The sequence below is a fragment of the Lytechinus pictus genome, chromosome 3, assembly GCF_037042905.1.
Source record: "Lytechinus pictus isolate F3 Inbred chromosome 3, Lp3.0, whole genome shotgun sequence".
Classification (NCBI taxonomy): domain Eukaryota; kingdom Metazoa; phylum Echinodermata; class Echinoidea; order Temnopleuroida; family Toxopneustidae; genus Lytechinus; species Lytechinus pictus.
The window spans coordinates 50,629,617-50,747,735 of NC_087247.1; the positions used below are offsets into that span (position 1 = coordinate 50,629,617).

The 118,119-nt window shown below is 35.6% G+C and overlaps 2 protein-coding genes across 4 annotated transcripts; one reads left to right on the top strand and one right to left on the bottom strand.

The window, feature by feature from the left end:
• The first annotated feature begins 25,702 nt into the window (after window positions 1-25,702).
• On the top strand, window positions 25,703-86,418 carry LOC129257070 (tight junction protein ZO-1-like). Of its 2 annotated transcripts, none has more exons than XM_054895303.2 (25): window positions 25,703-25,910; window positions 45,415-45,607; window positions 52,245-52,272; window positions 58,206-58,262; window positions 63,820-63,944; window positions 64,525-64,627; window positions 65,775-65,978; window positions 67,343-67,565; window positions 68,482-68,533; window positions 68,868-69,036; window positions 69,440-69,545; window positions 69,873-69,921; window positions 70,312-70,482; window positions 71,304-71,476; window positions 71,937-71,987; window positions 72,488-72,583; window positions 72,926-73,023; window positions 73,655-73,868; window positions 74,889-74,986; window positions 75,285-75,512; window positions 75,698-76,517; window positions 77,008-78,091; window positions 78,421-78,629; window positions 79,178-79,321; window positions 82,431-86,418. In XM_054895303.2, exons 2-25 carry the CDS (start codon window positions 45,573-45,575, stop codon window positions 82,529-82,531), a joined length of 4,638 nt encoding a protein of 1,545 aa, XP_054751278.2. In that variant the 5' UTR covers window positions 25,703-25,910; window positions 45,415-45,572; the 3' UTR covers window positions 82,532-86,418. The 2 variants fall into 2 exon arrangements, with proteins under 2 accessions (XP_054751278.2, XP_054751279.2); XM_054895304.2 differs by having other exon boundaries at window positions 25,723-25,910; window positions 79,178-79,282.
• A 448-nt stretch (window positions 86,419-86,866) lies between these two features.
• LOC129257072 (cyclic AMP-dependent transcription factor ATF-2-like) lies at window positions 86,867-110,230 on the bottom strand. Of its 2 annotated transcripts, none has more exons than XM_054895305.2 (10): window positions 109,747-110,230; window positions 105,927-106,017; window positions 105,061-105,157; window positions 103,870-103,985; window positions 102,202-102,479; window positions 101,742-101,949; window positions 101,099-101,238; window positions 92,974-93,139; window positions 91,594-91,705; window positions 86,867-91,139 (listed from the first exon to the last, which is right to left on the bottom strand). In XM_054895305.2, exons 2-10 carry the CDS (start codon window positions 105,972-105,974, stop codon window positions 91,069-91,071), a joined length of 1,236 nt encoding a protein of 411 aa, XP_054751280.1. In that variant the 5' UTR covers window positions 105,975-106,017; window positions 109,747-110,230; the 3' UTR covers window positions 86,867-91,068. The 2 variants fall into 2 exon arrangements, with proteins under 2 accessions (XP_054751280.1, XP_063953392.1); XM_064097322.1 differs by having other exon boundaries at window positions 109,567-109,871.
• Between the last annotated feature and the right edge of the window lie 7,889 nt (window positions 110,231-118,119).

Consider the following 118,119-nt stretch of genomic DNA (forward strand, 5'->3'; position numbering starts at 1 on the left):
CTCTATTGGTGGAAAGTAATATGGCAAGAAAATTTTCATTTTTTATCTCTATTTTTAATTAAGAAAAATATAATTTAAAGAATCAAATTTACTTAAGAGCCAAGTTGTATGACAAATAGGTGTAATGGAAACTGTCAGTGTTAAAAAATCAAGCATTTGTCCCAAAGAAAAAGAGAAAATAAGCCAAACATTGCCACCCTTATTTTGCCACACATGGAGATATAACTGAGAACAAGGTTATATCATAACCTTGTTCATTGAATGAGTGGGCAGCCGTCTGTTTCAAGTTTTTAAAAACATTTTTAGTTTTTTTAATTTCTCCTCGTACACAGACGGCTCGCTATCGTACAGCCACCATTAGGGGGTTAACAATGCAAATCCCCCCGTCGGGGCTCATCAATTTTTGTCTTTATTTCATAAAATTATGTAAAAAAGAACTGTACCAAAATAAAGATTATTATTCCGTTTCGGCCTGAAATGCACCAAACCGGGGGAAAATAAACTTAAAAGGGGAAAAAACAGCGACTTACTTCGGCTGTCGCGCAACTTCACTTCCCTGTTTTATCCGAATTTATTACATAGACATATGGCCATTGAGTCCCTGTACAGATCGAGTTACAACTTTGGTGTATTTGGTGAGTGGAGCCAACAGAGTTCAGCGGAACCAACATAACAGACCGAAGCTTTTGGTCTAAGTATGAGTATGAGATTTAGGAAGGAAAAGTTGGATACAGGTTATATCATAACCTAGACAGGAGTAACCGATGTTTCTGGAGATTTATTTAACAATTTGTGACATGTGCGGGTGTGAATGCAGTTGGAAAACACTCCGTCCATCGGAAAGTACACAAATGTTGGTCCCGTGTATAGGAGAGTCACACCCCATTAAAACGTTAAAACCAATACACTATTCGTCAAAGAGTAGGGTGTTCACCCAGTGTATTGCACCTACCGGTCCCCAGTAGTACAATACTGCAAGAATCTTCAGGATTAAAAGAGGCAGTCAGTGTAGCTTGAAGAACTAACCGTTAGGAAACCCATGGCTTTCAACAATTCCTGCCAGCTCAGTGAATAAAGCGACGGACTGCTATTGCGACCCCATTCTACCCCTTTTGGAGAGTACCCCCTGCCTAATATTACACAGACGAGTCCTGGGCTCCGGCCCGCGCTCCCTGGGTTAAAGACATGGGAGATGCCTCGTTCTGCAGCGAGAGGTTCGGATCCAAGTTCCAACTGGAAGTAAGAAAAAAAAAATGAAGAAAAAGAGGATGGAGGAAGGGGGTTTTAGGGTAGTATTTTAAAAATTATTGGAGGGGATATAAAGAAGTCTTTCCAGATTTGATACTCGCTCTCCAAAACCAGTGACAAACTGTGGCACTTAATGGTAACAAAGGCAACATATCATGACCAAAACATACATTCAGCCTACTCTACAGTGACTAAACTTTCTATCTGACACAGACTCACTCCTTGCCCTTTCTTGTTTCAAACGTCTCAAAATTGGTGATTTGAAGCTGGTTCGCAGTACCCCACACATAATAATTCACTGCCGAATCCAAAATGGCGATAGCGAGCGCAAATTAATTGCGCACGGGTCGTGTACAATTCGCGTTTGCCATTTCGGATTCGGCGGTGAATTGATGCGTGTGGGGAACTGCGAAACTATGCAGTTTCATGTCACATGATCACCCCGGCTTTAGCACGGCTACTGTGATCGGGCGCATCGATCATTCTAGGAATTCTTTCTTACTGGGTACCCATTTACTGCTCCTGGGTTGAGAGGGGCAAAAGTAGATAAATGCCTTGTCAAAGGACGCTAGTGCTGCGATGGGATTTGAACCCCGGATCTTGTGGTTCAAAGTCCGAAGACTTATCCACTGAGCCACAACACCTCTACATGTACAGCTGTATGTAAACCTTTTCAGGTATCTTGTTTTTTTTTGTTAGCCAGCAGCTGAGGGAGCAGGGCTTGAAACATGAAGCATTATACTGCCATTCTTTGGCAAAAGGAAGCCAGTTTTACAAAAGTAGGTGTCAATGCAATTTTCAAGTACATTTTTTAAATATTTTTACTATAGAACGATCATTTCTTCCCCAAATTTTGCCTTAGTGTGCAACATACAAATGGTGTTTCAGAAACAACAATAACTCAAATTTTGACTGCCAAAGTTGGGTAGTATACATGTACGGTATGTTAATTTTATTATTGTGCAAGATGCTAAAGTATCATGCATCAGTACACGTATGTAGTGTTCACTTCTTGAAAATAATATCAAGCGCACGTTGCAAGGAATATACTTCATGTACATGTAAAAAAGGTCAGAAAAAACATATCCAGCTGGCTATCCAGCTAACTTTTCCAAATAATTTTATGAAATGATTATCGAATTCTGAATTTTTTTCTGCTAAATGCTAGACCAAAGTTAAGTATTTTAGGAATAGCAAGTGAAAATTTGTCGATGGTTACACCATTATCATGGCTTTTGTGGTTGAAAGCAGTTGTGCTACATGTACATGTATGATAAAGATTTTATGTTTGTAAAGTTAATAATTGATGAATGGGAATTGAGCGGGTGCAGTGTGGGCTACATCAGATCTCTGGGTCTTGCATCCTAGGCCTATGGTAAGCTCAATATCAACCTTGTGATATCTTCACAAAAATGGTAAACAATACTGTAAAGGGAATTGTCCGAAATGCAATAAAAGATATGCGATAGAGCATGTCAACCATAAGAAGTACATGTAATGTGATAAAAAAAAAGAAAGGAATGGATACAACAATGGTAGACATACCTTTAGTGAAATGAAGCTTGCAATTCTCTGTTGTGATAGTTTGTATTGTATTCAAATAGAGATTTATGCATTTACACTTAAGTGGATAGCGTGGGTATAATCTATAAAGGATATGTCTGTGCATTCTGTGGTCATAGAGGGCCTTCTTGTAGTTAGCGTGCAGAAAGCCTTCAGCAGGTTGGATTTTGTTTTTTAGATCTATATGGGGGGGGGGGGGGGTGTGATTTAAATTTCTAATGAAGTATATAACAGGTTTTCATGAAATTCAAGTGACATAGTTTATACACTTGTTGATCTGTTATGGTTTAAACTGCATAGGTTTTTTCCAAGACCCAAATGTTGAAAAAAGTGCCAATCGGATCTTTAAATGTATAGTCCTAGTTTGTCGAGTCAGTCATATAAGAATGCTTTTCATGTCTATAACTTAGTTACAGTTCATGTAGGCCAAATATGTTAATTATTTTTTGGTTTTAGGATTACTGTACATGCATGTACCTGTATATAACGATTAACACTGTAGCAGAGTTAAAACCTTTAACCTTGTGATTACTTTGATGAGTGGTATGACTAGCATGCGGAAACAAACCACAAATTTGGGCAATCCTTCTTGTGGAAGATTAGGATCCATCAATTGGGTAATTAAAGGAAGTGATGGTTCCTACACCAAGGAATTCTTATTCCTGGTGTTTTTGCTATGATCTAGAGCTTACTTGATACTTGACAATCTGTGCTGAGTGTGCTGGCACAAATTATATTTTTATGTGACACATCAGAACCTTAACTTACACATGAAGGACATATACCCGTAGACCTAAAAATTAATTTGGTTAAGAGATTCAAAACTTACAATACAGTACAACAGATCAAGATTTGCAGCCTCTTGATTAGACTGGCCTAGATTCATTCTATATTACCAATATGGCGTTATAATTAAGATACCTCCAATTCACTTTCCATTTTTATTATCATTACAGTCAGTGGCACTCCTGTAGTAGTTACAAGTAAGGAACATTGTTCAGAGCTTGAGACAAAAATAACATTTGCAAATTTTTGCAATTTATAAAAATCATAATTGAAAAACCTTAATCCCAAAGTCAAATAATGATAATAATTGACATTTATATAGCACTTTACGACTGTTCAATATTAATCACCTGAATTTTACAGACAGTGTAGTAGATATTCATGAATCAAGGTATTTTTTATGGAAATTTATATCGCAAAAGTCAATTATATAGTAGGCCTATACCACCACCATATTACCTTAAAGAAATTTTGCACACCATTACTCTAGCCTACAAAAGTGTTCTGCCTGCAGACACTGGTACAGTGAACTTATTTTTGTCATGTACGTGGTGCTGGTCCATTTAGTCATTCTTTTTTACTTCTTAGAATTTTAGATGCATCGATCATGCTTTGAACTGTTTTGGACAGAACAGTTTATAATTATAAATGACAAAATTTGGCAGGGGATCCCTATTGAAAGTAATTTATTTCAAGGGGTGCAGAATAAATGCTTCAACTTTTAAAAAGAAAGAATCATAGATAATTCTGTAGGATCCATGCAGGGGTGTGAGAGTTCAGATTTTTATCTGATTTCAGATTTTTTTCGTTTTGATTTTCAGCTTAATTTCAGCTTATTTTTGGCTTTCCTCTGTACAAAAAGTATGGGAGCTCTTTCTATTTCAGACTTTCTACAAGTTTCAGCTTTTTTCAGATCTTTTTATTTGTGACCACTCACACCCCTGGATCCATGTTCATTTTATAGACTGCCAACATACAGGTCTCCTATTTGTGCAAGTGCTTTTTGTATTTCATTTGTTGTTTGAGGTTTATACTGTGTCTGTTTGCAGTACTTGGGATCCAGGGCTCTTCCCATCTCCACAAGTTGTTTCCCTTGTAATCCTTCAGAGTCAGGAATGTTAACATTGTTCTCTCCTGGGACCAGCATGATTGAGGGACCTGGGATATTTGTTATCCCTCTCTCCATGTTCAATTACACTTTAGCTACCCAAGGTCAAGGGTTGTTCCAAAATCAATTTCCTATTTAACTTGCATCAAGGTTTGGAACAGTTGTTGTTTTTAAAGAGAAATTCCAGTAGTTGCAGTAAACACTGATTTCATGAGAAAGTCTGTAAAGCCAGGCTTAATTGTCAGTATATCATCCAGGATCTAGGTCTGGTACAGTTACATAAACTGAACTTTGTGAAATCTTGAAATCTACGCTGAAAAATGTTCGGACTGAACTTCCCCAACACAGATAAGCGCACGTGGGACAGTGTATAATTATTGCTTTGAGCGTCGGGCCCGACGCTCTACCCGAATCCTGTGCTTATTTGCTGATTTCTCAGCAATTACACAATTTCTTCCAGAATCCTTTGGCACATGCGTTTTATTTATACAAACAGACACTTTGGTGGTCATTTCATTGGATTCTGTACGAACTCATTTTGATATCGTTACCAAAACTAGCATTTACCTTTAAGCTTCAGTGCAGCTAACTCTTTTAATGGGCCAGTTCAATGGCAATGATTCTGAATGGGAATTACCAAGTAAGTGTCAGGTACCATTACCAGTTTATCCCTTTCCATCTATTATTTTGTAAAGATGGAATTGTATTTTGATTTATGTGAAGTCGAGTATTGTATCTTCTCGAATTTGTCAAATGAAAATGTGATTGGAAAAGAGAGGAGATCAAATTGCAAGTCTAAAATCTAAACAAAATTGTAACCCCATGCATTTCAATTCCAACCCTCACAAATGAAATCATTCTGCCAAGACATTTTTTAAGCCATGATTTTGCCTTTGAAATGTAGAGAGTGCTTCAATTATCTGCTGATTTTTGTACAAAATTACAATTGAAATTTTCTCTGCTTTAATTATAAAAATGGACTTTAGAAAAGTTTTAAAGTTGGATAAATATAATAAAGTAACTTTGATGAATGTCCTAACTAAGTGTTCATCCTAAATTAGAATGAATGGTTTGAGAGATTCAGAATGAGGCCGTTCTCATTATGCTTTCTAAAACTAGTTTACTGGAAACCGATTCAGGAAACCATGCACTTTGGAAGATCGCTTTGCGAGCCTTCCCACTTGATCACACGAAAGTGGTTTTCAAAATCCATTCAAGTTAAGCGCTCTTGTTGCTATGGAAACGCTCTCAGTGGGGTGACACGTTTCGCGTGAAATTCGAAACCGCAGCATAGGCATTCTACACCTGTCGTGTGGAGTAGCGCGCTCAAAATGTGCGATGATCGCTTCCCGAAGAACGGTTGTGTCCTCACTTACGCTAAAACCAGTTTAACGAGGCAAAGCGATCTTGAAAACTACATCGCGAGGTGGTTTTCCAAACTGGTTTGGAAGATCGCTTCCAAGACCGCTTCGACCGTTCTCACTACGCGTTAAACTAGTTTCCAGTAAACTAGTTTTAGGAACGTAGTGAGAACAGCCTCAATGCTTACATGTACAAGGACAACTTCAACTGAAAATTGCCAATCAATGTTTGTATGGATTCTTCAAGGGGAAGATCACACTCACTGAAAATAGCAGAAAATAAAACATATTGGTGAAGGTCTGACAAAAATCCATCAAACTAATATATTAGAATTCATTTTTATTTGTGACGTCATATGCAAGAAGCTTCCTGTAGGCCTGGAGTAAAATATCAATATATGTAATTTTATCAAAAAATTGAAAACAGTTTTATTGTACCTTCAGTGTATCAGAATTTTTTTTCTCACGTGCTCCTGAAAGAAAAAAATATATACCTAGTCATCATGAAATATTAAAAAAAGTTAAAATTTATGCATATTTATAAATAACATGGGCAGCTACTCATACAAATGTACATGTATAGGAGGTCACATATCAAACAATTCAAAATTCAAATAACTTTCTCAATATTTTTTAATTTTCCTCAAAATCGGATGTAAATTAAGAAAGTTATGACATTTTAAATTTCGCTTATTTTTTTCACAAAACAGTGATATGCACAACTCAGTGACATGCAAATAAAAGACAGTCAGTGATGTCCCTCACTCACTATTTCTTTGTTTTTATTGTTTTTTGTTTTTTTACAGATTTGACAATAAGGACCACTTGACTGAACCATATAGTATAAAACAATTCTAATTCCACATGTTCAGGGAGAAATTAATTGTTGTTTCACTTGACAAGTTGACAATGAGGAGGAAGTTAGAATATTTCATGTAATAAAATACAAAAGAAATAGTGAGTGGATGACGTCATCAGTCTTATTTGCATACTGACCATGATGTATGTCATAACTTTCTTATTTGACCTCCGATTTTTATGAAATTTTCAGTGTTGTGCTTGTTGGATTTTTCTCTTTTTATTCAAATCAACATTTTGATGGGATGGACTTGTCCTACACTGGATTTTCCTAAAACCTTTGAGAACACCAATTTTTTGTGGTTATTTTTGCAACAAACTTTTTAAGGGTGAACTTCAACTTTGAGGGATGTAGAACTTTTTGCCATTGGATTTAAATCATATTCAATGTATGATATTTTTATCAATTTTGGGTATGATTGGCTAGGGGAGCTTGGGAGATGGGATTTTGGGAGTCAGTGTTTAGTGATGATGAATCGCAGCAGGGGTATGATGGTTATTACTCCCTGTTGGCTTCCAAACTGGGATCTGGATGCATTGTTTGCATTCTTTAGCAAATGCTAATGCTATGCAATCATTGCAATGTGTTATACACATTGTGTATGCTGGCATTCTTTGCCTGTTACCTCACCAATGGTGGTTAGAATGATAAATAACAACCCTAAAAATCACAACACAAGGAAATGAAAATACTAGTTTCTTTCTTCGCATGCGAGATCATTTTTTTTTTCGAGAGAGGGTATGAATTCCATATAATGTAATTGTATCATGTAATGAATGCATGCAAAAGATAAAGTAGTTGAAGCGTGGTTATTCATGCATGTTATATTATAATGTACCTATGCTTTATTGGATTTCGAACTGAATGTTATTTAAAAGTATATGTTTCTCTCTCTTTTATTCCTCAGATTATTATTTGCTCCATCATTCATGAGAACTTGAATTCTGAGTAGAGGCTTTGTTCCTTTTTCAGCTTTTGAAAAACCCTGGTAAGTATGAATGGTCCGTTCATGTTTTGCACACAAAGATGAGCTATTGTGGTGAGCTCACATGATGAAGCCGAATATGATTTCATCAAGGGGGGGGGGGGATAAATAATCGAGACAGGATCAATTTAAATATATCTGATATTTTAATTTTGCATATTTAGGCCCATGCTATCAGTTTTCAAGAAAACAAGAACCCTTTTCTTTACAGATGAAACTCGAAAGTAGAAGTGAAGAGCTAATTGCTTACTATCTTGAGCTACAGGTATTTATCAAAGCTTGTTTGCCATGCATAAACTTAGGTTGTTTTAGTCATGGTTAATATAGATGTTAGTGTACTTTATTTTTAACTAGCTCATTACCAGGAGATGGTTGGCACTGATGGATCCAAGGGGGAGGGGGCAAAGCCAGCCCATGCCACCTGTTTTGAGAGGCACAATTTATATTTGTAATGTAAGAATGTCGGTTTAAAACAGAAGTGTGCCCCCCCCCCTTTTGAAAGTGAAGACTTTTTTTCTTCTTTTTTTTGCTTGTCAAATTTTTCCTCAGGGAAAATCCTGGATCCGACCCTCATGGTTGAAAATATTTTTACCTGTACTCTAGGCCACAAAATCAGTAGCTCCATTGCGCAGTGGGGGTCCATTTGAATAATATATAGAATTTCTTGCACACATGATTCCATATTTATGCAATGTGTGATTATTGAATTTATGAAGCAAAGGGAATTAATCTGCATTCCTTTCCAGGAGGTATCCTGAATAGTCTTGGATACAATGGTTAAACCTCTGGTTTTGTGAGTGAATAGAGAACTTACTTGTTTTGTTTGTGCTTGGAGGGGACAGGTGGGGCTGCTGACTAACCAGTGTGTACAAATGAGCCTAAGAGGCCGTTCTCATTACGCTTTCTAAAACTAGTTCACTGGAAACCGATTCAGGAAACCACTTTGGAAGATCGCTTTGCTAGCGTTCCCACTTGATCACACGAAAGTGGTTTTCAATATCACTTCACGTAAAGCGCTCTTGTTGCTATGGAAACGCTCTCAGTGGGGTGACTCGTTTCGCTTGAAATTCGAAACCGCAGCATGGGCATTCTACACCTGTCGTGTGGCGTAGCGCGCTCAAAATGTGCGAAGATCGCTTCCCGAAGAACGGTTGTGTCCTCACTTACGCTAAAACCAGTTTAACGAGGCAAAGCGATCTTGAAAACTTCATCGCGAGGTGGTTTTCCAAACTGGTTTGGAAGATCGCTTCCAAGACCGCTTTGACCGTTCTCACTACGCGTTAAACTAGTTTCCACTAAACTAGTTTCCAGTAAACTAGTTTTAGGAACGTAGTGAGAACAGCCTCTAAGATATTTCGCTATCCCTGGGGCTCTATGGGCTGATATGAAAAGAAACAGTTAATGACAAATCCATAATTTGAAGGAAAGGAAGTGCAGCACATTAACTTACTTTGATTCAAATGGGAACCACAATGGTGTGTTTAACTTTGGTCCTTGCACATTAAATTTACTCATTTGATGTTTGCTTCATGAATTGATTTGATTTCAAGGAAGTTGAAAAAAAAAACCTTTGTGATTGTAAAGTATTTTCCAGAGCTTAAAAATCTGTGAATGTCCCGTACGTGAGATGCGTGATATCTTCTACTTGCCCTCAACCAATTCAATTCAATTCAGTTCAATTAAAATTTGTTGGTGGGTGCGCTCACACAGCAAAAGTGGACGGAATTGGCTGTAATGTACAGCCAACAGCGATACACAGGGGATGAGGGGGTTGTGTGGAACAGTATACATGTTCATTGTATCATAATCAATTCACTGACAGGAAATGTGCAGCATAGACACAAAAATAATTTAAATAATTTTCTGAACAATAATGTATTTGTGATGTTGATGACTTACTTGATGACATATACTCCAATATATTTCCCTTTCCCACTTTATCAGGGAGGTTCTTGAATTATATTTCTTACATGAGAGTAAGCGTTATTTCTGCAAGGTATATGAAATCAATTATTTATATCATTAGCACCTCAAAACAATTTAAAAACACATTCCAAATGATCATGTATTTGATGTTTAAATTTTACTTCAAGGTATTTACAACTTTACTGCAAAGATACATAAATTATTTTCTGTCACGAGATTAAGCTTTCATTAAAACAATTTTACATTTTCTTTCACAAACAGTTTATAAGATAAGATAAGATAAGATAAGATATTTATTCGTCTTTCTTTCTGCACATACATTTTATCTTACAAGTATGATTTCACATTCTACAAATGAAAAAAATCAATTAACCATAAATCATTGTTACAGTAGAAAAAAAAGAAACATAGCAAATAACTAAACGTATTGAGAGAAAGACAAGGAGAACCCCTGAAAAAGCAAGGCTTGTAAGGCTAGGGTCTCCTTTGTTTCAAGTACATGACTGGATAGTATTCAGTGTTGACATGTAATATCTTTAAAAATACAAAAGAAACCAAAAAAAATGCAACAATAAAACAAAAAAGACAAACTAAAACTAATCAATGACAAAAAACACACACTAATAGAATACATTGCTTGAATGTACAGTTATGAAGTCTAATAAACTAACAACAATATGATATAATTAAGTGATATATGATGGAAGAGGAAATAAGTATGGATAACATGGCATGAAAAAAAGAGGACGATTGTATGTATAATTAATAATAGTAAAGTAAAAAAAACAAAACATGACAAAGGTAAAAGAAACACAAGAAAAGAATACAAAAGGAAAAAAAACATGGGCTGACCCTCTGCAGATGAATCCAGTTAGACAAGATACAAGATAAATATATATTGATATATCATAACATTCTCCAGTCTTATATACAGTTTTATAGGCTCCAAAATTGAAAATAACATAGTATATAAAAGCATATCTTAACCTAGAGCAACTCACAAATAACAATTAAGAAGATAACCTTTAAGTACACGCTGAAAAGTATAAATGCTTATTTGAATATATTTGAATTGAGAGAGTTCCAGAACCTGGGTCCTGTATTTACAACTGTCCTAAAAGCAAAACTTGTATGTAACTTGGGTAAGTGGAATGCAGAAGCATTTCGTGTATAATAGTTATGTATGTCACTATTTTTCATGAACATTGTGACCAGAGCTGGTGGCATGATGCCTGCATTGTATGCATACATTAGAGTACCAAGTTGAAAATCATAGATATCTTGTAATTTTAGAATTCTATGCTCATAAAAAAGTGGGGTAGTATGCGAGCGATAGTTAACATTACAAACAATTCTTAAAACTCTTTTCTGAATCAAGTACACCCTTTCTAGATTGGTTTTAAGAGAATTACCCCATGCAAGAACACCGTAATTGAGATACGGGAGAATTAGTGTTGAATACATCATACAAAGAATATCAGTAGAGAAAAAGGATTTCAATTTGTATATTACACCACTATTTTTTGATAATGTCTTACATAGATGATTTATATGGTTTTCCAAATCAGTTTTTCATCTATATGCAACCCCAGAAATTTGGTCATCTTTACTCTATCTATTAACACATCATTAAATATAACATCACCTGGAACTTCTCTTATCGTGTTGCTAAAGAGCATATAATTTGTTTTCTGCATATTTAGAGATAATTTATTTGCTTGAATCCACAAAGTGACTTTCCTCAGTTCACTATTAACTGTTTTTAAAAGGGTCTCAGGATTTCTGTGGGAATGATACAAACTTGAATCATCTGCAAATAAAATGAACGATAAAATATCAGAGGAATAGTGAAAATCATTAATATACACAATAAATAATAACGGACCAAGGAGGGATTCCTGGGGAACACCACAAGTGACATTCTGTAAACCTGACTCAGCATCCTTTATTGAGACAAATTGTTTCCTGTCAGCTAAGTAACTCTTGAACCAGTTCAATGCTGTACCCCTGATACCATAATGTGATAACTTGCCAGTCAAAATATCATGATCTACTGTGTCAAAAGCTTTCGAATAATCAAGAAATATACCAATTGTATGCATCTTTTTGTCTATGGATTGTGATACTTTATCAGTAAAATGTAGCAAGGCATGGGTGGTGGTATGTTTCTCGCGAAAGCCAAACTGAAATTTAGAAATAATATTACTCTTGTTGAAAAATTTCAAAGTTCTAACATAGATCACTTTCTCAAGAATCTTTGAGAATGCAGTCAATAGAGAAATAGGTCTGTAATTATTCAGGCATTGAGGGTCTCCTTTCTTAAAAATGGGTACGACCTTCGCAATTTTCATGTCAGTAGGAACTTTCCCACATGACATTGATAGATTAAAGACATGAAGTAGGGGTTGAATAATTCCTAAGATAATTTCTTTAATTAAGTTGTTAGAAACCCCATCATAACCAGGACTTTTCCCGTTTTTAAGAGATTTCACAATGGTAAGCAGTTCTTCCCGAACTACTGGTAAGAAAAATAAACTTTTACTATTTTGCTCTTTCATAAAATCTCTGTAAGTCTGCTGAGAAAGTGGCACTGCCCGTGAAAGTTTTGGACCAATGCTGCAAAAGTAATCGTTAAAGTTGTCTGCTATAATATTCCTTTTTTCCACCACATGACCGTTAATTTCAATACTCTTTACATGAGATATCTTTTCCTTTGACTTGAATACTTTCTTAATCACTTTCCAAGTTCCCTTGATATCGTTTCTTGTTTCCTGAAATTGAGTGCGATAATATGATTTCTTTGCAGTACGAAGGACTGAAGTAAGCGTATTCTTATAATTTACATAACGTTTACGTGAAGATTCGGTACCACGCACTTTATACGAATAATACAGCTTGTTTTTCTTGTTAATGGATCTCAACAAAGAAGCACTAACCCATGGCATAATAGGAACATATTTACGATTTCTTCTACTTTGCTTTACAACTGGTACATTTTTATAATACAGAGACATGAATTTTTGTAAGAACCTTTTAAACGATATGTTCACATCATTTTCTTTAAGAACTTCACTCCAGTCAGTTTCTATCAAGGCTGCCCGCAGCTTTGCGATATTAGCGGAAGTGTTTTTCCGAATTGATTTGGATTCTTGTTTACAGACTTTATCCAAGCTTAGACGAGCGAAGATTGGGAAATGATCTGAAATATCTGATACAATAATCCCTGAGGATGGAAATGGTTGTTTATTACAGAAAATGTTATCTATGAGCGTAGATGAAGTTTCAGTTACCCTTGTTGGTTTAATAATTAATGGCATTAAGGAAAAGGACAGCATCATATTAAGAAACACATCATAATGATAGTTTTCATCACACTGAAGGAGGTTTATGTTATAATCACCCATTATGAAAATTGTTTTGTTTACGAAAAGTGGGTTTGAAAGAATACTATGCATTTCGTTCACAAAACTCTCTAAGTTACTCTGAGGGGGTCTATACACAACTCCAAATAAAACATTTCTTTTTCCTGGAATGAAGCACTCTGCGAATATTGATTCCATATGCTCAGCCATCATATTTAGCTCATCCCTTAATTGAAAGTCCACTGAATCTGGAATATATAAAGCAACTCCACCTCCTTTTTTAGCATATCTATGATTAGACACAAGATTATGACCAGGAATATGATAAAGATTTAAGTCATTCTCACTCGAGAACCAGGTCTCAGTGACACCAATCACTGTTTTACTATCTTCAAATTTTTCAATTAGTGTACTAAATGCATCAAAGTTCCTAGGCATACTTCTCATATTTAAATGCAAGACAGTAGCAATTTCAAGATTGTCTCGAAAACTATTAATAAACTGATTTTCTGAATAGTATTGACAGTTAATTGCAGAAGCATGTCCTAAATCATCAGTATCACTAAGCTCTAGTATTCTTGAATTATTTTCTAAGGAGCTACAAATGGCTTCTTCTATACTAATCATTTGGATGTTGAGTATACAATTTCAAGTGAAATCTAACTGTTTGCGCCATAAAGAACATGTCAGCATGAAAAGGAAGATTGTCAAGATACACACATACTATATAAGAGAAAAACATACAATAATGTATATAAAATAAGATGAACATATTATATAAATTACAAATGCAAATGAAAAAAAGAAGAAGATGATTAGAGATTTCAATAGAAATAACAATGAAAGAAAAAAAAAACACAAATGAAAATTAAAAGGAAAGTTGAATGGAAAAAAAAGAAGTAACTTTGGGTTGTCATGGGATTTGGCTTGCAAGGAAAATAACCTTTTTTTTTTTTTTCAAAGTGGGAATATAGGTCAGCATGATATTCTACAATAGACATTAATTACAATTCAAAGCTTCAAAATATCATCATCACATGTGATGAGTTTTTTCGTAAGTCCGCCTCCCGTGTTCTTAAGTCCAGCGAAAATTTTTCCATCGTTGCTCCAAGACCGCTCAACTTTCGGTGAGTGACGAACATTGAAAAGTAGCTTCTGTCTTTTGGGAGTCAGATCATCATTAACAAAGATTTTTGAACCCTTCAACTTTGATCTGGCTCCCATAATACGAGCGCGGGTGCGGAGGCTGGAAAACTCCACTAGCAGTTGACAAGGAGAACTTCTTCTTGCTCCTTTGTCTACTAGAGGACCCAGTCGATGACATCGGACAAAGTCGGATGAATTCACGTTGACCCCCATCCTCCTGCCAATGTCAATGACAGTCTCCTCTGGATCTTCATCTTTCACCTCTGGAACTCCTTGGATCCTGATGTTGCGTGACCTGGATTTTTGCTCCAGGTCATCAATTCTTTGCTCTAAGACTGCCATCTTTTCCACAGATTTCTTTTCTTTTATAATCATTTACCTTAAATGGACTTCAAATAATTTATTAATATCATGTTCTTCATAGCCGGAAGTTCAATCCTACACCATTCTAAGCCAAAAATGCCTGGGCTGTATCTGTACTTTGGACGAGAAATTAGCAACTTGACTTTAATATGCACCTCAGATACACGTTCAATATTATTTTTAAAAGGAAAAGAAAAGAAAACATGCATGTATTTTATTTTGATCGGGCATCCCATAAAACAAGTAAATAAATGAAATTAAGAAATCACAAATTTGTCCTGAGTGTATTAAACACAGTTTCATATACTTTATTCCACATCATACCTGTTTTAGTGCATGTACACATATTTAGGAATCACCAAAGGTAAGCTTTAATAAACTTTAATATAGTTCTCCAATGACATTTGAGTCGCCTTGTGCCTGGATGTAATTATGTGCACTTTCTGTGTTTCTCTATCCTTTGACACAGGATTGATAAGATTGAATTAAACAAATTGACTGAAGAGAAACAATCTCAAAGAAAATTTATAATGATTCTGAAATTGTATTTTGATGAGTCATCTGAATGGAAGGTCATTTCTTTACATCTTGTTGTAATCCCATTCACACTGACTGACAAGGGGATAATATTTTATTTCATGATGTGTAACACCAACATTCACCTAAGAGTTTGTTTTAAATTCTAAAGAACGTAATTTCTTAAGAAAATTGAAAATTATTTTATTTGTAATGTCAATATCAATGACACATCATGTTATACCTACTGCTTTGAAATAAATTATTGTTGAAGCTGTTAACCATTGAAAATGGGAATACATGAAATTTATGCCATGGTACAGCTGATTGCATATGATTTCACAAACTCAAAACTTAAAAGAAACTAATAACTCTCTTAATCTTGGATGGATTTTCTACAAGTTCTGCATTTTATTAAACACCTTTATCATCAGGGAGATCTCTACGCCTCCCCTAAATGACCTTAGCCGGATCAAGTCCTAAGCTTCTCATTAGGCGGTGCTGCACCATCCCGAGTTTGCTCAATCTCGAGATTTTAGCCTGATCGGCCCTCTTCGCGATTAATCTCGAGATTCAAGAAACCCTGTCTCCACCATCGCAAGAAGAGCGATTCCTGCTTGAGCGAGGCATCGATGCATTATGGTCTGACGCCGTGAATAAATAATCCCGAGTGCGTCTGCACCTGCGAATTAGCGCGATAATTCGTAAAATAGCGTGCTATTTTGCAAATAATCCCAAGTGGACTTGGGATTGCAATCTCGAGATTAATCCTACGAACTAGCGCGATAATTGCGTCTCCATTGCAAATAATCTTGCTTGAGATCGTTCAGATCGGGACAATTTGTCGGATCAGAAATAGCGCGCTAATTTGAAAACTCGGGATGGTGCAGATAGCCCTAATGGGGTTTTGTATCAAGATAATACCATAGAGCTATTACAGAAGGAGGACTGACTCTCTCGAACGCTTTTCCCCATGCGTGGCACCGCTAATCCCCTCACAGCAGGGTGGTCCAACACGGCACTTTCACACTTACAGGCGCATGCCGCCCGTAAATCAGCCCTAAATCTGATTGGGAAAGTTGATCAAATGCAATTTAAAACGCCGTCATACGGACCCAATGGGTAATATTAATATAAATAAAAATTTACAGATCATGATCAACAAAATATCATAGAAGTTAGGTCTAGATCTATCTCTTCAAGTGCGTCAATTCTAAGCCTGAGTCGAATCGATTTTAAAATCGGTGTTCGATCGATGTCATCGAACGCCGATGCAGATTTTGCAAAATCGGTGCATCGAAAAAAAAAAAAATACGTCGGCCGGCCGATTCATTTGGTTCACACAATCAAACATCAAAATAAACAGTAATATCAGTAATATCCGTCTCGACTACTACTTAGAAAAAAGAGGATCGAGGGTATTTGAATTTCAGTTCATCGTGGCTTAGCCGTGAACCAGAATAGCCTGGTGGTTGAGTCGCTGCCCGGAAAGCAGTAGATGGCAGGTTCGAATCCCACTGGTTCCAATTTTTTCTGACTTATGATCATATGATTTTCATTACAGATCGAGCATACTGATCTTATGATTTTCATTTACAGATCGAGCATACTGATCTTAAACAAATAGGAGTAATGCCGAAAATTTGTTAACAAAACATACTACTTACTTCATTTATATTGCCCCCAAAATGAAACGGATTGTGTAATTATGATGCCTATTCACCATTAATTTGAAGTTTATTTCGATCATAGTTCGAGTCTAACTCGTCTGCACGGCTCGTCTGCTCGTGCCGAGATAATTTATGCACGATGAATTTATGAATGGAAGTCGCCATTGATCGTGCATGCGCAGTACTGTGCTTTAATCAAATCAGAAAATGGCCGGAAAATGGATGCGATCAACGTATAAAAGTAAATCTTGCTTTCATGAACAATATTAATATCATGACCATAGAACATGATTTAATCGTAATATTTAACAATAATTTGCATATGATAATCATTAATATGAATTTAGAGCTTGATGTGAAACGTTTGTATTTCGTTTCAATTTTCAATGGCGGACATCACATGACGATCGACTTGAGTGAGTGGAATCGCACTTGTCTAAAAAAATAATTACACGTCAGGATTGATTATCGAACATTGTCAACATGTAGAAACTCTTTTGATGATCGTAATATCACCATATAATAATATTTTACATGACACAACAGAGAAAAATTACATTTGATATTTTTTCCCATCAATTTGAAGCTTGTTTGTGCCCAACTTTGGGCTCTGATTTCATGAATGGAAAATATGTCAGACGTCATCGAACGCGCATGCGCATTGTGCTTCTTTTCTCGGAGCTCGGAGACGTCCAGAGATGGAATAAAAAATAAAAATAATGCCAGTATAATACTATTAATTCTTCCATATGAACATAACATACTTTGCTGACATCGTCAATATTTTTAGTATGGCCATAAAATCTTATTAAATCGTAATTATTTTACATCCAATAATAATTTATATGAAGTTAGAGCTCGATCCGAGACATTCGTATTTATTTCGATCACAAGCTCTTGTGTCTAAAATAAATGGATTATCATTATCAGGATTAAGTCTCGAACATCGTCAGAACTCATATTTTCCAATCTTTCCTCACAATCGTTATATATCAGCATTGAATACCAATTCAAATGACCATCCAGAGAAAATTACGTATTTATTTCCATCAATTTATTTTGAGCTAATTTTGGATCCAACTACCCCGCCAACTACACAATCTCAGGCAAGTTACAGCGCTCTCCCCGCTGTTTGCACTTGTTAGATGGCGCTGGCAAGCATGCCTGTCGTTTCGGGAGAGTGAGTGAACGGGGCTGCGGACGGGGCTGGTCTGTGCGAGGCTGGACTGCGAATGCTAGTTGACCGAAAATCATTCGGATCGACTCTGCGTGATTCATGTCTTTAATATTGTTTCATTTTAAACTTATATGTTATCATCTGCAAATATCATTGTTGAAGATATTTTGGGAAGAATTCTGCATTGCCCCCGGCCTTTTTTGTGTTTTGTGATCATGGAAAATACAAACGAACTTTGCTCTGTCATCTGCTTTTGCAACGCTCACCCGGCGCGGCCAGCGCAGACCGTCAGTGCATGTAGTGCATGCATAGCGCATGCATCGACGGCCAGCCGGAGCAAAAAAAATGACTCGATTTTCCCCGCCTTCAAATTTCGATGCATCGATGTTCGATCGAATTAAAGCTGTCGAACACCGGTTTTCAAAATAATCGATATGACTCAGGCTTAGTCAATTCTAGTATTTTTCTGAAACGGCCCAGAGCTGAGGCCTGTACTGTGTGAATGAGCTGAGCGCGCGAGCTCGGGAGCTCAAGCATCACACTCACCTTCAACTTACACAAATAGGAGTACGTGGGGCACCGGAAGATACTCAACGATGCATCAATCGACGTAGAAATGCCCCGCAGATTCGTTGTTATATTATCAAGGCAATTATAACTACACAAATTATATTTGCATCAAAATTAAGCTCAAAGTATGCTTTTTCCCCCTCATTATAATTTCTAAAACAGGAACGTGCAGGGAAAGATTTAACTACGGAAGAAAGACAGACATACCTTAACTTTCTCCGTTTGTAATTTTGTTGAGTCGAATGAGATTGTGACGTATTTGGTATGTATGCAAGGGGATCATCTCAGAAGTTCAACCATACATAAAAGACGTACATCAGGAATCCGTACGAAGAGATATACATGTATATGGATGTTGGAAGAACAGCAAGTCGTGTTTTGATTTTGAAAAAAACTGAGCTCAAAGAGAAACTATGTGGGAGTACGTCGTTTATGGCGGTGCCTCGCAGGGACCTTCAAAAAATCTCTGACCTCAGATTTTACGAGCAGGCTTATCGCGTTATGTAAGCGGGCTCTAACTTTTGCCTGGCGGCTCGCCGATTGATGTTAGATATCGTTCCTTCGCCCGAAGGAAGCGATAACAAAGGATTAAAGGAGAATGAAACTCTTGGAGCAAGTTAGCTTTTGTGAAAGCAGAAAAATCAAAGAATAAGATCAACAAAACTTTGAGTAAAATAGGACTAGCAATAAAAGAGTTATGAGCATTTGAATGTCGAGATCACTAATGCTATGGAGATCCTCCCATTGGCAATGCGACCAAGATCTGTGATGTCACACACGTACAACTCTCCCATTTGGACACTGAAAATATACCCCAAAACATCTCTTTTTGCTCATTCTAATCATATGACAAACGATTCATCAATGATATAATGTTGTGAAACCTCTGTACTTGTCATCTCATAAAGAGAACACCTCACCTTGTGATAGACTCTATAAAAGTGAGAATATAAGTGAAATAAGTACTAAAGTAATGAGGGAGTTGTACGTGTGTGATATCACAGATCTTGGTCGCATTGCCGTTGGGAGGATCTACATGGCACTAGTGATCTCAATATTCGAATGCTCATAACTTTCTTATTATTCATTCAATCTTCCTCAAACTTTCAACAATATGTTTCTTTGATTTTTCTCTTTGATATGGATTCAGCTGGTTTCAAGGGTTTCATTCTCCTTTAACAGAGGAATTGGAAGATGGTTCTCCTTCTGTAATAGCTCTATGATAATACCATCTATGGGCGATTCCACACTAGAACTTCAAAAATATCATGAATTTCAACATGCTTTCAATAAGTCATAAGTAGTGTAATATTTTACTATGATACCTAAATTTTATGAAAATAATGAGTTTTAACCAAAAGTGAAGTCAGATATAGTTTTTTTTGGGGGAACAATGGAATTTTCAATTTTCAATAATTTTGCTATTTAAATAGTCAAGTACAAACACTGCCTGAAACAATTATTGGCAAAGCACGAGAAGATTGAAAATACTGCAGGTCAGTGGAATAATGTATCATTGATGGTTCCAAATAATATCTACAACATTTTCATGATCCATAATAGGGGCAGCCCTGATTTTTCCGAACCTATTTTTGGCAATGTCCCGTACGACACATGAAAATGCAAAAGTTTTTCCTACAATTTTATTTTTGATGATGCAATTTCACAAAATCAGTTTCTCTATCTTTGACCCATGGGTGATCGATATATCCCATAAGGATCTAATTACTGCCCTTCATTTTTCAATAATTGTCCTATTGATAGTTGTCCCGTACGACACAATATATAATGCATTGAATTGCAGGATTTGGATTCAGAAACTATAAATAGTTGACCTATTTTAATTCAAGTAATTGATTTGACATAAAGTGAACTGAAAAAGTACTTTTTTATCTCCATAGAACATGAAATAGGTGATTCTAACCATTTTAATTGATTTCATGTAGGCATATTCTTTTGTGAATCCCTTCAGCTAAACTGGTGATTTTCACTGGTCAGAGCAGGTTAATTTCTTTGTCATTGAGCATGAGAAGAAAACCTTTATAATTGATTCACCCTAGCCTGGAAGATGACTTCCTCTTGCATGCTAATGTGGAATTATTTATAAGATGTAAAAAAAATTACATATTAATAATCTATTTGGACTTCCCTTGATGATCACTTATTTTTTTATATACACTGTACAGTATTGAAACTCCTTACTTTTTTCAAGTTGTAAAAAAAAATCTGGAAAATAAGACAAACCACATGGTTTCATGAAATGCAGAAAGGTTTGAAAAAGTAGAACCGCATTTCTTTAGAAAAAAATATTTTGTGGAATTACAAGTGACAGGTGTGACATATATCAATTATCATGTATATATACATTTTATATGAAAAATTATAACATTTTAGCCCCATAATTTACACAAACAGTTTCATTCATTCATTGTTTAAATAGTGTATTGGAAATCAATTAATTCACTAAATGTAACTTCACACAAAACCTCAAGTTTTTCAGCTCGTAAAAATGCTGTGAATCTTGTAAATTTCCCATCATGAAAAAAAAATAACATATTGCTCCCGATTGTATATATTGAGGTTACTTAATTATATTGTCCTGAATGACTACTTATTAAAATACTTCTCATTAAAAAGGAAGAATTTAGGGGCAATGCTCCCCTTCTGATTGATAAAAAGTTCATTGTTTTATTCAGGCTGCTGAGTACAACACGCAAGTGCCTGTACAACACACAACTGTCCCGTACGACACACAAGTGTCCCGTACGACACATTATTTTGTTTATGATAATTGACAGAAATATTCAGCCAATAGCGGTTTCTAACATAATGTCATAATGAATGTCTTTAGTTTGATAGGATTATCATTATCATCAGCCAAATAAAGTGATTGAAGAAGTCAAAGAGACATAAAGTAAGAAAGTTTGGCTTCAATTTAGAGATGTCCCGTGCGACACATTTTGAGTGTCCCGTACGCCACAATGTTCTCGAAAATTGCAATTTGCTTTATTTATTCATGAATGTTTATTTTGCTTTCTTTTATAGATGTGTTTGTTCTTGGGTAATGTAATATCAATTTGAGTTCAGTTTCTATGAAAATTATCTGTCCAACTCACAGAATTTAGAGTACAAACTTGAGGTTTCTAAAAGAGCCACTTTTTTTGCGTCCGTACGACACATTACTATTTTAAATCTGTATTATACAGGATGTGAATTCAAGTCATGTTAAGTCTTGGTTTTTCTAACACTCTGGTAATACTTGATGATCACCTTTAGTTACTGGAATATTTTTTGTTTTTCTGTTAAATGTTCTCTAAATGTCCCGTACGACACGTATGGAATCATGCACCCCTATAAGTATAGTACGCTGTCATATATGCTTTTCACACTGCATTTCCTTAACCCCATACAATCCTTAACCCCTGACATTCCTTAACCCTGGACTATCCTTACCCCATACTTTCTTTTATTTTGGTTTCACACTGTTTTTCTTAACCCCATACTATTTGTTTAATAGCCGGGGTTAACGCCTTAACCCGGACTATCGTACAGCTCATGAATGATGATTTTGCCACACTGAGCGTAATTCACATGCAATTTCGACTCCTGTGATTGGCTAATCCATAGCTCTACTTTTCCGTAGCCCAGTTTTGTTTCACACTGCATCTCTTAGCACCGCAATTACCCGGCTAACCCTGCTTTTTTGCAGGGCCAGATAGTACCATACTATTTACCGTGCTAGCCCACTTTGCTGAAACGTAGTGTGAAAACGAAGTGGGCTTAGCCCCCATGAAATTGGTGGGGCTAAGACCCCCTCCCCTTAGCCCACCAATTTTGTTGAGTTAAGGAAAATATGTGCAGTGTGAAAAGCAAAAAAGTAATATTATGCTTTATAGACTAACAGCCACATTTCATGATTGGGCTTTTGGAAACAAAGATTTTTGTCTCGCCTGCATAGCAGAGCGAGACAATAAGCGCCGCTTTTCCGACGGCGGCGGCGGCGTCGTCAACCAAGGTTAAGTTTTTGAAATGTAATCAACTCATCATAACTTAAAAAGTATATGGACCTAGTTCATGAAACTTGGACATAAGGGTAATCAAGTATTACTGAACATCCTGCCTGAGTTTCGGGTCACATGACCAAGGTAAAAGGTCAATGAACTAAGACCATGTTGGGGGAATCAATATCAAAATCTTAACCAAGGTTAAGTTTTTGAAATGTTGTCATAACTTCGAAAGTATATGGACCTAGTTCACAAAACGTAGACACAAGGGTAATAGTGTATCACTGGAGATCCTGCCTGAGTTTCAGGTCACATGATTAAGGTCAAAGGTCACTTTATAGGGTCAATGAACTTTGGCCATGTTAGGGTTATTTGAGGAATTGTCATCATAACTTTGAAATTTTATGGATCTAGTTCATGAAACTTAGACATAAGAGCAACCATGTATTCCTGAATATCATGTGCGAGTTTCAGGTCACATGACCAAGGTCAAAGGTCACTTGGGGTCAACGAACTTTGGCCATGTTGGGGTTATTTGAGGAATTGTCATCATAACTTTGAAAGTTTATCGATCTAGTTCATGAAACTTGAACATAAGAGCAACCATGTATTTCTGAATATCATGTGCGAGTTTCAGGTCACATGACCATGGTCAAAGGTCACTTAGGGTCAACGAACTTTGGTCATGTTGGGGTTATTTGAGGGATTGTCATAACTTTAAAAGTCTATGGATCTAGTTCATGAAACTTGGACCTAAGAGCAGCAGTCTATCCCTGCATGAATACCCTGTATGCATTTCAGGAACATGGCCAAGATCAAAGGTCATTTAAAGGTCAATGAACTCTGGCCGTGTTGGGAGTATGTGTTGAATTGGCATCATAATTAAGGAAGTTTATGGATCTAGCTCATGAAACATCGACATAAGGATAATCAAGTATAAATGATTGTTTTGCACATGTCTTAGGTCACATGATCATGGTGAAAGGTCATTTTGGGTCAATGGGCATAATATTTTATTATCATATGAGTGTTTTCTTCTGTGAATAATATTCATTAGCTATTTTCAAAGGAAGCACTGCTGCTATATCGCATTGCGTAATGAAGGCGAGACTGCCAGAGGTGTTCCACTTGTTTTTTTTAGATTCAGCTTTCTCTTAAGGTTGGCTGATTACCCCAGAATTACAACATGAGGACCATCACTTGTACAGTACATTATACTTTACACATTGTCTTTGGTTAGTTTGAATTTTTAATATCACTGCAGCACCAAGTAATTCTGGAGATATTCTCTTTCTGAAATCATTTAAAGAATAAGAACTCCCACTCTAACTTGTCTTTCGGGACAAAACAATGATTTAAAAAGGAAAGTATGACATTGATCTTAATTAGAATAAAATGCGTAAAAATAGAGTAAAATTCTTTGCCATAGCAATGTCAATAAAAGCAAACTTTGCAGACTCATGTTTGCAGAACTCTGCATTTCATCATGTCATACAAAAATATGGCCTGCATGTGTACATAATTATTTACTTAAATGTGACCTTAAACAACTTAGATTATTTTTTTGATAGTGTGCAAAGTTCATTATTTCCAACACAAGCTGTAGTTGCAAGAAATATGTTGTGTTGACTTGTGATGATGCTGCATAGTTAATATTTAATCTGGAATAAAATAAGTCAATAGGAGTCTAGTTGAGCTAATCATTGGGTTGGAACTTGGAGAAACTCCAAGTTCGTTTCAACAGATTCCAAAGGTTACTAACTATATATTCTATATTTTGAAATTTCAAGTAGTGACAATGTACTGAAATACAGTATCCTATAATCAAAGTCGTGAATGGCTTTGAACATTGAACTAAAGAAGTCAGTTTTACGTTCATGATTTTTGACACTATTTGTTAAATAATTGGCGAAGTTGTTAAAATAACATTGCAAATATACTTTTATTGGTGATAAAATGTTGGCAATGTAACGCACAAGATTTTTGTAAGTTGGACATGTAGGCCTATTATTTATTTTGAGTTGAGCAGAAATAAGGTGGCCTACATAAAGTACATGCAGTACACACGCGTGTTCAATGAACTCTTTTTCTCTTGCTTAATTACTCTTCAAGAATGGCCATAGCCAAAGACAGAACGACTTGCCTGGAGTTGAACATGTTAATTCAGATTATTACGTAGGTAAAAGCAGTCATGCACAGGGCTATAATAATGGTTGGTGTTTGCACCCGAAATTATGTCAGTGCAATATGTTTTGTTTTCTATTTCTTTAAAACAGTGTTATGCTGATACCTGTGATCAGTACATTGCAGCTGATCCCTACTTGTTCCTTGTAGAGTTACATAAATATCCATGTACTAGGAGTATGCTGAGCGAGCTCTATTTTCAAAGCTGTTTTCTTCCTCTCACAGAGATTTTTTGTTATGCATATGAGAGCTTTAAATAGCGGCATCATTTGAATCACTGGAGCTTAGTGTTTACTAAAGAATGCAAAGAGGTACAAACAAAATGGCCTGCTTATCAGCCGTACATGCCTGAGTGAGCAAACACTCTGGACCCTCCCCACGCTGTTAATGGTTGCACCCGATTCAATTCAGTTTGTATAGTGGGTTGTGTTTGCTGAGAAGGCCGCCATGATGTGCTTTTTTGAATCGGTTCTTCTGCCAGCATAACAATAGTGGTATGATGCTGATTTGACTCACACACCTCCCCCATGTAATGATATTGGGAGGGACTAAAAGCACCTACTCCCACGGCTCACTGTCTGTTTCGTCATAAGGCAATACCACTCACTACATTTCTCACCTATTAATCATATGCCTGTGTCAGATGTAAAGATCCACAACTCGGTGGATGGATATCAGAATATTGGAAATATACCAACAAGTGTGCATTGATTCGAAGTGAAGCTGCATTTTTTTTTTTAGCGCGGATAGTGTGATCTGTAAAGGAGGATTGTGAGGTCTTTCCTTGTGTTTATACGAGCTTCAGTGCCTCTAGTGTAAAAGGGTAAGTTGACCTAGTACTTGTTAGAGGAATAGCTTCGTTACCCGGTACTTCAAGTACAATGATGTCAGGGACTCAGACTCCTGCATTCCTTTCTCAGCAGTACAATAGGCAATTCCTTTGAGAAGGTCTTGCAGCTTAGCTCTTCTGTTGATGATTTTGAGCCTACGTGTTTTACACTCTGTGGAGTCGATGTACTTGAGGTGCCAGTTTACAACCTACATGGCATTACATTTACATGCATTCTTAGTAAAAAGAGCAAGTAAGCCCTAAATTATGAAATATTTGTATTTCGTACATTCTATAGAATTATTTTTTATTTTTCAAAATCTGTCGCATAATTGAAGTTTACCATCTGGTGAAAAGTGGGAGGGGCACTACTAGAGATATTCAACTATGTGTTGCAATACTGACACTTGTTTTTAAAAAACTTGTGTTGACATTTTTTGCCGGGTGGAAATTATTAAGTGCAAAATAAAATTTCATGATTTCATAAAGTTCAGTTTAATGCAATTGTACCAGATCTACATGTAGCCTACATTTAGGCTCTATAGTGGCAATTTACCTTTATTTTTAGACTTTCTCATGAAGTTGATGTGTACTGCAACTTTCATTTATTTTTAATCACACAAAATATTAACTTTTACATTTCCTGCAGTGTTTGATTGTTATAATTAAATATACAAATTTGTTTATAAACAAAACTACATTTGCAAACTAAAAGAAGATGTAGAATCACATTCATACCAATTGGTCCAGCAGTGTACACATCCAGATCCAGATTAATTTCCTAATTAATTCCCTTCTGATACTGGTTATGTAGTACTATATAATATAGGCCTAAATCATTAAAAGTTCATTTCAAATTAATAACATGTAACACATTATTTGTTGCATAAGAATGATATATGAATATGGTATGCAGTACATGATTTGCAGTTCATAAAAACTGGCCTGCATTGGTCATGAAGACATTTCTTGCAGGGTCTTAACCTGCTAACCGTTATCTATTATGATGTGGAGTTCTCTGACCACTATCACCAATGGCTGATGATCTCTCACCCATCTATCATGATCATATTATGAAAGAAGTGTTTACTTTCTGTGTAAACACAAGGATATGTCTGTTGTTTGCGTATAAAGCCAAACAAGTCATCAATTAATCATGGCCCTGGTGGCTTTCATATTGTGCGCAATATAGGTTTCCTGTGAGGCTGGGGCTATAGTAATTAACATTTGAAAAATAGTGTTTTTTAATAAAGGTCTATCAATATTACTGTTGATACAATTGAGCAAGAAACATGTTAGCTGACCAAGAGATTCAACATTTGGTTATCGTGAAATGTTTCCTTACTTCAGTTTATACTTCTACCTATTTTTATAGATTCGGCTGCATGCCTATAAGGCTTGACCTTAAATCAAATGCCCCCCCCCCCCCAGCCATGGTGGCAAGGCAGCTCGAATGTGTTATATTGTATAGGTCCTACAAGTACTTTTGAAACATGCTTTTACATATATAGCCTAAGATGATAAATGCAAATGGAAGTAGGCTAATACTTGTGAAGGAAAACTGTTAGAAAGAGGAAAATAGAGTCATTTACTGTTGATATTTAGTACATGTAGGCACAAATGTGGTACAAGAAGGATTTCCTTCTATACTTAATCTTCTTGATCCTTGAAATATTAGCAAAAATTAGATTGTTTTATCAGTGTACCGGTAATCATTATGATTTTTGGGCAGTTAGGTAACAGTTTCTCTATGAAAGAGATATATATTAATGATTTTATATATTAATGATTTTAATTAGGCCCCAAGTCATGGATTAGGGAACACTTGATCTGTCCTATGTCAGTGGATTCTGGAAATACTTTTCACTATTCGTTATGAAGACAGTAATGCTGCAGTCACATTTCTCCTACAGCTGCTGTACGGCACGTCGAAAACAGTTGCTTGTTTTTATTCAAAACCACCTATTGTATGTATATGTAGTAGGTCCATAAAATGTTAAAACTACTGTTTTCAACTTGCTATACGGCCGCCGTAGGGTAAATTTTACTGCGCCATGATTAACACAATTCATGCTAATAAATTCTACCTGAGAGTAAAATACAATTCTTGAAAATCCTTGAATATCTTTTAGCAAATAATAATTTGAATTGAGTTTTCTCTTTGCTTCTCCAGAAATTAGTTCTGAAAAATAAGTGATGAACATAGGCCCCAACTCGGTTAGAACTAACCAACAGAAAAATTACTTTCCTCTGTGTTGAAATTCTGACACAAATGTGCCTGTTATGTAAAGACATTTTTTATTCACATTAACAACCTGTCCAAGTCAAAATCAAAGCTACAGAATAAAGAGCTCATCACATTTTTATAGGCGCTGGATTCACTTATTTCACCAAATATGCTATGTGATTGATATTATAGTTGGATGTATTTTATAGCAAAACTTGCTATGTTTTGTGTCAATTCACCCATCCGAATCTGCCATTGGCAGAAATACTATTCAATCTGACACGTCAAACTTGTTGGAACTGCTTCCATTGTAAACATGTACAAACAGCCAACAACAGGCAGTATTTGATAGCAGTTTGTGATATTGTCCTCTATAGAAATTTATTCCAGATATTTTGCACAGCTTGTTGACCACAGTATTCACAGGAATAGAGAGGATTCAGGAACAAGTGAACAAGAGTAAATTCTCACCTTTCAAATTCTCCCCTTTCAAATTCTGTACAATACACTTGAGTATATGCACTGTGAACTGAAAAAGTGCATATCCTTGATGTGTATACAGAATATTGTATAATCCTAATGGAACAATAAGCCAGTTCGTAGTTCCACTCTGCGCATGATCAGAGGAAGGTCATTTGTACTAAAGTGACATAGTGGTTTAAAATTTCATGAGATAAGCACCAACTTTGATGTCTTGATTATTCATATATTCTTTTGAATTGCGTTTTTCATTCACATCCACAAAAAACAATGCGTCCACGAATGACTGGTATATTTCACAGTTTGCCAAGTACATTGTACAACATTCTCTAATAATATGCATTTAAAGTAGAAATGCAACAAATACCTTCATAGAGTGTTCATTGATGTGCTATTCTAGTCACCTGGTCTATTCAATTTCTTCATCCCGCTATGTAAGGCATGCATACGTAATATCTTGCTTTGAAATCTGCCTATCTTAATGAAAGAAACGAAAGGTCATTTGACCAAAATTGTCCATGAGTAACTACGAACTGGTCTATTGTCATATATCTGTTATCTTTATATTTTCTGAATACTAGAAATAACTTAATACAAAACCAGAATACATGAGATGATGAGTGTGACTCATCACTACCATATTCCAAAGGAAAAATTGCCATTATATGTAGGTGCAAAGTGATTATCAGTTAGGCCTGTATTATGAGGCCAGAACCTCTTGTAGTAAGTTTACAGGTTTTTGTCATGATGAGGTTGGTGTGAAGGTGTGGAAATTGGTCTACAATAGTTCTTATCACTCTCATGGCATTCGGGTATCTTGTTTGAAAAGCCCTATGACAGTAGTACACTATACAGTATAATGTTACAATTGTTCAAAGCTTCATATAAGCCATCATTTCTCTGATCATGGGAGCAGTATTCTTTTTAAACCGAGGTAGCAGCATTATACATGTTTTGACCCTAACATATTGATATTAGAAGTTTGGATAAAGTACAAATAGAAGGCACAGGGAGAAGGGAATTGGTTGGTGAATGCCATCACATGCATCCCGCTGTGAGTGTGTTATGACTGAAGCAATAGGTCAATGGCGATATAGGATCATATGATTTCATATCTTAAGGTGTGGCTTTGTTTTTAAGCAGTCTGCAGTCACCCTTCGTAAAATTTCCTTCAGCAACAACATCGAATCTAGTTAAGTTTGACATGTTAGTGGGGAACGTGAAACATCCCATGTTTATCGTCAAGTCTCGCGAGAAGGTGAAAGCACTAATTGAATCACAGAGAAAGACGTGATCAGATTGATTATTCAACTTTTCCCATCAATGAAGCAATTTCATCTTGGATTATTCTATTCACTATTCTAGTTTTGAAACGTACACTACATGTATCCATTAATTATAAAGCCTTTCACATGTATGCATGTTCGATCTGTTGCTGGTACTTGCTGCATTTGACAGAAAATCTGCTGAATATTGGTCAGTAGTTTTATGAATTTAAGCAAGATGTAGGATATGATGGATGTTGTCCCTTTTTTACATACATGTATGTAGCCTTGATTCTCTAAGGGATGCATAGATAGGCCTAACTGTCATATTTGATACTCATCATATATGATACTTATTGAATATGATTCCCCAAACAAGAATGCTAAAATGTTTTTGATCTTAGAAATATGAGCAAGTTGCATAAAAATACAATCACACACAAAATATAGTTCAGTCCTCCCCATGGACTTTGTCCGTGACATGTAGTGCACGTCCTCAACAAAAATGATGAGTGGTAAATAAAGATAAATTATCGAATCAGGATGTAATAGTTGCCGTACTTTTAGTTATTTATGAATTTGTGATATTGGACAAATATTGGACAATGTACTTATGAGGGCTACTTATTTTATGCAGTGTGAATTGTAAATCTTGGCAGTTGTATTTTCAGGCCATATGAAAAATTCCTTGTGAATTATAAAAGAAAATGCTCATTAAATCATTCTGTTTCCTTTGGTGCTATTATCACTGTTTGTGCTATTTAATCTGATTAAGATATTGTGTTTGTATTCATTTTTAGCTATGATGATACAATAGTCTTTTCAATATGTATTCTTTTGAATATTGCCAATTAAATTCACATTTTATCTATTTTTCATTCTCACCCTCGGGCATTAAATGTACCTGCGTGGGGTGTACTTTATTAATATACCAAGCAATATTCATCAGAAATATAGAATGATTGTAACTATCATTTCCAGTTCTAAGTTCATTTCCTTGGGAAATTATTACTTTTCTTGGTGTAGAGTATCAAAAGTAACAACATGTGGGAACACATTATAAACAGATTTGCATTTTTTTTTGTATTTTCATTTGCTCATTACTCTGTTGTTTTACATTTTCCTGCAAAATTGTTTGTTAGATATCATTTATTTATATCTAAAAAAAATAGTTCTAATTTGTGTTCAATTCTGTAAACGTATTTCATGTTCTTACCAGTACCAGTTACATGTATCTAAGCTTTCAGGTTGCCAAGTACAAGTTATGTTAATTTTTTTTTTTGCTTGGGATACCCTCATGCAAATTCTCTCAAAGTTCTCTTCTTTTTTTGCAAAACGTGATAATTAAGGAGTTGATTTTGTTTCCAAGTTCTTGAATCATGTGTCATTATGAGCCATCCTCTTATCAAGATGATCATTAAGATGCAATCTTGTTTACTTTTGCACCGACAAACTAGCTAATTAAACTGATCAACAATAGTTTGAGACAGAGTCAACAAGTTTGAAGGTGATCGAAATATGGGTACACAAAGGAGTGGTGAAACACATACATGTATACGTATCTGTGATCGGTCTATGTACAGGAGGCAATGAAGTTTTGACTAGTTTTGTAAAAAAAAAATGTATGAAATGATATAGGAAACTCAAATTGGAACATTTGTGCTATCTAATAGTGAAAATGTAGGCCTATTAATAAAAATCCCAAACATACATCTACAGTGTAGGACTTATTTGTGAATTTTGATAATTGAAACTGATTTTTTTGTTCAGCAAAAATTATAATTCTTCCCGATTTATGGTTTTAGACTTATCACCATTGTGTTTAATACCTGATGAAATGACACGCAGGCTTCCATTGGTATTGTGTGGCGAGGTTGACCTATGGTTGCCTCCTCTAAACTTCTAGTGGAATAATTACATTGACAAACAATTGCATGATGAATGAACTTTTGCAAAAATGGTATTTGTATATGGTCATAGGTCATGTGTTTTTGAGCTCTAGATTTACCACAATTACAGCATAAAACATTTATAAACATGTCTTCATGTAACAGAACTTGTTTAATTGTGCAGTGAGTAATGTGCTACATTAATATCTCATGTAGATCACCTGTTCACCAATTGTCTTGAACAGGCAGGCACCGAACATGCAAGCATGAATTCGTTCAATTTGTTCTCTATGTTATTCTTCATTCACTTGTAGCCAAAGTTGAATTATTAGGATTCCCGTAAACACGTATGCGTTCATAAAGTCAATAACATCTGTTAAGTCAGTAAAATCACATTATTTGACAAATGTAGGCTACATACTGTGTGACTGTATGATATCATCACAGTACAGAAGACCCGTAAATTAATGTTCTTATACAAAAAGGTCACTTCAGCTAATAATGTATGCATACCACTGTCCTGGAGTGTTTTACACCTTTAGAATTATCAGTCTATTGTTCCCCTTGGCTATTGATTCTTCTATTGAGGTGTTTTGACTGAGCTGAATAGAACCGAAAATAGATTCAATATTGGCCTGACTGACTTCATTGCAATTTGGAATGTTCTGTAACAGTACTTGTGTCTCCTTTAAGATTTCATATTTCATGGATTTTGAAAAAGTTTCATCTCTTTTACAATTTAATGTTAAGTGTATTTTGTCTTTTCCCATAGTTTTTACTCCCTGGATCATATGCCTCTATGACAGGCCTCCAGTAATTCATGCACTTCAGTGCATACATGGAGGCTGTTTTCACTACGTTCCTAAAACTAGTTTACTGGAAACTAGTTTAGTGGAAACTAGTTTAACGCGTAGTGAAAACGGTCAAAGCGGTCTTGGAAGCGATCTTCCAAACCAGTTTGGAAAACCACCTCGCGATGTAGTTTTCAAGATCGCTTTGCCTCGTTAAACTGGTTTTAGCGTAAGTGAGGACACAACCGTCCTTCGGGAAGCGATCTTCGCGCATTTTGAGCGCGCTACTCCACACGACAGGTGTAGAATGCCTATGCTGCGGTTTCGAATTTGGCGCGAAACGTGTCACCCCACTGAGAGCGTTTCCATAGCAACAAGAGCGCTTTACGTGAAGTGATTTTGAAAACCACTTTCGTGCAATCAAGTGAGAACGCTAGCAAAGCGATCTTCCAAAGTGGTTTCCTGAATCGGTTTCCAGTAAACTAGTTTTAGAAAGCGTAATGAGAACGGCCTCATGGAGATGACCTGTAGTTCGGCTTTGCGGGTGTTAAATTGATTTGATTACCTTTAAATGCATTGTTATCATATTTGAAATATTTCAAGTTTTCTGCAATTATTAAACTCACACCAAATTGTAATGGTCCCCATTGTATCTTCACCCGCTCAAAATAAATAAAAATAAATTTTGGGCAGCGCTTTATGGTTTTGAAGTGTATGTAGTTATTGCAATTGGCATTTTCCCATTTCCCCAATCATTTTATACGAATGAAATCCTGAATGTCATTCGGTTTATATTGCTCATTTGTTGTAATCATGGCCATGGACCAATTTCATGGTATATTGCACCTAAGAACATTTAACAGATCAAGAGGAACATTCAAGGTTATCCTTGCAAAATTAGTTTTTGCCTGCATGAGCGAAAGACATTCAAGGCAAAGAATATATACCTGTGGATGCAGGAAACAGCAAAAGCTGTATATCTGTCAATCAAGTTTTAGGTGGTCATAACTCATATAAGAACATGAAACTGAAAGACCCCCTGTTTGAAAGTGATCTCGGGCATTGTGAGAACACCGTTACATTTGTTTTTAACACTGAAAACATTGTGCTTATGATTCGTTATTAACGTAAAGTCATCTAGGACTTATTCTTGCCACTTGCTACATGTATGCTATATGAATAATGCTGTGATCCTTGAACAAGTTCAAGTTTGTCCTGGAAAATGAGCCATATCGTTCACACTCCAATGCACAAGAGCGCACAGTGTGTTTCCACATCATATTTGTTATTACAAGTGTGTCTATTACTGTACCTGCATTCCAGGTCCTTTCAAGCTTTGAGAAACCAATTATTCACATGACCTCTTCATTTGTTCTTGTTTGAAGCATCATATGAAATACTCTTATTGTACTGTTGTCCCCTTTTCATTGGACCACAAGCTTTCAACCACAGCATTTCCTTTCTTAGCCCAGCAGAATTGCTGCCTATTCAAGTCCTGATGATAAATTGGATAGTATAGCAGTTACTTGCACTTGACTTATCTCATTCTGAGTAGCTTTGGCAGTGTTTTTTTTGTCATGGAGGAAAACAACCTATTTTTATAACAGACCAGGAAGGTGTGTTATTTGCATATTGTCCACTCTGAAAATCTTTGAATTGGGCTTCACAGGGAGACTGGAAAAAAAAATTGAGCCAGGCTTTGGTCTTTTGGAGACAGGGGGGTATTCTAATTTCTAAATATTTTACTCTAGCATTGAACATTATTCTGTCCTTGGATGCACCCTGGGGCCGATTGCACGAAAGGGTCTTTCCAAGGACCGTCTTTCGTGTCGCCCATCTTTTATGATGCGCTATAAGCGGGGTGCTTCTGAAATTTATGATAAACAAATAAAATTCGTAAGCTTGCTTTTAAATCAAATTTTATACAATTTCATGAGATATCACATCATTTTATAAACAAATAATTTGTTTATTTTAATGGACAAATAAAATATATTTCCAGATAATTTATTTGAAATGCGTTTCACATGGCGTATCATAAAAGATGGGCGACACGAAAGACGGTCCTTGGAAAGACCCTTTCGTGCAATCGGCCCCTGGAATCTCAACAAGAAAACCGCAACCAGCGACATACATGTGTATCCATAGAAAAGAAGGAAATGTAATACAAAGGAATGCTGGAAAGGCTGCTACTACAGTTTGTGAACTTCAACCTTGTATTGTCTACAGGAGCGAAAATATTTTTGAATAATAGGGGGTAAATATCAGCATTACAGAATATACAGAATAACTTGTTAACACAGCATGGCAAGTACATGTAAGTTTAGAGGCTATCTGACATGAAAACATGTAAAAATGTGCATGCCCAAATGTAGGCAAATAATAGCCCAAATTACAATTTGTTTCATTTCAGGAAGAATAATATGAGCTTGATTTGTTTTCAAATCATGCATGGCTGGTTTCAGTTTACAATACTGATTCAAAATATGTGTTTGATATGTGTTCAAAGTGTTGAAATAAATGGTGATTAAAAAAGGGTAACTTAAATATTGTATTGAGGATAATATCATATAAATTCAATTTTTAATGTTTCAATTTTTTTAACGCTGAACATTTTGAATCAAATTTTATGCACGGTGAGTTGTTATTGATTAATGGTGCTTCAACAAGCTTGTTTCCTGTGCACCAATTGCTGCAGAGGTCTTACCTGCATGTAGCTGCCATTATAACTAAAAAGCCTTTTAAAAACAAATATTTAGTCTTATATTTGTATAATTGTCTGGCTTATTTTGTTCTTTTGATAGCAAGATTACATGAAGGCCTACACCTGGATATGATGTACAGTGTAAATACTGTTAGAAATATGGTGATGTTGGAGAGAATTTATGATTCAGTTGTAAATTTCTGATATTTATGCATTTATTCAAGTTTAGAATTGAGTTGATCCTGTTACAGACTTGGTATCATAAGAATTTTCTGTAAATTTCTAATTCAAGTTTTCATGAACAGGTATCATACTTTTTTTTGGGGGGGGGATGCACTGGTGTACTCTAAAACATAATAAAGATGTTCAACACACTGTCCTTTCCATATAATGTTCTGCAATCTAAATAGAGAAAAAATGATGACGATTGACGATTACATAAATACACAGTGCTCAAGATAGCAACAGGGCAATTCCATAAAATGGTAAACCTTTTTGTATGTCCAACCCCCATTTTTCTCAAGTCTTACTTCACTTCATAAACTGACCAAGTCATGGTCCTTCAAGAACATTACAGACTGTCAAAAGAACAAGAAATCAGAGATGGAAAATTTCATGAAGGTCTGTCCCACATATAGGGGGTTAGATACATATTTTATGGAATTGCCCAACAGTCAAATACATGTAGGCCTATATCTACATTAAAATATCCCTTTGTACATATGAGACCTGACACTGATAGTCATGCACCTACACTGTATGTCAATGATTAACTTGCAAGGAATGTGGGTTATCTAAATTTTATTACTTGCAAGTCTAGTATACATTGTGCATCTTCAATTTATATCAGTTACATGAAAGATAGGGAGGATTGAACGTCTTGTCAATTATATGATTTCTTTATTAAATGTGAAACAGTTATTTCTAATCTATTACATTTTGATAATAGGTATTCTGCAAATAATCAGTATTTCATGTACACAATTTTTTTTGGTCATTATTTTAGGCTGCATGTGCACACTTCACCATGCTTTACTTCTCATCTCGCTTCTAGTAAAAATGGTCATGTGAAAATTTTACATGTATATTCAGATTTTAAATCACAAACAAATCAAAAGAACATTAAACTTATTACAGTTTCATTACCTTGTCAGAGTCGTAATGTATAATAATGTTGGATGATATGAGTATTTTAGATTGAGCAAACTGGGGCTGATTTTTAACATCCTACTGTTCTCTTGCAGTTTTGCAAGGTGCAGGTTTAAAAAAAACGCACACATTTGATGAGAAAATTTTAATAGCTTGATACTGTATTTGATTTTTTTTATGGGTCCATTCAATAATTACATGTAGTATGTATATGTGAATCTTGGATTCTTATACCAACAATGCTCTACCTACATGTATAATGCCAAATGCATTGAATTCCATGGAGTATTTTTCCTGAAATTCTTGGTATGGCTTCCTTTTAATATTTCCATGATGTGTATTTATAAACAAAATCATTTTGTATTGCCTATGAAATGAATGTTAAGTCATTTTTTAAAAGGGAATTCAAACAATTTATGCAATTTTCTAAGGGGATAACATGCTTTGAAGTTATACAACTTTTTAAATCCTCACAATCATTTTTGAAGATCATCATGCAATATTATTTTTTAAGTGTTATTGAAACTGTGTTGCCATGGTAAGGCATTAGATGGAGGTATTAATCACCTTCAGTGATATTTCTAGTTTATCCTAACCTCTGTTAGTCCAATTTAGACTGAAGTGGGTAGAAGGGGGGAAGTAGCCTTTTGTCGAGGCCCTGGCGGCTGCTTCCCAAGCGAAGCGAGGGATTTCCTAATAAGCCAGGGCCTCTTGACATCTGAGCTGAATTATATATTCATAAGGAACGTCTTCCTAATGAATATACATGAGTCATGATATTACCGGTCACCTAGTAAACCAATGAAATGTCAAAGCTGTTTCGTCCGGGGTTCGGAATACTATAGTAGTCCACTATTCTGCAGGGGATTCATTTAATTCTCGCTACCCCAAATAGCGATTTCGCCGAGATCCGGGGAAATCCCTGTAACATGCACTGTTATGCCATTCAGATCAACAGTGCCGTCATGCACAACATAACGTCGCTTTCGCTCCGAAAGTTCGTGATCACAACCCTCTCTTTCACGATACAGTTTAACAGCCTTTTCTGCTAAAGTCACTAATTCTGCCCGACGCTTTCCATTGCACGGTATTCCTCTGTCAGTTAAGATTTTTTTAAAGTTCCGAAACTGATTTTTTATCCATTTTGTGGTCGACGAAAAATTGAACGGAATGAATGCTGTATATATTTAGCGTCTAGTCGAATACGATCGTGATGTCAGGCCGGTCGCTAAATGCAAAATTTTAAGATATTCATTTTTTGTTTGATTTTTATAACCAAATAAAAACATGAATAAAAATTATTTTCACGTGAAATATATTTTTTATTTTTATTCATAATTCAAATGGAATCAAAACTGACCAAATTAGATAAAAAGTATTATAATCTGTACATATTACGCTGATTGGCATCGATTTCAGCGTGGTGGAAAACTCAGTATCGCGAACCTCACGCGAGCATGACTCTGAACCGGAAGTGGTGATGACGACCCGACGGAGTGAAATTATCTCGTCTCGCGCATTATGAGATTTGTGTTCCTATTTGGGGTAGCGAGAATTGCGGGAAACTATAGGGGATATAACCAGCAAAATGCTACAAGTAGTGGTACTACTACTACTACTACTAGTACTGACTAACAGACCCATCACCGCCCCGAAACTTCCTGGGAGATACTGGTCAGCCGCTGGTCAGACTGAGTCGAGGAGAAGCAACTCCACTCCAGGATTCCCTCACTACACAGCGGAGATCGATAATCGACGCATAGTGGAATCGCATGAAATATTACATTTTTTCCATATCCTGTGGGTAGATTTACAAAAACATCTTGTCCTTTCAGTGCAGATTTAATTTCATCGACTTGCAAATCCTTAAATATCCTCCTTAAATCCTCCAATATTCAGCAATTTAGAGGCATACCGGTATTCAAATGCTCTTTGATATTTCGTTGTCACTCTTCGCCAAGAATCCACGGGTCGCCATTGAGATGAGCTCATGAATATTCAATATGATGTCATAGCAGCCCGCGCTCTCATTGGATGATTTTCACCGACCAGTTTTTGGTCGGAATATTGGTAAAAACAATAAAAATCAAAAGAAAGTCGGTGAAATTCGACTCGGATGTCAAGAGGCCCTTCTCGCAGCGCTCTGCTTCGTTATGATCCCTTGCTTCGCCATGTTCGCTTGGAAAGCAGCCGACAGGGCCTCGACAAGAGGCTACTCGCTAGGGGGATGTGACTTAGTCTATGAGTTTCCCATCTATGTTTGGCTATTTGAGAAAAGTAGCTTCCCTCTCACAAAGGTCCATTGGGATATCATGCATGCAAAAAACATCAGTTTGAATAAAAATAGATGGATACAAATTTGCATGTTTCATTTTTCTGGTCCCAGCCTTTTAAATTATTATTTTTAAACATTATACAATGAAATATTATACAAGCAAAATTAGACTACTGTAGTTCTACAGATCCATGATAAATCATTTTCCATCGTTTCATATCTGCACTAAATTAGGATTGCAGTAAATGAAGTAGACATTCATTGTTCTTTTAAACTAAACATCTTTGAAAACTTTAGAGTGAAAATTTCATATATGATAAAGATAATGCAATGTACAATTCAATGGTACAATTTACATTAATTTTGTGAAAAGTCACTGAAATTGTGTTTTAATGTTGTAAATCGGATCAAAAATCAGATCGAAAATCGGATCGGCAGTTAAGCTTCTAAAATCGAAATCGAATCGAAAATCGAATCGGCGATGTTTAAAAACAAAGGAATACATCAAAATGTTGTTCGCGGTCGCGCGCATCTTCCTGACAAAGTCACAAAGACGAATGCATTGGAATGGAAGTCGCCAACATGCGCGATCGTTTGGAACATGTTTTAAAGCCAGGGGTTTTGAGGTGTTATTGCTTTAAAATAAACCGAGTGATTTTTATTAGAAAGATAAACGAAAGACGCATCTTCCGAGCAAAGGCGCAAAGGAAAATAAAATGAAAATATTTCTCATAGATCACAGGTTAATGAACGATCGGCGGGACATCTTTTAGAAGTATTTTTAGGTGCTAGCGACTTAGAAATATTGGAATGATCTCTTACGACGCATCATTTAAAGTCGCAAGTGCAATTAAAATGAAGTAGAAAACGCAAGCACGCACGATGATTTGAAATATGTTATTAAAGTGTTTTGGGTAGCTAGCGTTTTCAAATCAATTTGAAGTTCACGGCGGGGTCCGCTATCACCACGAGGTTGAAAATAAAATGTATATCATCATAAACGATGTAAGAGAGTAACGCAATAAGCTCCGTCAATAGTACAGTCTTTAAAAGTTTATGGCGGGGTCCGCTATCACCACGAGGTTCCTTCAAGGGGCATGATCGAAGATCGGCAAGTGATTGCCGATTGTGGTGAAATCGAATGGAATCGGTTGCCGATTGCAAAATCGGTTACAAGCTTATTGTGTTTTATAAGGGAAAAGATGATCTTCATTCTGAGTTTGAGCTGTTGAAATGACTTACATATAATTTAGGAGAACGGCAGAATGGAGGTGACAAGGTTCTCAATTCTGATAGTTATCTGATCGTTCGAGTCATCGTCGTCGTCTGCCTTTGTTCACTACAGATGCGAATACTTTAGATTTCACTCGACTTGTATGTGTAGGTACGTCCACGTGAAACAGCGCGATAACCAGTGGGTCATGACACGCTGCCCGACCCGGAAGATCTGGCGTACCATCGCCTGGCGACCCGGTCGGATGATGCGAAGGTGCAACTTGTGCACACTTGCCCTTTCACTTGCTTTGATTCCTTCTTACGCGAGTTAAGATATATATCGATATATATTTTGGAGATCAGAAAGCAATTTCAAATATAAACATAATGCATCGTACAACTTACATTAATTTTGTGAAAAGTCACTGAAAACTGTATTGTAAAAGGGAAAGGTTGATATTCATGCTGAGCTTGAATGATTAAAATAACATCACTCACGTGCACGTCGACTATGATTTAGGAGAACCGCAAAATGGATGTGGCGAGGTTCTCAATTCTGATAGTGGACGTGTGTGAGGACCTGAGGCATTTGGCAAGCCAAAAAATGACGTCACCTCGTACCAGTCGTCTATGTTGATGTACGTTTCTAAAAGTGCTCAATGACGTCATCTTATACCAGTGGTCTATGCGAACGTATGATTCTAAGTGCTTTCTGCTAGGTCTGTTGTGACTTGGGCATGCATGGAGCACCGCTCTTTGGCTTGGCTGGGTCTCTGTTCTCACGACAGCTTGTAGGCCCCATTTTGAAAGCCAAATTAGTATGGCAATTGCATGGCTTACCATGCTGTTTTGCAGTGAAGAGTCGAGTTCCGGCCGCACAGAAACGTTCTAGTCTAACAGAGTTGCTAACAGTAAGCCCAGTCACATATTTTGGATTGTGAAGTCAAAACATTTATTCCAATGTGTAAGTAATGTATTGTTGTAACATTAGGCATCACTACCATATTACCAGTTGTAACAGAAACTCTGTTTATTCTAGCGCTAATGTTTTTGTGCACTGGACTATTGGTGGTGTGTTAATTACCTTTGCAAAAAAAATGTGAGAACAGAAAGTGGACTAATAGGTGGGGCTAACTTGCCATTTGGCCCTACCTATAGAACTGGTTTAAAGGGATGGTCCGGGCTGAAAGTATTTATAGCTTAACAAATAGAGTAGAATTCACTGAGCAAAATGCCGAAAATTTCATCAAAATCGGATCACAAATAACAAAGTTATTGAATTTTAAAGTTTAGCAATATTTTGTGAAAACAGTCGTCATGAATATTCATTAGGTGGGCTGATGATGTCACATCTCCACTTGTTCTTTTGTATTTTATTATATGAAATTAGGTTTATTCAATTTTTTTCCTCCAAGAACTAGAAAAATTGGATTGACAATTGATTTAGTGCATTAGATATTTATTGCTGCAACTTTTTTCATTATAAGAGAGACATATTATTCACACAAGTATGAAATAATGAAAAAATATGATTTTATGTAATAACATAAGAAAACGGAAAGTGGAGATGCGACATCATCAGCCCACCTAATGAATATTCATGACGACCGTTTTCACAAAATATTGCTAAACTTTAAACTTCAATAACTTTATTATTTGCTATCCGATTTTGATGAAATTTTTGGCATTTTGCTCAGTGAATTCTACTCTATGTATTAAGATATAAATATTTTCAGCCCGGACCATCCCTTTAAGGGAAAATTTGCTCATGATGAACCATGGAACTTGTGCTGCATGGAACATGTGACTCTCTAAAATCACACCAGATTATATTGAGGTTTTATTGTTTTTATGAATCCAAGTGCTTTCAAGAAGCTTTCTAGGGAAGTCAGCAAGAGAATATCACCCGACCTATTTCATCGATTGTATTTTATAATAAAAAATTGCTTTGTCATCCATGGAAGTCCCAAACATAAATCTTCAATATCAAATGTTGAAACCCTTGACCCTTTGTACTTGAAGAAGAAACCTTTACCATAAATAGAAGATGGTGAGGCTTCCTTTTTATGGCCAGCAGAGGGGTGGGCCCTACTGGGTATTGTATTTGAAAACAGTTGGTTAACTCACACTCAGGGCTCTTTACTGAATCATTATTTACAAAATATGGAAAAACAAAATTAAAAATATGTTAGTACCAATGACCCATTGTTTTTGTTGAAAAGGGTTATGAAATGTAATAATAGATTTTTTTTTAATTTAAGGATAAAGAATGAAAGTTCTATTTTTATAGTTAAGGAAGGATTTTTTTCCTACAATGGACAATAAAATAAGTATGCTGATTTTGAGATAAATGATGTGCTTGTTTTTGTCACCTAATTATCGAGTGGAAGTGTCAGGGTTCATAAAGCCATCTGTTGCCTGCTGTCATGTCAGTTGATTTGTAGTTTGGCCTTTGAACATACATTTCATATCTATCGTATAATATACCTGTCAAATGGGAATTCGGAACCAGGTGGTAGTCACAAGACTCCTGGAACTCACAAGATACATGCTTAAATCACTTGCCTTTAGAATTAATGAGTCTTTTTGTTGTTAAATTTATGGGATATTTTGTTGGAATTATAATTTTTTTAATCATTTTGTGACACATTGATCTAGCATGTTTATTTCCTACTGGGGAAATTGAAACACAAATTTTCTGGCTTGCACCCAGTAAATCGAAAGGTTGTGTTTCATCTGAATCAACTTGGAGATAGTGGGATGCACTGTCCTCTGCTGCTTGCCGGGCAGTGTCTCTAAAGACTTATTGATGTGTTTTGTATCTGTATTATTCTACATTGGCATATTCAAGCAGACATGTGTTTGGAGCTGATCTTTAATATTAAAAGTAATGCCTTTTTATTTTTATTCATTTTATTTCATACAAATCATTATCATATAAAATGTTATTGTTTTACATGGTGGAGGAATCATTAAAAGCCAGAGGTTAACAAGGATAGAAGTAATCCTACATATTTAGTTCAATACATTAAATGCCATAATATTTTCCTTGAAAGTTAATACAATAAGTGAAACACTGAATAGGTCTGTACCTGATGTTATACATTACAAACATTTGATAGTGTCATGCACTTAATTTCACCCCCCCTGTTTATTTTCTTGTTTGGTGATCTTGTTACACCTATTGGCCCCTTTTCTGAAGTCTTGTTTAATCCAAACTTTATTCTAAAGATTTTATTAACCAGTTGATAGCCAATTGTGATGCATATCTTTTACAGTCATACTCAGTTTATCAGCTCATTTGACCCTTAATTGACTGTTTGGAAATAATAACTAAAATAGTTTTCTTCACCATTAAAACATGAGGAGAGAGTACAATATACATTAGAAACATTATTTAAACACAACTTTGAAATTTTTCTATAATTGTAATTTGATCTGATTTTTAATAAAAACATAAATGCAATTTTTTTTCTTCTATGATTCGACCAAAGATTTTAGTAGACCGTAGCCTCTGTTTCTCTGGACTTCAGAATAATGGGCCTCCATGTACATGTATGTGTTTAATACTCTCTGTACACATATAATGCAAGTTACATGAACTGTCATATTGAATAAGCTTTTTGTTTTTGAGTCAATTTTATATCTGACAAGTTGAGAAAAGTAATTTATTTCTGCCATGCACATTAAACATCATTTCAACCAAAGAACATTATATTGGTGGCTGGTGATCATGTATCTATCTCAGGTGGGGGTTAGATCAGGTCACAACATCCAAGCATGATGCACCTGTTCATAGACTTTTCAATACCCCATTCATACACACCATTTTACCTATGGTATCATGCAATCATTACATCACATCTTGAACATGTGATTTAGCATTATGAGCAAATTTAGGTGCTGTTGTTTCTGACAATATTCAAGGGATATGGCCAAAATATTCAGTTATATAAACCCATGTTTTCTGTGCCTTAGCACAGGATAAGAGTAGTCTACACGTATTATAACATTTTCTTTGTTAAATTCGATGGAAGAAGTTGTCCCTATGAGCGAAACAATAAGTTAAATGTTAAAAAATTACCAATCAACATTTCATTAGAAAAGAAGATTTTCTAGGAAATTTACTGATTGTTGAAATTGTGCTTATATTGATTTTACAAATGGGTTTTATTGCATATGAGAAACAGATTAAGAAGTTGAGGAAAAACTTGACTTTTGAAAAAGTACATGGGCCTTCAAATTTGATTGGCAATCTCTCTTGCTGACAAGTTGCAATATTTTCTCATGGGTGAAAAATGATCTTGGTATAAAAAGCCCTTCATGTTATAACATTTGAGAGGAAAGCCTTTTTTTTTCATTTCATCCTGATGTTACATAGAATGGAATTTATAAAGAACTATATACAGTGTATGCAAATGAATAAAAAAGTACAGCTGCCCCTTCATCTGCAAACTCTTTGGTCCAATTTTGTTGACAGTCTTTGCAGCATGGATATCCAGGGGTGCAACATGATGTTTTAGGGTGCCAGTAGGGACATTATAACTCTTGATTTGTAAATCCCATTGTCCTGGTTCTGATACTGCATATCAAGGACAAGTGCAATGATGTATAAATAGAACTTGATGTATGGAAAGATAAAATATTTTTGAGAATGAAGATTATTTGTCAAGAAAGTGAAATTTGTCACGATGAATGTTCAGCTGCATCAGCAAAAATTCTGAATCTGTTTGTCTATATTTACAGGAATGCTGGAGAAGGTACAACATCCATTCTCAAACATCTGTTATTGGCCATAGAAATATATAATATTATGGGAAAAAAAAGAGATTACAGCCTGAAATATATTATGAAAAAAAAAGAGATTACAGCCTGTCTAAAGCTTTGGGAAAGGGTCAGTAATGTGAACTATACTTAAGAATTATTGAACATTACAATATTACAAACATGACAGACAAAAGCATAGGGGTCTTTGAATGCATCTTTACCCATTAGAATTTAAATATGGCAGTCTACTCTCTGGCCATCATTCTATTTGACCAGGCACCCAATCAAATTAGGTTCTGATGTAATCCATGAATTTATCCAATCCAGTAAAACACACATTTTTATTTTATACCCTTCACACCACAGTCATCTTGGTGCACATGCATATAATGGAATATAGTGACATGCAATGTGGGGGGGGGGGGGGAGATTGCCAAAACTAAAGATAGGCTTTATATTTAGTGTAGGTGCTTGAGAGTACAAAGGTACTTTTCAATTTTCTTTTTTAGAAAAGAAGAACTTCTTATTTTTAACAAATGGAGATTTGTATTTCAACTGTTCATGCTGTATTGAAGGTCCTCTTGACAAGAAAGGTCATTTGAGGACACTTTGGGGTGACCCTTTTCTGACATGTATTTATATTGAAAGTTTGTCCTATCCTCATAGACTGTTCTTTTAAAGAAGGGTTTTTTTTCTTTTGAAAGACATGGTTTGTTTTGGGATCATTTCTGGCAACATTTGCAATCATTGGTCATTTTGATCTGCAAGGAAGACTGCTCTGTTAAACAGTACCTGTTTGGAAGATGTGTCGACACAATTTCATGATATGATGGTATTCAGTATGTAAAAAATGCCTTTGAATATCTCATAGTCATAATATTAACATTTCTCTCCAAACATTTCTTCTGTAAATGATTGAGACAAAAGGGGACATTTTTACGGGTTTGTTTCATGTTATATTTACACTTTCCAATCATTTCCTCCTGCTTTCACAGAATTGCAGCCTGGTGAAAATTTCTCAACAATATACTTTGTGATCTGTCGATGGCCCAGGACACCCGTAAGGATAAGAACATTAAGAATTGAACTATTCTTATCCCGTTGATCAAAGACCAATCAACAGAGACAGAGTAAAAGAGAAGGAGAAGTAACCATGATGGATACTGGCTATGGGGGCCGTATCAACGGGTATGTAATGTCTTAATGTTACTTTGGATAATTATTTATCATGTTAGAAGGTATCATGTAGGCATATACAAGTAGGCAGCCTAACAGGAATTGCTATGAGCCATCTGGCTAAAAAAGGTACATCTTTATGATAATACAGCTTAACTAATGAATTAATATAGTAGTCATTCAAATGATACAAACCTTGATCGATCTGTATTATGACCAGTTTTTGTGTGTGCACTAGTTGTTAATCAGTGACATATACTATCAAGTTTAATTAAGGAAATACTTGATCAAAAACAGTTCAAGGTGTATTATAACACTTCAGATAAAAAGGGCCTTTTGCTTATTCCAGTGCAGCTTGATGCTTTAGTATGAGGTGGCTGTAATCATTATCAAGGAGAAGCACGTTGAAGAACTTGTTAAAATTTAACTCATTTTAATTTTCAAAAGAATGAGTAGCTTGTGAGGGAAAAGATTGATAAAGCTTCCTTCCCAGTGATATTCACATCACTCACTAGGAAAGAATAAACTGTGAATTTACTACTTTAGGAGTCTGAGGTTGCAACATGCATAGTTTCAAGACAGACTCTCGGGGATGTGATTTATGTACGCTGTCATAAAAAAATGGTATAAATCCAGGGCAGATCTATACACCTTATTAAAGGGGAAATGCAACCTTAAAGATAAATTCCAGTTCTGGTAACAATCTCAAAATGACTTTTTACAGAATCTAATATAATGACCACCCAAGTGTCTGTTTGTATGAATAAAAAATATGTGCCAAACGATTCTGGAAGAAATTGTGTAATTGAGAAATAAGCAAAATAAGCGCGGATTCGGTCACTTCCGTCGGGTCTTTATTCCAGCAATAATAATACACTGTCCCACATGTGCCTATCTGTGTTGGCGATCTTCAGTGTGATCGTATTTCAGCTTAGATTTTATGATTTCACAAAGTTCAGTTCATGTAACTGTACCAGATCTAGATCCACGATGATATAGTTACTTAACCTTGGTTTTACAGACTTTCTCACGAAATTAGTGTTTTACCGCAACTACTATCATTTAGCTTTAAGTTGTTTTTTTAAGAGATACTTGTCACTGATATTCCCAGTAAAATTCTATTAGAATAGGGAAGCTATTTTTCATCTTTGATATTTACTTGTTTCACTTATTTCCTTCTGTTAGCACAACATGCAAAGTAACCCTTTGACATTCACATAGGCCTACCCAAAGTACTAATGAATACAGTGCGTATTAAAAAAATGGGGGCAGTTTTGAAAAGTCTATACAAAATTTGTTTCAAATTATGATATCTATAATTTGATGTTAATAGATGCTTTGAAATCTTATCTTTGAAATGGAATTACAAAAAAAAAATTGTTCATGCTTGAGCGAACACGGGACATTTTTATCGGGGGTCCACAAAGAGGCTTGTGCCAGAATGGCAGAATACATGTATGAGTAATATGATGATCAGACTTGCTAATCAGCAGACTTCCTCTTAACCTTTTCATTATCTGTGCCATCATTTTCGAATTATGCTGTCAATTTTTTTTACAAATTTATTTATTTACTTGAATTTTTGAATTTTTTTCATTAAACTTCTTTTACCTTTGAATTTTCCTTCATAAGTAAAAAAAGAAGACTTTTTTGTCAACCCAAGCAAGAAGATATTCATTATTAATTGGGAAAACTTGTAATTATTCAAATCTTTTTATTATGTGAAACAAATGATGTTATTGTACCTTTAAAAGACATAAATCAATTTTTCAAGGGATTATTGATTCCTTGACCAACAGGAAGGGATTCATGTCTTTCTTTAGGTGGTTTCAAACCGCCTCGATCACAAGAATCCCCGTTAAATTACGAGAACTTTTTTAGGCTGAAAAATGCCCATTAATTATTCCTGCATTCACACCGCCCTGAAACATACCCTTCGGGATAAGTTCCTGAAGTTACGAGCATGCGCAGTATGGTCTGATAAGCAGCAAGGCGCGAAATTCAAAATCACTAGCCCAGCAGCAACCCATGCACGGCGCCGCACCCAACGACACGCTGGGCTAAAAGTTCCTGTAATTTGCTTTCAGACCGCCAAAATACCCACGACCTTGGAAAAATCCCCGCGAAAGTTCTCGTAATTTCGCCAAGTACCTACTATTTATCGGGTATTTTCTTTCGGGGATATTACGCGTAGTTTGCTTTCAGACCGCCAAAATACCTGGTATTTTCTGATCGGGGTAAATTTCCCGATCAGAGAATACCTGGAACTGGCGAACTTCGAGGCGGTCTGAAACCACCTAATGGCAATGGTGTATTGAGTCAATTTTGAAGGAGCTAGATATGGCAGATCGGGTAAAATGTATCTTAAAAATTGTGAGCGAGCAAAGCGAGCACAGAAATATTCCCACTTTTTTATTACAATATCAAATTTGTGATAAATTTTGACATAATATTCAGAAAATAATATCAGATTTTACTTTCTATCTTTCCTTTTATTTCCTTTCCACTTTTTTTCTTGGTCATGATTTTTTTTAAATCGAGGGGGGGGGGAGCATCCCCGAGCCCCCGCCCATCTGTATGGCACTGTCCAAAAGGCACCATAACCTTTGTAGCACACAATGAAAGGATTTGAAAAAAAATATACACGCTCTCCCATACTTCGGAATTCAGAACATTTGTAGGGTTTTATCAAAGACACTGCAATATTTGCAGTTATGATAGTTACTTGTATTTTCAAAATGTTGATGGAAGTGGAATGCAAATTTTTTGCCCCTGAGCTGTTGCAAATGGGCTTTGCCAGCTCACAGCACCTGCTGTTTCCATCGGTAGCTCTCAAGCACAGTGTACTCCTAAGTGTGAACCTCAATTATATTTTTTGCTTCTTAGACTTTTATTTTGTCTCAAATTAGCAGATTAAAAAAAAATCAATAAAGTTAAGATTGGTATTATACCTTTCATTCTGTCAGAAAGAATTTTTCTACTTTGATGGAATTTAATCCATCCCTTTAATGGGTGTCAGTACTATTGTCAGGAGAATGGCAAGCTTTCTTGGCATGTGATCTGTGATAACTCCTGTCATTATCAGCTAACCAAACCTGTCACATTTAAACCCTTGCATTGGTTGAATGGTAAGAGCCCTTGTCAAAACTGTAATTTGACAGCTTGGAGAGCACTTGATCTGGTGAACATTTGATTCCAGTTATAAACAATACGCAAAGGTATGCAAAAAGCCACTCTCACACTGACCCTCTAAGGGCATGTTTATGCTTGCACTTTTCAGGCCAGAATCCACGATTTTGTACACGTTGCGTCCTTTCGCAATTTCACATGTTGATTATAAACTTGCAAAAAGGTGCATTTACGAATGGCATTTTGCTAGATATCTTGGTTCCTGGGGAACCAATACCATGAACAGGACCATGATGGTAATCATGTTCAAATGGTGTCATTTGGTACATGTTTCTAGTGTGAATGAAAATTTGCATGCAAATGCTGTCATACAGTTCCAATAATGGCCAACAAGTTGTTTGATTATTAAATCAAGTACTTTCTTGTAAATCTCCTGTAGTTTGTCATCAAAATGAATGTTAAGGGATCAAATTATGTACAAAACACGAGTTGTCATGAGGAGACAGTAGACTGAGTCAGTAGTACAAATTTAAATTGTAAATGTTGTCTATTTATATGATGGAAATTCTATGGCTTTGAAAAATTAATAAACAAACAATACCATTACTAAAAAAGATCAGAAGTTGTACGAAGTTAAATAGCGGTAACAACACTCAGAACAAAAAAACTTGTGGAAATAGGGCACACCCAATTCAACGAAACTTGCAATGCTAAGCCAGCTGCTGATCATTATTTCGCCTCTGGAAATACACTCATTTAACCTGATTTCTGTTTTAAAAATGGCGTTTTAAAGCGCTGATTTGTCTTTGAAATGGAAGCATAAACACAGCCAGACTTGTCCCAAGACTTTACAAATTTTCAGTTTCAATCCATCGTTCATTTTCTCCTTTGTGGTACTTGAAATAAATGAAATGCGTGAGTTGTTTTAAGTAAAACCAAATCCAAATTTTTTCATATTTGCCATCTCCTTGTCTTTCCTTGGGTAGTTCATCTGATATAGTTTAATTTAAAGCTGAAAACAAAATGTGAATTAAGGTTGTGCAAAAATCAATACCTCACATGCTAGGAGCTCCCATATGTTGTGTAGTTCAGTTGCCATAAATTGTTCATTTTCTATGGTTCACAATGATTGTACATGTACATAAGCATACAAGTATAAACTATGTCTCATGAATATTCATTTATTTTTTAATTAAATTTTTTGTGAAAAATGGCACAAAGCTAAATTGATAAGGAGCTGCACATGTGATATCAGTATCACAGAAAACTATACAAGTTCTACATCTATTATTTGGTTATTCTTTAAAGGATTTCCACTGGACCTTTTTGTCTCGCCCAGACTCGCGAGACTTAGGGATCCAAATGTCGTCCGTCCGTCACAAACCTAATGACACAACTCCACAACCGTAAGTAGCTTTCCAACTAAACTTGGATGGTAGATGGACTTGGGGGACCTGCATATTATGCTGCAGTCGGAGGTCACATGGTAAGGTCGAAGGTCATTTTCAGGTCAACGTTAAAGTTTACATGGAGGTCAACGTTAAAGTTTACATGCAAGACTCTCTTATGACACCTAACTCCGCAACCGTAAGTCACTTTTCAACCAAACTTGGATGGTAGATGGACTTGGGGGACCTGCATGTGATGCTGCAGTCGGAGGTCACATGGTTAGGTCAAAGGTCATTTTCAGGTCGATGTTAAAGTTTACATGCAAGACTCTCTTATGACTCCTAACTCTGCAACCGTAAGTCACTTTTCAACAAAACTTGGATGGTAGATGTACTTAGGCGACCTGCATGTTATGCTGCAGTCAGAGATCACATGGTAAGGTCAAAGGTCATTTTCAGGTCAACATTAAAGTTTACGTGCAAGGCTCTTATGACAAGTGTTATTCCATCCCAGTCATTTCACAATGAAGTTTCGATACAATTCTGTTGCGTGCCCTCGCAAATCACGATATTTCTGGTTATTTTCATAAGTGGGCGAGACACAAAATCGCTTTTGCCTTGTTATTGCTTTGTTTCTTCCATATGTTTTGTTGATTTTCTTAAAACCAGTTCTACTTCTGTTGGGACTTCCCCTTCAAGGCTGAGCTTGTTGTTATTGAAACTATGACACTGTTCTCATTATACTTAAACTCTTTTACTGGAAATCAGTTCAGGAAACCAGTTTTGAAGATCGCTTTGCTAGCGTTCCCATTTTATCACCCGAAAGTGGTTTTCAAAACCACTTCACATAAAGCTGTCTTTGTGCTATGGGAACACTGTCAGTGGGGTGACATGTTTCGCACAAAATTTTAAACCGCAGCGTAGGTACATGTATTCCACATACAGTGTGTGGAATATCGCGCTCGAAAATGTGTGAAGATTGCTTCCAGAAGAACGGTTGTGTCCTCACTTACGGTAAAACCAGTTTAACGAAGCAAAGCGATCTTCAAAAGTATTCGCGAGGTGGTTTTCTGAACCAGTTTGGAAAATCGCTTCCAAGACCGCTTTGACCCTTCTCATTGCACGTTAAACTAGTTTCCAGTAAACTAATTTGAGGACGGTAGTGAGAACGGTGTCTATGAAGGTGGCAATGTTCAATGCAAAATGACCTCATAATACAGAGCTTCTGAAATTAACTAAGCTTTTATGCTAGCCAGTGGAGAATAAGATGCTGTGAAAATACGAAATATATTTTGGTATTTGTTAGTTACTGTACAATTTCAAGCACTGAGTTCTTTAACTCTCACATGTGTAGCAGGAGAAATGATATATTTTAGTTTATATAATGTTTTTAACTTTTTAGACAATATATTTAACTCACAAAACACAATCATTGTTTGTCCCAACTCAAATTGTTCGTTGATATAGTAAGGGACGTATGGCAGCCATATGGACTATCAAAATACAACATTTATCATATACATGACATCTAAGTAATGATATTTCGTTAGCAACCTGTTTTCAAACAGTACTTCACTCTCAGATCACAATTGCGTGCATTTTAGAGCTCACTCTTGTGAAAATTATTTTCCCCATTCATATCAAGCACATGATAGAGTATACAGGGGTTTTTGGTTGCCATTTTGAATATCAAGAAAATTAATATTTTGTCAACAATCATGTTTTGAGACATCTTGCTTCACAATTACAGGCATTATATAGTCAACGTGTGTGAAATTTTGTGACTTCTATGGGTAATTTGCATATTTTGGCTGCCATATTGTGTTTGCCAATTTGCGGAAAATTATCAAGGTTAGATTTGGAATCAGCACCCTTGAATTGACAAGAAACCATAAAAAACATTGTATAACAAGCCCCCTAGCTCTAGCCTGGACTGCTATATGACATTCCAAACTCGATGAACAACTTTGTCAAGTTGCATTAAATACTTAGCTTTTGTTTAATTTTTTGTATCAATAACACACTGTTACTAATCATTATGCACTGATTATGATTTTCCAATGTACGGTATATTAGGTTTATATATCATTGCCATTCAGTCATCGTAATCTATCTTTTGTTTACTTTTACAGACACTATGACAGTGGAAGTTCAACCTTGGTAAGCATAATAAATATTTATTGTTGATTTTTGGTTGTGAAGGCCATTATAAATCCTATTTTACTATTTTACAAAGGCAGATAACAACAAGATGTGGGAGAATATATGAAAATGTAAATATTGTGCCATTAATCTGTGGTTACTGTTAATAAATGTGAGTCATTTATTTGGAATCTATTAGCAATACTGAATTATAATCCATTATTTTACCAGGCTAGCTTGATAACCAGGACTCTTATTTTTATCATGAAACTTGTTTTTAAAGGAATTCGACACTGAAATTATGCTGTTTGATTAGTCAAAAACAAATTATTTGACAATTTTGTATCATTTATTGTATATATGTAATAAAAATGAAAAGAATACCCTTTTGTAAGCCCTTTTGTAGTTTAATAACAGAATCAGATTATTTGTATGAAGTTACATGTAGATTAAAGGTTAGGAATGACAAACTTACAGCGAATGCATACAGATAATTGTCATGAGAATAACAAATTTGAATGGATCTCTGAACTTCTGAAGATTAATTTTGTAGCTGAATCTGATTCTCGGGAGGGAAAGGGGGGGGGGGGGGGGCGTATTCAAAGTATTTTTGGCTTTCATGTCCTTACCTTACTCTGGTTTATGAATATCAATTTTTGAAGCAAGGAAGAAATGGGTTTGGTTTTCAACAACAACTCTGAACCCAAGTGGGTGAGTTGCATAAAATAAACAGAAAATTGGAGTTGAGCCAAAAGTAGGTCCTCAAAATCTTGTGCCTACTTAAAATTTATTGCCTTAGATTCTTGTATTTTTATCCCTTTTCCGCAATGCCATTTCACTTATTATGCTTTCACACCAGGGTACGGTCGCAGAGACCGTACCAAGCAACCGATCGGACGTGCTTTCACACCACTGTCAAAATTTGGTCAGGCCCAGAGCGATTGGTCGCTGTATAGCTGACCTAGCCCGAAGCGGAAATAGAGATAGCGCGAGGGCAATGTATGGGGGGTCCTTGCATTTTGATCGGTCACTAAGTACGATGTGCTTTCATATCAAGCTTGCATCGGTCGCTGAAGTACCTCTAAGGTCGAACTCAGCGACTGATCATTTTTACTGTCAAAACTGCTTTCACACCATGGTTTCATCGGATGCTGGGTACTGTCTCTGCGACCGTACCTTGGTGTGAAAGTGGTACATGAGTAAAGCTCATCATGATAAAAAACCTGATATTGGGAATGTCCGTAATAGCATTAACCATTGTAAATGGGCAGTCAGAGTAGAAGGGAAATCTGGCTTGAGTAAGTTTCATGGAGAATTCTGATCAGATGATACTTTCACTGCTTGACCCAATTTGCTTCACCTTTCTGAACCTTTTCTGCTATGGGGAAAATGGGCAGCATCTAACCTCTACCTATGACAATGTTTGAAAGAATGTGATCGTATTTTGGTTTGAGCCAAAATAACTTCCACCTCATGGCTTAAGGCCTCAGTTCAGATGAAAAGAGAAGGAATACAAAATGAAACCAGCATGTATGAAATGCTTTGTAATTTGACTTCCAAAATGGAGACATTTGAGCTTTGGGGTATGCCAGCCCGTTTGGTGAGAGATGAAAGCTAGTTCTGCAATGGAATGCAGGTGCTCTTTACAGTGATTCTGCTCTGTACTTTCCACCCTAGAGTGAAAGCAACCATAGGCCCTATTCTCAATTTCATTTTCAGATCTAACAATTTATGGAGTATATGTACTATGTCTGCTATGATAACGGGGCAGGACACTTCTGAATTAACCAGCTTGTTTATTCCCAGGCACACCTCTTGTCTCTTGACAAGAGAGATTGCTAACATGATCCAACATTTCAGTGAGACCGTGAGACGTGTGCAAATAACAAGTAGGGATTTAAGTATGGTAGGATCAGACAGAAGAGAGCAAAACATTTCATGTATGTGCCATGTGCCATTGAACTTGCAAGTTGTTTGTTCACATGTATCTTTAAAAGTTCTTCCTATGATGGTTGTTTATTTTGGATAGTCATAAAGCTTTGCAGTATTGTATGTTTTTATATACAGGGGAGATCTACATGTAGAATGGGGCTGGGCAGGGCAAACAAAAATTTAATTCTTTTGTTCTGCAGAATTTTATGAGAAGCAAAGAGCAAAACAAACAAAAACATGAAAACACCCGCCTGTATAATTTTCTTAAAAAGGACATCTGAAAAGAAAGAAAGAGTCCATACTCTACTCAAACAGAGTTTCCCTCTTCAGTTTGAAAGGGATGAAAGAATCATGGGGTCAGTGGGGGTTTCTTTGATAATAGGGGAGTATGAAACTATGAATGAACAACATTTTTGATAGGGCATGCGGGGGGGGGGGGGGCACTAATGTATATTGTGGAAAAAAAACATGCTACTTTGACAACCCCCCTTTTCAGACCTGGATTTCAGTTCTACAGATACTCAGTTCCACACAGACTCCATTCAGAAGCTGCTCATGCAGCCCTGCTTCAGAGGTGAAGAACCTTCCTAACATAACTGTTCTCTGGCCAAGGGAAATAAATAGCAAAGGCAGTGGTCATGTACCCTGGTCTTGCGCACAAATTCCTATGATCTCCATAGCTTTCTTGCTACTCAACGGCCTCGACATCACAAACATTAGCGGGACATAGCCAAAGAATAAAGATACACTAAGAGGGCTCACTACAAAAATGAAATATGCTCTTCTATTGTGGTTACATGCACATACACATTAATATTCAGTTCCCAAGTAGCATTGTCCCTGACATGTTGTCAGTTGCTTAGACCCCATTTTGAGATTTCTTGCTGCACACCCCTGTCAAAAAAAGAAGAAAGCATGGGGGGGGGGGGGGTCGGTTGACTTTTTTACTTTCTTACTGTTATTGTAGTCTTGCTGTGATTTTTTAATGAGAATTTATGTGGGATGATTACGCATTGTTTGCCTGTCAAATGGATGTTTGATGAGATGACAACTTCATTTGTTTTCAAATTCTATTTCAATTTAATGATGTCATGCTGAAATCATAAATAAAAATGGAATTATCAGATAAAGAAATTGATAAGCATGTGCAGCCTTGAAAAGTGAAGGACACCCCTGCTCCTGCATGAAGTCGACAGTACGTGTATCCATTACATTTGAAGACTTTATAGCAATTCACATTATGGAGTAAATTGCTTTTTCCAAGGGAAAAGTTTGATTTAAAAAAATGAGCATCTGATATAATAGAAAAATGCCCTGTGGCAGTAGACTAATGATTCAATTTATCTTCAAAGATTGAAATGTATTGGCATACATCCAAAGTTATATTTGTACATGTACATGGGGAATCAGAAACCCACAATTCAATTATTTTTTTTGTGTATTGATAAGTAAATGTTCAGACCTGGGGAGCGTTTCATTACCATTTTTGTCTGACATGTTGTCAGATCCGACAACATTCCTTGTTTCTGATTGGATGAGAGGCACTTTTACTAGTAACTGTTGGATAAAACGTCTGATAAGTCCTTTCATGAAACGCTCCCCAAGTGTACATTATGTATTGTTATACATCTCTGCAGTGTAATGTGCCTGCTATTAAAACATGACTTTATTCACATTCTTCATTAATGCAAAATAAAGAATACTTGTACATCTTTGTAAATCACTGATTAGTGAACTGAATAGAATCTCTTTTAATGAATGATTTCCGTTACATTGGTATCTTACCCCTAGTGTATTAGCTTTTTCTTATCTTTATGAATATGTTAGGAGGCCTATGTGATTTTACTTTTAGATTATTATCATTATTATCGTTATTTCACTTTTCAAAATGTCAATCATATCAATGGGAAATGCATTCTTACCTAAATACTCTTTTTAAAAAGGGAAAATTCACCCTGACAAAAAGTTTCTTGTAAAAATAGCAGAAAAAATGATTAAAATATTGCTGAAGGTTTGAAAAAAATCAATTGAGAAGGTTATTAGAATTTCAAGTTTTTGTTTTATGATGTCATAAACGAATAGTTGCCCCTTATGTAATATAAAATGCATAAATTTAATTTTTTAATGGTTCGTAATAACTTATTTTTCAGTTTCTTTTTAGGAGCGTGTGTGAAATGATCTGTGTATTGATACCATTTTCAATTTATTGAGAAAATTACATTTCATTAATCTGTCACCTTAGGATATCTAGCAATGCTCCCATATGATGTCATAAATCAAATAATTAAAACTTTAATATCTTTTATATTCTTTGATGGATTTTCCTCAAAACTTTGCCAACATATTTTTTTTTCTGCTATTTTTACAACAAACTTTTTGTTGTAAAAGGTGCAAGTGCAAGGTACAATGTACATGTAGGCTTACAATGTACCTGTTAAAAGGATTTACTGGTAGCTATTTGATCAAATAAGCACTCCATTCATTTTCATTAGACAACATGTGACAACAGTAATTACATTTGAAATTCATGCCATGGAAAGCCTGATCCCTCAATTCTAATTCAGACATGTAGTTTAATCTTATCAGTAGATCGATTGCCTTTTGAACAATACCCAGGCTTATAGGCTATAGATCGAATTCTAATTTGTTTGAAGGAGAGGGTTGTTATTCCAGCTCAGTGTATTGCATTATGAATATGAATAATTATTGGGAATAGATTGGAATTTGATTATCAAACAGTCCATGAGTATGCCTTTTGTTGACATAATGAGTCCTGTTTTGGGTGGTTTGTTGACAGACATATTTCATGCATTAGTGAGTGCAGTGCGAAGGCTACAATGAATGCAGGAGTCTCTGCATGGTGTGACTGTATTGGCCAGTAGAGGGGGTGTATGTTGGAGAACAATATCATGTGACTTTCCTATTTTTCTGGGGGTTGAATTTATTTCTGAAGATAAAGTTAGGATTGTTTGATGAGTCAACTACTCTTATGAACAAGTAGGTCTACATCTACATCAAAGTATACATGCATTCTGCTGAAAATCACAGCTCATTAAGAAAGGTTTTGTCCACTTTAACACCTCAATAAAAATTGCTGGAAGTAGGCCTATATGTACCTTTTCAATAAGGTGCGACTCTTCATCCCATGCTTAAGTGGTTTAAAAAGTGTTCCCCCTTTATTATCTTCATCTGCATTTACGCATGCATGTTGTGGAAAGGGTGTGATGGACAACAATCTTATTAAAAGATATTGAGCAATATATTTTTTCAATGTTATACCGAGGGTTAGAGACCGGTGATTTGTGAAGAACGGATATACAGGTTTTCTTTGTTTTCTTATGAACAGTTGCAGCTCAATATTTGGGGTGTTTTTTTTTGGGGGGGGGGGGGAGATGGTTGGTGGGCATGACTGTTATTTTGTTAAAATGTTTTCCATTTCAAGTGTAAATTACATGTTTGAAAAATAAATAATTTTCTATTTCTTGGTATTTTCAAACCATTCTTATGTAGATAAAAGTTTTATGCTGGAGATAAGAATCATGGGTAGTGCCTTTTTTTTGCTGAAATTGTATGGACTGTTTGCAGTATATGATTGTCCAAGCCTGTTTGAGAGAATTTGATATGTTGAATAGAGTCACCTTTCTGGGTTGTGTTTGCAGTCATTGGAAGCCAGTGGACAGTTCAAACATTGCCATATTTACTGGATGTCTACTACTGTCTGTTTATAATTTAACAGGTCAATTTTGTACGAGGCCCCCCATGGGCATTTTGCGATAAAAGAAGTGCAAATTCTCTTTGGGTTATGTATGGTTAGTTTCCAAATGATCAGAAATATTGTTTTAGCCCTACATTGTAGATTTGATTCACGATTTAGTTGTTTAAGATTTAACAATGATGCAGGCCTAAATGTATTACATGTATGTTCGATGTGTTTTTTTTTCTTATGTAAATAATTGTTCTTCTGACCTCTTCAAATTAATGTGTGTTATTTATCTTTTATGGTTTTTTTAATATTACAGAATCGAGGAGGAAATGTAGATGTGAGATGGGAGAAGGATACAGTCTCTATCAGACGGGTGAGTATATTATGGCTAACGGATGGGCGGAAATAGGGGATTGGGTTTAGGAAGTGAATAGGAATGAAAGTGAATGAACATAGAAAAGAGAAGGTGTATGGTAGCATAAGGAGAGAAGAATGGAAAGGGGTGTGGCCTGTTGTGAGTAACAGATCTGTAGGACAGGAGATTGGATTCAGGGTCCTTGAATTTCTTCATGAATTATCTTGTGATTGCTTGTTGGTCATTGGATGTATGCCTACATACAATACTTCAACAAGAGATAAACAGATAATAAGTGTTGTAAATCTGTAAATTACCATATGTAAAGCACATCCACAACTATAATGATCAAATCATAGCAATCATTGCAATATATCAGATATTCTCAGATGTCATCACAGCAGAATAAATGTTTTTTAAGGGGCATTAATAAACACACCTAATGTATACATTACAAGCGATAAAGTCCATTTGAATAATTTTATTTACAACCTTTCATTGGTTTTAAAGGGCAATATTTTCATATGTGATGTAAATAGTTCTTTAAGGGTGTGTTTATGCTTCCATTGCGAGGACAGAATCAGCGTTTTCAAACGTCGATTCAAAACGCCGATCGTAAACGTGGTTCTGGGAGTGCTGTTTATGCTTCACTTTTCAGAGGCGAAATCACGAACTCCAGCTGGCTTCGCATCGTAATTTTCGTTGAGCAGGAAAGCGAGGTCAAATTGGGCACGCCCTTTTTCGAAAGTTTTTTTTTCCGAGAGTTGTTATGGGGAAGGTACGTTGACTGAAACATCGAACAACTTCCGATGTTTTAGTCATTGCATGGAGCTACTTGACATAGCCATATTTTTCCACCATGGTGAGGATAATAGTGAGAAAAAATAAAGAATATTGAAGTATACATAATAAAATAATAATCATGTATTTGTTTATGGGCATCTTGCGATGTCTCCTCATTATAACTCATGTTCCAGGTTTTTTTTTGTAAATCCCTCAACATTCATCGTGAGGACAAATTGGAAGAGTAATACTAGTGATAGTACTTAAATCAATTATCACACATGCAAATGTAACAAGGGAGATGAGAGGTAATTCCGTGGAGGTAACATGCGACCATGGAGCAATGCGACTGTATTTGCCCACGGATTTTCATCTCACCGGAAGCATGCACCAAATGACGTCATTTAAACACGTTTACGATCGTGGTTCTGTTTATACTTCCCCAGAAAGCCTGATTCTGGTCAAACGACGTTTACAAACGCACCTTTTTGTGAGTTTACGATCGGCGTTTTGAAACAGCGTTTAAATGATAGTAAGCATGGACGCAACCGTGTTTTGGACTAATCACGTTTGGAAACGCTGATTCTGGCCTGAAAAGTGGAAGCATAAACACGGCCTAAGTCAGCTGGTTTAAAATAAAAAATTAGTAATGCATGGACTATGCTTCCCACTCCCAACTGTGATGATAATGAGAGACAGAAAGACACGGCTGTACCCATCGCCTTGTACAGAGGTGGAATAGCTCTTAGTCTTTTGAAGTTGACTTTGTTTTCATTGACAATGTCATCGTCAACAATGTTTACTCTCTTATTTTGATATTGTAAATGTTTCATCTGGGCCTAGGCCTATACATGTATATATTTTTTAGACAGGCCTTGGTATATAGGCCTACATGACATGTATTTGACAGGCACTGTCCATGAGCAAAACGTATAGTCTTACATATAGGCTAAGACTTTTAATTTGTGACTCGTACTAAGAAAGAGGAGAATGTTTGAAATGGAAAATTATGTAGGTATGAACTTTATTGTAGCAATGTCAATTAGTCATTGTTTTCTCTGCAGGGAAAGTCTCTTTTATAAAATCATTATCGAGAATACACCTGGGGTGGTATTCTGGAACACTGTCATAACTTTTGTCATAAATTTTGTCATTTCTCTCCGAGATGTGACACCGCTATGATTGTCACAAATCGGTATTCTGAACATTGTCTTTTCCCTGTCATATCTCTCTAAGTTCCCGCCCATCTTTTCGGAAGCGAACCAATCAAAATCATCGTTAGATCCCAGCGAGAGCCCTTCTAGCCAATAGGAAGGCCCCGTGGATGGTAGGGCATATCCCCAATAAAGTTGCTGGCTGCAGCTGGCATCGTGCAACTACGCATACATTGATGCGCTTAATTACAAAGAGAGACAGGGAGCTATGAAGGATTTAGAAGAGAAATAGAAAAAGAAGGAAAAACAGAGAAAAAAAAGGAGGAATTAATATGTAGGGCCTAACCATGGATGCCAGTTTTCAGGCAAAAGCCTGAATTCAGGCTCTGGCCATTTATTTCCAGGCCATAGTTTTAGCACTTTTGTGTACAAAATATTGTATTCTAGGTGATTTTCAGGCCCTCTGATCAATTCCAACTGGCATCCCTGCCTAACTAATTGTATCATGAAAAAATAATTTTGAAAAATGTCATGGATGATGAGTGAAACTAATACCACAATCTAATCTAAATAATACCATTATTTGCTTGACATTCAGTTGGCAGGGTATCGGGTTATTTGGTACAAAAAAATATGACAAAAATTGTGACTGCTACCCCCCTGTCATAACTATTGTCATATTTTGCTTGTATAAAAGGATTACGCGCATTTAAAGCCGCGTATATTTGGTGCGCGCTAAAGAGAAGAGACAAAATTTATGACAATTTTTGTGACAAAATTTATGACATCCACCAGAATACCGATCTTGTCATATCTCTGAGAAAAGATAAAATATGGAGAAAAGACAATGTTCAGAATACCGCCCCTGTATTCTAGTAGGTATTGTGTATAATGTTTCAAAATTTTTAAAAAAAAGTGACTGAAAATCTAAAATGGAACCGAATTTCTGATGGAAGGAAGAGTCATCTTCATAAATATAGGGCCTGTACTATTTTCATGGGAGACTATTTGACCTGCATCCTACCAACCATCCTCCCTGTAGTGCAAAGGTCAAGGGTGATTTGACCTTCAGTCATAAGTATGGTAGGGTTCATGTCTAGAGTAGAAACCAAATATGTCTTGTGGAATTTAACAAGGTAATGAGAGAGAAGTACTAAAAAAATATAGAGATTGGAGAAATACTTTGGAAAAGGCCTGTATTTCTACCCAAGTGCTCTCAGCCCCTCTGAATTTGACTTTACCTCTCCTTCCTGCCCTGTTTTCTATCCAATCCCAGTCCCATAGCGTTTTAGTCTGGAGTAGGATGTTTCATACTTTTCCAGTTGGTCTAACTTGTGAAGCTCACTTGTCATGCTATCACACCAGTTGTTCATTGCAACTAGTGGGATTATCACACCCAGTGGGCAATAAGTGGGCTTTATGAGGAGGAATATACAGCAACTGTGTTTAAAATGGTACTCTCAATCTCAAGTTGGTATTAACTTTTTGAAATGCATTGCTAGTGCTACTCAATTCAAAGAGTTGATTCATTCTCACATTCCATTTTACAATTCTTCTCTAGTATGCTTTTCACACTGCATTTCCTTAACCCCATACTATCCTTAACCTCGGACTATCCTTAACACCGTACTATCTTTTTTCTGATTCACACTGTCTGTCTTAACCCCATACTATTTGCTTAGCCGGGGTTAACGTCTTAACACCGGGCAATCACACAGCTCATAAATATTGATGATTTTACCATACAGAGCGCGATTAACGTGCGATTTCGACTTCTGTGATTGGCTAATGCTTAGCCCCACTTTTGCTTAGCCCTGTTTCGTTTCACACTGCATCTCTTAGCACCGCAATTGTGCTAGCACCACAATAAGCCGGCTAACCCTGCTTTATTGCAGGGCCAGATAGTACCGTACTATTTACCGTGCTAGCCCACTTTGCTAAAACATAGTGTGAAAACGAAGTGGGCTAAGCTTAGCCCCGGGAAATTGGTGGGGCTAAGGGAAAAAGTGCAGTGTGAAAAGCATATAGGTGTCTACATACATGCTTGCGTAGCAATTTTTCTGTAAATCTTGTGCACCCAACCACTTTCAATCAAATCCACCAAATATCTCATTGTTTAGCTGGGATATTAACTTAAATCACAATGTCAGTCACCTAGGTTGTTTATCTTTCATGACCTTATGATGATCCCATATTTTTACCTTTGAAATAAGAAATATAACCATGCAGCGTGACGGTCATGTCTAGTTCAATGATGGGTTGTTGTCATCAGCTGTTAACGAGTGTGCTTACTACTAAATATTTCCTTTGCCAAAATACATAAAAAATATGAAAATACCAGTGACAAAAAGCAAGTTGAATAGTAAATATTTGTAATTGTTAAAGGATGCTGCTGGCATCTTGTGACCTGGTCCCGTCCTCAATACAATTCATGATCATCAATGCAGGACCTGCATATTGAATAGCAATCTTTGAATCATAGGCATACTTTAACTGTCAACCCACCAAGTTCAGTTGTGATTAATTGTAAGCAAAAGATGATAATTTGTTCTCTAGTTCATACAGAGTTGAGTTGTTGTGACAGGTATTTTTTTCCTTAAATATTTGCAATTTAGAAGATACATGTAAGAGAACAAATTCTGGTCTTATCAGTCCAGTAGACAAATTGACTTAAAATATGTTATATCAATGCATATACAGATGTATTGATGTTTATACATGTATGAAAAGTGCAGGTAGTGCATTATTTTCCTTTCAATTACATATGATTGTCCACAGCAAAGGCCTGTAGACATGAATATACTTTTACAAGTTTTTGTAAAAGATATATATCGCAATAGTGTCATGTGAAATCAAAGCTCAAATGGTATTAATATTGCCCTCTCGTTTAGAGTACATGTATTTTACCTGCCCTGTACGCATGTAGGTCAGTATGATCATGTTATTCAGTGCAATTAGGCCTATATTTTATTCTTGGGTGAATATTGAACAAAACTCTTTACAAAAGTTTGATGAATAGGGAACGGGTGTTTCTGAAAGAACTCGGCCTTGGCCACCTTGACCAGTCAACATAATCTTTAAACTATTTTGCCCATTCTTTTCAGAGTATAGTACAGGGTTTTTCCCTGAGTGCCGATAAGAAAAATTATATTTGCCATTTTACATGTGTTTTATATAGCCGTATACTAGGCCTACATAGTAGTCTCATCACAATTATTCTGATTTGCAAAGTATTTCAATCCTGAATATGTTTAAGAAGATTGGGGTGTCACTAAAAGTTTAATTGGGTTCATGTTGGGAATGAGGGAATTTTCATTGATGATCTGTAAAGATTAAGGCTGAGGCCTATCCCCCTAACCTTTTAGTCCAGTCACATTCGGGTCTCGTCTTCTTTTCTTTTGTTTCCTTGCCTTATTTTAGGCACTGAGAATGGGGAAAGGAATTTCATTTATTGATCAATGGTAAAATAGCTTTTCCTTTGTATTCATGCAATTTGATTGGCCAGGATCAAAGTTCATCGTATTCAGAGTATTTGTTATTAATGAAAAGTCTAAGAGTCAACTTCATGAAACCAGTATACATAACACTCATGCATCACACTTCAAGTTCAACTTTTCCATCATTCTCTTTCTTTTCAGGCCCAGGGTATTGGGTTCGGGATTGCAGTGAGCGGTGGTCGGGATAACCCACATTTCCAGAGTGGAGAGACCTCCATCGTTGTGTCAGATGTTGCACCCAATGGTCCTGCTGAGGGCCTGGTCAAGTAAGTCCCCTTTCATCACCTTGATGTTCAGCTGTGATATCCATTGAACTTTGCAGGAGAACCTAGTTAAATAAAGGATACCAGTTTAAAGCTCACAGGCAGGTTTGCACCAAAACAGAGATTATTTGTCTGAAAGTCTGAAACCAATTCAATATATTTTCAAATTATTGGGTTTGAATAATAGCAAGATAATCTTCCATTCCACTTATGATTTCTTCCTAATTGCAATGAATTTTAAGATGTAAACAATATTTTTACACATTTCAGAATTCATAATGTTTTTTTTTTGTGGTCAAATAAAGACCCATGCATAGAAAATTATTTTGAGTACATAAAGTACCAACATGAATAAAACCTCATGCTCGGATATGGAAAATATAATTTTTCTTTGCATTTGACTTTCCTATAATCTTAAGATAGATCCATTTTTAAAGAGAATCCTGTGACTTGATTTTTTTTTCTTCAATTGCCTATTATGTTATGAATATGAAAGCCTCAAACCATGAAACAAAACTGGAGAATAGTGGCTTAAGATTTCAATCTTATCTTTTATTGTTTTGTTCTTGTTGTATATTTGCAGAAAGAATGATCGTATCCTATCTATAAATGGAGCCCCCATGGAAAATGTGTATCATCAACATGCACTTGATTCTCTAAGACGAGGTGGAGAAGTTGCCACTATTGTAAGTGTCAGTCATTTTCTCTTCGACGTCAAATACACATTTGTGATACTCTGTCTATTTTTATTGTTCAATGAATCACATGCTATTACTTATCAAAGCACTTTATGAATTTTATGTGGAACTTTGTCCATTAGGTTTAATTATGAAAGTATACGTGCTATGCGTGATAATATCTATCCTATCCTCCCAGGGAGCTTCATATTCAGACGTCACCCAATCATTATAAAAGGAAAGATATTAGCAGTCTCCATTCTGTTTCCTAATATGAGCTTGTGTATAAATTGAAATGCATGTTTTTTTTTTTTTCCTTTCTTTTGTAAGGCAAAATCAATTCATGTTTGTTATCAAAGCTTAATGTTTATCCTTTTCAGTTGTCGAGTGTATATATGTTTGCGGTTCTATATTCAGTAAAGTATTATATGGTTCAAGTCTAACATCACAATATCAGGATCATTTGCAGGGGGCAAATCCTTCTTTACTTTTGTTTCCATTGGAGCATAAGTTTTTTTTTCTACTGCCAGTACAATTTAGAAGTCATTTGCTTTAAAAAAAAAAATTTGTCACATATGACAGCAGTTTTCTAGTTTCTAGTTAACATGTTTGGTGCTTAATGCTAAATTATAACATGTGTCCTAGTTAACTTCATTAAGTGAATGATTGATGTTTTATTAATCATTCAGAAGGGATGACTTGGTTATCTGTGTAATACATGCATTGGCTCTTTATTCGGCTACAAGATTATCTGCAACATGCTTTAGGGGGGCTTTAACCCTACATCTATGTATAAATATTATAATATTTTTGCTATTTGTATTCTTTATTCGATTGAATAAACGAAGTAAGCACCCAATGACAAATGGATAACAGAACAAAACCCATAACCTTTTCATGATTTATAGTCTTGGTATTGATCTTGAAACCCATGCATTTGGTTTACAATAATGATATGCCAAAGTTATATAGCATAATTTACAAATTAGCATCTAGCCTTAAAAAATAAGCAGTAATATGCGTCTGATTTGCCAAAGCTGGCAGAATTAAGTAAAAAGGGAAAACTATGGGTTATTTTACATGGTTATATGTTGACTATAACTTGTAAGCTATTCTAATCTTTTCTTGTAATTGTCTTCCAAATTTTCATTCACAGACATATAAACGCAAGGTCACAGGACCCCCTCGTATTTCAGACACACAGCTCGATGGCCCTGACAATAGGCAATCCCTAAGACTTTCAAAAAGCAGGAGTGAGAGCTATGGGATACGACTTGGGTATAAACTATTTGTTGATAGTCTCAATGAATATGGTGTTGCAGCAGCCTTGGGTCTCAGGAAAGGAGATGAAATCATTAGGGTGAGTAGAAACATTTTCACAAACTTAAAGTAATTTATCATTATTATCTATATGGAGTGTTTTAGCGATGCAGCAAAAGCGTATATTTTGATCTGCATTTAATTGCCTGTTCAATATGAGAGCGTATTCCAAAACGGACCGGAATCCGACGAATATCCCTTTGGCTTCTCTACAGAAATTGCTGTTCAATATGAGACCGTATTTGAGAGTCTAGTGCGCATGTGCGAATGCGTAAATTATACACCGCGTACATCAATTTATGTATTGCGATGCGCAGCACAGACTCGATGACGTCATAATAAACTACATGTAGGTCGCATTTCTACGATCAAATTTGTTCCTCTGAAGTGAGGCCATATTAACTGATTGTGGTGACATGACTTGCTCAATCATGTTTTTTTTTTTTGGGGGGGGGGGCTAGATAGATAATAATAATTATATTGGATGGCTTTATTTCATGGAATACTAGACATATTCCACTTGTTAGGCCACTCATCTGTGATTCGTGGAATATTTTCCCAAACTCTTGGAATTTTTCTGGTATTCCATTCTTAACCTTCCAATATAATATGAATATTCATATTAAATGAACCCACTCATATTATTATCTGAGGACGGTATTATGCATACAGGCTGTAGTTTGAAGTAATAATCTGAAAGTCCCATGCTGTAATATCAATTCAGAACTTTATTTGATTCCATTTGCAAAATGCATAAACAATCATCATGCAAAGCATTTTCACATTTCAATACAAGTCAAGGTATAACATATAATGGAAATTTATCGAGGGAAGTATATTTGAGTAGTGAAAAATATAAGCCAAGTTTTTGTTAAATGATATAAGTCTGTTTTAACTTTCAACGGATGCTAGATTTTTTTGACAAAATTAATGCTCATTTCCTCATTTTCTAGAAGAACTTCTCAAATATATCCCTAAAAACCAACCAAAAAAAAATGTCTAAAAAATTTTGTGTTGATATAAATTGTTGCACATATCAATATGTATGCATGGTCTCATTTAGACCTATCACCTCTATTTACTTTTTAAAATGCAATAATATGTGAATCGCAATCCTCACAAGCAGGAAAAGTATATTTTCTTATATCTTGTATGTACATCCTCTCTTTTCCAATTTGATTTGGTAGTATATCAAATGGAAATTAATTTGAACTCAGTTGGAGATGAGCCTTTTTTGTACCAACTTCATTGATGTGTTCAATATGTCTTGAGACGATACTGTTAATCCTGTATTAAATTAAAGGAATTTCAAACAGCAAGTACTCGTTATTTGTATCGTGTAGATGATTTTATTTTGGTGTAAATAAAGGAGGAATTCAAAGATCATTGATAATGTGATTTCAGATAAACAATACCCCAGTGGAACAGGTCAGTTTAGCCGATGCTCATGCAATCATTGAACGGTCAAGAGATGGTATGGACTTAGACATCACAAGACCTATTGCTGCAGACAGAGTGTCTATAGCAAGTTCTATAGAGGCATACACTGCTCCTCCTCTTCTAGCAGCAGTATCATCAGGAGGAGCACCACCTAGACCACCTCCACCTGATGAAGAGGATGAATATGGTAAGATTGATTGATTCATAGGAAGAGTGGGCAGGAGAAGGGGTCTGGTACCTAACATAAAATCTCTTTTGCCTTTATTTAGATGAATTTCATGAATACAGTAACATGAATCTTAGCATAGCTCTAAATGTTTCAGTAAACTTTGATTACAAATATTAAAGTGATGGCATTATTCATATTTGCACTATTCTTGCAATGGTTAGCATGCTGTTATAATGTTTCAAATTTTCTACTGGGAGAAGAGTAACCATTTCCTTGCAACATTAGACTAATATTACCAGCTCTGACTCAGATCTGTTGACTATGGTAGACGTAGACACATCACACAAACTAAAGGAACAGTGCCTATTCATTTTATATATAAACTACATTTTTGTTCTCTTTTATCTACATTCTAACAATCACAGATTTGTTGAACATTTATTATTCACATTAAATTTCATGAAGCAATTTTCAAAATTAATCATTTTATTTTTGGCCTTGGCAACCGACCGTGGGTATTCATAATGCACAGGAAACATTAAATAGAGGACTGACTCATTTCATATGTACGATCATTGGAGAATTCGTCATACACATCTATTAAAAAGGTGACTTGATTGAAATGTCCAATATACAAATAAGATAAGGAAATGGGATCATGACAATCAGCTCAATCATTTCATTCTTCATGACTTACATGCAATATTAATATTCTCTTGTTTGGAAATAAATTGAGTCTAATAATACATAACTGAGTTTTTAAAAATTCAGCTGCTTAGTGGGGCCATTTTATACATTCTGACTTTGTAGCTTTTTCATTTTATTAATTGTCATGGGAAACCTTTGTATTTAATTGCTCCTGTGTCATGTTACCATGATAATTTGACCTTTTGATTATATATATATATCTCCCTTTTATATATATTTTGTATAGTTCCTCCTCCCCCAAGACCACCCAGTCCAGGCCAAGATGATTTCAGAGATGGGTAAGTCATCTACAATACATGTTCTGACATTTTCCCTTTTTGACTGTATGATATATCATATATTATTAAAAGTGCAATCAAGTTTGTACTTCCATTATGTAAGCAAATTATGCACATCTTCCAAGATATTTTTTTTTTAATGATACTGTGATGATGATGATATATATTGCACATTTCTGTGTGTCATATTGTATTGTTTTTGCCAACCAGTTGTTTGACCATGCAAAGCTACCTGTAAGTGAACATGCCATTCATTTATCTACAAAAGAAGAGCAAAATGTGTCAGTTAGCTACACCATATCTAATGAATCTAATGAACCTCTATCCTTCCCAGCATTCCAGTTGACCCTGAAGGAGATGCCCATATGGTTAGCTTTAATAAGGGAGGTAGTGTTGGCATCAAACTTATTGGAGGTAATGAGGTTGGAATCTATGTAGCTGGTATCAAACCAGGAAGCCCAGCAGAGAGTTCTGGTGTAGCCATCGCAGACAGGATCACATGTGTGAGTGTCTCATACCCTCATTTTTGTGTGGAATTTGTGCAAATTCTATTGTCAGATTATAATTGATATTGTAATTGTGTTTAATATCTTGGAAAGAATAACATGGGGGCTCAGGGTTATTTCGCCTCCAAAATGCTCAAGCAATTTAGCCCTAGAAAATAAATATAAGAGCCCCGGGAAATCCCATTTACTGCAGTTTTATAGCTTATACAATTTTCCAGATTTGGCAGTAGTGTGTGGAAAGTAGCTCCTGGAGATGAAGAATGTAGTAATCAAAATATTATATTGATCAACATATCTATCAATTCCAAAATTTCTGATTCCAGGAAGTCAAGTCAATGATGATTCTGTTCTATGTGGTTGAAGGTATTAATGATTCTGCATTCCCCCACCCCCTCCACAGGTAAATGATGAAATCTATCTCCAAGGTTTGACAAAGGAAGAGGTGGCTCTTCTTCTTCTCACATTACCTGATTACATCAAGTTAGAAGTCAGACACAGCAGATCAGGTGAGCCATCAAACATTGGACCAAAGCCCCAGGGTTCAAATCCCTTGGGATAATTTCAAAGCTATCTAGATTTATATTTGGTATCTTCATAAACTACACATCAATGCAAAGATCTGATAGGCTGTCCCTAAATGTAGACGTGACTATCAACTGAAATGTGTAATGCCAAAAAAGGCGGCAATTTTTTGTGGTGCTTGAGCAATCAGTAATAAGTTTTATGAAACATGGCAGTGCTTTGGACGAAATAATAAGTATTGTTGAAGTATTTTGTATATTTGAAGTTTACTTTTCACCTTAACCATTTTTGTTCCCCTTTTCATTTTCCAGCTTTTAGAAAGGTCATGGAATCAGGGAGAGGAGACAAGTTCTACATCAAGTAAGAATCTTCTTTATCTGAGAGTGAATAATTGTTGATTATCTGACTCTCTACTTTGCCAATTTGAAGATTTTTCTTTACCAAATTGGTAGCCACTTTGTGAAATTAAATTAGGTTCTAATATGACATCATTGTCTATTTCATCTATTTTTTGTAGTATATTTTGGAATTTAATTCATATCATGAATTCATTTCTGATTATATTGATATTTTTTTAGGTGTATTGGGAATCATTACTGGTTTGTTCTTGTTCAAAGTGTTTTTTTTTTTTTCTAGTGACAAGTGAAATTTTTGTTTTTGATATGAGCGATTTTCTTTTTGAGGGCTAACATTCCTGTTTTATTTGTGATCTTCAATTAAGGTCTATTTGTTATTCTTTATTCTTTCTAGAGCACATTTTGCTTATGAGAACCCAGTAGGTGAGGAGTTGAAGTTCCCTCGTGGAACAGTCTTCAGAACGGTTGACACATTCCCCGAGGGTGCTATGGGTTACTGGTATGCAATCAGATTAGATAGAAATAACATTGCAACAGAAAGAGGTCTCATTCCAAACAATAGCAGGTAAATATGACAGTAGATTGATAAAAGGCTCTGTCGGATCGTTCTGTGCAAGCCTTGCATGCAACTTGTGGGTGACATTTTGCTACCCACAAGTTGCCGCACGTAGCTTGCATTGACAGTATCTCGCATTTGTCTCACACACGGTTGCCCGCACGAACACACGCAAGTCTGATTAGTATGAAGAAAAGTTTTTAACATGCTCAAACTTGGTTGCTAGTGCGGGTAATCACCCACAACTCACCTGCAAGGCTTGCATGGAATGATGTGACAGGGTCTTAAGCTTTACACCAGCTTTTCCTTATCCCTTTCCTATTCCTCCTTCCTATTATTTCTTTTAATTTTCAAATATTTCTTTTTCTTCATTTTCTTTCTTTCTACCTTCTTTTTTAAAAATAATTCTAATAGCCATTGGAAAGACATATAATTACATTTAATCATTCCACCCAATTAGAATTCAAATTAATTGAGCTGAGTCTACAGCTTGTTCAGTATTGCTGCATGTAAGAATGCTGTTGTCATTCTGGTAGGGAAAGATTAGTGGGGACTGCTAACTATGGAACTGCTAGAATATTTTTTTTTCAGAATTGTCTTTTTCCATTGTCATTGATTTAGTGTCTTTTGAATATTATGTTATTTCAACTTAGATTATTTGAATTTGAAATCATTGACCATGAATATTTATTGAAAATTTGGTCAGTGGAAACCTATTCTATATGAATAACTGCAATTGGAAAGTGCATTTAATAGTTTCAGTTGGAAAGAAGACTGTATGGTTATTTGCAATCATCATTGATGTTTTTTGCTGTTTTGTTTTTACATAGAGCAACTCAGAGTAACATGGCACAGCAGTCTGTAGAGACTGTCAAACTTCTCAACACAAGTGGTACTAGGAAAGAATTTTTCAAGAGGAGGGGTAATAGAGCCAGCATGAGGAAGCTCAAGAATTCAGCTGTACGCATTGAAATAGAGGATGAATATGATGAGGTTGTCTTTGGTAAGCCAGAATTCTTTCCAACAAACTGTCATTTTGAAAAATATAAAGGGAACGTCATATGCTTTGAACTAAAAAAAGAAGACTCCTTTCTTGTAGTTTTATTTGTAATTCCTAGAATTGGACAGTCTGCCTTATTTTTGAAATTTTCATGTGAGTTATACAAACATACAACAGTGACGACAGAAAAAAAAAGACTCCTTTCTTGTAGTTTTATTTGTAATTCCTAGAATTGGACAGTCTGTCTTATTTTTGAAATTTTCATGTGAGTAATACAAACATACGACAGTGACGACAGAGAAAAAAATAAACTTGTTAAATAAAATATAAAGATCTTGCCTTATAGTTACACATTCAACACCAGATTTAATTTCCAAATAATGAAGTAGTACACTACATCTCTATCATTGTTCAAACATCAGTTTTCTAAGATACACTGTATTTCCTTTTCTTCTCTTTCCAGCTGGAACGCCGGGTAAATTCCCTGCCTATGAGAGGGTCACTCTGGGAACAGGTAAGAGTAAACTGATTTTATTGCATTCAGAGAGGGCAGTGTGAGAATATGACAAGTCTCATGGTTCAGATAATGGGGCACCAGCTATCCCACTGCTGACACCAGAAATAACCAATAGTCTTATTCTATTGAGTTTATTACCTGTAGATTGTCCTGATTGCTTGAATAGTTGCTGAGAATGAACTTGTTTATCAAAAGAGCATCAAGTGTAATTGCATTTAACTTTCTTCTCTCAAAGATGCATAGTTGGAGTTTTTTAGTTTGGAAAGGGGGGAGGGATGAGATAAGAGTTAGGTCCAAACCATGTGCTGGTTCAAAATTGAAGTAAGAATTAAGTTAGTTTAGTAAATTGACAATGAAGTCTAGAGGCTTTGTCAAAGAACGATATGGAAATATGTGAGCTTGATTTGCAAACGATTACCATTATTACATGTACATTTTAAATTGTTCTAGAGATGAATTGTATTTAATGTGAATTTAAAATTTTCTTAAATCCGCAGTTGGTTTTGTCAGGCCCGTTGTCATTTTTGGACCTTTAGCAGACATTGCCCGAGACCATCTCAAGGGTGCCCTGCCTGATAAATTTGAGAATCCACGTAAGTAGACCATATTTTCATGTATGTTTGTGTCTTGCAATATGTGGTTGTTTTGACAGAAGTCCATGGGCTTATTCATGCCCTATATTCATCTATATTGTTAGGCATTGTAATTGCATATTTACAGAGTGCTTTTTAAATTATTCTGAATATTAAAATGCTTTATACATAGTAATTTCAATAGTGATTTTTAATTTTTCTATCAAGCTTGGTGTCATTTTGATACTGAATAGTTTTGTAAGCCATACTTACCAGGGTTAAATCTACCAAACTTCATATCTTTTAATTTCAAGATTAATAAAATGATGACATTCTATCAATTTTTGTTTGATTGTCTTGCAGTCACAGAACACACTTTCGACAGGCATCCAGGTGAACAACTGAAGATAAATCCACAAGGCATGGTTAAGATGGGTTCAATCAAAGACATCATTGACAAGGTACGTAGCAGAAATCTAGCAATGGTAATTCCCCAGTTGGTTGATGAAATATGAATATTATCATTCACTTTTCTACACCCTAAACCCTGCATAATCCATTTATTCCAGTATTTCTGTATCCTTGACTGTTCTTGTCAAAGAAAATGAATGGAATTATACAGTAATAAGAGCACTTTCATGATTTTCAATGGTACACAAGGTGAAAGTAACATCAGGGCTAAAACATGCAAAGCATTTGCTTTTGTTGACTCAAAACTGGAAAAGCTTGGCTCTAAATGCTTGGGAAGTCCCATCAGTGAACAATTTTTTGTTGGAACATGATATCTTGAAATTACAAGATATGAAGTTTGGCTGACTATACTGATGCTTAGATACTGGTAATAACACATGTAATTGATAACGAGCATATCAGGAGTTCTCACATAGTGCAAAAGAATATATATGTTTGTTTAATAGATCAAGTGCATTATTATTACATATTATTTATGCCAAAGTTACCCTAAAGTTTAATGGGTGTTATTCTCAACAGAGCACTGATGGTCTTCATGGTCGATGTGACTTAGTCATATTCTCATCACTATCATTCCTCTTGAATCCCGGATACGTTCATTAATCCATTCTTTCCTCACAGGGTAAACATTGTCTGCTTGATGTGACACCATTCGCTGTGGAGCAACTGAACCTGATGCAGTACTACCCCATTGTTATCTTCTTGAATGCTGATTCTCGTTCCATGGTCAAGGAGATCAGAGGACAATACATGAGTCCTGAACAGAACAAGGGTTCCAAGAAGCTCTACAAGACTAGTCTGGTCCTCAAGAAGGCCTTTGCACATCTCTTCACAGGTAGGAAATCAGTGCAGTCTCAATTGCTATACTGTACATGACTTTCACATTCAGTTCTCTTTTATATTCGTAAGCACAGATTAATTACTTTATAGAGATCCAAGGTCATCAAATGATAATTTGAAAGCTGGGATAAATATTGTAGTGATGAGACTGTTATTGTTTTCAGGAATAGAATGTCAAACTATGTTCATTCTTGTTTTGAGTGATCAAAAGAATATTAGCAGGTTCAGAACAAGAGAAATGAACCTTTTCCAAGATCAAGTCTGGTTTTGAAGAAAGTCTGATCACTTTCCTTTTTTTTTTTGGGGGGGGGGGGGTAACCATCACACAGTTTTTATATATACTAAAATTAATGATTGTGTTCCACTCATGTGAATCGAATGATACTGTGTTCACAAGTCAGTACATATTCTTTATTTTTTTCAGCAAAAAAAAAAAGACGGGACAGTATTTGATTGAGAATAATGATTTTATATGACAGTGTTTCAATTATTTCTATAGTGAGAATGATAATTGTCAGATTGATTCTAGATTGGGAATATTTACTCAATGATGAACTGAATGCTGCCATGAATGTTGTCAGCTTTGACTAGTTGTCATTCTTGGTTTAGATTTGCTGAAAAGCACTGACTGGTCACCCACTTTGCTGAATATCAATGGATAAAACTTGTCAATACTGTCAATTTTCAAGAACTACCATGTTTGCATACTTATTTTAGGATTAATAATTTGTTTATGTTTGGACAATATCACCTTAGAATTTTTTCTGACCTAGCGTCACTGTGATTCTCACTCTGATTGGAACTAGTGGCCTGTAACACAAAGCTTAGCATTGATCGTAGAACATTTTTCTACAATTGATTCCATTGACTACAATGTACAATCAATCGTAAGAATCAAGTGTACGATTAATCGCAAACCTTTGCGTTACAGGATCCAGGTATTCTCATCTTTCACCAATAATGAATCTTGCAAGTATTGTTGATGACATATTTCTGTGACCTATCCCTATTTCAGCGATGATTCCTCTGACCACTAATGAAGCATGGCTCCAGAATATAAAAGATGCTATTAGGATACAACAGAGGAAAGAAATCTGGATGTCAGAGACCAAGGTATATGTTACCTCATCTTTTTTTCCATGTTCAATTTCACTGATTTTCTTCTCCAAAATATTTAAATCTACAGTAATGTGATACCAAGTATCAAGCGCAGTAGATTATATGCAATTATAGTAGCTGCACTATACAAATGGAACATATTATAATTGTTGTTGTTGTTATTATTAATATGACATAATTCATTATGGTTACTGATAAAAGACACATACATTAATGTTCACCATCTTCAATGAGAAGATTCAGTAGAATCTATTTTTCATTCGGTTCATTTCAAATCCCTCTTTTGCCACAGTATGAGGAGCCTGAGGCCGATGAGAGTCATCTACCTCTGGTGGGCCCTATTATCCTGCCAGCTGACTATGATACCGATGCTGAATCCATCATGCCCGACTCCCATGGCAATAGTACCATCGACTCTGACATTGAACAACTGTCTCCAACAGTCACTGCAAACACTTCAGCAACCCCTGGTGCTGCCTCGGAGAGCTCATTCAATTTCAATGAGAAAGAAGTGAAAGCTGTAAGTATTATTTTATTGATGATTACCACTTTCCGCCCAGGTGAATTACCTTCCTGTATTTCTGGATGTTTGTCTGCACACTTCCCATAAACTTAGTGAGATCTTGGATTTAATAGAAATCATGTATGATTTGATGATTTCTAATCATCCTGTTGAATACATCTATTTGTTATTCTATTTTTCAGAGCCTTCCCAAGACAGATCCCCCTCCCAAGAGATATTCATCAGATGAGGAAGAATATCCATCAAGTTTTGACCGCAGACGCAAATCTCGATCCCGTTCCAAGAAGAAGGAGAGTATCTGGTCATCTCTCAGACGGAGCATGTCCCGCTCTCGTTCCAGATCTCGGGATAGGAGAGAGGAAGCGAGGGAGATAGAAAGGGAGGAAGCTGAAGAGGCAAGGAGAGAGCAGGAAAGAGAAGAGAGGGAAAGGATGAGGGAAGAGGAGAGGAACAAACGAAATACTTTAGAACGTGAGAGGATGGAGACGTCATTTGAGCCCGAGGAGCGTCCTTCAAAGAAAGACCAACATCGTCGCCGAGATGAGGCCAGGGAGATTGCAGAGGAAGTTCTTAACTCAAGGGGCAAATCACAAGGTCAGGAAGATCTGAGGGCTCTTAGCGATACAATCAACCTTAGCACCCTTGCTGATGAGTTCAAGTCCTTTGGTATTGATGGTGATGTAAGTGTCAATGGTCACATGGAGCCAGAGCCGCAACAAATCCATGCCTCACTGGATGTAGAGGTGGAGTCAGCTCTTCCATCAGCATTCAGACCACAACCGCAACCCAGGGAATCCAAGGCCAAACCTATCCAACCTGTAGTCTCAATGGTTCAACATTCGGCACCCATCGAGACAGACCTTGATGCTATTGATCCTCCTACAGATGACTTTGATCTGTTGCCTCCAGCACCAAAAACCCCAGTCCTAGAGACAACATTTGGGCCAGAAGATGATGACGACAGTGATGATGATGAGGGTCCACCTCCCCCTGCAAGAATGGGTTAGTGTATAACAATTTTATTCTAATAAAACTGTCAATATGGGATCATTGCATGTATTATGTGTGGCATACATTTCCATTATATATTTTGTTCACATATTGAAATTTTGGTACTAATAAACTCCAATGGTGAAGAAGCGAATACTGTTCGAGTTATTTCCTTATGTCCATTTTAGAGACATCTAGGAAGAATGATATATATTTTGATATGCATTTGTGTAGCTGTAAAGAAGAAAACAGAATAGATGGGAAATGGGAGTGTAGAAATAATTTTGCAATTTTTTTTACATAACTTAACGTACATGAAAGCAATCATCCAAAATGATTGTAGAATTGAATTGCATTTAGTAATTTTTTTTTTCTTCAGGGTTGATGTATCTATTATTGGAAATAGTTTTGTAAGAATAACTGCACAAGGTTTGTCAATGCTTTTCTTTTTTGCTGCAAACCTCATTTGGTACTTGTAACTTTTTTTTAAATATTCTTTCAGAACCAGCTCCAACAGAGACTCGTCCAGCAGAGCCAGCATCTCGTCCCAGGAGAGTAACTCCAATGCAAACCCCAGAGAGTCGTTCTGAACCATCTCGCCCCAGGAGGACACCAAATAACCCAATATCCAAGCCTGAGGTTCGTCCTGAAGAATTGTCTTTTTCAGTAGAAGTTTCACGACCATCAGCAGAAAAATCACGACCAAAGAGGGTGCCGACATCTCGTCCATCCGAGCCTGCTGTTGATATTTCTGCTCCCAGCTGGGAGATCCCAGAATTTCAGGAACCAAGACAGTCATTGCCCCCTGCACGACCTCCACCTCCCCCACCAGAAGAAGAGGAGTTACCACCACCCAAACCAGAGCTACCCCCTCCAAAACCAGTAGAGCCTGTATACAGTCAGGTACAAAAGAGCAAACCCAGTCCACGTGCTAGTCCTCTAGGTTGGGACCACAGTGAGGTACAAAAGAGTAAGCCAAGTCCTAGGGCTAGTCCAAGAGGATGGGACTTACCTGCAAAGGTAGAGCCCCCACCACCTGCTAAGCCTGCTTTCCAGACCTCAACACCAGCCACCAGCAGTCCAAAATGGGAGAGGAAAGCAGAACCAGACGTGCAGACTATAAAAGTTGGGTCAGGATACGTTAATGCAGAGGTCAAGACAGTAGACCTTGGCGGTGATAAGTCAGAGGATGAGGTGTCCGCCGATGCATACCGCAACCAGCTTGCAAAAATGTCCAATATGATCAAGCGAAGCGATAGCCCACGTGGTTGGTCAAGCGCCACCAAATCGGCTTCTCAAATCCGGCCAGTTAGAGCACCCAAACCACCAACAACAGGACAGACTGGAAATGCCTACTTGGACAGTAAAAAGGCAAGGGATAATTTCTTTAATCCTCCTCCAGAGATTAATGCCCCACCCAGAGCTCCTGGATCACCTTATGACAGGGAATCTTACAAGGCACATAAGGAGAGGACCAAGAAGAGATCACAGTCTCCAGGAAGGCAGTACCAGGAGAGGACAGGAATCTACCCACCACAGAACAGCTATGACAAGAAGAAACCAGCATTCAAAGCCATCCCAGTAGAGTAAGTACAAATTCATGTATCTTTTTCTCAAATCTTTTTTATTAGAATTGATCAAGAGTAGCATGAAAGACATTTACTAAAAGGAATAAAAAACATTTTGAAGGAAAAAAAAGATAGATGTAGCTTTGTTATAGATTACTAGTCATTGTTTTACAGGTAGTTTTGTATATATGTATATGCCAGTTATATGGTCTGTAATTGATTCCACAATTTTGACTGCATGTATTTCTGTAGGTTCCATTTTTTTCATTAAAAATAAGAACCTCATTTTCAAGAAAAAAATTTTGAGTTTGAAATCTGATCCTCATTTCTGCTTTCTTCTTATGCAGTGAGGTAGCCTTGAGGTCTGACGAGGGCCAAGAGGTTGTGGATACAGTCAGAGGAACCTTTGATGGCAATGGTGGTGTCCTTGATTCCCCTTCTACTGGAGTGAGCATCCACATCCCTAAGGGTGCAATCCCTGATGGTTACAGCCAGGAACTCTACTTCAAGGTCTGCAGAGATAACAGTATGCTGCCTCCACTGGACAAAAACAAAGGTACGCTACACTACCATATACTCTTTTCAAAGAGATTTTGCCTGCCACTGTTGACAGGGTAGAGTCATGTAGTATTGAAATTCTTTGTTCAGTCATTGGTTATTCTGAAGAGTGGGAAATCCTGTATTTTGAAGAAGTTGTAAATAAAAACAACCTTTTAATTTCATGGGTAAATAAAGCATACACAATACATAGACTTATTTGCTTTGTACTTGTTATTTATATATTCTCACCTTTCTTTGCAGATTATGTTAAAAGTCCTGTTAAAAGATCTGTTAAAAGTCCTGAAATATACCTGATATATAAATATAACTTATTTATAATTTATGCATACTCCCATACCATTTTACAAGACAGTACCAAGGGGAAAAGACGTTCATAGTTCAAAATTTTATTGAAAAAAAGTAATGAAAACAACAGATTTACTTTGATAATTCTAAGAAATTTGGTTTAGATTTGTATGTAATGATTTATTTATTTGCATTATTATTGTGTGATGAGTAATCTTTTCAAGAAAAGTAATGAGTGTGTCACTATTCTTTCCATAGGAGAGACGTTACTGAGCCCTCTGGTGATGTGTGGCCCCCATGGTCTCAAGTTCATGAAACCTGTGGAGTTGAAGTTGCCTCACTCTGCATCCAACACCCAAGAAGGTTGGGAATTTAACCTCAAGTCTAGTGATGCAGGACAAGGTTAGACATCAATGTCAACCCTATCCCCATCAATAACTTCCCTTGTTTCTTAACTTCACACATTTATTGTGGTATACCAAAGAACTTGTGTCACCCTTGTCCATGGCTTTTGGTCCTGTAACACAACAATTTTGCAATCAATTGCAAAATAGGAGTGGCCAATCAGGATTTTATTCCGTGCACATTTTGTAGAAAAGACTAACCAGTGACTAATCACAACTGTCTTTACAAATTAACGATTGATCAAAAACTTGACCAAGGCCTTGGTTTCTAACAAAAGTTAATGGACAAGGTATGATATTGATGTGCTCTAGAATTTGGTACATCTATTGCCATGTTTTGATTGTGTTATCATTCTAAATGGGTGGTTTAGGACCAGCACTTTGACATAGTAACCTGAGGGTATTTCATAAAGCTGTGAATTACACTCTACTATGTATGACTGGTGTATGTTCTTAGGCACCAAAACAGATTCTCAAAGCATCTGGATTCCCATTAACTATACAGTTGAATTCTGATCACTGTGGATTAAAAATCTTGTCAACTAATGAGTATCTGAATGGAAAGTTTGTTGTTTGTTGAAAATGATAGGAGTTATTGGAAATTACTGTGGGGAAACACTAGGGAAATTTGTGGATGAACATGTCATCAGTCATGCATAAATTTTGAACAGCTTTATGAAATGGTACCCAAGACATTGTTTTAAGAAGGTTGTCAACACTGACGAATTGTCATTCTCTGACAATATTAGACCAGTCCTTGTTCTTGTCAGTATTGATAGTTTTATGGTTATTATCAGATAAAGAAAACTTATCATTGCAGGCAGCCTTCATGAAACAGTGCATATCACAAATTGGCACTCTATTATAGCACATTGTGATGGTAATCTTGGATCTACATAATACGTAGCAATAATAATAATCCACTCATGACTATTAAACTTTACTTTTTACAACATATTGTGGGTCTTAGCCTTAGGAATTTTAACCTCAACATTTAGTGATACAGGACATATTCAACCCTCACTTTTTTATTTAATTTTTAATCTGTCAGAAATGTAAAGCACTCTGTGTGTGATCATAAACTTGGCATTTGCAAGTTGTCATTCTGAGACTAGTATTTGTCAGTTTAGCAGATGAAGCATTTCTCCAAACTTACCAGAGCGGGCAACTTTAATGACGTAGTGCATGTGTATTATTATTTCAAAGAATTAAACCACAATGTCTATTGGTACATCTTCTTATGGTTGACTGCATGTAACCTTTTCCTCTCTTATTTTGATACTGTGTATGTATACCTTTCTTGTGCCAGTGGTATTATATTTTAAGCATGTATTTTACATATGCCTATTAGTGAACATAAAGTTGTATCTTACAAGGTTCCTTTTGGTGACTCCCACCTTTGATCAAGTCTTCTGTAGGAATCCTGCTATGCATGTTATTTCATTCTAGATTACTCTTATTTTGGGGTCTGTTTATGCTGAACTGAGATGGTTAGAATGATAAAGATGCTGAGAAGTATTTTTTTTTTGCTATAAGATTGAGCCAATAGTGGCTATCACTTTTAGTAATGTACCGAACAGGAGGTATTTGTTAGAATTCATAGACTACATGCAGATCGCAAGCACTTACAGTCGTAAATATTTCATGTGTCTAAAGAAATCCTTGTCACAAGAAACTAGCAAAGCTTCATATGAGATTTCTCAATTTGATATTTATTTTGCTATTTATTATGAGTGTTCATGTGCTCATGAAATGATTGAGGAATTCAGTTTGATTACTGTGTCTAGTTACGCACACTCATTCGAAAGCATGAATATTCATAAAAATGTGAATTCATCCTCAAATTCTATCAATAACAATTGACATATGTATTAATCAAGATTTTAAAAGATTGGCTAACATCGATTTCAAGTTTATATGTGTGTACACTCTTTGGATAGAAAATTAATATGAACAAAGTTCTGCGTGAAGAATACAGATATAATTATATTTGGACTCTACATAATAAAACATTGAAATTGTGTAGTATTGGACACCAGTCTTTTAACCCTAAAATGGCCGGGGGGGGGGGGGTTGAATCAACCCCCCCTCAACATTTTCTGCGATCATTCTGCCGGGCGAAATTTTTTTACCGCGCCACTCACAGAGTTTATACTTTTAAGTCTCGCGCATCTTTTGAGACCAAATTTACGACGCCCGGGTACGCGGTTCCGAAATTACGCAACATTTTGTAAGTGCATGTCAGACCAAAAATTGTTCCAAAACGTGATTTTGTGTACAAAGTCAATGCAAATTGAGTTTTCTCATCTTATTCATAAAGATATGATTATTTTACTTTAAACAGCTGAAAGCAATTGATTTTAGCATAATTATGCTTCAAAAAGGTTGTGCAATAAATCTGGTGAAAAAAACAAAGAAAAACAAAAGGTTGAAAAACAAAGAAATACATAAGAAATTCATAAAACAATAAGATACATAAGAAATTGATTTCCAAACCAAAGTTTTTTTCAATTGCCATTGTTAAGAATGCTACAAAGAATATTTTTACCAAAAATTAGCATTCTACATGTAGGAGCTTTATTTAGTGAATTAGAGCAAAAAGTATGATTTATGCATAAATTAGCATAATTAATTCATATAAAATAAAATCTCATTATTTTGGAAAATTTTACCATACAGCCTTGTAGATTACATCGCACACTACCAGCGTGCAAATTTTTGCGGTGCTCGCGCGATCGGCGGCCGAGATCTCAGGGGGGGGGGGGTTGAATCAACCCCCCCCCCCCCCCAGCCACAGAACAGCCAAAAAAGCCCGGCCTAGTTAGGGTTAAGAAAAGATTAATTGATTATTGAACAATGTGTATTTGCAGTATTGTAACTGAAATAAAAAGCTGTAATGCTCTTAAATTATCATGCTTTTAGCAGTTCATTAACTCTAGTAAAAAAGTAGAGAAAGTTGGGGTCAGACGTATCAAGATAATTTAATGGAATTGCCCCAAAATCTCAAATTTATTTGGACTGTCCTATTGTGGGTTTTGAGCTGGGTATGTCATATATTGAATGTAAACCGTAAAGTTGAATGTTTCTCTTTGTTTACCTACCTACAGGAGAGCCTGCACAATGGAAAAACCAGAACATCCCTGGCCTGAAGAGCAATGAGTCCAAACCTATCACCAAGACTGTGTCTGTCATGGTAGATCACTTCTAAAGATCATCTCTGTTACCACTCCTAGAACATAGAACATTATGGTAATGACTCATGAAAAATGTATTCAAAATATCAATCTACTTTTAATATGATGAGGTCTTCTCGTAGCTCGTAAGACCACCCCCATTCCTGGAGAAGTAGAACCTATGGACTGGACCTTCATAGTGAGGACTGATGATGAAACAATAAATAGATGTGAATGTCAACCTACATGGAGTGAGATCTCCCCATTCAGAAGTGGTCTTAACTTGCAAACTTCAGAATATGTACCCATTCTTAGGGTTGGAATCTTCCTGGAAGTAATTGACAAATGTATTCAAATATCAACTAATTGCCATGATATGATTATGTAGCATACAGAATTAGATCTCTAACACAATGTTTATTCCCAGAGCTGTAGGGCTCATGACTGGTTGTCTGAAGTGATAATTAACAAATGTATTCAAATATCTACTTACTTTTAGTGAGATCACCCACAGCAAGTATATTATGTAACATATAAACTTGAACCTCTGAGATCATGTGTCTATTCCTAAAGTCATAGAGCATGGAGAGGGTTTACAATGAATGACTTCAGATGCCAATCTTCATACTGCGAGACTGAAGATTGTCTAGATGTAACATGGAGAAAGACATTTAACGGGACCATACTCCCATTTGTAGTTGTCAAATTATGATAATTGTGTTCATAAACAATTTATGGATCAGCCTATACAATGAGAGCAAGGTCTTTAGGTGTAGTTCTGTATGTAACATTTAGGATTAAACTTGCTTTCTTCACTTGTGCCCTGTAATATGCATAATACAATTAATCTTATAATTAATTACAATTAATATCAATGTCTGTTGCATCTACGTGCTAAAGACATGTTATTGATCATAAGGTTATTTGTGTCTATTTGTGTTACATTGTGTCACAATGACACATTTGTGCCTTTAGGGAAAAGCCAAAATTTCAGAGACATTTCATGAATCATTCATTGTGATTGATTAGTGTTCATTGTGTTGTATTTGTTAGAGGTAACATGAAAATTCAGAGAACATGAATTCTATAGCAGCTTAAATAAGACCAATGAATATTGATTGCAACTTAATTTGCCATTCCTTTTTCATGTTCTAGATAGATATAATTAAACATATTAATTTGTATCTTATATTAAAATTCTTGTTGCCTTAAACTTATATGAGAAATATCAAATGAGTGAAAGAATAAAGATATTAAACTTCAGCATTGTTTTATCAATTCATTACCAGTTGTAGAAATGTAGAAATTCCAGTTTCTGTCCATTATCCATGTACTACTTTGTTGTATTCATATTATGTACCCCCTTGATGTTGTAAATACAGTACTTTGCGTATTCCAGTACAAGACCTGATTTTGTACCACAATACAACAGTACATACTTTAGATTATATCTTATTTTATTCATTCCAGTTGGCTTTAATCATGTATTGTATTCTTTGAAATTGCAACATCAATACTACTAATGTACAATAAGTTGTATTCCCCTTCTGTTGTAATGTTTTACTTTTCAGTTTAGCTTCATAGCAGATGTAGGGATCTCTGAATGTGACAATGCTAGGTCAAACATGTGGAAATGTTAATAGAATGTTACCACTACATGTATAGTCAACACTGTGCACTTGATTTCTCATTTTCTACTATCCTCATTTCTACCATTGTGACTTGAAAGTTTCTTATCATTATGAGTTTATACACTTAATTATACAATTATTCTCATTAACTAATGATTGTGTTCTCCTAATCATGCCAAAATAACAGGATCAGTGAGTGTACCTTAAAAAATAATTGATCAACCTCTTAGCTAAGTTCTTCCAAACATGATACACAAGATTTTATTGTCCTTTTTTAAAGAAGCATTTATATATTCCCTTATGATGAATTTGTAGTAGGACAAATTGGACGATATTGTTAAATTATTATGTCACATAAGTAAGGTCTACACATTTTAACACTAATAAGTAGTGCCTTTACTAGCAGTCATTGATTGAAATTGATATGATGTAAATAGTATTCTGCAGTTGGCTGGATATGAGACTAGGAATCATACAAGAAACCTTGCTCTGTTAAGACTCCAATGTAAATGAGAATGAGGAAATCTTTAATGTCCAACTGCAGTTGTAAATATTGATGTAGATTTCAAATCATGAATATGAAATTGTACACATTTAGTTTATTTTTTAGTCTAATCAAAGTATTACTATGTATTGGTATGATTGCTTATTTGCATTAACATAATACCGTGCTCTCTATATTGTTTCAGATTTTGTGATTGTAAATTCCTTATTTTATATTCAATTATTTGTTACTAATCAAATTGATTACTATGTAGAAAATCCTACCTCTATTAATTGCATCTGATTTTCAAGAGTAGTTTCTTTCTGTTAATCCTCGAATCCATGCTTTTTCATTTTTTTTATAGGAGCATTTGATAGTTTTCTTAAATTGTCAGACTTGTTAATGTTGTGTTTTTTTTTTCTTACAGTAAGATCTTTAGCATACACATTGTTTGGTTATGTAAGTTCATATTTCAACAATGAATGTTGTCTGCTACAAAGTATGCTTTAGAGATGTCAACAAATCTTTATTGTAACTCAAGGGTGTGATTGCTAGTTGAACCAACTGGGAAATGAGTGGCCTCGATACAAACCCCTCATGGAAATGAGGGAATTTAGATGATGGGTCAAGGTTTATTCAGATTCGGCATGACAAAACGTAACAACATATACGGCAACATTTTGTGTACAAAGTCAATGGAAAATGAGGTGATCAAACAAGAGCAACAGAGCCTAGAAATATTTTTTGTCTCCTAGCTGCAAAGAAGCTGTGAAACTGTTGAATTCTGAAAAGCTGAAGGAGAATGTGATGCTACAAGTTGTCATGCAACTTTTTACAATCTTTAGGAATTTATTCATCATGTTTATTGGCACAAGAGTGGGGCAAGGCGATGATTTGACATGCCTTTCTAACAATACAAATGTTGCTATTTTTTTTGCTTAAGAAGCATCTCTGCTAAAACTGTTACTAATGTCAGATCAAGGCCTCATCCCAAGATATCAACTTCAAAAGAGGCATGTACTTCCATGTTATAGGCTTCAGTTATATTTCAGTTTGTCTTAGATATTATTGTGACTTTGTTCTTTGTATTCACAACACAATGCTCTTCAGCCTGTTTGATATCACTAATATAGCCTCTATTGTTTGGATCCTGTCTGTGTTCATGTTTGTTGTGATCAAAATCTTTAAAACCAACCAGTGAATATATCATTCCTCCTAGCAACAAAATGACTCTCATTACGTGTAAATAGATCATGTTCTTGTATATGATAATTTAGCATCAGATGGATTTTCCTTTTTGGGTTTCCGATACACTTTCAAACTTTCCCCATCATTTTACCATGCACTTGACTTTATATCAACATCTAATTCATCATTCATGGACTACCCAATGTAGGAAAATAGGTATTATAGTTGTTGCTTCCATTGTGAAAATGCATCACCGCTTTTGTAACATCCAATGCACGGTTTGGTTTTATGAAGTAATCAAATACATTTTTTTAATAACATATTTTTCTAGCAAATATTTGTGGTTCTATTATAGTATTCATGAAGATAACATGTATTCACTAAATCTGCTTGATAATTGTATGATTAAAAATGTGTTGTATTTTGAAAAATTGTATTGTAATAGAGGCATCAATATCTATTCTATTTTGCTGCTTTTATATAAAAATATAGTTATTGCAGATCACTTTTGTATTAGTTTTACTATACCTTTTCACTCTACGGGTGTTGGGCTTATTATGATTATGTAATTTAAGGGTTCATATCGTCATCTTGTGATGAAATAAAATTTTAAACAAAAGTTTTCTTGATGTGTTTGCATTGATTTATTATAGAAAATATATTTGTAACCCTCATGAGAACATGTCTGAAGGAACAATGGTCATACATTGGAATATTTAATGACACAGTTTTATGACCATCTACTATTGATCAATGATGGTAAATCAGATTGATTTCATAAATATAAAAACATGTATATCCATGGACATTTGAAAATGCTCATTTTGAAATGTACTGTACGCAGACAGTACACTCTATTTGCTTATGAGCAGATACATTGCTTTCCTCAACTTTTTTTTAAATAGTTGAAGCCTTTTGATTCCCTTATTTATGGTTTTTTAAATGAATATTCAGCACATCTGATATGAAACATACTTACAATTTCTAACAAAATTCAAATTGCATTGACTTATTTATCGCAGAAAATGCCTGGTTATGCAAAACTGAAAAAAAAAGAAACAAGACGCTAATATTTTGTTAGGTTGAATATTTTAAAGCAGATGTATTTCATACAAAATGCCAACTTGAGGGGTTGAATTTATACAAATGGACTTCACTACTGTCAATTTTAGTCTGCTTATAGCTATGGAAATTTCATCAAAATAAAATGGCATTTTAATTTTTCATCTATTCTTACACATGCACATCCTGGTTGGTATGGAAATGAGGGATAAATTGTCACACAAGGCTTCTAATGTATTCTGTCACGATATATTTCATTTTTCAATGACTTTATGAAAATGCAACTTCACTCCATTCAGTTCAAGATATTTTGGGACATTGACAGATGCATTCTGACCTTCATCAAAGAAATTTTACAGACCAGTGGGGTCCAGTCCATAAAGCTCTTCTTTAGTTACACATAACCTTATCAAAGTTCCAACAGTGTTTATACTCCCAAGAAAGGGTCATTAAATGTGTGTAAAATCGCTTGTAAAATACAACACCTTTATGAAACACATACCTGGGCCCTGTAACACAATAGTTAGCGATAAATCTCTACTTTGAAAGAGCAATTCTGATTGGTTCCTAGCTAGTCTGAACAAACTGTGGATGCAACAATATTCTTGATAGGCTATTTCATAATAGTGATTATGTTATAGGGCACAGATTATGCAAATAACATTTGTTATAACAATATTACATTTTTATTCTTCTTAATTGAATTTCTCCTAAGTAAAAGAGTATATTTTGTCCCAAGTGATTTAACAGGAATAGGCAGATCCACCTGTATAGCTATTAAAGCGTAATTTCATTGATGACAAAACTAATTTGCATCCACTAAGCATGATCTCAATGCAAAATTCACTCTTAAAAAAAAACAGTTATTGTTGCAAATCTAATGAGCTCATTAGAATTTAAGAAAAAAGCTTGTAGACATAAAAAGCATCAGGAGGTACATTAAGAAAAAGAGACATAAATTCATGTGAAAGACCTGTCTGTGCACCAACAAAATGACAATCACTGTTAGGTGAATACCAAATATAATTCAGATGATATCTAGTTGAAATGGAAAAGTAATACACTGTACATGTACACTGTAAAGATATCGGGCTTAATGAGAAATAATTTGAAAATACAAAAATCGTATCATTCCAAATAAAACATCCACTTTTCTACATAAATTTTAAAAAAAATATTAGCAAGTTGTGGCAATTCTGTATGATTGTGTCTCAAAGTCCTTTCAAATATACCCTTAAAAAGTAACATTACAGAGTAAAATGATCAATTCATTGCTATGAAATAATAATGATATAAATGCAATGATGTAAATTACAACTGTATAATCTACTGTACAGGAATAAGAGTGATAAAATACAAGCTTTGCAATATACAATTATATACATGAATATTTACATATAGTACACCGTGAAAGAACATACAAAGCAATATATACAGATGCATAAGAAGTCTTTTGTAATGAAAGAAGAAATTAAGAAACAATGAATAAATAAATAAATCAAAATGACATACTGTATCTACTCAGCAACATAAATGTAGTAAATATGGTTTTAGTGCACCGTATTGAAATCATTGGACCATAAACTTGAAAGCAGCCTATTCAATCTTGTTTCAGAATGCCAAATGAAAAAAAAAAAAAACTTTTTTGGGAGATACACTTTAGAGTCTCCCCCACTCCAAAAATTAAAAAAATTAAAATCTGCATTATTTCAAACTTCAATTCTAAAACTCAAATTATGATTTTAAAAATACTTCTGACAGCTTAAAAAAATGTTAGATTTTCTCCCAAGATGTGTATTCGCTATTTTGAACTAAATGAGATTACAGTATTGATTTTCCTTTTTTCTGAATTATGGGGAGTTACAGAGAATTAAAGGGCATCATCATTCAATGACAGTTACAATAAACAATAGTACATCTGAACTAACCCACATTAAAAATTTTACTGAATGAATGATATTTATGATGGTGCTAGCATCAACACTTTGTGTTCCATTTAGTAAATGACTTAATATTTGGTTATTACCATGGTAATGGCTTGGCAGCCAATCAATTTCAAGATTTCATGGATGTTACCATGATAACATTTACAATCATAAAGCATTATCAAATGGACCACAGAAGGTAAAACATCTACAAACAATAGTCTGCTTTAGGAATTAGGCTGCTTTGAAGTGTACAGATCATACAGTCTACAATCTTTCCTGAAATTTGGAATGGCAGTTGAATTTTTAAAGCTCATTTCCAGTTTTGGTAACACACACAAAAAAAGTCATATGAAACCGATGAAGTACTGTCTTGCTAACATATAAATAAACATGTGTAATCTAATGATCTAATCTGATATACCATATCTTCATTTCCAGTCATTCTGAGTTAATGATAGTAATTATTATTATTATTGATATGAAAACTGCTAGCCGATTCATTGCTATGTGATAATTTTTCATGCAGGTGCCATTATACAACTTTCGTTGGCTTTACATTAACAGTATCTGCAGGTGGTATGAAAGGCATTTATGTAATAAACATTGCCTCTCATTGGTTCCATGTTTATCAGAGATTTCCAAAGCACCATAGTTATGCCTTTGGCTCACCACTGCCTAGCAGGAACTGAAACTGCCAACAACAACAAAACAGTTATATAAGTCCTACGGAAACTGGAAATGAGCTCTAATGTTCTTGAAACTGAATTAGATATCATGGTGAAATGAAAACACACATCTAATATTCATCTTCAAATGCAAAAAAATAAAGGCAAACAAAACACCTGTGCTCAAGTAAAAAAATCTTCATACCTAGAAGAGTTCATATTTCAATAAGTGTGATTCAAATAAGGCGCCATGGTGTTTTCACTCATCAGGTCTATAAGTGGTCAGGTCATACAAATTGTAGATAGTCCAACTACATTTATTTATATTGTGACATTCAAGTAATTTGTTCACAGTTTTGAATATTTCCTGATTGAAAATCAAAATTAGAGCTCCCAAAGGACACATCACTTTCTGGAACCATTTTGTAAGCTCGTTCTTCAGATGCATTTTAAGCTACTGTTAGACATTTATCCATTAAAATTGTTAGAAAAATAAAGCAAATTGTAATCGCTTTGAAATGGTGATTTTTTAATGATATTAATCAATAACCAATTATTAAGTGAGCATCTTCAAGTTTGTAACTGTAATTAAATCAAGATGTCTTCAATGAAAGGAGAAGTATACTTTAAACTAATTCAGTATACTTTAAACTAAAATTACAGAATCATAGAGAACTGCTTGAAGGTGCCTACACACTTTTACATTTAAACTTGTTTACAGTCGAAATTGTTGTAGCCAGGTATACAAAATACCTTCCACACATACATGTGACATTTGACCTCGATAGCTATTTTAATGCTTTCTTCATATTAACTACCCTCATCATACATTTACATGGGTCCAATATGAAGTTGATCTATAAACAATCCATAGTTTACAGAAGAAAAAAGGTTAATATTAGATAGATTCAATTCAGTCTGTGAAATTGACCATCTATCCTCTATCTCACAAAGTAGCCATCTACATCAGACCTACCTAAAGTAAATATTGTTCTACTGGTTCTATTGCTATCTTGTTTACAGACCATTTCAACAGGTAACCAGTGACCCTTTAATCTTTTACCTCATTACCTTAAAATCTTATACTATTGTAGGAAACCATTATTGGACTGCGCTATGATGTTCTTCAAAATCAGAGCTTTGGGTGTAGGATATCATATTGACAATCTGTTCACAAGTGACAACATGCACCTCGTGGCAGCAAAATATTAATTAGCCTATGGGACATCCATATTGTATCTGACTCTTTTAAGTTTCCTGACAATCTGTTCATTTGTTCTTGAGATATCTCTTCTGTATGTTCATAAGGATGGATCGATTGGCAGAGAAACAAGCATCTGGCACCCTTCTGGCAACTGGAGACAAAACAATTTGGGCTACCACAGATAACATCTCTTACACACACATTGATATGCTCAACAATCTGCATACCTATATCATTGTGACATTTAGGAGTTTGATTGCTTGCTGAAAGAGTTGATTGGAAATTACGTTTGATGATCTACTGCCAATGCTGCCCGATGGTTCCATTGAGAATTTTCTAAAATGGGATCGACTACCATCATATGACCTTTGACCTCCGTATTGATGAATGAATAGAGGTCAAACTCAATCTCATGAAAGGGTAGTGGTTGTTATGGTGATGGTCCCTGATGAATCTTGTTCTTGCACCGATACATCACCAACTACACAAGATCAAGAAAGAAATAACATTTCATATTGTTCAGTAAGTGCAGTTCATTATTATAGGTTACAGTATCATTACAGTATATGTAGAAAATTGATATTGATCTGAAACCGACTTAAAAAAAAGTCAATGCTAAATTCTGCATTTTGGATCTTACTACAGGGTGTGATGTTCTAGTCTCACCCAAGCGTGAGTCTACAAAAAGTAAGACAAAAGGCTTTTAAAATTCCTATAACCAAAGTTTAATCAAAATTCATAACTACTTATTTGGTCATTACAATTTTTTATTACATTTGAATCTAAGATGACTATTTGGCCTACTACAGAGAATGCTGATTTGCAACTTACTGTGGATTTTGATCTTAGCTGTAACATACAAATATCTGATCAAAACAAACAAAAATATGAACAAACACAAAAGTAAACCAAATATTTCAACAGTTTAATTTTACCTCTCATAAATAACCCTGCTGCCCTTTGCTGCAATGTAACAGGACAATCTTTGTGTGCTAACAAGAGTTCCTTCAAGTGTGCCACCTCGTTCCTCAACTTGCCAACTTCATTCTAAACAAGAAAACAAAATAAAAATTACAGAATTTCTTATTCAAAATAGAACTTGTAACGCATAAAAGGGTCGTTCTCAGAAAAAACATCACAATTCATTTTCCCAACTATCATTTGACCTGCAGTCAGCATTTATCTTACATAATCTGTGATTCTGTTTAAGCAATAACATGGATGGATGGCAATTGCATCATAAATGTGCATAGTGGCCATTTATGCTTCTGCTTGGAAATGAAAACAAGTTTGTTAACAACATAACATAATAATTTGCAACACAATCATTTGTAATTAGTATTTTGGATTTATCTTGCATGGTTTCTATTACATTTTGTTTGAGCAATAACATGAGTGGATGGCCTCTACAACAAATATGGTGGCCAGTGTATATCTAGAAGAGCTAATTGTAAAGTGCTTTGTAGGACATAACCACAAAGAAAAGACACTAAACCTAACACTTAAAGGATTGGAAAGGATTTAAAATGAAACAGAGTTGAACATTCATACGATCAACATCCGTAACTAACTCATATATGTAATCTGCATTTATGTTCAGATCGAGAAGTTGCTGGTACCTGTAAGTGAATGCAGTGTGCAGCATTTTTATCTTCATTCATTCTTGCATGGGTGGGCCAAAAGATGTTTATAATTTTCATGAATTGTGACTTTCTTCAGAATTACCCCAAACCATTACTATTCTACGGTGTGACAGTAAAGAACTAAAGATGAAATAAAGTTTTGTCCAACATACAACTAGAAACAAGAAACTGGCAGTATCACCTGCATTACACGATTAAATATAACAGCAGTGGTGACTTTTAAACTAACCAAGATGAATGCTTTTCACCCCCAAAGTATTAATTCTGAATTATCTATTGGATCTATGAGCCATTGTGACAATCCATAACCACTATGACCTTTGACCTTCATAGCAATGTAAAATGAGATGGACAAATGGACATAGAGATGTAGGGACGGCCTGGAAACAAATAACCCAATGCGATCGCATATGGTGGGTGAGGCATTAAAAAAATGTGTACAAAAATTGGTCCAAAACCAAGCATAGAATGAGGCAAAAAATTAAGGATACAAAAAGTCTTTTTGATTAAGGCTTACTAATACTAAAGTGAATAGTCAAGTAACCTATAGATGTAATGGCAAGTTTAAAGACTGTGGATTATCTTTCAACTACTAGTATTTGAATATAATGCACATAAACCTGTACAGTAAAATGATTGTGGCATACGATGCCATAAATGTTATACACCTACATTGAGAACAGAATTTGTTTGTGTGAGTTCCTCTGCTCTGATTTCTAGATCACTTATCCACTGTTTCCGTTTATTTCGACACCGACTAGCTGCAGCTCGATTCCTCTCTAGAAACCTCTGTCGTTTTATCTCACAATCATCCTCTTCAGTGGGATGCTGTCTTTTTCTACATGGGATGACAATCAGTACAGGCACATACATAAATCAGGAATTTTCTTTGTGCTGGTATTAACTGTTGAACCATAGGTAGGATTTAATTCATATAAGTGTTCTTTAATTCACTAACATCAGCAATATTAATTTCAAAAAGCTGTAAATTTTTTTTCAGAAAATCAATTTTATCACTACAATACTTACTGCACAGGAGGGGGAGGGTTGAAGGGGCAGGGAGGCTCTTCTCAATAATTTTTTGCGATAAATCTACATTTTGAAAAGCTCTCAGCGCACATTTTATTTATTTTTCCCTTTGAGACTCGCCCATCTTTTGCGACAAAATTTGTGACAATAAGGTACAGAGTTATAGAAGTATTTTGATTTTGTGTACAAATTGAGTTTTAAGCTGATTATGCTGTAAATGATCACAAACGCATCATAAACAAATTTCACTGCAACAACAGAAAAAAATAAGACTGTAAAAAAATGCAAAACACATACATGTATGAAATTGAAAAAAAAAACATCAATTTTCATTTTCATTTCATTTCATTTATTTCCACAAAATTAAAATATATACAAAGCAATATACAAGTACATTTTAAAATAGTGGTGGACCAAATGAAAGCTCATCAGGCTGTTTGGATGGCCCAAACTAACATTCATAAGCGCACATAGTACGTAATACATAATACATAAAACATAATACATAAAACATAATAAATACATAATCATAAAAATACATCCATATGGCATAAGACAGGACAGGAAAGAAGGAGGAAAGAAACAGAGAGGCTATGATTATTTGTCAAGAGAAAGGGGTTGCTGAGTGTAAAGTAAATGTCGTTTGTAATTAAAGTTGAAAAGTTTACATGTCTTTGCTGTCTGAAGTTTGACAGAGAGATTGTTCCACAGTATAGGGCCCTGATAAAAAATGGTTGATTTGGCTAGCTCAGTGCGACACAGAGGAGGATGAAATTTACACCTATTTTGTGTATTATGGGAATGAATGGAATGATTCAATATAAAATAATTCAAAAGTGACAGTGGTATATTACCATAACAGTTATTCATGAATGAACCAGTTTGTAAAGAAATAATACTATGGATTGAAAGAATATTCATTTTGGAAAATAGAGGGGAAGAAGGATGTAAATGATGAGAATGAGTTATAACTCTTAGTGCCCTTTTCTGTAGACGAAATATACGATTAAGATTATATTTTGATGAAAAGCCCCACACTGTGGAACAATAACTTAGATGAGAAGTTATTAAAGAATGATACAATAATTTAAGAACATTTCTGGGCAAAAATGATAATTTCCTAAGAATTCTGATATTTCTAGATATGGTACAACATAGATGACTTATATGATTATTCCAAGACAACTTATCATCAATAATAACACCTAAAAACTTAGTACTTTACACTCTATTAATAATACGATGATTATAATATATATCTGGGATTTTATTATTAATTTTACGTGTACCAAATATTACATAGTTAGTTTTATCTACATTTAAAAGCAACTTATTGGCACACATCCATTGATGTAATTTCATTAATTGGGTGTTCATGGTATTGATTAGTTGAGTTGGATCAGGATTGGAAAGGAAAATACCGGTGTCGTCTGCAAATAATATGTAATTTAATAAGGTTGAACATTTTGGCAAGTCATTTATGTAAATCAAAAACAGAAGGGGACCGAGTATAGAGCCCTGGGGCAATAAAACACATTTTAAATTAAGTTGATACAGCAATTTTTCCAAGTAACTTTGTTAATAATATATAAAAAAGCCAAATTGGAAGCATTATTTAGTGAAAGAAAAACAAGTGGAATGCCTCTGGCAGTCTCGCCTGCATTATTCGATATAGCAGAAGTGCTGACTTTGATGTGCTGGCTAAGATGTGTGTAAAACAATAATTTATACTTGATTACCCTTATGTCTATGTTTCATGAACTAGATCCATAAACTAAAGTTATGATGCCAATTCAACAAATACCCCCAACTTGACCAAAGTTCATGGACCCTAAATGACGTTTAACTTTGGCTATGTGACCTGAAACTCGCACAGGATGTTCAGTGATACTTGATTACACTAATGTCAAAGTTTTATGAACTAGGTCCATGTACTTTCTGAGTTATGGTGACATTTCAAAAACTTAACCTTAGGTTAAGATTTCAATATTGATTCCCCAACATGGTCTAAGTTCATTGACTCTAAATGACCTTTGACCTTGGTCATGTGACCTGAAACCATGGCAGGATGTTCAGTAATACTCGATTACCCTTATGTCTAAGTTTCATGAACTAGGTCCATATACTTTATGATGTCATTTCAAAAACTTGACCTTAGGTTAAGATTTGATGTTGACGCCTCCGCTGCCGTGGCTGTCGCCACCGGAAAAGTGACGCCTATAGTCTCGCTCTGCTATGCAGGCGAGACAAAAAACCTAAAACTTCACACATAATTAGAATAAGATGAATATATACTCAGATGTACATGTCAGTAAGTCATCAGATATACAGTGCGTCCCCCAAAAAATATACACTTTTGAAATGGCTGCCAAATAAAAAATATATCACTTCGGGGGAAAAGACTTATATATATATATGGAAAGCCAATAAAGTCAACTTTCAAATGACACCAAAAAGTTAGAAAATTATAAATGCTTGAGCAATCACTGCCCACCAAAACAAAGGGTATGAAAATTAGGCTGGGCCGGAATTAGCCTTCCAATTTCTGTCAGTTTTTTAGAGGAAAATCCTTTGGAAATTGCAAAGCTAAGGGTGTTGTGATGAATTAATGATCAACCGTGACCAGTTTTGGTTGTTTAAGCAAATTTCATAAATCATTAAATTGAACTTTAATGCATGAGTGAACACAAAATACACTTTTTGGGGGCAGCATTTCAACTGTATGTGGATCTCAGCAATGTGTTCATGGGAGTCGGGAGAATAGGGGGTGAGATAGGATTTAAGTGGGAGAAGTAGGTTGATGGAATAAGGGTCAACAGAACATTTACCCCCCCTCCCTCTCTCCCGCCCTCCCCTCCTGTTGAGTGACTGATTGCTATTGTCATGTACGCACTAAGTGCAAAGCAGAATGTTGATTTAATGAGAAATTCTGAATTGGGGCATCAACTTTTCCCCATCAATCATTTAGTCAACAATTTATCAATAAATCAACTCATTCATTGTGATTGATCAAACATTCATTTTTTCCAATAAATTATTTCATAAATCATCATAATCAGTCAATTTCTTAGTAATCATTCAATGGAAAAAAACTGACCATCAGTCACCGGTAACTTGATAGTTAAGTTTTGGAATACCGGTAGGCTACAATCCAGGAAATGACAGAGAGAGAGAGAGAGCAGGGGAAATGGAGGTGGAGTGGGTGAGGGGGGGGGGACATATGACTTTTAATTTGTAAAAGGACACAAAGAAGAAGAATGCCCTTTTAACCAAGTCTTATAATATCTCGCCTTCTCACGGGTACCATCACATTACTGTGAGTCTCACGAACACACTGCTGAGGTCCACAAGATGGATATGCTACACAAAAATTATCCTTCCTGTTCACTCATGCATTAAATTTCAATTTTGTAACTCATGGAATTTGCTTAAGAAACCAAAACTTATATCACTCATTAATCTAGCATAACACCCTTAGCTTTGCAAGTTCCAAAGGACTAACCTCTCAAAAACTGTAAGGCAAATTCCTGTACAGTCTAGCCAAGCTTAGTTACTCAGGAGGAGAGAAGTGGGAGGTGAGGGGGTAGAGATGGAGGGAGGGGTTGCTAAATGTTCTGTTGACCTTTATCCCATCAACGTAATTCACCTACCTAAGTCCTATCTTACCCCCGATTCTCCCGACTCTCATTAACCCAATGCTGAGATCCACATGATAAAGTCAAAATGCTGTACTAAAAATTGCAATTCATGATCACTCATGTATTAAATTTCAATTTAATAACGCATGAAATTTTCTCAAACAACGAACTGATAACAGTTGATCATTAATTCATCACAAAACCCTCAACATTGCAAGTTTCAAACAAAAAAACCTGAAAGAAATTGGAAGGCTAATTCCGGCCCAGCCTAATTTTCATACCCTTTGTTTCAGTGGGCAGTGCTCGCTCAAGCATGAATAGTTTTCCAACTTTTTGGTGTCATTTGTCACTTTATTGGCTTTCCATATATATATATACATAAGTCTTTTCCCCCGAAGTGATATATTTTTTTATTTGGCAGCCATTTCAAAAGTGTATAGTTTTTTGGGGGACGCACTGTATAAGATCCAATTCCAAAAGTGCAGAGTTGTATTAAGGAAATTGAAATAGTAGTCAATATTGAATGACTTTAAGTTGAATAGTACAAAAACAAAAGTTATGCATTTAATTTTAAAAATTTTGACCTTATGAACCTTTTGAAATTGAGGGTGTAGAGGTTGTTCCTGTTAAGACTGCAAGAAATCTTGATGGTCTATTTAAAATCAGTTTACTAAGTAAAACTACATCAATTCTAAATGATCTTCAGCATCATATGTATTGCATAAGATAGGGAAAACTCAATCACATATTGATAAAGATACCTCTTAAAGATAAATACCAGTTGTGGTAACGACCTGAAAATTAGTTCGAACAGAATCCAATAAAATGACCATCAAAGTGTTTGTATGTATAAACAAGTGGAATGCCTCTGGCGGTCTCACCTGCATCACGCGATTCAATATAGCAGCAGTGCTGACTTTCAAAAACAACCTTTTAATAATTATTGACAAAAAACATCATTAATATGATACTATACTATGTTCATTGACATTTGACCTTGATAATGTGACCTAAAACTTGTCAGTGATACTTGATTACCCCTATATCCACATTTTATACACTATATCTATAAACTTTGAAAGTTATGACAGCAATCTAATAATTACCTCTAAAATGGCCAAAGTTCAATGACCTTAAATGACCTTTGACTTTGGTCATGTGACCTGAAACTTGCATGAGATGTTCAGTGATACGTGACGACTCTTATGTCCAAGTTTTATGAACTAGACCAATATACTTAAAGTTATGATGGTAATTCAACAAATACCCCCAACATGGCCAATATCCATTGACCTTTGACCTTGGTCATGTGACCTGAAACTCGCACAAGATGTTCAGTGATACTTGATTACTATTATGTCCAAGTTTCATGAATCAGATCCATAAACTTTCAAAGTTATGATGGTAATCTAACAGATACCCCCAATTTGGCCAAAGTTCATTGATCCTAAATGACCTTTGACCATGGTCATGTGACATGAAACTCATGCAGTATGTTCAGTAATACTTGATTAACCTTTAAATATGTCCAAGTTTCATGAACTAGGTCCATATAATTTCTAGGTTATGATGACATTTCAAAAACTTGACCTTAGGTTAAGATTTTGATGTTGATTCCCCCAACATGGTCTAAGTTCATTGACCCTAAATGACCTTTGACCTTGGTCATGTGACATGAAACTCGCACAGGATGTTCAGTGATACTTGATTACTCTTATGTCCAAGTTTCATAAGTCAGATCCATAAACTTTCAAAGTTATGATGGTAATTCAACATATACCCCCATTATGGCCAAAGTTAATTGACCTTTGACCTTGGTCATGTGACCTGAAATGCGCACAGGATGTTCAGTGATACTTGATTACTATTATGTCTAAGTTTCATGAATCAGATCCATAATCTTTTAAAGTTATGATGGTAATTCAACAGATACCCCCAATTTGGCCAAAGTTCATTGACCCTAAATGACCTTTGACCATGGTCATGTGACGTGAAACTCACGCAGGATGTTCAGTAATACTTGATTAACCTTTAAATATGTCCAAGTTTCATGAACTAGGTCCATATAATTTCTAGGTTATGATGACATTTCAAAAACTTAACCTTAGGTTAAGATTTTGATGTTGATTCCCCGAACATGGTTTAAGTTCATTGACCCTAAATGACCTTTGACCTTGGTCATGTGACATGAAACTCGCATGAGATGTTCAGTGATACTTGATTACTCTTATGTCCAAGTTTTATGAATTAGACCAATATACTTAAAGAGTTATGATGGTAATTCAACAAATACCACCAACATGGCCAATATCCATTGACCTTTGACCTTGGTCATGTGACCTGAAACTCGCACAAGATGTTCAGTGATACTTGATTACTATTATGCCCAAGTTTCATGAATCAGATCCATAAACTTTCAAAGTTATGATGGTAATTCAACAGATACCCCCAATTTGGCCAAAGTTCATTGACCTTTGACCTTGGTCATGTGACCTGAAACTCGCACAAGATGTTCAGTGATACTTGATTACTATTATGTCCAAGTTTCATGAATCAGATCCATAAACTTTCAAAGTTATGATGGTAATTCAACAGATACCCCCAATTTGGCCAAAGTTCATTGACCCTAAATGACCTTTGACCATGGTCATGTGACGTGAAACTCATGCAGGATGTTCAGTAATACTTGATTAACCTTTAAATATGTCCAAGTTTCATGAACTAGGTCCATATAATTTCTAGGTTATGATGACATTTCAAAAACTTAACCTTAGGTTAAGATTTTGATGTTGATGTTGATTCCCCGAACATGGTCTCAGTTCATTGACCCTAAATGACCTTTGACCTTGGTCATGTGACATGAAACTCATGCAGGATGTTCAGTAATACTTGATTAGCCTAATGGCCAAGTTTCATGAACTAGGTCCATATACTTTCTAAGTTATGCTGTCATTTCAAAAACTTAACCTTCGGTTAAGATTTGGTGTTGACGCCGCGGTCGGAAAAAAGGCGCCTATAGTCTCACTCTGCTATGCAGGTGAGACAAAAATATGTGCCAATTGGCTCTGAGAAAAAAATATGCAATTGCTGAAAAATAAGCAAAATAAGCACAGAATTCCATGAAATATCGGGTATTTTCCAAGCAATATTAATACACTATCCCACATACGCCTTTAAAAAAAATTATTTATCAGAATTATTGGTTTTCAGCTAAGATTTCATGATTTCACAAAGATGGGTTGATTTCAATGTATCGGATCTAGATCTATAATAATATTGTGGAAATTAACCTTGATTTTAAAAGCTTTCTCATGAAATAATTGTTTGCTGCAATTACTTTCTTTTACCTCTAAAGGTTGGTGCATGCAATTGTCATGCACTACTTAGACTTTTGCAACTTCAGGGGTCCGTTGCAGAAAGAGTTGCGTTTAAACGCAAGTCAAAAAATCAATCGCAAGTCCAAAATGCGCGCTGTTGATTGGTTGAAAATCAAGTTGCGCATGATTTTTAGAGTTGCGTTTGATTGCAACTCTTTCTGCAACGGGCCCCTGCAGGTCATTCAAATGTTGGCTGCTAGGATTGTTGCCAGAACAAAAAAAATGAATCTGTTTCATCTGCATTAAGATCCTTGCATTTGTTGCCTGTCAGGCCATATATTGATTTTAAGATCTTGCTACTCTCATTTCAGTGTTTTCGTAAAATGGCCCCATCTTATTGTCTGAGTTACTTGCAAAATATGAACCTGTTTGAAATCTACGATCACTCCTTAAGAGCTTCTGTGATCTTCTTGTCGAGACAAAGTTTTATGGAAAACAGGGTTTGTCCATGCAGCACCATAACTCTGGAATATCATCCCGAGCAATTCAAATCTGCATTGAAAGCATATTTATTCAACTGATATCTATATCATACCCATTACCAGCAGCTTTCCCTCGTCTTTTCCTAATAAGAATAGTTAAACAAAGTGCATTGTTTTGGGGGAAAAAGTTTGATAATCGGACAATGGACGTCATGTCATGGGCAAACCATGTGATGATTTTCAGCACAATCTTCCTGCAAGAATCCATGGAATACATTTATACAGCAGTATGAAATATGTATCATAATTCAAAATGACTGATTGTACTTACAGTGAAGAAGACTCTAGGTGACTTGCTGATGCAGTATGAAGTAACTTGACCTCTTGTTGCTTGGTAACCACATCAACAGCCTGCGCCATCACATTCATATTACCTTGGGATTGGTTAGAGAGTAATGTGCTCTTCAATTTCTGAAGGACACAAACACATTACTGATTAATGCTTTCTATTTCAGTATCATTTGGAGACAAAGGACAAATTATCATGATCACTTTTGTTTTGTTTCATCTGTCACAAAATACAGGAGAACTGTAAGGAGTTGTACATGCAAGAAGTGTTTGACGCACTGCCATTACTACACAGGGGAGGTTCAGTTTCACTGGTCAAGACAGTATCAAAGGTGTTTGCGAAAAAGTTGGACTTGGCACAACCATATAACATCTCTAGTTTCAAATGCGCTTTGTATCATGATTCATGATGCTGTTCATATTTGAAAATCGACATTGTACACACCGAACCTCCAATAATAACTGTACACTGAGGTAAAGCCGATTAATGTTTGACACAATGGTTTAACGAATATGGCTGAGCAGTTGGCTCATTTAAACAAACCATAACAAGAAGTGTCAATTCATTTCCACTACTTGCTATGATGGCAACAACAGCAATAACAACAGTACAGGTATTTCTTTACCATTTTGACTGAGTTGTTTGGTGCGGGCTTAATGTCGATGTTGTTTCCGAGAGAGTCCTGCTCTTTGTTAGGGTTGGCAGACACCGCTGTAGGTATAGGCACTTGAGGGTTGGTGACTGATGGAGGCAAGACAGGAATGGTTTGGCCTGTGGGTAGCTTGATCATGATGGGTCCATTGATAGGGATTCCATTCAGGGATAGTTGGTCACTGCAAATGATTATTGGACAACCAGTAGTAAATTTTAAAAAACATCTATCATTAAGAACTCACGAAACAAAAAAACCATTGAAATCATTCTACTAGCACGTATCTAACAAAATACACATGCCATGCAATATTACATCAGCCTGAACATTTCTTCTGTTTTTCAAGACATTTGATTTGGTAAAAGAAAATACATGTTACTAAATGCAGAGACCAGCTATTCATTATAATAAAAACTAGAAGAGATGGTCTCACCTGACACCTTGAAGGTGAATGGTCTGGGGCTGAGCTGGCTGGGAGACAACCACCACTGTAGTAGGTCCCTGGGGTTGACGTTCTACCTTCAACTCAGGACTATCTCTGATATCACCTACAGTTTTGGGTACACCCCCTTCTGATTTGATTTCTGAATTGAGTAGGATATCCTCTGTGATCCCTGAGACTTCCTGAGAATCCCCATCATCAAGGGTAATGAGGGGTTTTGACACATCACTTGGAGTTTCTGCACCGCCATCAGTGTCATTTGATACTAGCTGTTACAAGTCACATTCAGATCATAGAAAAATATTATTCAAAGGCTACTATTGATATTAATATAATAACTTATTTAGTGATTGAAATTGGAAAAAATTTGAAATCCTTTAAAACATTATACAGCACGTCCCCAAAAAATGTCCCTCTGATATGCGGCTAAATTACTTCCAAAAATAAAAATTATTATCAATGAAATGTATGGAACTAGGAAGCCCATCTCATGTTCTAACTTCTATAAAAAATTCATTGGTCTTGCTTCAGTGGTTTTGAATACACAGCCTATTATGTAACAGTGGTGCTTTTCAGCCCATTCCAAGTTTGCATGCATGCAGCACTGCTTTGTGTTCTGCACTTTCTCGTGTATCAACCCCCTTTGACCATTCTGACCAAGGAGATATCACCTCTATCTCCTTGTTCTGACCAAGGAATTCCCTGATCTGACCAGGGAAATCTCCATGATCTAACCAGGCTCATCAAATTACATTCTTGAGCATGTTCAGAAGGGCAAAAACAGTATTTGACAGTTCATTGCATGTTTGATAACCGGAGATGCACAATGATTGAGACAACAGGTCATGACTGTTTCATGCATAATTCCAACAATACTGCATTTTTGTTTTCATTACTTTTTTAGTTAATAACCTGCTGAGGTCAAGTTAATTCAATGTAACTATTTAAAAGAAAAAAAGTCAAATTTTTCTTTGGTAAAGTTCTTTTTTGCAAAGGGTAATTAACTTTAAGTTGTAGATTCCCCCTTTTTTTCAGCTCGTTTTACTCATCTATCATTCACATTTTCTTTCAAGTTGTTGCACTGATTCTCCTTATCATTCATCAACCAATATAATTTTTTATGTTTCTTGTGGTTCTGAACATGCTCAAGTTTATGTTTTGATGAGCCTGGATATGATTCGGGAAATGTTCCTGCTCAGATCCTGGATGTAAAAATGGGGGTTAACATGCCATAGACAATGAAGAAATTATGCATCAATGCTGCAAACTTGGAATGGGCTAAAACTCACCACTGTTAAGTAACAGAGTGTGTATTCAAAACCGCTCAAGCATGACTAATGAAATTTTCATAGAAGTTAGATCATGAAATGAGCTTTCTACTCATAAACATTTACTTGAGAATCCTACCACATTTTAGAATAAATTCAGTCCAATGTCAGAGGGACATTTTTTGGGGGACGTGCTGTATATCAATGAAGATGGTGAAGACAAAAATCTGAGGAACATAAAAATGTTATAAACATCTTTCTCTAATTTGTTGGCATATTTTATTATCATGGCATTGCAACATCAAAATATGTCTTGAACATCTATAGTATGCCAAGTCTCACAAGCATGGGTCACAGTAATTGAAGATTTTGTTGAAATATGATTATGTACCTTTGAGCTGGCTTTCCTAAACTCTGCATCAAAAGGGTTCGGATGGAGATCGCTAAACAAACCTTCTTCACCGGCTAGATTCTTCAAGAATCTTGTAGGAGTTGGGGTTTGATCCGCTGTAAAATAAAATGAACAAGTTCTTAAATTAAGATGCTATAGCATTACAGAAATAGTGAATGATAATATTCAACAAGTACACATGTAGATATTCAAGACAATCAATTAAACATTAAATTAGTACCTATATACAATTGTTTCTGAAATAAGGACAAGAAACAAATTTAAACAAATTGACTTATTCTTTCATAATCTAAATCTTAGTAAAATATTTGAATTTGTCCATTTTAGGCCCGAGTCGACCTAAACAGTGGTCACCGGTTGATGATTGTCCAGACCAGTGCAACGATTACATAAAGAAATAGATCTACATAAGAAATCTTGCTTTGAAACCTCTACGTGTTTGATCAAAAACTTGAATATAAGAGATTCATGTTAAATATGGGCCTAAACTGTGTTGATAAGTCTTTGGCGACACTGAATTTCTTATGTATTTCTGTATGTATTTTGCAAATTGTGCAATTTACTATAGCAGTATTGCTGACTTTGAAAACAACTACAAAGAATAATTACAAAAAAAGAATATTTAATTTGATATGAAAATAATAATTTCAATAATCCAAAATGACCTTTGGCCTCAGCTGAGTGACCTGAAATTTGAATCATCTATTTGCCAATACTTAATGATTATACCTAAGTTTAAAGCAATAGGGACTGATTATACAATATCATCTTAAAAAAGTCAAATTCATTACTTTGCTTACTGATACCATAATATTGTCATATTTCATTGTCCTTCAATGACTTTTGACCTTGATCATGTCAATGAAACTCATAAGTCGATCAGTGATACAAGATTACCCTCATGTCCAAGTTTCACGAAATAGGTTGATACTTCCAAAGTCATGATGGCATTAAAAAAAAACTTAACCTTAAACTTTCAATGTTGACGATGCAGCCAGAGCCGCCACCACCATAGTAAAAGCGGCACATATCTTGTTTTTGCTGTGCTGGTGGGTAAAAAGACTAAAGGTGATAGGCAGGAAAAAAGTAAAAAGTAAAAAAATGAATATGATTCTCACTTTTCAATTTACTTTGTAGAAACTCTGAAAAATGAAATAATGTTGTATTTACCAATAACAGGGGTATCCAGTGACTTGAAGTCTGAAAAGCATAGGTTAGCATCATGTTTCCTGCGATGTACTGCTAAGTGATCTTCATTTACAAATTTCTGTTGTTGAGGTAAAAGAGAAACATGAAGGAGGATGCAAAAAGAAAGAGAGTGATGAGACGGGGGAGGGGGGGGCGAGATGACATGATGAAAGAGGAGAACATAGGAAATTCAAGGTGGGAATGAGGTGGAGGGGGGGGGGTGGGTTAAGGAAGGAAAGAGATGGGATTGAGATGAAAGGAATGAGATTTGCAAGAAAAGTGTAAAGAAGGGGAAGAGATGAGAAAACATCAGGAATTAGAAAAGAGGGGAGTTATAGGTTCCAGGATATTGGCAAGAAAAAGATTGGATAAGAAAATGAAGGAAAAAAAAAAGAAACATGAGCTTTACAAAATCAACAAAAATAACAAGATATTTTACAAAATAAAGACATCCAGTATTTATAGGTGATAAAAAAACAACTTTTTATATGATAATTTAATCAAGAAATTTCAATGTTTTCAAACTATCATTGCCCTGTGTGTAAAACACTGCAGAATATATATGCTCCAGAATGATTCTGGGTCAGTTATTTAAAACAGTTCTCTTTTTCTCAATTTTTAGCAAACACATAATCCTTCAAAATTTGGAACTTTGATAGGTAGAACTGTTAGAGCCTCTAAATATAATTTCAACAAAAAATGGTACATTTCATTTTAATGCTTGATAATTGAAAAATTTATTTTGTATAAACTGATCAGTTGAGGCTTTAGCACATATGTTTCTTTTTGTGCTTTCAAATGCCTATTAACATATGAACACATGAGGAATCATTTATGCTGCTTCTTACCTGATTACATCCAGGCACTCTACAAGCAAATGGTTTATCATCACTCATTGTGGAGCCCACTATCTGGATAAGACCATAAGAATCAAATGTCCTAGGAAGCAAAAAAATTTACAATTTCAAAATTAATTTTTATCCTGAGAATTTTTTTTATTTTACTATCTTGGCCCCCCCCCCTCCTCCAGACTCAGTCAGAGAGAGTGGACTTAACTTTGCAGTTTAGCCTGCAATTCCTGTTTCTTTCACTTGTGATATTAGAATTAAATCAATAGACAGTGATCATAATTAATTTGCTCACTTTCCTGAAGTACATCCACATACCCTACGATCTCTCTCTCTCTCTCTCTCTTTCTCAAATAACTGTACCAGGAATGTCATATTTGACAGACATGGTGCACTATCAATATTGTTGTTGTTATCATTATCAAAATCATCATCATTATCATTTAATAATAATTATCATTATTAATGATATTACTATTTTGTAATTGATGTAGTGCAGTGTTGACTTTGTGGCATTCAAATATTTATCATTTTCTAATTATCCTTGAAAAGCCACAAAGATCCAAGTAAGTGGATGCCTTGGACCTTGAACATAACAGTAACTAAAAATACAGTGACTTTGTCATCCAATGGTATCTTTCATGAAATCCTTGATATTGATTGCCTGTTGGGTCATGTTACCATGGTAGTTACCAATGGAAGGCAAAGTTACCATTATTAGTAACTTTTTATGCAAATAATAAAATTCAAAACTTGATTATAAAAAATTATTACAATAATGATTATTTATAATTAATTTTTAAATTTTGTAACATTGCTTATCGGAGCTAGGTACATGTACGTCATAATGAAGCGGTTCAAGGGTCAAGCCTATTGTATGTGCGGTGAATATGAATGGATCAAGGGATCTACACGAGATCGGTCTGGTAAGAAACCTCTAATTTTTAACCTTCTTATTAACATACTTTTTGCACCTTCATACGCATTAGGCGTATGAAAGTGTATAGTTGAATAAAATGATAGAAATTTACGTGATTTCTATCTTCAAAGATGGATTTCCTAGGAAAATCCATCTTTGTTTACATGTGTCTCTTATGGGAGGCGGTTCAAGGCTCTGTGATCAAATGACAATATCATTTCATAAAAAATATGATCACAGAGTCCTCAAGGCTAAGTGCAACCACCCTGCCTGTGTGGAATGTAGGACTATGGTTAGACTGATAAATACGTGTAGGTCTATTTCTTTCAGGGATATGCTTCGCTGAGACTTTGCATGGCTCCGCGGCATCCCCTCCGTCAATAGACCAATGTAGGCCATTGGGCTCGTAATGGTGGAGCAAACAACCGCCTCTTAACTACAGCGCCTATGGAGAAAGGGTGCACTTTTGCACCCTCCTCAATCACTCCTAAATTGAGCATTTAGCATTGAGGTAAGATTCATGATATTTATCGGCTGATGCAAGTATTTTTTTATCTAAGTTAGCACTGCTCATGATATTGTCGCCCTCTATAGGCGTCTTGTAGCTAGGCCAACACACCGACAAATTGTGTACAACGGATAGCGGAGCGTTCAACGCTAGTGGTCGTGTACATTTTGCTTATTACATGACGTCATCCAGCCATTGCCGAGAGCCAATTTATGAATGAAAATATAGTAAGCATGCGTAGTGCAAGCCTTCCATTTCCCCACACAGTATTCCACCAAAACAAGTGTGCAATTCTCTATCACCTCGTACCTAAATCGACCTAGAATTTCACTTTCTTATATTTTATATGAATTATGAAAGGTATTCTCGGAGGATCTATTTTCTCACCGATACCGCACAGGTAAGCAAATTTCAATTACTTCTTGCTTTTCCGTCAAAATCTTACGAATTAGCGTCGGTATGGCATCGTGTTCCTTGGAATTTGTAGAGTCTATCGCAAGCGTGCACAAAGTCAATTGGCTTCCGGGTTTCGGAGCGTCGCGTGAATATGAATGAAATTGCAGAGTTTCAATAATTTTCGATCGATACCAGAGCGATCCGATCATGAACCAAGTCCATTTCCCGCGTACACAACGTGACCGGATATCGTTATCGCTATCGATACTTCCGCACGAAGTCCAAAGGAATTATTTTGGCGACCACGTAGTCATGACGTGATCTGCGCGATTGACCAATCAGCGGTCTCCGAATCGCTGTGCGGAGACGATCTATCTTTTGTACACAGTCTATGGACGATTTGTCGTTGTGGCCAATGAGCTAGGCTATAACAAATACGGCAAGATGGCGACAATAACAGACTACGAGTAAACGCTCCTCTACTTTTAATATTTTCATGTATTTAAAATTTTAAGTGCAATTGTATTAAAAAACCACAATTTTGGCCAAAAGGGTCAAACTGATAATGATATTCATATTGTACTTGTAGCCTATTTTTAGATCTAGATCTACATAAAATGATAAGTTTGGGCTCAAAACCCTAAATAAAATGTGCGATTTGGAGTAAGTTGCAGCGTTGGAAAATAGGCGGTGCGTGAAGTGCAATGGTATTCCATCCCTGGGCTCCGTGACGTCAGTATTTTCATTAGTAAATTGGGAATAATTTTTGTATTCACCAGAGCGCTCAAAAACCTAAATTTTGGGCATATTTTTGTGTACGCCCTCTATTGGTGGAAAGTAATATGGCAAGAAAATTTTCATTTTTCAATCTCTATTTTTAATTAAGAAAAAAATAATTTAAAGAATCAAATTTACATAAGAGCCAAGTTATATCACTTGTTCACTGCAACCATCCTGCCTGTGGAGAATCTACAGGTAGGACTATGGTATGCCAATGCTGTCTTGAGCACACACTTTAAAAAATCATTAAAATATCACTTTTGTGACCAAAATTATTAATTTCCATACAGTTGCAATTCAATTTTCATTAGTAACTTAGAATGATTTTTGTATTGACCAGAGCGCTCAAAAACTTGAATTTTTGGCATATTTTTGTGTACGCCCTCTATTGGTGGAAAGTAATATGGCAAGAAAATTTTCATTTGTCAAGCTCTATTTTAAATGAAGAAAAAATAATTTAAAGAATCAAATTTACTTAAGAGCCAAGTTATATAATGAAAAGCTGTAATAGAATCTGACAGTGTAAAAAAATCAAGCATTTGTCCAAAAGAAAAAGAGAAAATAAGCCAAACATTATCAACCTTATTTTGCCACACATAGAGATGTAACTGAGAACAAGGTTATATCATAACCTTGTTTATTGAATGAGTGAGTTATATATGATGAATAGCTGTAATGGAAACTGACAGTGTAAAAAATTAAGCATTTGTCCCAAAGAAAAAGTGAAAATAAGCCAAACATTGCCAACCTTATTTGGCCACACATGAAGATGTAAGATTAAGAAATGTAACTGAGAACAAGGTAACTTATAATCATATTCATAACCTTGTTCATTGAATGAGTGTCACATTAATCAAATGACAAAGTAAGTAATGGTAAGCAATTAGCAAGGACTCAGGAGGGGAGCCATTCCTGGTATTCCCCTCTTTTTAATTTACATCTGGCTCTGCCATTTTACGTCTGCCCTTTTATTAATTTTAAAACTGAATGACTGAACCTGGCTCTACAAATCTACTATTAGTAATTGGAATACATACACAAAGCTGTTATGTCCATGCATTCGATCGCTAGTCAACTTCCCCTTCCGTTGATCACCCACAACCATTGTGAATCCGGCGACGATTTATTTAATACCCATAATCATCTGCTTGTCACAGGTCAAAATCACTATTTTGTTACTCTACTGTTATTGTTGATGGGTTGTCCATCCAACTTACCCGCTGTTGATGAATTATAAGCGAGGAGGAATCACGTTGGTTGAAAATGACGAGATGTTTTATTCTCGGAGAATGACGTGTAGCAGCCACTACCACCATTTCCATAACATGGCGAAGTTAGTAATGGTCACGAGACCGTATGTACATTGATATACGTACGTACGGAGCCGGAGCGACGCTCCTAATGCAATGACGTCATGAAATTCCCCTTTATTTGGATCGCAGTGACTCAGCCCCTCAGCAAGTGCCAGAATATTGTTTTATGTTTTCTCATAATTCAAATTCCATACGAAATACCAAATAGATTAATCACAAATGAGAAAAAAACCAATGTGTGTGTATCTTTTATTGAGAAAATGAAGTGACTGCTCCTCGAATTCACTGATTTCATTTTTTTTCTAAAATGCTATGAACTTCTGAAACACAGACTACATGGTCAATGCTGTGCCCGTGAGGTTACATGGTATACGCATGGATCGTTTATAGTTCTGTCCATGGTGTTCGTGGTTCTAGCCTGCATGCACAGTACAGAGATAAAATACGTATACGTAAGCTCCCGAAAGGAGCACTGAACTGATCTAAAGTCAGTGCCATAGCTGTGGGGGGAGTGTGACACCCCAAAAAAAAAAACATTCATGGCAGTCGGAAAATTCATGTATGGAGGACAGAGGAGAAAAGGGAAAGAGAGAGGGAGAGAGATAAAGAAAGAAAGAAAGACTTTTTTGACATTTCAAATGAAAACTTTATTTACAAATTATAATCACAAAAGTCAAGTATACAATACAGGGGCCGCGAAAGTGGGGGGGGGGGGGGGGGGGGGGCTTTAGCTCCCCTCACTTTTTTCCAAAATCGTGTACAAAATCGTAAAAATGACCATAGGATTGTGATTTTTTTGGTCAGCCCCCCCCCCCACTTTTGGCTCAGCCCCCCCCCCTCCCCACTTTGAAAACCATTCCGCGGCCCCTGCAATAAAAAAATAGTTTGACATGAGCATTCAAAGGAAATCAGGTAGCACAGTTTTTCAACCGTTTATTACAAACACAGAATTAAAACCAAATGTTATATGAGCCATGCAATACTGCCCCGCTAATGGTAATTTATTCATGCACCACTTCCGTAAGAAGGCATCGATATTGGAGCATAATTTTTAACAAGAGAATTCATACAAAATTCTGTTTTTTAGACGATGTAGCCAAACAATTAGTGGATCAGTGAAAGTTCAGGTGCGATACATGGAATAAATGGTACTTTTTAGACTGATGATAAGAAAATTTGCAAGGCGTATAACCTTTCTGTCACGTCCTCTGGCATGCGGAATGAGAGCCCAGTATAAGTCAAAATTAAGTTTAAGAGATGGAAGGAGATTGTTCAAAAGTCTATGAAGAAGATTGAGACGGGGTTGGATTCCTTTATATACTCAATAAACAGATGTTGAATGGTTCCTGGTTCTCCGCACCATCCGCAAAAAGACGAAATGTCTGTATCAAGATGATGAAGTATAGTTAGCGACGGTAGTATACAGGGGCCGCGGAATGGTTTTTCAAAGTGGGGGGGGGGGGGCTGAGCCAAAAGTGGGGGGGGCTGACCATACAAATAATCACAATCATAATGGTCATTTTTTCGTTTTTGTACACGGTTTTGGAAAACTTGAAGTGGGGCTGAAGCCCCCCCCCCCCCCCGCTTCTGCGGCCCCTGATATATTGTGCAGGAGTCTGTATTGAATATCAGCCTCTTTTTTAGATGTTGGTAATTGATAAATATACAGCCAGTTCACTTTTGTAGATGAATCGAGAAAACCAGTATCATGCCAATGTGAGCTTGATGAGGTCGTCACATTATCAAGTTCTTTCCTGTAGCTTTAGAAGAAGCAATGAGTCCATTTCAGAAGAAGCCAGAGTGAAGTTGATTGGAGTATCTGGAGCTAATAGATCAGAGTTTTGCGTTGACAGCCTGAGTGAGGGAAAACTTGAGAGAGTGCAGTTCGTATGAGTAATGTTTCACGTTCATGAGACGCGATGATGGTTGTCGAAATCTTCGAAAGTTCTTTTGGAGACAGCCACTCTCAATCCAAAGACCAGTTGAGGGGTTTATCAAATGGCGAACTAGTTTCACTCCGCATGCCATCAGGCGCGCCGGAAAAAAATTATCAACATCAATTGCATCAATAATATAAATACTATTTAAGGGCATGTTAATTTATTGCATGGCTAAAAGAGAGGGATTGTGTCATAATTCGAGCTCCAGATGTCAACCAAGCTCGCAAAACTTCACTATAGTAAACTGAAAGCCTAGTGTAAAATTTAGGATCAATTCTTGTAAAGAACAATTGGTAATCAAAACCTAGTTTGCAATATTGTCTAAGAAAATGAGCCATAATGTCGTTTACTGGATGAGAATTTAAAGAAAGAAACCGTTGAATAATCGAAAATCTATAAGTTAGAACACGAGCTTGGAGACAATTAAGCTAACCCTAGCCCTCCTTCGTCAGGTTTTTCTTACAACACTTCTTTCTTTAACCAGTGCCGCATATTTTGACCGTAGAGACAAATTTAACAATTAAATTCTGAAGTTCGTTTAATATATTTTCAGTAGGAGAAAGGTCTGCAAGAAAATGAAATATTTTTGATGCTGCGAGCTGCCATTTCGCAATCAATACCTTGCCTTTAAATGAGAGTGAGTTTGATAAACGAGACCACGATAGGAAAGTCTTATTAAGTCTTTCTTTACACTTAACCCAGTTTTGTTTAGAATAATTAACTGTGTTCCCTAAATGAACTCCTAAAAAAGGGAGACCTTCACTATTCCAAGAGAAGTTAAGGGGTTTATCATTCCGCCCTTTCCAACGGCCGACCCAAAGGCCTTGCGATTTATTTGTATTCAAACATGCAGTACGACAATACGCCAGACGGTGGCCTGTACTTATAGAGAAGAAGAAGCAGAGGCTAGACTAAACAGTTTGTAAGTTTGTTCAACTAATTCAAAACCGGCATCGGCTGTGACAAATATCGATACATCATCTGCATATGCAGATACTACACATGGTTTGTTAATAGCAGGAATATTTAAGGCATGATTTGACACGTGCTCTCTCAATGAGAGGCTCAATGGCGAGATTATAATATAGCAACCCTGATAAAAGGCATCCCTGTCGTATTCCTTTCTTTAAGGGGAAGGGAGTTGTTAGGGATCCACACACTGTCTTTAATAAGGTTTTCAACCCCTTCATACAAAGTTCGTATATAAGATATAAATTTACTTCCAAAACCCATGCGTTTCATAACATTAAATAAATAAACATGATATGATCTACATTATCAAATGCCTTTTTCTGGTCCAAGTTCAATACAGCCAAATGAATATTATCAATGTTAGCATAGAACAAAATATCTCTAATGAGATTAATGTGGTTATAAATAGAACGACCGGGGATACAATAACTTTGGTCTCTTCCAATAACCTGATCAATGCATGATTTTAGCCTACTGGCAAGCAGCCTAGCAAAAATTTAATAGTCTGTATTGAGGAGGGAGACGGGACGCAAATTTGAAATATCAGCGATGTCTCCTGTTTTGGGGAACAAAGTAATGACCGCCCTCCTAAAAGAGTATGGTAAAAATCCAGATTCAAGAGAGGAGGTAAGAACTTCATGAAAATCATTCTTGAGCATGGGCCAAAAGACATGATAAAATTCAGAGGTAAGTCCATCGATACCAGGCGGCCGTTTCATAAAGCTGTTCGTAAGTTAAGAGTGACTTTAAGAACGACTGGTGATCCTTTCTTACGCGCTAAACCATCGCCAATTCAATATAGGCCTACCGCTTACCGCAAGACGGGATCAGCAGTCGTTCTTAACTTACGAACAGCTTTATGAAACACCCACCAGGAGATTTATTTTTGCTTAGCTGCTTGACAACATTATAAAGTTCTTCTACAGATATGGGATTCTCAAGGTCCTTTGATAAAAACGGATCAAGCGTCTTGACGCCCTGTTCGTGGAACGCCGTGTGCGGCGCTCTTCACATCTTAAGCTTTTCGGAACATTTCATGAACTTTCGTTAGCAGAATCTTTGTCGTCACTAAATAACGCTCGTTTTTTATGTTGGCATTTTTCTTTTTTTGGGGGAAATACATGGATACAACACTTAATGGTTTAACTTACATATCACTGACTTGAAATTAAAAAAGTTGAAACTGATTACAAAGAAAATACGGTTTTTTATTATATGTCACGTGATTGATGACGTTTTTACACCCCTGTACCATAATACGTTCGGGGGAGCCACTTCCTTTCAAAGATGCAAAACATGATTGTCCAAGAAAACCAAGAAAACCGGTTTAAGTTTCATCGTCGGGCGATATCTGTGCGTACAAAAGAATGGGTACCAATAGCAACTAATTTATTATTCTTTATTTTCAATGAACATGATGAATACTCAGGCGTTGTCGTTTTTAGTAGGTTTTCTCATAGTGTAAACAACGTCCCCCGGGTACAGAGGTTTTGTTGCTCTCGGGTACTTTCCGATTTGAGAATTATCTTCTTCGTTTTGATCATCGTACACTCGTTTTTTATTCAGAAATATTCGGAAAAGAAAACGCAGCTATATTTAGTGCATCATGCAACATGGGCAGTGAAACCTGATCTTATCCTCAGCATCCTAACATAGCTTCAAACCACTAGCTCTCTATGAAAAACGCCCATTATCAACCACAATACAATCCATGAAAATAATAAGCACAATTTCAACACAAAACAAAACCAAAAAGCCTGTGTATCTATTGACAACTTTTATGATTGATAAGATATCCACGCATAAAGGATTTGGACATGTTCAAAACCATCACCCCCATCCCATGTGCGCCACAAATTATACACCCTACACATACTATAATAGCCCCCTTTCAGCTCACCAAACGCAACATATGTTATTCATATCTGGTTCCAAAATACACTGGATATTTACAAGTAAACTATTGATGGCGCTCTCGGCAGTTGGCTTTCGAGTATAAAGAGATTCATAAAAATCCCGAACATAATTTTTTTTATCTTTGAAGGGCTCTCCGAAATTCATCCCGAAGCGAGCCGAATGCGGTATATACTTTTTGATAAAGAATTCATTTTTTCTAAGTTGAAGAAATATTTGGAGCATGAGTCTGTTTCATTTGTGTATTTAAAGCGAGACCTCACAAGAGCTCCACGTGCTTCATTTTTCAATAACGAGTTTAAAGGGATGGTCCGGGCTGAAAATATTTATATCTTAATACATAGAGTAGAATTCACTGAGCAAAATGCCGAAAATTTCATCAAAATCGGATTACAAATAATAAAGTTATTGAAGTTTAAAGTTTAGCAATATTTTGTGAAAACAGTCGTCATGAATATTCATTAGGTGGGCTGATGATGTCACATCTCCACTTTCTGTTTTCTTATGTTATTACATAAAATCATATTTTTTTCATTATTTCATACTTGTGTGAATAATATGTCTCTCTTATAATGAAATAAGTTGCAGCAATAAATATCTCATGCACTAAATGAATTGTCAATCCAATTTTTCTAGTTCTTGGAGGAAAAAAATTGAATAAACCTAATTTCCTATAATAAAAGGAAAGTCAACTTTCAAATGACACAAAAGTGGAGATTTTCAGCATTTTGCTCAGTGAATTCTACTCTATTTGTTAAGCTATAAATACTTTCAGCCCGGACCATCCCTTTAATGCATTTCTATATGCTCGTCGAGAGTATATTTATGCAGTAAATGTATAGGTAACTGGCAGTGGCAAGAGACCTATCGAGGTCAACCTTCTTAAGTTCTGCACATTAACGGCTGATGGAGAGTTGACAAGATATGATTTATATTTATGTTTAAAATAATACAATAATAATAATAAACTGATAGGCCTACTTAGTTAGTCCCTATATAACTACTAGTATCATCCGGGTTTCCTCCTTTTTAACTTCAATGTTTACATATCTATCGTTTTATGATTGCATTTTTGCCATAAAAAAATTGAACCGGAAGTAATGTCTGCCTTGTTTTATTTAGTTCAAAATTTTATCAAACATTTATGTTTGAAGGTCATTACTTTAAGGGTATATATATATCTATATATATAAATCCAATGAAGTCAACTTTCAAATGACACAAAAGTGGAGATTTTCAGCATTTTGCTCAGTGAATTCTACTCTATTTGTTAAGCTATAAATACTTTCAGCCCGGACCATCCCTTTAATGCATTTCTATATGCTCGTCGAGAGTATATTTATGCAGTAAATGTATAGGTAACTGGCAGTGGCAAGAGACCTATCGAGGTCAACCTTCTTAAGTTCTGCACATTAACGGCTGATGGAGAGTTGACAAGATATGATTTATATTTATGTTTAAAATAATACAATAATAATAATAAACTGATAGGCCTACTTAGTTAGTCCCTATATAACTACTAGTATCATCCGGGTATCATCACGATAGAGATGGACACGTTTCAATTTCTGTTGTCCAAATCGTTCCAGGTGACACGTCCTTCGTATCTAATAACAGTTCTATATTAAAAAAAAAAAATTAAAAACAATTTCGGAGATAAAATGTCATTAATATTTATTGTTTTCTACATATTTTTATTACCATTAAGATATTAAAATTAAAATTAAAAGTATCTCTATAGTAGAGTCCGTTTAGATTAAGGAAAAAAAAGGAAATAGCGATGTCAAGCTTCCGAAACAATGGGTCTGTGTGGGAAATATAATTTATGTTGAATTAGTTTTTATTCTTTTTGTACGTTTTGGCAAAAAAAAAAGATTTTTGTAATGAATTAGATGATTTGCTTTCCCATATTGTATTACAATATGTTAGACAAGGCTAGATCATTGTCTTATATAGATTAGTGCGAATATGGTGACGGGATGAATTTCAAGTCAGATATTTTTGTATATGTCATTTATGGTCTTTCCACGTAAGTTTTTTTGTAAATTTTTACACCAAGGAATTTTAAAGAAATTTCCTGTTTTTTATTACTTTGTTATTGATAGAAATCCTATATCCCCATTATTATTGTTTTATTAAATGATATAATCAGTTTATGTTTTCAAGATTTTATGTTTCCCATAACTTTATAAACTTGTCCTACGTCACATGTGATACATTTTCTTATTTTTAGGCCACACGCAGAAATTATTTTCTCTTCATCGTCTCTCCTGGTTATTTTTCGTCCATTGCTCATTTCATGTATTATGTTATTGCTTTCATTTTTTTTTCATCCTTTCTGTTGGCTTCAATCATTATTTTAATCATGTAATTAAATATTGGCTATTATTGAATAATAATAGCTTCACAGTGAACCTCTCCATTTCCAATATGTTATTTTCAGCTACAAAATATTTTTTTTTCATGATCTACCCAGGTTTAAATGTAAAATTAATATATATATATATGTATATTGTGCTATATGTTTATTTATATTTCAACTGTTTATTATAATCTTATGGATTTTGTATACTGTTCTGTTGGAAACGAGAAAAAATAAAACTGAAACTGAAGATATATCAATAAGAAATAAGAAATGTACTTTAGTGACCATTCTTATGAACGTTCTTGGCATTAGAAATACCTCTTTGACAAGCCATACATTACCCTTTTCCATACATAATTTTTCTATCAAAAAATCTGCATATATTTTAAGCAAAATTATCCTTTCACCTTCTTTCTTTTATGTAAAAATGCATATTTTTACACTTCAGTTTCCTCCTTTTTAACTTCAATGTTTACATATCTATCGTTTTATGATTGCATTTTTGCCATAAAAAAATTGAACCGGAAGTAATGTCTGCCTTGTTTTATTTAGTTCAAAATTTTATCAAACATTTATGTTTGAAGGTCATTACTTTAAGGGTATATATATATCTATATATATAAATCCAATGAAGTCAACTTTCAAATGACACAAAAAGTTGGAAATCTATCATGCTTGAATGAAAATGAGGCTGGGCAGGAATTAGCCTTCCAATTTCTTTCGTGTTTTTTGTTTGTTTGGAACTTGCAAAGTTGAGGGTTTTGTGATGAATTAATGATCATTTGTGATCAGTTGGTTGTTTTAAAAAATTTCTTGAGTTATTGAATTGAAATTTAATGCATGAGTGATCATGAATTGCAATTTTTAGTGCAGCATTTTGACTTTATCACGCGGACCTCAGCAATGTGTTCATGAGAGTCAGGAGAATAGGGAGTAATATATGACTTAAGGTGAAGTACATTGATGGGATCAAGGTCAACATAAAGTTTAGCCACCCCTCCCTCCATCTCTACCAAAGGATTTGTCTCTCAAAAACAGACAGCAATTGGAAGGCTAATTCCGGCCCAGCCTAATTTTCATACCCTT

Bases quoted from the DNA above. Each gene is read 5' to 3' on its own strand.
- LOC129257070 (XM_054895303.2), top strand. From the start codon at position 45,573: ATGATGGATACTGGCTATGGGGGCCGTATCAACGG. The intron at 64,628-65,774 runs GTAAGTGTCAGT...TTTCATTCACAG, and splicing joins GTGGAGAAGTTGCCACTATT to ACATATAAACGCAAGGTCAC. The intron at 72,584-72,925 runs GTAAGTAGACCA...ATTGTCTTGCAG, and splicing joins TGATAAATTTGAGAATCCAC to TCACAGAACACACTTTCGAC.
- LOC129257072 (XM_064097322.1), bottom strand. From the start codon at position 109,634: ATGGTTGTGGGTGATCAACGGAAGGGGAAGTTGACTAGCGATCGAATG. The intron at 103,986-105,060 runs GTAAATACAACA...TTTATTTTACAG, and splicing joins ACTGGATACCCCTGTTATTG to CGGATCAAACCCCAACTCCT. The intron at 91,140-91,593 runs GTAAAATTAAAC...GATCTTGTGTAG, and splicing joins AGCAGGGTTATTTATGAGAG to TTGGTGATGTATCGGTGCAA.